Source organism: Pipistrellus kuhlii, unplaced genomic scaffold (assembly GCF_014108245.1).
Source record: "Pipistrellus kuhlii isolate mPipKuh1 unplaced genomic scaffold, mPipKuh1.p scaffold_m20_p_13, whole genome shotgun sequence".
Taxonomy (NCBI): domain Eukaryota; kingdom Metazoa; phylum Chordata; class Mammalia; order Chiroptera; family Vespertilionidae; genus Pipistrellus; species Pipistrellus kuhlii.
In genome coordinates this window covers 49026114-49149822 of record NW_023425438.1, presented here as the reverse complement: position 1 = coordinate 49149822, position 123709 = coordinate 49026114, and the positions used below count along the sequence as shown (strand labels likewise).

The following is a 123709-nucleotide window of genomic DNA, read 5'->3' as shown; positions in this document are numbered from 1 at the left end:
TGTTGAATTTGAATTCTGCTTTCAATGATTTTTCTTCATTGTGGAGCATTGTTGGATGAAATTGTCCATTTGTTAGATTCAATGTATAAGACCCAGGTTTGCAGGACCTTCCAAATCTTTGCCCTCACTTGCAAATCAGATTCTAGGGAGCTCCCTGTCTGCTCTGGCTCTGTTCTTGGGTTGGCAGTGAGTACCTGCTGGGGATTTGGGATTTTCCTGTCTCAGGTCCGTCTGGTATCCCATTGTTCCCCCTGCTTCCTCCTGTCCAGATGATGATAGCACCTACTAGTGTTTGGAGTTTTATGGGGATACTTTGTCCTGATTGTGTTGTGCATATTGACTGTACATTTTGGATTATACTACCTTAGGGGAAAATCCAGGTAGACTAATAACTACACCATCTCCACTTTCACAATCTTTCCAGAATGGTGACTAGGTACTATGTAAAGCTCCTCAGTGACTTTCCAGCACAGTCAGGGGTGAGTCCCAATTGCTCTGATGACCCTTTCATGACCCTTAATTCCTCAGGATTCTACCTCCACTGTTCCTTTCCTCCCACTGTTCTGGTCTCCCTGGCAGTCTCATCTACCTACATGAGGATGCTCACAGAATCCCAAATGCTTTTCCTAACATCAGACTCATATCTACTATATGGACATCGCCAGGGGAGCTTGAACCTAACGTGTTCACATTCTCTCCTCCTTTGGGTGTTCAACAGCTCACTTGTTCCAGCCAGAAACCTTGGTAGCAGGCTCAACTCCCCTCCTTGCTAAGCCCCAATATCTAATCAGTCACCAAGCTAATCCATCCCCATGGCTACTTCTGAGAATACTGTGACTTATTAACTGGCCATAAAAAATTTACAGGATTCTTAACTAGTCCTTCCATTGCACACCTTAATACAGTTTTCATATGACAACAAAAATGACCTTTCTGGACACATCTTTTTCCTTGCTTAACAACCATGACTGCCTGTCTGATGTTCTTAGACTAAAGCGCTAACTTCCCAAAATGGCTTAGGAGGACCTGCATATTTTGATTCTGTTAAAATATTGTCTTTCCCATGTCCATCTCACACTAAAATATAAGCACCTAGAAAGTCTTTCAATTTCCCCAAGGCCTTGGCACAAGCTGTTCTTAACTAAAACATCTTCAAACCCGCCCCTGGCTTCCCACAGCTAACTCACTTTTAACTTCTGTAGGTTCCTACTGTCATTGCATGTCCTCTCTTCCCACCTCACCTACCCTCTAAACCTCTGACACCGTTATTCCCACATTCCCACCCACACAGACACGATCACACTGATTGCATGTGCAATCTCAAGTATAGACTAGAACCTCAATAATTACTAAAAGTAGTTGGGGTGACTGATAAGGAAGCTGGGAGCTCTTGACTATCAATCAATCCTAGGTTACCTTAATGACTATGTTAATTCAGAGTTGTATTCTCCCTCTTGAGCTTATTTACATTCAATAATAATTTTGTAAAGACATACTTTTATTGATTTCAGAGAGGAAGGGATAGGGAGAGATAGAAACATCTATGATGAGAATCATGGATTGGTTGCCTCCTGCACACACCCCCAGGGGATCAAGCCCAAAACCAGATCATGTGCCCTTGACTGGAATCCAACCATGATCTACTGATTCATAGGTTGATGTTCTACCACTGAGACACACCAGCCTGACCAATAAGAATTATTTAAAAGTAGTTCTCTGTCGGCAAGACAGCCAAAATGCAGGCAAAGTACCCAAGCCCAGCAACTTTATATGTTCTGAAAATCAACTATTCTGTACACAGCACAATGCCTTGGGTTCAACTGACCCTGACCTCAAAGTACTTTTTATGGTTTAACAGACCATCTGTCTGCCCTAAGCTGAGAGGGTCATGTTAGGGGCACGTGCGAAACTGAGACATACAGAGCAGCCCTTGAACCTGGAACTCCACCCATACACCCCACTGAGAATCTTACCAAAGCAAGACCAGCCTAGGACGTGAGTTTGCCTCCTCTGGCCCCGCCCCCGTGGGGGCCCCACGCCGGCCTCGCCCCGCCCATCCCACTTCCCAAGCTCCCGCTCCTCCTCCAGCCCCGACCCCAGCTGATCTCGCCCCGCCCACCCTTACCAAGCTCCCACTCCTCCTCCAGGCCCGCCCATCCTGCCCCGCCCCCAATCTGATCTCGCCCCGCCCACCCTTACCAAGCTCCCGTCCCTCCTCCAGCCACGCCCATCCGGCCCCGCCCCCACGCTGCCTCTCCCCCGCCCGGTCCGCTTCCCGGTCGGAGCAACATCGCCTTCGGGCGGGGCGACCTGGAGCGGCCGCCCAGCGGGTGTCCCGGGCCCAGGTGGCTTCTGAGTCAAGATGGCTGCCGTGCGCCGCCCGTCGGCCGGGCCTCTGCTGCTGCGCGCAGCGCTCTGCCTGCTGTGCTGCGGCCCCGCGGCCGTGCGCGCCGTCCCTGAGCCCGGGCGCTGGGCAGCGACGATCAGCGACGTAAGTGGCGCCTCTTAGCTGGGCACCCCAGCAGCCCGGCCGCAGCCCCTCCTCAGCCGGTCAGGGAGTGGGGGCGACGGGCCCGCCCGCGCGAGGCCAGCTGCTCTGGGGCCCCGTCAGGCCGACTTCGCGGGCCGCGCCGGCCGGGGCGCTCGCCTGCGTCCCCACCGCCCCCCGCCGCGGCCACTCGGAGATCCCGGCTCCGTTCCGGCCGCAGGAGGACGCGCGCCACTTCCGCTTTCTCCGTCTATGGGAGGGGGACGCGCAGGGGCCGCCCACCTTCCTTCCTTCCTTCCTTCTGGGCCCCTGACTCCCGCCGTCCTGGGTCCTGGGTTCTGTGGGGAGATGGGGCTTTGGTGGAGCTGGTCTGCAGGCCGCAGTGTGGGAATGTCCTTCCAGGACAGGCCAGTTGAGCACTTGCGTCCAGTAGATAGAAGACGTGATGTGGCGGGATGGGCACGGGGAAGGGCAGGGGTGGTAACATTTTGGAAAAGCTTGCCAAAGAGGGCCAGGAAACGGAGGAGGGGCATTATCTCTAGATGAGATGACGCGTCCAATGCTGATTGACGAGTATTTTCTACACCCATGGAATGGGGTCCCAAGTTCTAAAGGCAAAACTTACATTTTGATGTTCTCAACCAGAAAAAGAAGGTAGTACCAGAGGCTGTGTTGCCTGTAACATAAAAGCTACACAGAGGTACAAAAGTGGCTATTTTTCTGAACCTTTACGACCCAGGGCAACCATTTCTTCCCGGTGCCCCCATAGGTGTGGCACATCCCTTGTATTGAATTTCTCTGGTCAATAAGAAGCAAAACTCAGAACCATACTCAGACCTTCTGTAGTGAATGGGCAGTATCATAAATTAAGACAGTACACAGTATTGGAAGTGAATCAGCTGCGTACTGGTTGTTAAATGACGACCATATCTCTAAAGATCTTTGTCAGGTGTACTTTGGATGTGGAGACTCCAAAGGCTTTTCCTTGGGTCCCGCATAATGTGCAGTCCTGGGGGGGGGGGGGGGGAGCAGGGGGAGGGGACGACCAGAAAGTCCTTCTTTGCAAAGAATGGGCTGACTCCCCCCCCTCCCGGCCCCTCCCCAATTTTAAGTTGTCAGGACTTGTCCTTCAGGATAGGAGAGTGGGCTTTCTTTCATTTGTGCTACAAATGCATCAAGAGACGGTTGTTTTGATTGTAGAGATCAGCAAATAGTTTAGAACACCTACTGTGTGCCACGCACGGCACTGGCCATTGCTATTGCAAAGGTGAGTTTCAGACAACAGCCCCTTCTCTCAAGAAGCTTACGCAGTAAGGACAGCAGTTGCCTACATGGCAGCATTCTTGGGATATTACTGGAGCTCTGAGGAGTCCTCCAACTCCGCTCTCTGGAGTCAGTGGCTGGCTGGTCTTAAAAGGTGTTACCTTGGTGAAGAAGGAGGGAGTAGAGCAGCAGCAGAGAAGGAAATCCGTGGTGTTTTTGCTGAGTGGAGTTCTGTCATGAGTGTTACAGGGAACTCGGGCCAGCATAAGCCTTCTGTGTCCGAACTTGGCCTTGAGCCTGATGCCAGGGTCTACCCTCGGGACCTGTGGGGTTTGGGACAAGTCGTATCAGTGAGTGAAGTGAGCTGGATTCTGGACTGGAGGGGGGTGGTGGAGGGTGCAGTGGATGCATGGGATCTAAACTTAGGACCTGTGGGGTCTGGAACAAGCATATCAGGGAGAGAAGTGGAACAGGTGGTGGAGGCTGCAGTGGACTATAGGTTACATGCCCTTTGTGAAGAGGGTAGTCGCCATTCGCTCTGCTGGGGGATAGTCTAGGCACAGAATTGCCAGGTCTGCTTTTTTAAAAGTCAGAATCCATATTTTTGTTATGTCATTTGATTTACAACTTTGTGGGCTAAACAAACTCCATTTATAAGTTGGATTATGCCCCCCAGGCCACTAGTAGTAACTTTTGGGTGTAAATAAGGGCGAGCCATTGAAGGATTTTAGACATAAATGCTAATCACTGTGGCTGGCATCTAAGGATGAATTCTAGGCTCAGATCTGGAGGCAGAGTACCAGTTAAGTTATTGCAGAAATGTGGGCAGAAAATGTCAAAGGCCTGAATTAGGGCAGTGGTAGGAGGAATGGAGAGTAAGAGCTAAGTGTGGGGAGTGTTTATGAGATAAAATAGTCATGTTTTGGGGGTAGGTGGTGGAGGAGAGGTGACTGGAAGGAGTCATGGCTTGGGTGACTGGATGGCATCACCTGCAACCAAGGTGGACAGGCAGGAAGAATTGACGAGGAGCAGAGAGGAGTGTGTCTGATTTAGGGAATGTTGGTGTGGAATGTGCGCTGGTCATCCCAGGAGACATGACCTTTAGGCAGTTGGGTATGTGGATCTGGCGCTCAGAGGAGAGATCTGGGCTGTGGGTTTTATTGTTGATCCGGCCTGGGGGTTCCATTATTTATAGTGATTGTTGTGGACACTATGTTGGAGAGGGTGGAGGGGTTTTCATGAAAGAGCTGCCTGCCCTGTCTGCTTTCCTTTCAATCCTAACTACTTGTTAACATAATCCCTTCACACAGCATTTTTATTCTTGGTTCAGGGCAAACATATAATAACTAATTAATACATTATTTTGTTTTAATTGTGGGAAAGGCTGTGAAGAAGAATGAGTCCGAGAGACCACATAAAGGAGGGTCTGGCCTGCTTTGGGATATGGTGATAAACTTCCCAAGAAAGGGACTTCTGAACTTGGCTTTAAAGGTTAGGAAGGAATCAAGAGGTGAAGACAAAGTGACAGGGATAAAGGCTTCTGAGTAAGTTTTCTGTGGCAGGAGTATCATGAGGGCAAGGAGCACCATGCTGTGGCGGAGCTGAAAGAAAGGGTCTAGAGGAAGTGGGCGGCCCTGATGATGGACAGTCCTGTGGGCTGCCGTGAGAACTGTCTGCTGTAAGCGCAGTCACCTCTCCTCCACCACCTACCCCCAAAACATGACTATTTTATCTCATTGTGAACCATCACAATGTAGAGAGAGGGCTGGTTGTTTTATCAGCAGCACGTTCACATAGTACCAGCCGCAGGTGTGCAGGCAGGTCCTGTGTCCGTGCAGCAGCCCTCACCTCCTAGGTATTGCTGGCCCCTGGCTGGGGATGCTGGTGCCAGGGACAGTCTGGAGCCTCATATCAACTGCAGGGAGGAGATACATAGGAAAGGATTTAAGCAAATGAATTAGAGTATGGTTTTAAAAAGTAATCACTCTGGTCAAAGGGAGGACGGCAAGGATTAGAGCTATATGTTTTACAGGGTAAAGCTATATTCTTAAATAGGGTGTAATTTAACATGGTTTTTCTGTATTGTTTTTCATTTTAGAAATCAGGACCTTTGATATTTAGAAAAATTATGTTTAATTCCACTGACATCAAGTTTTCTGGTAAGTCTTATAAACTAACGTAATACTACCGTAACAACATATCATAAACAAGTAACAATATATTATAAACTAATACATTAATTAAATGTAAGCTAATGTAACATGGTATCATCTATAATAATAAAAGGGCAATATGCTAATTAGACCGGATGTCTTCTGGACAAAGTGGCAGGGGTCGAGGCAGAGGCAATTAGGGGTGATCAGGCCAGCAGGAGAGCAGTTAGGGGTGAACTGCCAGCAGGGGAGCAATTAAGGGGCGATCAGGCTGACAGGGAAGCAGATAGGGGGTTATCAGGCTGGCAGGCAGAGGCTGTTAGGGGTTATCAGGCTGGCAGGCAGAGGCAGTTAGGGGTGATTAGGCAGGCAGGTGAGCAGTTAGGAGCCAGCAGTCCAGATTGCAAGAGGAATGCCTGACTGCTGGTTTAGGCCCAATCCCACAGGGATATCCCCTGAGGGATCCTGGATTGAAGAGGGTGCAGGCATGACTGAGGGAACCCACCCCATGCACAAATTTTGTGCACCAGGCCTCTAGTATTTTATAAAACAGGAAAATGTTTGTTTTTCAGTGGTCCTAACATATTAAGAATTTATTTTGTTTCTGTCAAGTCTTGCTTATTTTCAAGAATGGCTTTTTCTGTTTCAGAAAATGTAATATGATTATTCTTTAAAAACTATAATTAAAGTCTAGTAAAGTAGGCTTTAGCAAAAGGTATTTGACTTCTGTAAAATTTGACTCTAGATCTTAGTTTTTAAAACTAGATAAATTTCTTTTATGAATATATGAAATGTCATGATTGTGATAAAACTATTATGACCATCAACATTTTCTAAATATACATGTGATCATAGTATAAATAAAAATTTTAAGACACTAACATTTTAACTAATATTTTAAGACTTATGAAAGTGAAAATATTTGTTGGGACTGTGTTGTCTATGTAAATACTGCTGTGCAAGGATGACCAAGTCGTGGATCTTGAGATTTTCAATATCTTTAGTGGGTTTACATTGGATCATATTTACTGTGATCCAACTCCTCTTGGTGTTCCCAGTAACTTAACTGGGCAAGTTTTCTTTTTACCAGGGTTAAAGTTTTGAGATTGGGAGTATTTTTGTTGTTGTGGGTAACACAGATTGACTTCCTGAGGATTCTAAGCCATGACCCTTTTTTCTCTGTTATCTCATGCTCTGATCATTTGTTAGGTGAGTCTGCCATATGTGGGTCTTTGTTAAGGGAACTGGGCCAGCCTTCAGCTATAAAGCAGAGGTGGTTCAAAGCAACCTGGTGATATCAGATCATCAGTGGTGATAAGAGTTTGTAAGAGGAAATTGAAGTGCAAGGTGGGTGAGGAAAAAATTTTGGCATCTGATTGCTTTAATGAATTCATGTCTGAATGTCTAGACTAGGGGTGTCGAACTCAATCAGAGAAGGGGCCAAAATCTAAAATCCAGCCTAAATCGCGGGCCGAATGGTTTATTGAACAGTCATAAACTGTCATTGTGATGGAAACGCAGCAGAATGCAGTGATGACAGCGCGGTGCGGGCCACATTGCAAGGCCTGGCGGGACGGATTTGGCCCGCGGGCCTTGTGTTTGACACATGTGGTCTAGACAAAGAAGAAATTACATGGGGGAGAAAGTTATATGGACCAGTGAAACACAGAATTTTATTTATAAAAAAGTCAATATGTAATGTCAGAGATCAACAGTCAAGACATCTAAAGAAGGATTGAGGAGCATAAGGAGCTAGGAGCAAAAGCATAAGAAAATGAGGCAATAGTCAGGCAAAAAACCTGGCAGTGTCCAATATTATCAATGGAGAGAGGTCTTAGTGAACTCTGACTGTAGCAGTGGCATGTGGCTGGCAGGTGTGGATGTAGCCTCCTGTTCTGGTGCCATGCTTGTCAGGCAGCTTTCTCATCACCATTGGGCATCCAGGAAGGCATGCTGAAGGGAGATAATTAGTTTTCAGTTACTATTCGTTTTAAATGAGTTATTGAACATTCCTGTTTAGCGGTCGCCAACCTTTCGGACCTCACTGACCATCAGTGGTCCGCGGACCACGGTTGGCGAATGCTGTTCTAGTTCATACATTTACATTGGTGGTGTGGTGAAGGCGTGAGATGAGACTGAGTCTGTGTTCTCACAGAGCCAGATTTTAGTGCCTGAAAGCTAAGAATTGGTATCTTTAGTATGTGGCCATGCAGTTTGGTGGATAAGATGTCTGACTTCCCATAGGTGCTTCATTTAAGATGTAGTCATGAAGTCACTGTTGAAAATCTCTCAGTGTAAATCACCATATTAACAGAATGAAAGAAATACACTATATAATCAATCATCTCAGTATATTCAGAAGAGCATTAGAAAAATACCTATTCATGATAAAAACTCTCAGAAAACTAGAAAAACTTCCTCAATCTGATGAAGGGCATTTATGAAAAATCTATAGCTAACATACTGTCAGTTCTTTCCAGATTGATCTATAAATTTAATTCTATCAAAGTTAAAGTTGACTTTTATGTAGAAATTGACTAGCTGTTTCTAAAATTTATAGGTAAATACAAAGGGCCTAGAATAGCTAAAACAATTTTGAAAAAGAGCAAAGTTGAAAGGATTTTACTATTTTATTTCAAAACTTACATAAAGCTACAGTGATCATAACAATGTGGAACTGGCATAAGGATAGACATGTAGAACAAGGAATCAGACTAGAGTCCCAGAAGTAAACACACATGCATAAAGTCCATGGATTTTCAACAAAAGTATAAAAATAATTCATTAGAGAAAGGATAGTCTTTTCAACAAATGATGCTGGAACAACTGGATATGCACACTGTGAAACATGGACCTTGGATCATGGACTTAGAAGCTCTATCCCCACTTCTGTCCTCCCCGCCTGGTCCCATTTACAAAAATTAGGCTGCTGATACTATCTCACAAGCCACGGAGGCCTCTTAAAAGCTTTTTTTCTTTCTGTGCTTCATTTTGGATATTTCTGTTGCTTTGTCTTCAATTTCAGTGATATTCTTCTTCTGCAGTATCTAATTTGCTGTTAATCTCATACAATGAACTTTTTATTTTGGATATTCTATTTTTTCAATCTCTACAAGTTTGGTTCTTTTTAAAAATACCTTATTTCTCTTATCAGTATTTTCATGTTTTTCTTACATATTTGAGCATGAGGGACATTTTTACAGTAGCTGTTTTTACATTTTTATCTGCTAATTCTGTCATTTACATCATCTTTGTCATATTGATTGATTCATACCATGGGTATGAGTCGAATTGTCCTGTTTTTTATATCTAGTGGTTTTGTTTGGATGCTGAATATTGTGAATTTTGCATTCTTGAGTGCTGTGATGTATTTCTTTAAAAACTTTGTTCTGGCAGACAGTTAAATTTCTTTTGGGTCAGTTCTATCCTTTCCAGTTTTATTTTTAATTCTTTTAGGATTGATCTGGAGTAGCCTTTACTCCAGGGCCGACTTAGCACCACTTCTCAGGTGTGACCCTTCTGTGTCTCTCCCTGGTGCTTGGCGTATTGAATGAGGCCTGTGGACTCAAACAGTGCAAGCCCTATATGAACTCAGAATTGTGGGATTGTGCACGGGCAAGCTGCTATGCAGCCAGAGCCTCGAGGGGATATTTGTGCAGAGTTCTTTCACTCCTTCTCTGAGTCACTCCCAACTCTCGGGTGCTCTGCCCCAGAAATCCTACCAACCTCAGCCTCTGGCATCAGTTTCGATTTCCTTTGGTTACCTTCACGAAGTTCACAATGGTACCTGCCTCCTAGTACTCATGACCTGTATAATCCCTTCATTATATCATTGTTGATCTGACCAGTAGAATATGGCAGAAGTAATGGCATGTCACTTATGATGCTAGGTCATAAAAGACACTGTGGCTTCTTTGCCCTCTCTGGTGATATGCTGCCATGTTGTGACAAAAAGAGCTTTGTCTTATTCTAGACTTAATTCTTTTCAGTCTGTGTGATATTGTTACCCTCCTTCTGGAAACATCAATATACATAAAAAGTTAATATGCTAAGTGTCTGACTGTCTGACCGGTTGCTATGATGTACACTGACCACCAGGGGTGGCCATGACGCAGAAGTTGCCATGACATGCATAGAGAAATGACACCGCAGACCTGGCAACCACAAAGCAACACTCGGCGTCCCCCAAGTGGGACACAGGCCCCACCACCGCTCCAAAGGGACAGCCCACCAAATCACAGCCAACACTGCCGAGACCCAATGGTGCAAAATGCAGCCCACAGCCCAGCCCGGAAATGGGCACCTTCACGAAGCTCACAACGGTAATGACATCATGTGGCAGTGGCCAGCTTCCTCTCCCTAGTGACAGGCCACTATGTCCCTTCTTGACACACCAGGGGTGCTTGCTCAGTATTTTTTTAATGACTCAGTGAAGAGGACACTTAGAGTGAAGTAAATAGTGTCAACATATCTGGCCACTAGGTTGATTTTAACACTGGATTAACATATAGATGAATAGTAGGATAGCAACTTTGGACTAACAGTTATAATTTAATGAATTTACCGTTTCATTTTGCAGTGATTTTTGGAGAAATTAAGTAATGTTTTACTTGTTGTTTCATTTAAGTAGCCCATTTTAAATTATATTATTAAAACCTGAAGTTTACATTGGAGTATGTATATTATTATTATTGAAAAATGAGACTTTGTTTTCTTCAACAGTTAAATCATTCTATTGTCAAGAGCCTGTGAAGTTTACCATAGAGTGGTATTTGAAGCATTACACTTGTCAAAATGAATATGATAAGCTGGATGTAAGTAAAACACAATTTAAAAAATTATATTTATTAAAGTAATATTAATAACATTATATACCTTTTAGGTATGCAACATTATAATTAGATCTGTGTGCTCTATTGCGTGTTTACCACCAAAGTCTGGTCTCCTTCCATTACCATATATTTGACTCCCTTTGCTAAGGTGACCAGATTTTAACATTGGTAAAGCAGGACACCATTGACTGGAGGGGTGTGTGTGTGGGCGGGGGGGGCAGGGAGGAGGTCTTGATTAAAAATTTGGTCTATATGGAGCAACAAAAATTTTCATAGAACGCAAAAATAGTATTGTAACATATTTTTTAAATTTCAACATAAGTACAATTTACAAATATAATAAATAAAAAATTATGTATAGTATTATTTTATTCTTTGACATATTTCTCATTTGAGTGAATTATTTTAGTAGATTGCTGTCGTTGTTTAAAAGGTCATGAAATTTTTCACAAGAATTTGTTAAATTGCCGAAACCTGTTTGGCTCAGTGGTAGAGCATCAGTCTGTGGACTGAAAGGTCCCAGGTTCGATTCCGGTCAAGGGCATGTACCTGGGTTGTGGGCACATCCCCAGTAGGGAGTGTGCAAGAGGCAGCTGGTCGATGTTTCTCTCTCATCGGTTTCTAGCTCTCTCTCCCTCTCCCTTCCTCTCTGTAAAAAATCAATAAAATATATTTAAAAAAAAAAAAAAAAGAATTTGTTAAATTATATTTCACACATCAAGTGGTTTTCAAAGTCTTAACACTTAATTGTAACGTGACTCGTAAGTGTCGCTTTCAAGGCCGGCGCTAGACTTTTTGCTGCCACTATAAAATATAAATAATACGAGTACTGTCTGTTAAATTCAAGAAAATTTATGTATTTATGAAATAAATAAATAAATTACCTAAATTATCTGAATAGCTGATTTGTAATGACATCACTTGTTTAACTAACTTACTAGCATACAGTACGATGTGCATCATCAGAGACAGTTACAAAATGTTTTCGTTGTTGCGAACTTTGATAAGCAGTTCTCGATAATCAGTTCTCAGCAATTATTTGTTATTATTAAAGTTTAACATAAAATTAACAAAAATAATATAAAACTCATATCCTGGCTAAATAGCCACATGACCACCAAAATTTAGTCCCTTCCCGTTCTCCCAACATCCCCTAACTTGTCGTGCATTCTTTCCAAAAATTAGGACTTTTTTCAAACAAATTGTTCAAAATCAGGACTGTCCTGCCAAAAGCAGGATGTCTGGTCACCTTACCCTTTGCCCAATTTGCTCCTCTCATCCTTTCTCCCTTCTGGTAACCACCATACTGTGTTTGTCTGTGAGTTTCTTTTTTATTATTTTGTTAGTTTGTTACTTTTTGGGTTTTATCCCACATATGATTGAAAACATACATTTTTTGCCTATCTTATTTCACTTAGCATAATACTGTCAAGATCCATCCATGTTGTCACAAATGGCAATATTTCACTCTTTTTTTTTTAAATATATTTTATTGATTTTTTCAGAGAGGAAGGGAGAGGATTAGAGAGCTAGAAACATCGATGAGAGAGAAACATTGACCAGCTGCCTTCTCCAACCCCCTACTGGGGATGTGCCCACAACCAATGTACATGCCCTTGACCAGAATCGAACCTATGACCTTTCAGTCTGCAGACTGACGCTCTATCCACTGAGCCAAACCGGTTTCGGCTATTTCACTCTTTTTTTATGCTGAGTGGTATTTCATTGTACATATCACATCTTCTTTAATCAAATCATTCATTGAAGGACACTAGGTTGTTTCCATGTCTTGGCTATTGTGAATGATGGGGCGATGAACACAAGGGTGCATATATCTTTGTGAATTAGTGTTTCCATATTTTTGTCAAATTATCCAGAAGAGAAATTGCTGGGTCATATTGTAGCTCTATCCTTAATTTTTTGAGGAACCTCCATTCTGTTTTCCATAGTGGCTGCACCAGTTTCAAATCCCACCAACAGTGTATGAGAGTTTCCTGTTCTCCACATCCTTGCCAACACTTGTGTCTTGTCTTTATTTATAATAGACATTTTAATAGGTATTATGAGATAACTCATAAACACAAGTTTTTTTATGGATATAAAGCTGTGAAGGAAAATTATGAGCATAAATATTAGCTCATCAGGTGAAGAGGCTAGAAATATAGATTATATTCTTAGAAATGCCACAGATTAGTTTTGGGCCTTAGGTAATACATGCTTTAATTCTATCAAAGCATATGCTTTCTGAGAAGACATATCTTTTCATTTCCTTGTATCTTACGAAAAGGTTAGCAAACTTTAAATCAGACATGTAGGGTCAAATATAAACAATAATTTTACTTTAAAAAGTAATGTAAAAATTTTACTGCATTAAAAAATTAGTAAAAGGGCACCTAGAACTTATGTAAGTTACAGGTAGATTTAATTTGAGCAGATCTCAGAAGTGAGGAGGGAAAGGAACCGTCAGGAAAAGGTGGGGGGAGACTCGGGTGGTGGAGCTGAGAGAGAGGAAGAGAGGCCAGGCGGGATTTGTCCTGCCCTGGCCTGCAGCCTGAGCCCCTGTGCCCTCACCCAGGGATTTCTCTTAACGATGCCCCCCATGATTTCTTCACAGATGTATGTTCTGTTAGCTCCTAGTGTTTTTTGTTTTTGTGGGTTCTTCTGTTAATCTTCACCAAGCATATTTTTTCCATTGATTTTTAGAGTGAGTGTCCCAGTAACATCCTTTTTAGCAAGCTTTGTTTGTTTGTTTCTGGTACAGGAGCCAATCTAGGATCGCATTGCATTTCTGAGGCTGTGGGTTGTTGTTGTTTTTGTTTTTGTTTTTCAGTCTTTCATGACACATCAATATATTTGAAGTGTACAAGCCATTTATTTTCACCAAATGTCCCTCAATTTGAGAACTACTGATGTTTTCTCATGATTAGGTTTGCCTTATTTTGGGGGCAGGCATACCAGAAAATGCTGGTTTGTCCCATTTTTTTTTAATCAGGGAGTTTCTGCCAGGTTTCACCACTGTGAAGTTACTACTTTTCCTTTTGTTATTAACAGTAATTTGTGAAAAAATATTTTTATTTTTATAATATGTTTATTTATATAAATACTAGAGGTCTGGTGCACCAGATTTATGCACTGGGGGGCGGAAAGGGGGGAGTTCCTTCAGCCCAGCCTGCTCCCCTTTGCAGTCCAGGACCCCTTGGGGAGAATGTCCACCTGCCAGCTTAGACCAATTCCCCAGGGATTGGCCTAAGCCAGCAGTCAGACATCCCTCTCCAAGTATGGGGCTCTTGCAGTCCAGGACCCTTCACTCCTTACAACCTACCTACAGTGGAGGCTCCCACCACTGCCGCTGCACTCAACAGCCATAAGCCTGTCCTCTGGCTGAGCAGCACTACCTCTGTGGGAGCACACTGACCGCTAGGGGACAGCTCCTGCATTGAGCGTCTGCCCCCTGGTGGCCAGTGCACATCATAGCAACTGGGTCATTTGCCTTTTGGTTTATTTGCATATGAAGCTTTTATTATTGTATATAGGATGTATCCTCTTTCTTCATCAATCCTGGTTTTCACCTCCTTGATTCTTGCCCAATAAATCGATTATTACTCTGATGCTTGTTACATGGTGATTTTCTGATCCATGTGTTCTCCCACATTTATTAGCATTCTACCGTGAGAATGAACTATCTTTGCTCCTATCTTACCTATCTGCCAATGGGCTATCACCTGTTATTTTGCTCACATTGTCCCATACCCTTTTCTTGATGCCTGGTAGCTGCCATTAGGTTTTATTCCTGTATCTGGGAGGGAAGAACCCCAGGTCCTGATGAGTAAATGAGTGTCCCTGCACTCAGTCAGGTTTGCACCTTTGCTTTGCGTTGCTAAGTGTCTGGTTTGTCTTTCCTCCTGGTAAAATGCTGCTTTCTCTCTCTGAGATTTTTAATACTTGGGATAAAATGGAAGTAGCCCCAGGGACAAGTATTATGTATTTCAAAACTCCTTAATCACTTTCATACTATAAGATTATGGTTATATTCTGTATTACTGTCTCTGGGCAAGCACAATTGAATGGCTAAGATATTATGATCCGTCAGTTTTACTTAAAATTATATTCAAACTTTTTTCTGTATTTTGTTCTGCATATTTTCAAGTGCTCCAAACTGAATATATTTTAATATTATTTAAATATTAAATTATATTCTTGGTTAATAAGTATGCAAATAAATAACAAAATTTTACCTTGGGTAGGAGCAGTTATCAAAGCCTGAAAGTGTTGGCAGAGACTATTGTGTTAATTATTTGAAGAACAGTGAATGTTGGACAACAAAAAATGAAAACATAGATTGCAACAGTGACTTACAGGTGTTTCCCTCATTATATGTGAGTATCTTGTCTTGCTATGTTAACAGAGAATTTATTTTACTCCCGGTGCATACAAGTATCAGCCTAAACTCTGTTTTACCATAATTTTTATTAAGATGCTTAATTTGTTAAATTTTAGGCTTAGCTCTTTGTGAATGTGGTAGCACATATTAAGATGTTGGCCCCATTTTCTGTTTCTTTGTTCCCCTATACAACAGCGTCATTTCATGATGTGCTGTCAGTTCATCTCTCTTCTCTCCACTACATTGGTCCACCAGAATCCCAGCTGTCAAGGTTACCAGTGACCACGTTGTTCAATCCAGTGGTCTGCTCCTCTTACTACAGTCTGTCAGCATTTAACACACAACACTCTGTCCTTCTCTATGCACTTGTTCCCTCCCTGGGTGGAAGGTCAGATTCTAAAATGTCACCCTCAGTCATCTCTGGGTGACATTGAGGTTGTGGGTCATTTTAACTTATTTTTTGCTCTATGAATTATGAAATGTAAATATGTCTTAGCAAACATTTTAATGGGATTATTTTAAAATGTTATGAAGTGTAATAAACATATAATAACTTGTGCTTATCAGAGGTATATGGCTTGATGAATATTTTAGCACCAGGAGCTCCCTTTTAAGTTCCTAGTACTGTCCCCCTACCATAGCCACTGTCCTTATTAAGGGAGTTATTTTTCCGAAGCAGGACTTTGTCACTCCTTTATGGGCTACAGTGAAATTTGTTTTTTGATATTCAGCTTTTAAATTTTTACTTTTTTTTATAACACATTTTTTTCTTAATTGTTAAAATTGTCCCCATAAAAATGCAGCAATATAAAATGAAGTTATTTATTCTTCTTTCCAGAATAAAGAACTAATTTCAAATATTGGGAATGTTTCAAACCAGGAAGAACAAATGGTAGGTCATCTTATTTGTCTTTACATCAAATTATATACATGAACTATATAGTAAGACTGAAAGAATCGGCTGATGGGTAGAGCGCTTGGTGAGTGATATAAAATGGGGTTGTTAGAGTTGGGAAAGAAAAAAGAACCTTTATTTAAAACAACATACTTCCTTGCACTGTCTATATGAATTTTATACAGACTTGTTTTTGTGTTAAAAATCTCTTTAAAGTTATTATTTAAACTTAACTTCTATGTAGCCTTTCTTTTTCTTTAAAAAATAAAATTTGTTTTCAAATTTTCAAGACACATATTAACAGACTGGTATGTATCATCACTAAGGATGCAAAGAAATAGGTAGAAACCATGAGTGTAGCATGGAAGGGAGAGAAAATTCGGTATTTTGGGGAATTGCTAAAAGTCAGAAGACCAAGAGGCTGAGAGGGTTAGAAGGAGTTGTATATAGGAACTGAGCAGAGTTAGGAGAGCTTAATGCTCGCTTACTGGTTGTTCATGTTTCTGGTTTTCTTGCACCATCTTAAAAAGTAGCCGGATAGTGGAAAGGTTTTCACGCGGCAGCCGGAGGGACACACACTCTGCACTAACTGACACAGGTGGAGGAGGAAGAAGTGAATGGAAGGACAGGAAATATTCCGCAAGGAGGAATGTGAGAAGTTTGGCCCAGTTATGTGGGGCCTTGAAGGGGTCATAGACATTACAGCAGCAGGTATAGTCCCCAGTGGGACTGCTAGTAACTTAGTACCTTGAAGAATTTAAATAATTTAGCCTGTATGCGGAATCTGAGTCATTTCTCACAATGTTATCTGACTTCTTCCTCCCACAGTTCAATTAAAAAACACATTGAAAAACTGAATGCTTGATGACATTTGGATAAAGTAAGGGAAGAGAAACTATTTGGATGGTGATAGTAAATAACACATAGAGTGGTAACAATAAGGGAAATCTGTAGAAATATAAAAAGTAGAAAACCTTAAGGAGTGAAAAGGACTTCTTTTTTCCTCTTTCATCCTTTGGGTTTGGAAGGATGTGGTAGAAAACGGGGGATTGCTCTGGCCAGTGCGGCTCAGCTGGCTGGAGCACCTCCCGTACACCGAAAGGTGGCGGGTTTGATCCCTGGTTGGGGCCCATGCTCTCTCTCTCTCTCTTCCTTTCTCTAAAATAAATTGTTAAAACACGGGGTGGGGGGATCCTTTCACTGCCCACTATTTCTTTTCTGTGTGTTACTTGTTTGTGTTTTTTAAAAATGACCCAACTCGCTTATTAAAAGTTGTTTTAAAATGTGGCAAACAGTTATTTAGCTCAATTTTAAAAATAACAAAGGATTTTTTTTTTTCCTGTTTCAGGATGTTGTTGCAAGAACACATAAAGATGGGTTTCACATCCTTATTGTTTCTATTAACACGGAAAAAATCAATGCAAAATGGAATTTGAATGGTACAGTTAAACTGTATGCATGTTTATTAGCTAATTGCTGTCTGTTTTTTTATCATTGATCCAAATCTACATTCTCTGTTAAAACACATTGAAAAATGACTTTCTGTTAATCTCAAAAATGAATAATCTGTTTATTTGTGAGACTTAAAACTTTATATTATCTTATTGAATTAGAAATTTTAAATTAAGTTAAATAATTTTAAACTTAATGGTGTGATAGAAAACCATTATTACAGATGTAAAAAAAAAAAAAAAAAAAAAAAAAAAACGGGCAGGCAACATCTTAATTGTATTTGAAGTAGATTATATTCTGCTTGTTGAAAATGGCCATCATCAGGGTTTGAAAATTATTGTTCTTTGAAAAGTTTTTTTAAAACATTAGTTTATAGCTTAGAGTAGAAGTAGCATATCTGGCAACTGTGGCTTCTGAGGTCTGTGAGCCCCCTCCCCCACAAGCTAGCCCTTCTATGGCTCATTAAGCCGTAGTTCTCCCTGCCCAGAGAAAGAGCATCCTCACAATAAGCAGTTTTCAAGGGAATGAAGGCCTTCACACGCCCTGGAATTGCTTTTGCTGTCATTTTCCAGAGCGGCACCTGCTGGGCTGACAGTAGCCAACAGCCTGTCAGCATCCTGAGGATTTGCATTCTGCTCTGCCTCATCCACTGGGGACACAGAGCGGAAGCCAGGCTCTGTCTCTGAGAGGCGTCCAGTGCGGGGGAGGGGCAGAAAGCAGTGGGGTGAACAGGCATCACTGCAGAGAAGCACAAGGCTGGTGTCTCGTGGGGGAAGCTAATGACCCTTGGGGAAGCCGGTGCAGGGGCTGATCGGGAAGAATGTGAAGTGGGGCCTCCTTCCGGAGGTGATATGTGGGCCAGGCCAGGCCACATAGAGCAAGCAAGGATCTTGATGCCATTCTGCTATCTCGCTGGACCTGATCCTTCCAGGTGCTAGAGGCAGGGTTCAGGCCCTGCTAGTTAGAAACTGCAGCAATTGCCAAGTCCAGCGAGTTCTGTATGGTTCTGGACACTGTGTTTATTCTCACTGTCTTAGACGCCAACCCAGACTAGGTTCTTGAGGTCAGTCGTTCATCCCAGGTAATGAAGGGAGACAGAGTCCTCAGGAGGTTGGTTACTCAGCAGGGGCCAGACCATAGCCAGTGCAACTCTGCTCTCTGCATGAGGTGAGATTTGGCCCAGGCTTTACCACCGAGTGTGACTAGTGAAGGTTTCTTCATAAGGTCACCTTATATAACCAGCAACTGTCCAGTCTGTGTGTGCTAGGTAAAGATTCAGCATGTCAGCTTGCTTTGTATTTTTGAAGTTGCCTGGGGAATGAGCTTACATTTAAAACTTAAGAGAAAACTGTTAATTTAACTGTTTACTTTCTTTATCCCCACCCTTACTTTCACCAGTTTCTCTTTCTATGATGGGGCCGAAAGGATATCTCTCTGCATCAGATTGGCCTCTCATGATTGTGAGTATGTTTCACCATTTAAAAAAAAAATTGTATCCTAATTGGAAAATTAAAAATTCTAAGATTTCAGTGATGGTAATCCTTTAGTACAGTGTTTCCCAAAGTGTGGTACACGTACCCCCAGGGGTATGGGAAGAGTTTGGTGGGGGTATGCGTTGCACCGGAGTTTGGTGGGGATATGCACTGCACCGTGCTTAGCTGCGCCTAATTCTACATTCTCATGAGTACGAGGGGTACTCAGCGTTACGAAAATTATAGAAGGGGTACACACATGTCAAAAGTTTGGGAAACACTGCCTTAGTAGATAGTGTCCTGACATGCCCTCTCTGTCCAGAGTGACTGGAAAATAAAGGATAATATTTATTTTATAGTTGAATGAGAAATACTGATTTTCAAATGACAATAAGGCTTAGGTGCTTACAGTTGCTTCTTTCCCTACAGTTTTACATGGTGATGTGCATTGTCTACATTTTATATGGCTTGCTCTGGCTGATATGGTCTGCTTGTTATTGGAAAGACATATTAAGAATTCAGTTCTGGATTGCAGCTGTCATATTCCTGGGAATGCTTGAAAAAGCACTTTTTTATGCTGAATACCAAAACATCAACAGCACTGGGCTATCAAGTAAGTTGTGACTTTTCCCAAAAACACAGTACGATCTCCGGGGCCTCGGTGTATGAGCCCAGCTTTGAGAACAGCCACGTTATAGGTGAAGAGGAGGGAGGCTCAGGAGAGACCAGGAGTGTAACTCTGATCTGGGCCAGCATGTGTGTCGTCTTCATTTTTTATTTTTCTTCTTCTTTATTTATTTATTAGTTTTTGATTTAATAAATCTTTATTGTTCAGATTATTACAATAGTTTCTCCTTTTCCCCCATAGCTCCCATCCACCCGGTTCCCACCCCACTCTTTGCCCTTACCTCCACACCACTGTCCTCATCCGTAGTGTACAATTTTTGTCCAGTCTCTTCTTGCACCCTTCATACCCCTTTTCCCCTGAGAATCATCAGTCCATTCCCTTCCTATGCCCCTGATTCTATTATATTCACCGATTTATTTTGTTCCTCAGATTTTTAATTCACTTGATTTTTGGGTTTACTTGTTAATAGATATGTATTTGTTGTTCATCATTTTTATCTTTACTTTTTCCTTCCTTTTCTTAAAGAATACCTTTCAGCATTTCATATAATCCTTGTTTGGTGGTGATGAACTCCTTTCGTTTTTTCTTATCTGTGAAGCTCTTTATCTGACATTCAATTCTGAATGATAGCTTTGCTGGGTAGAGTAATCTTGGTTGGAGGTTCTCGCTATTCATCACTTTGAATATTTCCTGCCACTTCTGTCTGGCCTGCATAGTTTCTGTTGAGAAATCAGCTGACAATTGTATGGGTGCTCCCTTGTAGGTAATTAACTGTTTTTCTATTGCTGCTTTTAATATTTTCTCTTTGTCTTTTGCTCTTGGCATTTTAATTATGATGTGTCTTGGTGTGGTTCTCTTTTGATTTCCTTTTGTTTGGGAATCAAACTCTGTGCTTCCTGAACTTGTAAATCTATTTCTTTCACCAAGTGGGGGAAGTTTTCAGTCATTGTTTCTTCAAATAGGTTTTCAGTATCTTGCTCTCTCTTCTTCTGGCACCCACATAATCCTAATGTTGGTACGCTTGAAGTTGTCCCAGAGGCTTCTTACACTATCTTCAACTTTTTGGATTATTTTTTCTTTTTTCTTTTCCTGTTGAGTGTTTTTTTTAAATCTTTGACTTGGTTCTTCTGTTCCTCTGATCTGCTGTTGGGTCTCTGTATAATATTTTTTATTTCAGCCAGTGTATGTTTAATTTCTAGTTATTCCTTTTTCATATCCTCTAGGGTCTCACTAAATTTATTGTCCTTTTCTGGGAAATTCTTGAAAAACCTTATAATCATGGTTTTGAATTATATCAGTCGTTTTTTTTCTTCCATCACTTTCGTTTGTGATCTGTTACTTTGTCTCCACATTTTCACTGCTTCCCTGAGTTGGTAGGGTAACTTTGTGTGCTAGGTTTCCTATATGACCCAGTGGGTCAGCCTCCCCACTTATCTGAGGTAGACACTCTTGGTGCACCCCTTTGTGGTGTGTGTATACAGCCTTGTTGGAGTTAAGTCTTGATTGTTATTGGTATTACTGGGAGGAATTGATTGTGTGTATCAGCTGTGTTTGGCTATGTGTATCAGCTGTGTTTATGCCAGGAGACCTGTGCTGGAGACAGCCTTATAGGACCAGACTTGTAAAATTTCAAAAGCCTCTGTGCTCAGCTTGGATGGGGCGGAGTCTCAGGGCTGAGAAGACAGTCTTGGCTTCCCATCAGCCCTGCCCTTGCACTCATGCTTCCATACCTCTGCCTTCTTTGGCTCCCCTGAGTTTCTGCCTGACAGTCAGATTCCCTCAGGCTTGCTTAGAACTTGGGTTCAGTGCATTTGGAACTGGGGTTCAGTGCAGTCAGGAGCTTCTGACTCCCTTCTGCTGGGGAGAGCTAGCAACAACCTCAACAATCAGTCTTCTCTGTGTGCACTCGCTAGCACACCGCAAGCCTCCAGACCCCTGCCTGCTGCAGCTTCCCCGAGTCTCTGAGTCTCCATGTGCCTTTTCCTCAGAAGCATGTCCCTGAGCGCGGTCAACCCTTCTGAGCTCTCTTCCTTCCAAGGATCAGCGACTGAATGAACTGTTACTACCTGACAGTCCAGACTTCCCCTTATGAGCCTGGGTCATGGGGTTTCGCCCAGAACTAGGGTTTAGTGTATTTGGAACTACGGTTCAGTGAAGTCAGGGCTTCCTTCCCTCTCCCACCAGAGAACACCAGCCAGGCACTCAGCGCCCTTCCTCTCTGCGCATGTGTCTCCGTACCTCAGCCCTTTGCAGCTCCTCTGATTCTCCGTGAGCTTTCCTCTTCTGTTTGTAGAATTTCCATTCAGCCAGCTTTCCTATGGTTCTGGATGATGTCCATTCTGTCTTTTAGTTGTAGTTTTGAAATTGTTGTGCAAGGCAGCAATTTAGGTGTTTACCTATGCTGCCATCTTGGTTTCTCCCCCTATTTTTCTTCTTGTTGACTTTCCCTCCCTTTCCTCCATGGAAGAAGAAAATCTCTTTCCCTTATGGCCAGCCACCTTGACTGGATTAAAACCACACAGTGTCTGGCTGGGGAGCTTTGAGTACTGTCAGTTTTGTATCATATTTATCTGTTTCCCTCTTGCCCTGTACTTCTTTCTCCTCAAAAAAAAAAAAAAAGAAAAGAAAGAAAGAAAAGAAAAGAAAAGAATATTTGCCCCTTGGGAGTAAAATCAGTGGTGCCTACAGTCTTCTTGCATTATTCTGCCTCTTCTCAGGCAGAAATCTCAATGTGAAGTTTATGTGCAAAGCAGGGGGGGCATGTGCTTGGGCATCCACAGTGTTTGCCCAGACTTCTAGAAGGTAGATGTCAGAAAGTCAGAGAAGTCAAGGAACAGTTCATTCAGTTGCCGAGCCTTTGAAGGGAGAGAACTCAGAAGGGCTGACCACGCTTAGGAACATGCTTCTGAGGTGTGAGGATGAGCTTGGCTCAGATTGTCAAAGAGCGTGCTTGTGTCTCTACTAGTAGTTATTTAAAATCCTCTAAGAGAGAAAAAACAGTTGGAATACAGATAAAACAAATTAGGCATAATGCTGATAATTACTCAAGCTGATTTCATGTGATTTCATTTACTGTCTCTCTGTGCTAGGGAATGATTGTCATTTCCCCAAATAAAAAGTTTAAAAGAACTTGTACAAAAGAATAAAAAGAGGACAGCATCCAGAGAGGCACATGAGAGGTGCTATTACTCCACACGGAGTTTAGTGACATTTTTTGTGTCTCGAACTAAATAAGGAAGGAAGGATGGGGCTGCTGCTGATGGCTGGGATTGAAGTGTTCCTGAATGTTGGAGGAGGCAGGTGGTCATCTCTTACCTGTGAGGGTCAGCGTGGAGTGGACTTCGGTAGGGGCAGCCATTGCCTGTGCCCTATTTGCTGTCCTCAAGCCCTCTGTCTGGGATGGCACCAGCAGGGCTTGGGAGACAGACCCCATACTGCTGTCAGTGTTGAGTCGTGTGGAGAGGAGAGTGCCAGGAGGCTGAGCAGGGGCTGAGGTGTGGTTTCCCGGATGGGAATTCTGTTACTGATGCTGTCTTGCTCACATTGATCCTGGAAGAAGAGACTTTAAAGGGGTGTGAGCAGTGATTGTTAAGACCCAAGGTGGGTTTTAACATTAAGAATGGGTCATATCAGGTTGACTTCCTTCCTTTGTGCTTCTAGATTGGTCATGGAAAACAAATAGTAAACTGCGTATATCTGTACCTCTTCAAGGTATTTGACAGGTCTCTTGTGATTTCTTGTGGACAAGGTGGAGAAAGGAGCTGAAATGAGGTGGATTCTCTAATTCTCGTTTCTAATTCTCTGCATCTGCACTGCCAGCTTTCTTTCCTGGACTTCTGGAATAGCCCCAAGCGTTTCCTCTCTTGCAGTCCAGTTTTAAGCCATCAAGTACAGCAATCCTGTATTTACAAAGTAAAATAAAGCTGTCCATTTTATTTCAAGGGTCACCAAACTATTTCTGCCGTATAGTAACTATTTTAGGCTTTGCAGGCCATACAGTCTCTGTTGCAGCTGCTCAGCCACAAACAAGTGAGCGTTCCAATAAAACTTTATTTATAAAAACAGGCCTAAGGGCAGATCTGGCCTAGGGCTATAGTTTACTGGTTTCTTTTTTACTCCCTCGTTTACTATTGATTACACCCTGCCCTTAGCTTCAGGTTGAGATTCAGAACATGGCCTGCAGCCTGGTGACTGCTATTTCCTGTCCGGCCTATTTCCTTGGCACCTCCTTACTATGCTCTGTTGCAGACATGCTGAATTTCCCTTCTCAGAGCACTGTTAGCTTTTTTTCTTGTCTCCTCTCTACCTTTGGATGTGCCATTCTTTTGCTTCTTCTGACTCTCTCAGGTAGTTTACTTTGCTGGGCCTTCAGATCCTGATTTAGATGTGGCTTCCACTGAGAAACTTACCTGGATTCACATGCTCCTCCCCATGAGTGGGTTAGCTTGGCTTTCCTCACAATCCAGGAGACTGTGTTGCCTCTGTCACTTACCAGGCTGGGTTTCATCTGTTGACTTGTCCTAACCAGAGTACGGGCTCCTTGAGGCAGGGACCATGGTATCTGTTACTGTTGTAGCCACATGTGAATAAAGATGAAGGCATCCTGAGACAAGACTGTAAGGGACTAAGGGGGAGATTGGCCATGGAGGAAAGTTCAGGCACACGATTTCATGCTGGTACAAGAAAGCTGTGCCCAGCAAAGCTGATAAGGAGAATTCATCAGCTGGCGGTGAATCCCCTTCACTGATGTTTCCAACATCAGTTGAGTTAGTCCTTGGAGATCCAATATGGCTAATCCACCTGAAGTCAGATGTCACTGTATGTGCTACATGTTTAGAATTGGTGGCAGGCCTCCAGACGTACACAGAGTGAGCTGCTTTCTTCTCCTCAGCCCAAGGTTTGCTGATATTTGCGGAGTTGATATCTGCCATCAAGAGGACACTGGCCCGCCTCCTGGTGATCATCATGAGCTTGGGATACGGCATCGTGAAGTAAGTCCCGCTATGCTGGAAAGTCATGGCGTCTGTAGTCCTGCAACTAGCCACCCCCACTGTGATCCTGCGAGGCTGGACACCTCTCGGTATCATTGCACAAACCCCATAGGGAAGCCTCTGCAAGAACACGTTCCCCAGGAATGGCCGAGCACTTTGTTAGGGTTTCAAAATCAAGGTCCCGAGTTAGAATTGGTAGTTTTGTTTGTTTGTTTGTTTGTTTATAGTTCAGGGAATAATCAACTGAAGGATATGGAAAATTTTAAATAGTCCTTGAAGTGCAATCCATTTTCTAAACAGCATAGTTACGCTTTTATTACTATATTTGGTCATCTTAAGAGAAGGCTCACCACCAAATCAGCAAGATTTCTGACTGAAATCCTGACCCCTCAGCAGCCGCTTCTTCCCAACCCTCTCAAGTAGGTCTTTCCTCTCATCCCTGTGAGTCTAGGGGCCTGAATGTGAAAGAGCTTCTCCTCTTTCTCATCTTCAGACCATTCTTCTCTCTCCCCTAAAACCCGCTGACTCCTGGAGCTCAGGCCTTCAGGCTGGACCACCTGCCCCATCTTTTGCTGTGGCCCCTGTCACTGTCCAGGTTTCTTCTCTCATCCCTTAGCTGGCTGAGCCCTTGCTCCCTGTCTCCACCAGAATTCCCTGTGCGTTAGTAACCTGATCTCCCCTCATCACCTCTGCTGTCTTGCCCTTCACCTCACCTCTGCTGGGATTCAAGATTTTATGACTCTGTGTACCTGAATCCTTATCATCATCAGAGTTTTAAACAATCCACTCTTCAGCTCTCACTGCCTCTCTCCTGTTCACTTTTTCTGATGTGTCAGTTCCAGTCACTCTTTGATCCTGGTGCGGCCTCTGGCCTTTGGTCCTCACCTTCCGCTGGCCCTCCCCTGTCACATGTCACCTACCTTTTAGCTGTACATTCCTGATCCTGCAGGGCACTGACATCTTGCAAACCTCTTGGGCCCTTTTCCTGGTTTCCCTGCCTCTGACATGGTCTCCTGTCAGTCTGTTCAGACAGCTGTAGCTAAGGCAGTCCTTTCAAAATGTAATTCAGGTCTCATTGCTAGTATTTTCTGCTCATTTTCCTTATAAAACCTAAATTCCTCCTGTGGCTTTTCTGATGGCTGCCCCCTCTCCTGCCTTCTCCCTCTTGCACATTGCTCAGTCCTCTGGCTGTCTTGCTGTTGCTGTTCCTTAAAAAAAAAACCACTTCCTTTCACTGGAGGGCCTCTTCCCCAGACCCAGGCATGGTGTGCCCCCCCCCCCCCCCCCCCGTTTCCTCAGTCTCTATTCCTCTGTCATCTCCCCAGGAAGGCAGCCCTGCTAGGATTCCTAACGCCGCACCCACCCTCCGTGAGAGCCCCACCCTCTATACAAGACCACTCGATGCATGTGTTAGCATTGTTGCCTCCCCTGACAGGAGTGGAATAGGAGTTTTCCTGTTTTTTGTCCTGTGTACCCTGAGGCCCCAGTGCCACCCCTGGCACACGTCATTCAGTAAAGAGCACTGAATGTGCACGTGCATGTGTGTGAGCTCAGGATCGGTATACTTAGCGAGATTTTAGCCAGGAGAGCTTCTTTTCATTGGGCTTTTATTGAGGTTCCTTCTCAGATGCTTTGCTTTGAGGCTGGGGGCTTGATACAGCATACAGAGCACAGAATCCTCTGGTTGCATCTCAGGTATCTCCTTGCTCTCATTATGAACATCAGGTGCCTCGGTGTGGAGTGGGTTGCTTCCAGGGAACAGGAGGCTGAGCTGTGTGTACGGGCATAGCCCTTGGTGAGCGCATTCCTTCACGTCAGCCTGTGGTGTCAGCTCTCGCGGAGTGAGGCCTAACACTCCGGCTGTTGGAGGGTTTCTCTTAGCTGGCTGTTGTGAGTCAGAGCTCAGAGGACCTAAATTACATAGCTAGTCTTACAGATGAGCTGTGGGTGCTAGATTAATTTTTACTTAGATAATTGTTTTAGAAAGACAAATTTAAATATTTTTTCAAAATCATTTTTTCTGAGAAGAGGGTGAGTTGAGCTAATAAATTCTGACTTGCAAATGTCATGAAATTTCAGTTCTATTTTCACATTATTAATTGTAGAAATCACCATCTTTGCATTTTCCTAATTCACTTATATTTTGAAAGACTCAGATTGTTATTTTAGTTCTTTTGCATTGAAAGAATAAAAACTAACGTCTTAGCATTCTGGTTTCAGATATTGAGAGAATTTGATCTCTGAATACCTTGCTTTTTCTCTGCCCAAGCCAGAAATCAGCAGATTATCTCTACCAAAGCATATCCCTGAACAGTTTTTAATTAATGTCAGTAAAAGAGTTACGGTTTCTGCCAGTGACACTCAGGAGTTGCCCTTCAGCTTCCCAGGTTTCTTCCATCTGCTCTTGTGTGACATCACGCCTGGGCTGGGTGATAATGTGCATCAAATGCTGCCATCTCGGCAGCAAAACCCTGTGCTGCTTCCAGTGCCAGAGAAGGAGGCTTGTTTTCTGAGCCTGTTGCTGCCTTGTTCCCAGGGAATGTGGTGTTTCCTATAACAAAGTACCTCGGGGTGGAATAATGCTGACCTGGTTAGGCGGGCGCTTCTCTGGTATTGAAATGGGGGCAGTGACTGTTCTCAGATGCATCCAACTTACCAATGGTTTGTTTGTTTGTTTGCCTTTTTCCCCTTTTCTCCTCCTCGTTCCAGGCCTCGCTTAGGGACAGTCATGCACCGGGTGATTGGACTGGGGCTCCTCTACTTCATCTTTGCAGCAGTCGAAGGCGTGATGAGAGTTGTTGGGGTAAAAACTGCGTAATTCACTACCACCTTTTGTTTTTGCTATGACTTTCTATCTCCCCAGATGAATTTTTTTAAAAATATACCTTTTATTGATTTCAGAGAGGAAGGGAAAGGGAAGAGAGATAGAAACATTAATGATGAGAGAGAATCATTGATCAGCTGTCTCCTGCACGTCCTCCACTGGGGATCAAGCCTGCAACCCGAGCATGTGTCCTTAACCAGAATCAAACCAGAACCCTTAAGTCCGCAGGCTGACTGAGCCAAACCAGCTAGGGCTGAATGTTCAAAGATAGGAAATTTATGAAAAAGGCCCAATTTGAGCTTTATTTTCTATGGAATATTTTCCTTGAAAGTAAAAGGCAAGGCAGAGCACTTCCTAAAACGATGTGGGACTGGCTGCATCTCAAAGACATTCATAGTTAATCCTTTAAAGAACGTTTGTCTCTGTCGTTCAGTCCGTACACATTCGTTTCTTCCTTACACCTTGGCTTAAACGTGTATCAAGTCAGGAGAAAGTCTGTTGTAGCCCATATGCATTGAGACTATACTGTATATCTCACTGTTAAGTCCCATTTGGTGGTAAGTTTTCTCTGACGCTGTAGAAGCGCTATTTTGGGGATTCAGCAGACAGGACTTTTGAAGAGACAGGAGCAGGTAGTGTTCAAGGGAACGGCTGGTGCTGCGGCAGCAATGCTTTCCTCTCGAGAGTAGTCAGAATAGTTATGTCTATGATGAGCCTTAGATTTTTAGTTCTCAGTTTTTCTTAATATAACTGACGACTAAGTAATTAAAGTTATTTTGTGCCTGATTTAAAGAGCCTTGTAACTTTTGCCTCACTGTGTTGGCTTAGGTGTATAAATCAGGTTACTGCGCAGAGCGGTTTATTCATATATTGTCTAAGTTCAAGTTATATGTTTGCTCAGACACTTAAAACAGGACTCTTGTCCCATAATGTTAAGCCTCATTCTTCTTTCTGTTGTCTTGATAGTCTGCATTCTGTGTTAGGTGCCCCTGCCGTTTTCATCTTTGATTCTTGAAGGGGATATTTATTTTTACCTTTATGAAGAACAATGAAGAACTCTGCATTTATATATCACTTTCGGGAAACTAAATCTCTATAGGGGAAAAAAGATATTCCAATGTATAATAGATACAGTATATATGTAATATTTCCCTGAAATTTTACATAGTCAACATTGTAGATATGTGATTTACATACACTTCTCTGTCAGCTCTTGATTAGAGTAAGTGGCTAATCAGTGATTTGTTTTCCCCTTCCACTCAGTTCCTTTTCCTTATTTTACTTTCTCCACATCCTTTGCATTCAGTAGGAGAGAGAAGGGTCTGTTTCCCAGTAGCTGTGGCTGCAGGTTTGGTGTGGAGAGGGGAGGTTAACCTTGTGGGATTGGGGACATGTATCTCTGTTTGCCATTCCATAGTTTTGTTAGACCTTTTCCTCAAACAAGTTGGTGACAAAACAGATCATCTTCATGTGCTTAAAGGCAGTTCTGTTGGGAGGTAAAAATCTTTTATGTGGCTTTTATAAAGCGATGCTCTAAGCAGAATTGTTGTGCTTTGTTTTGTTTTTTTAAATCAGGTAGTTCCTGTAATTTAATGAAACTTTTACTTTCGGTTTTTTCCCCATTTTTATCTTTCAGGATTCTAACCATTTAGCTGTTCCTTTTGGTGTTATTTTAGCAGTTATCGACACCATTTTTGTATGGTTCATATCCTTTACTCTGTCCTTCTAAATAGTTTATTATAGCATTAAAATCATATTACTTTAATTTGTATTATTAATAATAGAAAGAAATATAGTTTTACATTATTGTTACCTCAACACAGGAATTTAGTTGAAGGTGGAAAAAGTAACAACTCTCCAAAAAGGAATATCTTTGTTTTTTTCTATTTAGTTCAGCAAACTTAAGTACTTACTGTGTACCCCATACTGAGGAGGCCTGGAAGAAAAAGGTAGTGTCTCTGTGCTTAATGAATCCATGGTCAGGTAGAAGAGACAAAAATAACTACGAGGAATACAGCAATAGTCTTGACCATTTTAGGAAGGTGTCATGCAAACAGAAGAACGAAAGAAGGTAATTCTAGCTTGAAAGCAGGAAAGACTTTGTAGAGATGATGACTTTTACATTGAGACTGGAAGGACAAATAGGTTTAGAAGGAAAAGAAACAGGGAAGAGGCATTTTGGGAAGAATTGAGGGGAACACGTAGTTGGAAGCATGAAATATATGGACAGTGGCAGAGTGCCCCAGAGTAGCTGCCTGTGGGTAGCAGTGTAGGAGCCATGGAAAGCGGGGCAGAGGGAAGGGTAGAATGACCTGCTCAAGCAATGGGAGTTCCTTCTGAAGGTAGAAAGAAGAGGGAATCGAAGCTCACAGGGGAAAAACATGAAATGTGTGTTAGAACTCAAGGATGACCTAAAAAGATGATTTGAAAAATGAGAGGCAAGAGACAGGAAGTCTAGTAAGAAGTCATTTATTATATTTCCTTAAAATGTTACGTAGTCAGTGGTGAGGGCAGAGGAAACAAAGAAAAACTCCACATGATAGAGTTGCTAGAAATGGTGGCAGAAAAGGAGAAGGCTCCAGAGAAGTCCCCCAAGTCTTGTTTGGTTGGGGAGCTGGGGCAGAGTTGCCATTCTCAAGGTGGTGCCTTGGAGAAGGGGCCGTGTGGATGAGGTTTGAGCTGCTGGAGAATAAGAATGAGAAAGAGTTGGAAATCCCAGCCTAGGTTTGCAAGAGGAGTCAGAACTGGTGGTGAAGGTGGAGATCGCCTTTGTTCAAGAGAAGGTCGCAGGGTGGAAGTGGCCCAAGGAGAACACAGAACAGCGAGAGGAGAGGAGCCAGAGGCCCGGTGGACGGACTGTGCGCAGGAGGAGCACCACGTAGAGGGAGGTGGGAGAACCAGGAGTTGGTAGGGAGTGGAGGTTGGGAGAGCTTCGGTTACAGGGCTAGTCTAGAGTTCAGAGGCGCAGAGAGGGATTCCCAAGGCGGCAGGAGGTTGCAGTAGGACAGCAGGAGAGCAGGTTTGGCTGAGGGGGCGGACAGAAGACGTAGTACAGCAGAAGTCTGAGGGCAGTGTGAGTTGATTCCTGATTCAGGACTCATTGGAGCCTGGGTACCCCCATGTGTTTCCTGTCCAGAGGGGCCTTGCACGTGTACTCACGGAAATGGAGAATTCTGGAGGAGCTACGGCCTGGCCAGAGCAGAAGGCAAGGATCTGCAGGACCAGAGCGCTGTTTTCCTACGCGTCTTGTTTAGGTGGCTGAGGCCATGTTGCCATTTCTTCCTTTGGCATTTATGTTCTTTCTGAAACTCTCCTATAGATGTTTCATTTTTACCAAGTTTTTTTTTTTTTTTTTTTTTTTTGTCTCCCATTGTCTTTGATACTTGTGTTTTAGCTTTTAACATGAAAGGCTACTTTGTCTTCCTTGTATTTCTTTTCATTTTCTCACCTTTGTGTTCAGGGGAAGGTGGCGGGGCAGCCCCGTCTTTCTCCAGGGAGCAGCTGGGCCTGCCATGTGCCCTGAGGCTTTCCAGGGAGCAGCTGGGCCTGCCATGTGCCCTGAGGCTTTCCCAGCCCCTCCGGGGGTCCTTCTAGGCCAGGTCTGCCCGTTCTTTGTGAATTCTCAGTTTGCTTCCAAGTTACAAGAAAACAAAACGTTAACTTTATTAGCCTTATTCTCTAAAGCAGGGGTCCTCAGTCTTGCTTGAGTCCTGGGATCAGATGCCTTTGAAAGTGGGAAGAGGCCTGGAGCCTCTGCACAGGGTTAGGTGTGCTCCCACCCACACAGCGGGCATTCACAGTCCTTCCAGGTTATAGTCATGGGTCCCCTAGTGTCTAAGGGTGTCCCGTTAAGAAATAGTACTTGAGATTTAAAGAGTTGTTTCTGACGGAACTTGATTGAAAATCGTATTCTACTTCTGTCTAGAGCTACTAGTCAGAGAGTGGAATAAACATCTTAGTAGGAATTTTCATATTAAAACACATTTGAAGACATTTGGTTGTTGAAAAGGTAAAAGGACATTCCTCTGTTCTGCATGTGATCCTAGGGCTGCAGGTCCTGTTCTGGCCGGTGCGTCACTGCAGGAAGCTCGCCTGCCCTAGGAGAGGGGCAGTCGGTGCGGACATTCCTGGAGGGGGGGAGGCGGGACCCCAGGGGCCTCTCACCTGGCCTAGGAAAGGCGGGCAGCGCGCACCCTGGGAGGGGGAGAGGCAGGACTGCAGCTCTGAGGCTCTAATTCCGTCTGGATTTGAATGAGGGTAATTTCTCGCCTTTATGGACAGCTTTGCTTTGGGTTGTTCCATCACAGAAGAAGCCAAATTGGGGTGAGGAAATAAGGAAAACATGGTGAAAGATTAGTGAGGCATAATGTTAATAAAAAGTGAGATAAAAGTCATGAAGAAATCCATGAGTTGTAAATGTTTCATGGTGCGAGAAGGAAATTTACCTAAAAGAAGGTGCTTGCTTTTAGGTTGCTGTTCGATGATTTTTTTTTTTTTTTAGTCCTCATCTGACGATATTATTCTATTGATTTTTAAAGAGGGTAGGAGAGAGAGAGGACAGAGAGAAATACTGGTGTGAGAGAAACACATCGATTGGTTGCCTCCTGCACGAGTCCTGACCTGGAAGGATCCTGCCTCCGAGATAGGTGCCCTTGCCCGGAATCGAACCCGGAACCCTTCAGTCCACAGGCCAACACTCTATCCACTGAGCCAGACTGGCTAGGTCTGTTTGGTAATTTTTATTACTGAAGGTCTGCTTTCTCTGTACAAAAAGAGAGTGGATTTCCCATATGATACAAATGACGAGCAAAGAAGCAGGGCTGCCTAGAGACTTGAGTGCTTGCATAAGGACCCTTGCTTCCTTTGCTTTTGGTGAATTCATTGCTGCTAATCTGGTACAAATCTAACTCTGAAGTGATAGCAGAAATAGCCTAAAAATTTTAAAGCCACAGGCTTTCTCATGACTCTCCTCCTGTGTTTTCTGCTCGTTTTGTTTTGTTTTTTGCTGTTTTGCTGCAGGCCAATGACTCTGATCTTGTGCTTCTGGCCAGCCTCCCTCTGTCTCTTCTTGACTCTGGCTTGTGCTGGTGGATATCCTTTCCTGCGGGTCCCGCGGCTGCTCCTCCGGATGGTGCACCGTCCACTGTCCTAACCCTTGGCTCTAATGTGAGGAACGTTACGCTTCCCTCCATTAGCAGTGTTTTGGTAAGTGCAGGCGTAGGCAGTTCTGAATTTGCCTTTGATCTCTTTATTCCTTGGCTTTTAGCAGCACTTTTTAGTTATTAAATGACACAGAAAATTGGTTTTAGTCGAGAATCTCTAAAAAGTATTTGTCTTGATAACGTTTAACCATCTGTACGCCGTAAGCGTCGATAGATGCAAGCGGTGGAACTTTTTAAATTAAATGCAAAATATCGTGGCAGTTAACTGGTTAAGGAATACAGCACATTTGCATTTTTATAAATTCTGAGAGTAGCTTAATTGTTTGGATTGTGTGATTTTAGACATTGATCTTTTGCAACTTTTTGCTCAGTTAGAAAATCAGTTTTGGTGGTTTTAGCTGCTTTTAAAAAGAAGTTTTTGATTAGTGAGTATTTGGAATTTGAAATAGGCATAAATGGAAAATTTTCCACTTGCATTCTTTTGCTCAGCTCTGTAATTTCTGTGTGTGGTTCATGAACAGCTGGTGTTGAGCTCCAGAGACGCAGCTCCCATGCACAGCCAGACTGGCTGCCTCTCAGCCTCGCTGCTGAGGAGCCTGTGCAGAGGCCTTTCTGTGCTTCACACCTGAGAGTGTGAACGTCACAGGAGCCTGAGCTCCTGGTGAACCACTGCTGTGAGGAAAGCCCCGCCCTCCCACTCTGGGAAGAGGCTACTACAAAGAACCCCCTTCTCCTTTGTAAGGCTTAGATGGGATTCCCACGCCCCCGGGCTTACCTGTGCCAAGGCCATACTCAGACCTATGTACCGGCTGACCGATGTGGACCACACAGCTGTCACCTCCCCCCAGGTCCTGAGCTTTCGTCCCCCAAGGCCTCTGGGAAACCCCCCCCCCCCCCCCCCCCCCCGGAAACCTGCAGACCCCAGGAAAGTCGTTCCCTGATGCACTGTCCCATCATGCCACCCCCTGCCCCACACCTGAGCTCTCTAGTCCCGTTTCCTCCTCCCTGGAAGAGCAGAGCCCTCTCCTGTGTGACCGTTGGGACTTCTAAAGATCTTACAATGAACATTCTTTCTTCTGCAATTGTCTTTGGAAAGAAGTCTGTCCTTACCTAAGTCCAGATTTGTTTTATTTGACATGTTTCAATTTTTAATTGATAAAATGGAACTGCTAAATGATACGATTTCTTAATTACAGTCAGAGAATTGACTAGAGAGAAAGAGAAAAGCACAAGCCAAGTGGGAAATCCCAGGACCTGCAGGGAGCCTGCCTGAGGGGCTGGCAGGCCCTGCGCCGCTCCGGCCTGTGGGTTGGGACCTGAGGAGGACGTCATGGGGCTTCTTGCTTGTGTGTTTTCCTCCAGGGTCTTTCAGAAGCGGATTTTAAAGCAAAATCTGCGATAAATCAGTAACATGATTATACAGCACCGGCTAAAATTAAGTTTTCTGTGTTTCTATTACCTTTAAGTTAATGGAACTGTATTCAGCAGTACCAGTTTTGGAAATGTAAAAGATTCTTATTTTGATTTTAGTTTGTTATATTTTAAAATGTTTTTCCTTAACTTGTTCACATTTTTATAAGTTCAGCACAAACTATGAAGACTCTGAGGCTAAGAAAGAACATGGTGAAATTTTCTTTATACAGGCACTTTACAAATACTCTGATCTTTGCTGTGCTGGGTAAGTAATGAACTTTTCTAATTATAACATTATTTCAGGATTACATTTCCTGCAAAGCTGACTTTTTTGTGTGTGTTTCAGCTTCTGTCGTGTTTATGGTGTGGACAACTATGACATTTAGATTTGCAAAATGTCGATCAGTAAGTACAATCTAAATAGATTTTGTTTTTAATTATACTATTTTTTTGTGTGTACTTTTGAAGAATTTAGTCTGTAAATCGAGGTAATTGCAGGGGAGATTTTCTGTTTACCTTGAAATATTTTATATAGAATTATAAAAATGTAGGCCTCCTCCAATAAATCCGAAAGTTTCTCCTAAATCTGCTTTTCTAGTTATGCCCTTTTCTCAACTTCCTTTCATAGATTCGGAAAGATAATTCTCTCATTTATAATTTAAGGTAGCAGGAAATTCTTTTTTTCCTGCACACCATGAACTTGGGCTGTTCCATATCTAATGGGATTGTAAACCTTCAGCCTGATGTGTTTTTAAGGCGATACACCCATTATGAACACTCAGGAGATGCTTGCCATGAGTTCTTGAGTTGGGAGATATTTTTTAGACTGAAACCCTAAAAGGCCCTCTTTTGGGGGCGTCTTGATTAGGACCTTTTCTCTAGTTCTGTGTGAACAGTTACAAGCAGCCCTCGGACAGTCCGGACTTCCGTTGCCTTAGGGATGAGTTAATGAGATCAGAGACTGACTTTCTGGAATTTCTTTTCTCTCCTTCCCTCACCTTTGTTTTCTAAATCTTTCTGTTAATCCTAAAATTTTATGGAAGGGAATGTTTATAATGTTAAACAACAGCCCTTTAGAAACATTTCAAACATCATGATAAAATCTCCTGTCTCATTAAAAGCAGAACAATCTATTGGCAGAAGTACTGCATTGAGATTTTTGCATCAGAAATTCTACTGTCAAAAATACAGCAGTGTTCTCCCCCCCCCCCCCACCTTACTTGAGGAGGATATATTCCAAGGAGTGGACTGAAACTGTGGATAGTACTAAACCCTATATATACAGTGTACTATGTTTTTTATTTTTTTTCCATATAGATATATATATATATATATATATATATATATATATATATATATATATATATATCTGTGATAAAGTTTATAAATTAGGCACAGTAAGGGATTAATAAAAATAAAATAGAACAATTATAATAGTATACGGTAATAAAAGTTATGTGAATATGTTTTCTCTCTCTAAATTTCTTTTGAATTATTCATTTCTGGGCTTTGCCATTTAATATTTTAGGACTGCAGTTGACCAAAGTAATGAAACCATAGAAAGTAAAACGGTGGATAAGAGGGGCTACTGCAGCCATTGTCAATTTGATTCTAATTCTGCAATTAATCTACCTCATATCTGTTCTCTTAAAGAAAATACATTAAAACGACCTCTGAAGTGCCTTTAAACTAATTCTTTTTATGAACGATGAGATATAATTTATATTAGAGTTTTATTCATCTGATTGGCTGTAAGCCAAAAGTAACCATTAATGTTAATTCTGTAAAATAGCATTTCTTAGTTTATGTTTTCTTTAAAAATGTGTACTTATTTACTTGAAAGACTTAACTGGTTGGAAAGATTTCATTAGGACTTGTCATTGCACACTATTCAAATAAAAAATCTATATGTTTAAGTTTATTAGAAAATTAACTTTTTATGTTTGTATTGTTCTTATTTTAGGATTGGATGGAAATCTGGGTTGATGAAGCATTTTGGAGCTTCCTCTTTTCAATTATCCTTATGGTAATAATGTTTTTGTGGAGACCATCAGCAAATAATCAAAGGTACCTAACAGAGAAATAGCCAGGTTTGGCAAGCATTTGTTGATACTGCTGTGATGTTAATGTGTCTGTAGAGACTGTGGGAGAGTAGTCCATGCTTGTCAAGAGTATATGGTCAGGTGGGGAGACACACATCACAGATGCAAGACAGTGAAATCAGAGGCATGTCAGGTGAGTCCAGGGGCAGGTGGAGGCAGGTGAGGAAGACTCCAAAAGGCAGCATTCCTGTTTCGTCATAAGGGAAGGAGCAGGGCAGGGAAGGAGAGAACATTTCTGGGGTAGTGGGAAAACCAGGTATGCTTTGGAGGTCATCAAGGCATGCAGTTTGGTTCATGCTGTGTACACTGGAGAAAGGCAAAGACTTGAATGCTAAGTTCAGAACGTTGCACTTTAGACAATATGTGACAGGGAGCCCCGCCTCTTCCACCTCATTCCTGTTCCCCAAGAAAAGCACTGAGGAAAGTGTGTAAGTAGGTACCAGTGTGTGGTGTGTGGGGGAGAGTGTCTCTTTTTAAAATTACACAATAACAGTAATATATATTTATATGTATACACTATTCTGCACCTTCTTATTAAAACATATCCACATTAAAACAGTATGAAGTTTCCTCAATGGGTGGAATTCCCATTCGACCCAGTAATCCCACTTCTAGAATATATCCCAAGAAATCAGAAACACCAATCAGAAAGGACATGCACCCCTATGCTCATAGCAGCACAATTTACAATAGCTAATATTTGGAAACAGCCTAGGTGCCCATCAGCAGATGAGTGGATTAAAAACTGGTACATCTATACAGTGGAGCACTATGCTGCTGTAAAAAAGAAAAAACAGCATGGATGGACCTGGAGAGCATTATGCTAAGCAAAATAAGCCAGTCAGAGAAAGATAAATATCACATGATCTCACTCATATATGGAATATGATGAACAGCATAGACTTATGAACAAAAATGGATCCAGAGGCAAAAGCAGGCAAAAGCACCCAATAGACTGTCAAACCTCAGAGGGAAGGCAGGGGAGGGGAGGAATGTAAAAGGTCAACCAAAGGACTTGTATTTGTGCATAACCAATGGACATGGACACTGTGGGGTGGGAGTGGTCAGGGAGGGGTCAATAGGAGAAAAGGGAGACATATGTAATACTTTAAAAAGACAAAACAAAAAAACGTATACACATTATCTGGTGTGGATCTACCATTCTGCCATGTTACCTTTAATGGCTATATGGCCTTCCATGTTATGAATGTAGCATAATTTATGGAAACAGTCCCTGAATATTAAACATTTTATTTTTAGGGTTTTTGCCATTATTATCAGCAATGTTTTCTGAATGCTGTTGGACCTAGTAAACGTGGCTCACTCGTGTGTTTTATTTTCACAGTCAGATTAGCAGTTTCTCTTTTGTGGGGCATGAATTAAACGGTGTGAGCAGGGAGGGAGACCTGACATGGACAAGAGTCCCCTCCCTGAACATGGCACGTTGCAGAACTGCTCTCCAGACAGATCTCTCTCACAATTACTTCACAATAAAAACCTTCCTAATTTGATAGTAAAAATAATTAATTTTTTAATTGATTTTTTACAGAGAGGAAGAGAGAGGGATAGAGAGTTAAAAGCATTGATGAGAGAGAATCATTGATCAGCTACCTCTTGCACTTCCCACACTGAGGATGTGCCCGCAACTAAGGTACATGCCCTTGACTGGAATCGAACCTGGGACCTTTCAATCTGCAGGCTGATGCTCTATCCACTAAGCCAAACCGGTTTTGGCAATAATTAATTTTTTGCTTTAACTTATGTGAAACTTTAAAAATTGTAGATGTTTTTATGTGTAATGACTCTTTAGCTAAAAGATGAAAATTGAACAGCCTTAAACACACTAGTAAAACTGTTGTTTTGACACAGGTATGCCTTCATGCCCTTAATTGATGATTCGGATGATGAAGTTGAAGAATACATGGTAACATCTGAAAATTTAAGTGAGTGAGATGTTTTCTTACTGAGTGATAATTGTATATATTTTAACAAAAAGTGATATCTTTACCTGTGATGTAAGGTCAGATACATTTTTTTTCTTATAAAATATTTTTTAAATTATATCTGTAGAAACTTCTATTATGCTAGATACTCATAAAAGAGGAATCAGTAATGAAATTTTCAAGATTATTAATGTAGTTTGAGCTTCGTTACTGATTTGCTCTAGTAAGGTAGGTATACTGCTTTTTACAAAAATGATTTGGTATATATTCATCTTACTGGTGATTTCTCAATTTTTTTGAGTCATCTATTCTTGCTCTTTAAAATTAGGCACATCTGTAATTTCCCAGTTGTGTCCAAAGCATTTCTGATTGTGGTTTTAGTGCTAATTTCATATTTCTATTTAGTTTCTACATAGCATTTTGTTAATTTTACCATAATACTCTAATCAGTCATTTGAATAGAATGCAATGCAACTCTTCCCCGAGGAAGATGAGAGAACCCAGAGTCTGTATGTTACATTGTCAGTGTCCAGTTTGCAATGATGAATTATTAGACTTGGGATAAAACTGAAAACTGTGACCCATAGTTAATGGAACCATCAGTCAATAGAGATCAGGAGATGGCCTAGATATTACACTTAGCAAGAAAGATTTGAAAAGTAATTATTACAAACATATTTAAAAATCTACATGAATACTTTGGTGAAGACAAGGAAATTTCAGAAGAGATGAAAACTTACAAAAAGGAGGAGAGAGAGGAGGAGAAAAAGGAAGCACAACCAAATAGAAAATACTGTTAATTCTTCTTTTAAAAATTATAGTATTATTTCTTGATGAGTTATTAAATATGATGTTATGAAGGAAAATATTTTATAATTTTATAAACTTGTCTCTATAACATTTTTTATTATAGCTGAAGGAATAAAATTAAGGACCTCAAAAACGGTTTCCAATGGAACAGCTAAACCACCAACTTCTGATAATTTTGTGAGTAACATACATCTTTAATAGTTCAGTCTTTAATACTTAAGAAATTGTCACTTTAATTGACCACCAGAAGAACATTTCTTTTTTTAATACTCACCTAAGGTTATTTTTCCATTGATTTTTTTTTTTTAGAGAGTAGGAAGGAAGAGTAGGAAGAGAGCAAGAGAGAGAAACATTGATGTGTGAGAGACACATCAACCAGCTGCCTCCCGACCAGGCCAGGAAGTGAACCCACAACCCATATACATATCCTTGACCAGGAATTAAAACTGTGGCCCTTTGGTCCACAGGCCAATGCTCTCACCATTGAGCCACCATCCAGGGCAAGAGAACATTTTTTACTAATGTTTTTTATATGAAAATAAATGTTAGCAAGTAGCAGCAATATTGGTTAAGCCTTTACCCATAACTGCTGTAGATCCTGCTGCTTCTGTGCTGTTCTCCAACCAACAGTAGCAGGAGAACCTGGGAACTTGTCAGCAATGCAGACTCAGATACTCCAGAGCTGCCGAATCAGTATCTGCTCTCTAGCTGGAGTCCATAGGTGACTCCCTGCCCATAAAGGTGGAAAAGCTTTGTTCGAATAAAAGCTTGTGTTAGTTTTTCAGCATTTAAAAGTGATTTTGAAGGCATCATTTGGTAACATAATCTGTTGGGAAGGGACTTCTACTATATTACGTATTCAGTTAAAAAAATTAGCATTTTTTTAAAAAAATGAAGCTTAAACAAGACAAAATATAAGCAGAGATTAGTTTTAAAGTATTTTACTTTTTTGCATATGATTTATGCAGAAAAGAGGTAATTATGAAAGTAATTAAGCAAAATTGAAATGCCTATTATACCTTTTTTTTTTTTTTTATTCTCACCTAAGGGTATGTTTTTATTGATTTTATTTATTTATTTTATTTTTGGGGGGTATATAAGAGTCTTTATCGTAGCCCAAGGAGCCATTGCCACTCATGAGCCATTAGACAAAGCAGTCCAGTAAAGTGGCCCTTGCTAATGCAGGAGCAAACACAGGAGCCATCCCAGCAAAAATACATCTTCCCCACCACGCAGCCCGCAACATAGGAGCTATGCAGGAGCCAGCAAGAGGCTGGTGAGTGGCAACTTATATACTAGTAAGTTCAAACCAGCTCAAACAAAAGAGGCTTTATGCCAAATAGTGTTTTTACTGGTTTTAGAGAGGAAGCGAGGAGAGAGAGAGAAACATTGACAGGAGAAACATTGGTCAGTTGCCTCCCATACATGCCCCTCCGGGGGGTGGAACCTGCAACCTAGGAGGTGCCCTGACTGGAAATCCAACCTACAGCCTTTTGGTGCATGGAACAATGATCCAACCAACCGAGCTGCCTGGTCAGGTCTCACACAGTTTTATACGGCTGTCTTACAATTAAAAATGTTAGATCAATACGGTATAGAAAATTCATGTATGCACATAGTTCTGACAGGATAGGTGACCTGTCAGAATAATTTTGCTGGATTTAGTAAATTCTCTTAAGTTTCATTTTTGGTAATTAATAATTATAATGTATTCTTTGAGTAGTTTTATGGTAATTTAAATCTCAAGAAATTAACAATAGTTTTAATTCTCTAGTGTTACAGTTTTTAAACTTTCACTACGTTAAGGTATTTTCCTCTTGTTTTAGGAATATATCTCAGTTTATTTTAAAGCTCAGTGTTTGCAAACACATCAGTGGGAAGCCTTTTCATTTTTCTAAATGAACTGTATTCAGTTCTTGATCAGAAACCGGGCCTGATCTCTCATTGACTTATTTCTATTTGACACTCAGAGAAATGGGTTCCTATTAATACTGGCTCAGTTGCTTTGTCTCTAGATAAGCAAGTTGTTATTAATTCTAGAACCAGAATATTTAATGTATCCAGGTAGATCACAAAGAAACATTTTGATTTATTTTACATTATAAACCTAAATATTCATTATACCTTTTTCCCCTCTCTCTCTCAGTGAGGTAACTATAAGCAAGTATCTGTTTAAAAAAAATTAGATAGTCTAAATGACCTGCTTTCATTTTCTTATCTATAGAGAGGAGAGCATAAATATAAGTGATTTAACTTTTGTAAAGTTAGAATATTTGTACCATCCTCTTTTTTTCTTTTGAAAAAATAAAAATTCATAAAAACTTGAACAAATTAGGAAGCATAATAAATGCTCAGAGTAAAGAAATCAGTACAAATCACTATTTTTCTTTCTATTTCCTATTGTATAAATCCATTCTTTGTGTGTGTGTGTGTTCGTTTTGTTTTGTTTTTAGGATGAAAAATAACTGCACAGCTAACAAAAACCAAGAATATAAAAATTAAAAATCCAGATTTTTGTTTGCCTGTTTAAGAAAATACTGGCATAATTTTTTTGTGGCATTAGTGCCAACATCTTAGAATATATACAAATTAAAAGAATGTCATGCATTTTATTTAAATGCTTAAATTTTATATACACTCTGTTTAAAAATTCTGTTTTCAAGTAATATTAAGCAAGAATGAATACGTAAGTGTTTATTTCTCCAGGATGAAGATTTGAAGTGGGTGGAAGAAAATATTCCCTCTTCATTCACAGACGTGTAAGTGTCCTGTTGGAGCTTGAATCTACATTTTGGCCCGAGTGTGAAGGGATGAATTCATACTTTGTCATGTGCTTTTCAGACCTCAGACCTCCGGGTTTTTATAGCCCTCTTCACTAGTGATTTACTGTTTTACTTCACATTGAATTGCAAAGAAAACACAGCCTTGCCTTGCTCTCTCTTTCTCCCTTTTTCACTGTACAACTATTTTAATACTTGTGCCTTATTACCTATTCCAGCCTTTTCAGATCTAAGTTTATAGGATCAGAATCATTTTGTTTTAACTTTTTCATTATGGAGAAGTTCAAACATGTAAATCACATATAACCACATGACGGTGTGTGGTGAGGAAGCTCCTGGAGGAAAAGCATGAGCATAGGAAAATAGGAACTCGGAGCTCTTCCTGGTCTTCTTTATCAGCATTGTTTGACACTAGAACTCCAGAGCCATTTCTGCAGTGGTGAGCCCGGGTCTTCGTCACTGTGGCTCTGTCCATCCAAGAGAAAACAGTGGAGCGTAGTGCGCTCATGTTCAGCTTTCGTAGAGACACTGGCCTTTTAATAACATTCCCTCCCCCTTTGTTTTTTTCCAGAGCTCTTCCGGTATTGGTAGATTCAGATGAGGTAAAGAATTTTCGCTGACTTCCTTGGGTCTGTTATTTTCACAAAGTAGAAGTGCATTTCAGTTGAAAGTTACTTTTTAAAACGATCCCAGAGTGAGCAAGCTGAAAGATAATGCTGATTAGTGGGTAAAGTTTAAAGGAACTGGATCCTGAAAGCAAGAGCAAGATAAATGCTTGTTGGTATAAAGAAAGGGAAGAATTATTTTAGGAGATTTTAAGTCTTTGATTTTCTACATCTTGTGTATAGGAAGAGTTTAAAAGATGGCAGTTTGTCTAACTTAATCTCATACTTGAAGATACTGTGTTGGGGTGTTAAATCAAGTTTCTGACTGATTTTCATTTACTAAGGAAATTTGAATAAAGGATGCAGATCTAGGAAGGTTTTTTGGTTGTTTTTTGTTTTTGTTTTTTGGGGGGGAGGGGTTAGTTATGGATCATCTGGACCTTGGAAGGTAGCCCAAGTTGGGCAGGAGTGTGAAGCATAAGAATGAGAAGAGGGGTTGCGGGGCGCGAGCTTATGTGAAGTCGAGGGCGGTCAGTGGTGCTGAGGAGTGACTTGCACGGTGGCTGAAGAACGGGGACCCTGCAGTCAGTTCTGTTCTTTCATGATCAAAGCAGGGCTGGTTCTTTGCCGTCAGCCAGTTGGTGACTCTTGTCGTGGGATGGGGAGCTTAGAAAGGCTGCAGTGTACCTGTACCCAGATGCAAAACTGTCAAACTTCCGGATTTATAACTCTACCATGGAATTATTCTTAAAAGAGCATTTATAGTATTCATTTGATAAATCATGATTTCTAATTCAAAAGTATGTTAATTGGTAAAGAGAGGTGAATACCTAGATGAGCTGTTCCTGCTCTCCCTGATGACTCTGACCTCAGGATGCGTTCTAGCCAGTGGGACGTTGACGTTCCCTGTACTTCTCAGCGGGTAACCGACTAGACGTACTAGGGAGTATGGGTTATGTGGTTTTATTTTTTATACCTAACATTTCTCTGTATACTGTGGAATATACTCAGTTCTCCACAAAAACCATGACTGTTGAAAGATTCAGGAGTTTTGTTAGATACCGGAAGAAAATCTTTTATTTATTTGTTTTTTCCTTTTTAGGAAATTATGACCAGATCTGAAATGGCAGAAAAAATGTTCTCTTCAGAAAAGATAATGTGAAACCTGTTTAACAGTGGAGGACTCCCAGGACTAAAGGAGGTCACACAACACGTTTTTATAGTGTTATCTTGGAAATTTATGTATTCAAATTAAAAATTCAGTGGGCTGATGGGTTCTGTACCCCTTTTAAGCTGGCTCTTGAATGTCAGTTTAATGCCCATTAAATTGCCCTACTTAGAAATCACCTAAGAAAAGTATTTTGATAAAACATATGTCCCAAAGCCCTAAGCTGGTGGATGGCAGACGTGTGGATTGGGTTGTCTCTTTTTTTCTGGAAAATATGGCAGTTCCAGATTGAAGCGTTATTTTTACATAAACACTCTTACTATTCTCCCACTGACCTTTGAGGCAAGTAAAGCATGGCCAAACACTGCCTCCATCTCCTGGGTTTATGGGCACTAGATGCCATAGTAATTTCCTTTGACTTTTATACTGAAGTGACTTGATAATAAGAACGTGGCTAACGCCGGAACATCGGATATTTATGTGACCAAGGTGCACACATTTGCACAAGCCCAGTCTGTCATCACCGTGCTCATCGAATCCTGGACGTCTTCGCTCTCTCAGCTCAGTGGACACAGTGCATGGAGAGAGTGGTCCTGAGGGTCACTTCCAAAGATTTGCTCGGCCACTGTCCCCCCACTCAGGCTGTATGTGCGTGTGCTGCTGCTGAACCTGCGGGCAGGAGGCGGACACCTGGCTAGTGGCTCCCTCAGAGCACGCCCTCCCGGCCAGCGGGGCGACCGTGGAGGGAACTAGAACCTTACCTTGTGTGTAATCTTGCAGAGTACTAAACGGTACTGTACCTCACTGTTAGTCTTGTAATTAATGTCTTAACCTTCAACCATGTTTTATACATTATTTTATTATGTGTAACTTGACTTTTTTCTAATGCAGAACATTCTAAATTTGAAAGGCAGTTGAAAGTTGTCTGATGGAAGTGTGAATATTTGCTGCTTTCATGATCAAAGCGCTAGTGACCTTTAGAGTAGGAATTAAAGCTGGAGTCACGTGTCTTTCTTGTGAGTGAAGAACGATCCCACAGATTTTGATTGAGAAGCATCACAGTACAAACACTTAAATATAATCTTCCTTTTTTATCTCATTGTGAGGCCACAAAACAAACTTTTTTTCTTTGGAATTTACTTCTCATTTATCCATTTCACAGGAGCTAGTAAAAAAAGATTTATTTCCATCCTGAGGTCAGTAGTAATGTCTCTTAAAAGATACTGTCAACTTTATTTTCAGTCGTGAATATCAAGCAGCGTTGTACATTTCCCAGCATTCATATCCTTTCCAAGGGTGTAGTTCACTCTTACCCCAAGTTGTTTCAGACACAGAGGTGACCACTGTCCTCTTCCTAAAATCTTTACCTAATGCCACTGCCCAGCTTTCGAGACAGGTTCACTCCCAAATCATACAGCTGTAGCTGGATTCTGAATGCAGAATCCTGGGCGTCCGGCCAGCAGGAGCTGCCAGCTAGTGGGGTGGGAATGGGAACAATGGCCAGTGTGGGACCGGAAACTGCCTCTGATGTAACCTCAATAAGTGTTTATAAAAACCCTGTGTTCTGCACCTGGAAAAATAAATGTTGGACCCTGGATGGCTTAGCCTGAGGCTGAAATGCAGGCTTTCCTCATCACCCAGAGAAAGTAGCTTCCCTCCTGATGGCTGTCGGAAATACTGTTTTTTCAAAGGTGTGCACTGTGCCTGTCGCTGCCAGTGATTATTGTGTCCTTGGTTGATACCTGGTGTCTTGAATCGAGGATTCCTGTGGAGGGCCTTCTGAACCCCCTCATGTGAACAGGAGGGGGCGCCCTAGGGGCCACCATGCAGCCATCATCCTGCTTCAGCATGAAGCTTCCAGGAACTGGCCATCCAGGTCACATTAATTTCTTAGGATGCCATCAAGATGGGCCTTCCTGTTAAGGAAGGGATCTGAGGGCCAGAGTCCTCTTTTGTTTTTCTAGGCAAAATGCTTAGAAAAGCATTTGCAATTCATGTTAGATTTATATGCTGTGTAAAATTAAAAGGGAATTTTCATGATTTTGAGTTAGTTGGTATCTGCTTTAAAAGATAGTTAATTTATTTCAAAAATGAGACAAAACAGATCAGCACATGAATTTTTAAGGCTGAGAGATAATGTGTCCATACGTTTCCTGTAAAGAAAATAATTTTTTAAATCTTTCATGTCCGGTAGAGAATATCGACTTGCCCAATATGGTACACTATGTTTGCACTACTAGAATATCGAGACTGAGGTGTAAAAAACGTACATACAAGGTGATTTTTATATCCTTTTCTAAAAAGGGGTTTGCGTCTGCCGTGCTAGGCTGCACATGAGTGGCCTAAAGTTGAGATGTGCTAGTTTATAAGTCACTGGCTTTGGTACTTGTGCCTTTGCCTGATCTAGCACTAATAGATATTATCAAAATGCCTGATCAACAGCATGCAGTAAGCAGTACCAAACACCAGGCTTTATACTGATAACTAAAGTCCTCAGCATATCAGATGTATATAAGTGACAAATGAGACTTTTAGGGAAATGTACATATAACACAGGAACTCACTATACACTAAGAAGCTTCCTTAGAACTAGGAAAACGTATTTGGGGAGAAAGGTTAGGGACTTAAGAAGTTATATTTTTCTATTTTAAATGGTTAAATTATTGTATAATTTGGAAAAAGTTGCTTTGAATGTAAGACAAAACTATTTGAAAGATTTTTGTTTAAAAAAATGGATATATTTTGTGCCTTAATATTTGTTCTGACTTTTAATAAATTGCTTTCTGAAGTTTTGGGTGATTGATTTTTGATAATATCTATTAGTGCTAGATTGTATATATCTACACTATTTGATGGCAGGACATAAAATTTTTAGAAGAGGAGGTACAGCTGTCAATGTAGAAAACATCCAAACCTGTAAGGATTTGTATGAGTTTATTTGAGCCAAACAGGTGACAGTTGTTGGGAAACAAAATTTCAGCAGATTGAGAAAATGCTCTGGAAAATGGCAGTTTTACTACTTTATACTTTATAATCAAAGGAGGAGGGCATAAGAGGGTTACATGAAATTCACTGGATATATTGGGGAGGCGGGAGAAAGCAAAGCAGGGAAACTCTGAGGTCGAATAAAAAGTAAAATGATAGACACATAGGTGGATATAGGATAACATGATGATAATAACAGTGAGGAGATTTGTGGTCTCTGCTCTGGTGTGCTTGTGCTTCCAGAAAAAAATAATTACTTTGAAATTCCAAAGCTATATTACCAGGTATGTTTACCATAGAGATACAAAAAAAGAAAACAGGCTCTAAGATAAACATTGACCTTTGTCATGACTCTGTGCCATGAGCAGCTTTTAGTTACAAAGTTTTAATGTCTGACAGTCCTCTTTGGTTACTTTTAAGTCTCTGCGTTTGTAAGGCTGCCATGCAGGCCTCCCCTGAGCTTGTCAGTTTTAGTGTGTGGCCTCTATTTCATCCACACAGCTAATTAGCAAACGGGAAGGTGTTCAGCTTCAGTAGTGATCAAAGAAATGCAAAATAAAAAGGAGGGGAATTTTTTTTTAATATATTTTATTGATTTTGTACAGAGAGGAAGGGAGAGAGATAGAGAGCTAGAAACATCGATGAGAGAGAGTCATCAATCAGCTGCCTCCTGCACACCCCCCACCGGGGATGTGCCCGCAACCAATGTACATGCCCTTGACCGGAATCGAACCCGGGACCCTTCAGTCCCCAAGCCAACGCTCTATCGATTGAGCCAAACCGGTTTTGGCAAAAAGGGGGGGAAATTTTAAAAAATCAAATTGACCTACATTTATACCATTATATATTTATAAAATCTTTTTGCTTTCAAAGTCTGATAAAATGAGTATATTAAGATAGTAATGAAATGGATTCAGTCTTTATGAAAAGGTGTTCAACAGTGTGTTTATAATCTGTGAATACTGCCAATTCTGATGAAAATATACATATATATATATATATTGTTGGTTTCAGAGAGTAAGGGAAAGGGAGAGAGAGAGAGAAACATCCGTGATGAGAGACAACCATTGATTGGTTGCCTCCTGCACATTCTCCACTGGGGATCGAGCCTGCAACCCAGGCATGTGCCTTTGACGAATCGAACCTGGAACCCTTCAGTCCACAGGCCAGCGCTCTATCCACTGAGCCAAACCAGCTAGGGTAATGATGCTTTTAAAATGATTCAAATATAGAATAAGGCTTCTGCACAAAAATGTTCATTTTAGCATTATTTAGAGAGTGGAAAGTGACTTACAATTTATGGAATAATGCTACTTTATGGACTAGCCTGCAACTATTAAATTATTATGAAGAATGTAAAATATACAGAAAAATATTATTGTAGAAATACGTTACAAAGTCACATATGTGACTGTTGTCTGTGTAAACAGGAAGGACAGTGGAAAGGCCTCACAGTGACACCTGGTTAGCATGTAGGTTCAGCTCGGCTGTGGTCACAAAGCTGATCACACCATTGCTGTAGTTAAGGCAGGAAAGTGTTTCTTGACTGAGTAGCAGTTCTAAGGTGGGGAGAGAGGTGTGCAGGGCAAGGCTCCCCTCCCCTCCCCAACCCCAGTCCCTCCGGGACCCAAGGTTTATTTCTGTCTGTGGACCACCATTGCAGGGCTGTCGCCTGCATCCATCCTGCGGAAGGACAGTTCATGCAGCCGGGGAAGTTCTGTGGGGCTCAGCCTGTGTGGGGTGCACATCACTTCTCAGCATATTCCATTGGCAAAAACTTAGTCAGGTGGCCACACTGCCAGGTAAACTGGGACTGTCAACAGCTCTGTGCCTGCCTGCTGTTCTCGCTCTGAAAGGAGAGGATGGACGATGGATTTGGGGGGACACCAGTGGCTTCTACCACAGATGGTTTTTGGTGAATGGACAAGGGGAGACATAAAAGCCTATGTCTTCCCAATTTTCTCAGGTAAACATTGAGAAATAATTATGTAAAAAGTGATAGCGCCATAACGAGGCTATTTGATATCAGAAACTAGATATAAGTGTGATCTCAGCTTAATCCATTAATAAATGAAATCCATCTTGTCCTAAGTAGATGGAGTGAAGAGTTTTCTTCCTGGGAATTCTGCCAGTCCTAGGAGTATTCCCACAGGAAAAGCAGGGTCTGTGGGAATAATAGTGATGGTAACTTAGGGAGTGCTTAGTGCCAGGCTTTGTTAACCATTGTAGTCTCATAGTACCCATGCAACAGATCAGCCAGCTAATGTATAGAGAAGAAGACAGTGGTTAAATTATTTGCCCCAGGTCACCCTCCTGGCAAGTGACAAGCTGTTGTGACGGTGCTGGGAAGCATTCTTGAAGAGTGGTCCAAGTCCTGGGAGGCAGGAAGTTTCACTTAACAAGTAAGTGTTTGTGTTCAGTAAGTAAATATGTCTCAGGTGCCTGGTGCACAGGCCTTCAAAAGACAGCCCAGGTTGCCACAAAAAGTACAGTGGTTGTCAGGTGCCGCTGAAAAAGCTGAAACAGGTGCCCACACAAAATCCAAACACATTCTAAAACTTATGTGCATGTGTTAGCATAAAGTTACCCAGGACAAGTTCTGTGCCCCTTTAGTGATGCTGAATTTACACAGAAATTCCCACTAATAAAAGCTGCTAGGATACTCAATCCAGGTATAAATGAGTGACAGTTTCCTTTAAGTCATTTTGGGAAGGTAATAAATTTATGTACAGGAAAGATTTTAAAAGCTCCCCAGCAGATGGTGCCAAAGTAACATTTCTGAAGAGATCTAATCGCAACACTTTTTGGTCTTGAATTCTTGCTTTTAAAAAACTTACAAATGTATGTTTACTTACTAAAATACCATTAAACAAATTTTGACATGAAGTAAAAATCTAAAATGTGCACACCGAGTCCCTTCATCCTGGCATCACACTTACCGATTTGGTATAGTTCTGGTCTCCCTCAGAATTAGAGTGTGAAAGCTGGAAGGTGCCTCGGATAGCACCTTACAGACAAGAAAATGGGGAACCATAAAGCTTTTTTGGCCTAGAGGCCCTCAGGACACAGTGGAAGCCTGTCTTCTAGGTTGTTCTTCTCACCTCTGGGCTCTTGGGGCCAGAGGAAGAGAGAGACAATGGAGGGCTGAACTGCACACCAGAACCTGAAATACACTTTATATGAATTTATGTGACTTTGTTATCTTTCAGTCTAGCCTCCAAATTCCTGTTTCTGTAAACAGTCCTAATTCTGATTCTCTGTTGCTTAATTGGATAAGTGGAGATTTCTTTGGGGCAGAGTAGAGTCCAGAGAGTTAGGGGCAGTGTCTATTTTTAGCACTATGCACATTCTGAAAATAAAACATTCTATTCCATATACTGTATTTTTCCTTAAAAAAAAAAGCTTTGGGTATTAATATATCTGCTTCCAAAGACTTTTTTAGACATGTTAAGATGAGAGTGAGCCTGGCTGGAGTGGCTCAGTAGATTGAGCATTGTCCTGTGCACGGAAAGATTTCCAGTTCAACTCCCAGTCAGGTTGTGGTCATACGAAAGGCAACCAATCAATGTTTCTTTCTCTCTCTCCCTCTCTGTTAGGAGACTCTACACACCCCTCTGAGGCTGAAAACAGAAAAGTTAGGTTTCTGCTAAAAGGAGAAAAAGTTTAGATTAAGTCCAACCATGTAAACTTCTTGTTAAAAGTAATTTTGGCCCTAGCTGGTTTGGCTCAGTGGATGGAGCATCAACCTGCGGACAGAGGGGTCCTGGGTTCGGTTCCAGTCAAGGGCACATGCCTGGGTTGTGGGCTTATTCCCCATTGGGAGAGGCACAGGAGGCAGCCAATCAATGATTCTCTCTCATCATTGATGTTTCTATCTTTCCCTCTCCCTCTCTGAAATCAATAAAGATATTTTTTGAAAGTAATTTAAGGGTAACATCATAGAAAATGGGGGACTAAGGACCTCTGAAAACTATTTCCTTCATAAAAATGATAAAAACAGTTGAAGATATGATGGCTGAAAACTCCCCAAATTTGTTTTAGAAACCCTCAATCTATAGATCCATGAAGGTTAGCAAACTCCACATTGAGTAAACTAGAGACCCATAAATTATAAACTATCAAAAGTCAAAGACAGGCCCACCCGGCGTGGCTCACTGGTTGAGTGTCAACCTATGGACCAGGAGGTCACAGTTCAATTCAATTCCTGGTCAGTCCATATGCCCAGGATGCAAACTCGACCCCTAATGTGGGGTGTGCAGGAGACAGCCAATCAATGATTTTTCTCTCATTGATGTCTGTCACACTCTCTCTCTCTCCCTCTCCCTTTCTCTCTGAAATCAATAAAATACATATATTTAAAAAGTCAAAGTCAAAGAATTTTTAAAGAATAAGGGAGAAGGGACTTATATTAAAGGGATACTCAACTCAGAAAGGTAAGCTGATGTCTTACTAGAAACTTTGGTGGAAAAAGACAATGGGATGACATATCCAAAGTTCTGAAAGGGGGGAAGGAGTACCTGTCAACCAAAAATTCTATATCTAGGTAAACTATCAATAAAAAAAAAAAAAAACATGAATAAAAAAATAAAGACACTCCCAAACAAAAACAACTCAGAAAATTTTGTTGCTAGCAATTCTGCCTTATAAGAAATTTTAAAGGGAGTATTCCAGGGTGAAACAAAGAGCACTAAATAGTAACTCAAATCTATGTAAAAAAATAAGTATGTAGGTAAATATAAAAGACTGTAAATGTTTATTTCTTTATATTATAACTACTTTTTTCTTCTTTCAAACTTAAACCTTTATTAAATAAATCATTATAAATCTAGATTGATGGGCACAAAATGTAAAAGATGTAATTATCCTATTTAATAAAAGAGTAATATGCAAATTGACTCACTCCAAGACACAAGATGGCTGCCCCCATGTGATCAAAGATGGCTGCCCCCCTGTACACACAAGATGGCTGCCACAAGATGGCCAATAGCAGAGGGCAGTTGAGGGGGACCATGCCTGCAGGCGAGGGCAGTTGGGGGAGACCAGGTCTACAGAGGGGGGCAGTTGTGGGTGATCAAACCAGCCGGGAGGGCAGTTAGGGGTGACCAGGCCAGCAGGGGAGGACAGTTGGGGGAAACCAGGCCTGCAGGGAAGGGCAATTAGGTGTGACCAGGCTGGCAAGGGAGAGCAGTTAGGAGCAATTGGGCCAGCCAGGGAATGGTTAGGGGGTGATCAGGCTGGCAGGCAGAAGCAGTTAGGAGTAATCAGGCAGAGGCAGGCAAGTGGTTGGGAGCCAGCCATCCTGGATCATGAGAGAGATATCCAGCTGCACATTTAGGCCTGATCCTGTTCCCCATGCATGAGTTTCATGCACCAGACCTCTAGTATTGTAATAACAGCATAAAAATAAGGGGAGAAAGGAGCAGTAGGGAATCAGTTTTGCATATTATTAAAATTAAGTTGGTATTAATCAGAACTAAATGGAATTAACATGTTAATGATGCCTGGCCAATGTGGCTCAGTATTTGAGAGTCAACCTATGTACCAAGAGATCCCCAGTTTGATTCCCAGTCAGGGCACATGTGAGGATTGCAGGGTCAGTTCCCAATGGGAGGTTATGCAGGAGGTGGCCAATTGTTATTTTTCATTGATGTTTGTGTCACTCTATCCCTCTCCCTTCCTCTCTCTCTAAAATCAATAAAAACATTTTTTTAAAATGTTAATGTAAACCCCCCAAGGCAATCACTAAGAAAATACCTTAAAAATATATAGTACAAAAATGACAAGGATATTAAAATCCAACCAGCACTTATCCCAGGAATACATGGATGGTTTAACATCTGAAAATCAATTAATATAATACATTATATCAATAGGACAAACTAACAAACATGTCATAATCATTTTAATAGGTGGAGAAAAAGTATTAGCCAAAATTGAACACCTGTATCATGTTACACTCAACAAACTAGGAACTTTCTCAACATGATAAAGGGCATCTACAGAAACCCACAACCGATATCATATTCAATAGCCAAAAAAAACTAGGTGCTTTCCCTCTTAAGATAAGTACAAGGCAAAGATGGCCACTGTTATCACTTCTATTCAACATAGTACTGGAACTTCTCATTAGGGCAACCAGACAAGAAAAAGAAATAAGTTAATGAAATTGGAAAGGAAGAACACAAGTATGCTCACACATTACATGATCTTGTGTTTAGAAAATTCTAAGGAATCTACTGAAAAAAACTATTAGAACTAGTAATGAGTTCAGAAAGGTTACAGGATGCAAGAACAATATATTTAAAAAATCATACTTCTGAAAACTTACAATGAACAACTTGAATGAAAATTTTCATTTACAGTAGCATCAAAGAGAATAAAATACTTTGGAATAAATCTGACAAAAGAAGTACAAAACTTTTATACTTAAGATTACAAAATACTGTTGAAAGAAATTCAATTAAGATATAAATTGGGGGACGAGAGGGAATACCATCTCCATTGACCAGAAGATTTAAGGTGGCAGAGTTTCCAAAATTGAGCTATAAATTTAATGCAATCCCATTCAGAATTCCAGAAAACTTACTTGTGTAAATTGATTATAATATTCATATGAAATTTCAGAGGACCCAGAATAGCCAAAATAATCTTGAAAAAGAATAGGGGGACTCATGTTTTTTTTATTTCAAAACAGTAGTATAAAGCAACTGTAATTAAGTCAGGGTGATACTGACAGAAGGACAGATGTAGATCAGTGGAATAAAATTAGCAGTCCAGAAATAAACCTCTAAATCTATGGTCAATTCATTTTTCAACAAGGCTACCAAGAGCATTCAATGGGGAAACAATTGTTTCATCCACAAATGTTGCTGGGAGAACTGGATAGTGATCTACAAAAGAATGAAGTGGGACTCTTACTTCACAACATGTGTAAAAATTAACTTAAAATGGATCAAAGCTATAATATTTTCAGAAAACATGGGTAAACCTGCAGGAACTTGGATTTGGCAAAACAATTTTAGATATGATATAAAAACTATAGCAATGAAAAAGAATAATTAGACTTCATCAAAACTAAAAACTTTTGTGCTTCAAATGATAGTGTCAAGAAAGTGAAAGTTGCCAGGTCCAAGATGGAAGCATAGGTAAACAGAGTATTCACATCCCCCACAACCACATCAAAATTACAACTAAACCACAATTATCATTCAGAACCACCTGAAATCTCCTACAAGCCCCCTACCAGGGATCAAGCCCCAAACACAGGACAACTCCCAAACAACTGAGCCACACCAGCCAGGACACGGAGAGCATTATTCTAAGTGAAATAAGCCAGTTAGAGAAAAGTACCATATGATTTCACTCAAATGTGGAATCAAGTGAAAAAAACTGACAAATAATATAGAAACAGATTCATAGACAGAGGACAGACTGACAGAAGAGAAGGGGTTAGGGGATGGGTGGAAAAGGTGAAGCCATTAAGCAAAGAAAAAAAAAAACAAAAACCTCAGACACAGACAACGATATGGTGATTACCAGAGTGAAAGGGAGGTGGGAGAGGTAAAAAAGTGTAAAAGGTGGATAAATTGTGATGGAAGGAGACTTGACTTGGGGTGGTAAACCCCAGTACAATACAATATACAGATGTCATATTATAGAATCATACACCTGAAACATACAGTTTTATTAATCAATGTCATCCCAATAAATTCAATTAAAAAAAAAAATCCCTCTGAGATTCATCAGTCTGTTCTATATTTCCATGTCTGTGCATCAAGTGTCTGCCCCTTGGTGGTCAGTGCGCATTATAGCTATTGGTTGAACTGTCAAATGGTTGCTTAGGCTTTTATATACTAGATAGTCACCTGATTTTGTAAAAAGTCACTTTGGAGCAAAAAGTGTAAATAATTACCAGTATAATGTCTATTGGCCATTTGTTTGTCCTCTTTGGAGACATGTCTATCAAGGTCTTTTGCCCATCTTCTAATTGGATTGGTATTTTGCATAAATCAATCAAAATTATATCTATATATTTTTTGGTCAAAATTATAGCCCACAGAATTTTATTAATTAATTTATGCATGCCATGAGATGAAAAAATGTTGAAAATCTCTGCTCTACATCATTAGTCATCAGTGAAATGCAAATCACAGCCACATTATAACTACACGCTCATTAAAATGGCTACAATAATATTGATTTTTATTTATTACTAAAGGCCTGGTGCACAAAATTCGTGCACGGCAGGGGGTGGGGGAGTCCCTCAGCCCAGCCTGCACCCTCTCCAATCTGGGGTCCCTCAAAGGATGTCTGACTGCCCGTTTAGACTCAATCCTGGTGAGCTTCATGGCAGCTACCATTTCTGTTGGGATTTATTTATCTTCTATAATTGAAACTTTGTAGCCTTGAGTGGAGGCCTGGGCATGTCAGGGTGTGCAGAAAGCTTGGCTTCTTCCATCACCGGGGAAACCCAAGTCTCCCTCCTGCTTGGTCCATGGCCACAGCTATCTTGGTTGGGGTTAATTTGCATACTCACTCCTGATTGGATGGTGGGTGTGGCTTGTGGGTATAGCAGAGTGGTGGTTAATTTGCATATTACTCTTTTATTAGATAGTATGAAAAAGGAAAAAAAAAAAACTAGTGTGATAAGGAAGTGGATAACTTGGGAGTCTTTATAATTGACTGACATAAAGTTAAAATGGCATAGCCACTTTGGAAAGTAGTCTGTCAGTTCATCAAATGATTAAAGAATTACCTTTAGTAATTCCACTCTTAGGTATATACTTGAGAGAAATGAAAACATGTATTTACATACATGATCCTTGCAGCAATATTCATAATAGCCACAAATTAGAAACAACCCAATTGTCCATCAACTGAAAAATAAACAATTAAAATATGGTATATCCATACAATGGAATATTATTCAACATAAAAATATATGAAACACTGATACATGCTACAATATGAAAGGAACCCTTAAAATGTTATACTAAGTGAAATAAGATAGTCATAAAAAGCCACATATTGTATGATTCTATTTTTACAAAAAGTCCAGAATAGACAAATCCATATAGATGAGAAAGAAAACCAGTTGTTGTCAGGTGTTAAGGTAATGAAGAGATGGGGGATGACTGCTGATGGGTATGGGGCTTTTTGTTTGTTTGTTTGTTTGTTTGTTGGAATTTTTTGTTTTGTTTTGTTTTGTTTTTGTGGCTATGAAATGTTTGGCAATAACTGGTGATGGCTGCACCATTTTGTGAATATACTAGAAAACACCCTGGTAGTATACCCTGTAAGGTGATTGATTTTATGGTCTGTGAATTATATCTCCATTTCAAAATGATATTCAGAGTAACATCACAGAAAAAGGAGTATCTATAAGATAGAATTCACAATCTCTAGATAACAACCCAAACAACTAGGCATACCAGTAAACCAGAAAAAATGATCCACACTCAGAAGGCAATCAATGGTTACTGACCAGAGAGTATAACAGATGGTGAATTATCAGTCAAGAATTTTTAAAAATATATTTTATTGAATTTTTACAGAGAGGAAGGGAAAGGATAGAGAGCCAGAAACATTGATGAGAGAGAAACACCAACCAGCTGCCTCCTGCACACGCCCCACTGGAGATGTGCCTGCAACCAGGGCACATGTCCCTGACTGGAATTGAACCTGGGACCCTTCAGTCCACAGGCCAACACTCTATCCACTGAGCCAAACCGGTCAGGACTATCAGTCAAGGATTTTAAAACAGCAATTATGTCTGTGCTCAAGGACCTAATAGGAAAAAAAGTCTGTAATAAATAGGAAATCTCAAAGAAGCCCCACCCAGTATATTTCACTTGCATCTCATTAGCCAGAGCAGGTCACACAGCCAAAAGGGTCTGAATTAAGGGAGTCTAAATTGCAAAAAAAGTCTGAAGAGTTTGGGGGACATTTAAAAACTAAATGTTTTTATTATTGATAGTATTACAGGTATCTCCTGTCTATTCTTCTTTATCCCCCTTCCCAGCCCCCATCCACCCCCTCTTCCCAGGTCTTCACTATTCTATTGCCTGTGTCCATGGGCTATGCATATAATTTCTTTCGTTTACCTCTTCTTGTCCCTCAAACGCCCATATTAAAGTATGTCAGTCTGTTCCATGCCTTCATGTTTTGGGTCTTATTTTGTTGGCTAATTCATTTTGCTCACTAGATTCCACAAATAAGTGAGATCATGTGATATTTGTCTTTCTCAGATTGGCTATTTCACTTAGCATATTGTTTTTCCAAGTCCTTCCATGCTATCCCAAAGGATAAGAGATCCCTCTTTTTCATAGTGGTATGTGTAAATATCCCACAGCTTTTTTATCCATTCATCTACTGATAGGCACTTGGACTGTTTCCAAATCTTAGCTATTGTAAATAACACTGCTATGAACATAGTGATGCATACATTCTTTCTGTTTGATGTTTTGGGGTTTTTAGGATATATTCCTAGAATTGGGATTTCTGGGTCAAATGAAAGTTCCATTTTTAATTTTTTGAGGAAACTTGCCAGTGGTCTTGACCCAGCATCTAGAAGGGTTCAGGAATCTGGAGAAGCTCTCTGTGTAAATTATTAAAGAGTCCAGAGACTAAACATAATTTTGGAAGGCATTTAAGGAGCCAGAGGAGCTTGGCTGAAGAAATCAAGTTCTCCCTTGTCTCAGGACCCCTTGCTTTTTATTAACACAAATTGTCTTAAGGCAAGATAGATATACACTTCAAAGGCCAGGGATTGGTCTACAGAGTCCATTGTCAGATTTGTGGAACTGTCTAAGACTGTTCAGGTGTTTGGCCAGTAAGAAGCAATGACATGTAGATTGAGATGCTCTTAGCTGTATGGCAGTAAACAATCCATTTATGCATCCTTTTTAGGTTTGGGGAAATGCCCTCAGCCATTTCCAGATGATTCAGCCCTGCTGACATGCTGGAATTGGCTTCTGGAAGAAATTCCATACAGTTTTCCATAGTGGCTGCACCAATCTACAGGGGTGAGAGAGGAGGGGCATTTTTACCTGGGTATATTACAGCCCTGAACAAAAATTGAATTGTGTTGGTAAGGGAGAAGACTGGATATTGGTTAGTCGGTATCATCTCAGTGCCTTACCCAGGGTGTGTGTGTGTGTGTGTGTGTGTGTGTGTGTGTGTGTGTGTACAGCTTGATCAAATGTGTGTTCTACCTCACTTCCTATTAGAGGTGCAATTCCAGAGACAAAAAATATTTTCTGATGCTCACTTTATCAGTCAAAAGCCAAAAGATGGCTTGCTGAAGTAAGGATAATGTTAAAAGGATCTTTTTGCAAAGATATGGACAGGACCCTATCTTGATAGAAGTATCGACCAGGAGGGCCTTATCCCAGGGCTCCTAATGCAGGTGCTGTTACTATGCAGGAGAGAGACTATGGAGAACAGGTCTCCTTGAAAAGGGTAGTGACCTTCCATTAAGAGACACAGCCAGCTTGACTCAACCTCATGACATCACCCTCGTCCAACTGTGCTCTCACTGGTCACACCCAACCAGTGAGGCACAGTCACCTGATTCTGTCCTCTGGGACAGACAGTGGGTGGGGAAAGGCGCAGAGTGCATCCAAGGGCCACACAAAGTCAACTGGCGAAGCTGTCTATTTGAACACTACCGAAGATGAAATGCTAGACGCAGGAATTAATTTCAGCAGTGCCTTGGAGGTTACTGTAATTGGGCCTAACCTAAATACTTGCAATCTCAGTTTACAGTAACAAGGTATCCTGGGAAGTTTTTCCTGAGGCTAATGTGGATACATCTGCCTTGGAAACTGTGGGCCAAGGGCCAGGGAGCACAGGGGCAGGCCCTTGTGTTTGGTGCAGCGGACAGCACACTCCCCAGCATCGCATATCCAAGCGTAAATCCTGTCTTTCCCAATTGCCACATGATGTTTGGAGTTCTGGCAAGTTACTGAAGCAGCTAAGCCTCAGTTCCCAATCTGCAAAGTGGAGGTCACAGTGGGACCCATTTTGCTGGGTTGTTGCAAAGTGCTTAACAAAGGGCCTCGCTTACAATGGGTGCTTGAGATTCTTTCTTATCTTGTCCCCAAATGAAGGGCAATCAGAGTTCGTTTAGACAATCCTTCCCCCGCCTCTTAAGTAAGCACCAATTATATGCCAGGCGCTATGTGAGACACTTTATGTTCATTACTTGAACCATCATAACAACTCTTCAGATAAATACAGTTCCCATTCTATGGATGAAGCAATAGGCCTGCGAAGGTTAGGAGCATTGCAGGCCCACGCCGGCAGCATGGAGGGTGAGGTTTGGCGTGCGTATGTCTGATTTCCCGGGCTGTGTGTCCTTCACTGCACCCTCCCCTCGGTCCCTTCCAGAGGCATCTGGAATGGCATTAATGGATTTGCGACGTTTCCCCTTTTTGGCAGGTGGTAGCAGGGTTTGTCTTTAATCACAGCACAAGTAAATCTGTTTTTCCACAGATTTTCATTTTATTAAATTGGAGACTGTTTTCTAGGGAGAAATGTCTCTCCTCGCTGTCATGACATCATACATGGGCAGACAGTCACTTCAAAGTTCAACACAGGACTCAGGGTTTTGTTGGCTCCGGCTCTAGATGTGACAGGATAATGTAGCACCTGGCCCAGGGCTGTGCCTGCCTTACATTTCATAAGCGTTTGTGTAACTGCTCACACACTGCCCTTTTTCCCTGGGTCACACGCGCACAGGGGGCTGTGTTCCTGTGAGCCTTGTAGTGGCCAGTGGGGGCTGGTGACTTTCAGAAGCACAGATGAATGTGGGGTGAGGGAGCTAAAGGCAGAGAAGCAGCCTCAAATGAGCGGGCAGGTAGGGTTCGGCCTCAGGTGAGTAGATAAGAAGCCCATGAAACCCAGAGAGTGAGCCGGGTGGTGTGGGCCCCCCCACGGGACCAGAGGGCCCTGCAGGACAGGCTGTCCCACCTAGTGCTGCTTCTGGTCAGGTCCTAGACTTCCCAGCAAACCCTCCTGTCTTGTTTCGCATTCCCACATGACACAAGGAACAGGTGTATCAAAGAGAGCACTGAACTCAGGAGACGGCAACTTTTAAACATAATTCCTTTAGGGGTGTAAACCCCCATCCACCAATGCACCAACACTCAAGAATATTCTCTTAAAAAACTAACTATAGAGGAAACAGAAATGTGGGCAAAAATGTGGCCATATATGGAAGTTAACAAGCTTAGGGCAGGCCTGTATGATGGTCCTTACACACTCAGAGACCAAAGAAATCACCTGGAATGGTCTGAACACAAACATCCATATATAGAAAGGAGTCACGTCCTAGGCCTGTAGCTTCCTTGACAAAGAAAAGTCCTTATGTTAAGCGAGCCGGTCTATTATCTCTTTACATCTAAAATATTGTAGCTATGAAATGTCAGAGTCATCTCCAGACCCCGCTGGGCACACCCCGTGCACCAGAGCACTAGGCCACGGAATCCCTCCTTGTTCCCTGAATACCTTTGTGCTGAGACTGCTAACTGTCCTGTGCCTACCAATGTCAAAGTGTCTCTCCATTTCATTTTTTATCTAATCTCAGAGGTCTCCCCACTTTGCTTTCTCTCACCCCCTTAACCAACCACTAATGGGTTTCATATAACCCTCCTTACATATCCTCTTTTGATTTTTATGTCTAAAACTAGCGGCCCAAATGCATGAAAATTCGTGCAAGAGTGGGCTTTGCTTTCCCCGGCTGCCGGCACTGGCTTTCCTCCAGCAGCTGAGACCCGGCTGGCTTCCCCCTGGCTCTGGCTTTGTCAGGAAGGATATCTGGGATGATGTCTGGTCTAATCAGCATATTACCCTTTTTTAAAATATATATATTTTATTGATTTTCCACAGAGAAGAAGGTAGAGGGATAGAGAGCTAGAAACATCGATGAGAGAGAGAGACATCGATCAGCTGCCTCCTGCACACTCCCCACTGAGGATGTGCTCGCAACCAAGGTACATGCCCTTGACCGGAATCGAACCTGGGACCTCTCAGTCCGAAGGCCGAAGCTCTATCCACTGAGCCAAACCGGTTTCGGCATTACCCTCTTATTATTATAGAAGATAGCTGTAAACTTGCCATTTACTGGAGCATCTTTTCAATCTGTTGTGATGTTGCTTTCTGGCAACTGTCGTTAGTTTGGCTCAAATAAACTCTTATAAGACATTTTCCTAGGCTGAACGTTCTTTTGTAGACAGAAGCAGCAAGAGAGCCAACGGGACCATTATAAAGGTTAATTTGGGGAGTCCTGCGTGCAGGGCACTTGGCTGACTGGCTGACTGCCTTGGTCTCTGCTTTCAGACAAACTTGACAGGGTCTGGCTGCCCCCATCACTGAAAAGCAAGAGAGGTGAGGACAGAGAACCAACCCCTGGGACCCAGACTCTGACCTTTTTTGTTCTCTTTCTCTCTATGGGTTCATCAAGCTGGAAGAGACCTCGATTCCCACCTTCGAGGATGAAGACAGTGAATGGAGTGTGGTTGAGTGACTTGTCCCAGAGGCAGACTCGTCTCAGGGCTCCTCCCAGAGCACATGTGCAGGGGACAGGCTGCCTTCGGCCTCGTCCCGCCTTTCACTTAAATGCACCAGCACAGGACTTCAGGAGTTTTGTGTGCAGGAGCCGAGGTTTTGGGGGCTTTGGAAGCGTGGTTGTTTGTTGGTATTTTTTCCTGCTGACTAATTTCCATTTGCTATCCTTGTCCTATGGCCGCCTTGGTTTAGGGCTCTGGCATCTGGTCTGGATCAGCCTCCTGGGGCCCCCCTGCTCCAGCACTGCCGCCCTCCTTGGGGGGGAGAGGGGGTGCAGCGTAAACACAGGTGGGATAGAATGCAAAATGAACAGGACCACACTGGCCAGAAGGAACCTTTCACTAGTGGGTGCGGGGTACAGAGAGAAAAGGAGCAAACACATGACAGGCTGAGCAGTAAGCCAGTCTCCACAGGCTGCCTGGCCCCTTCCACCTGGACAAGGGAGCCGCAGTGCTGCCCAGGTCTCTCTTCAAGACGTCTCACCAGGGATGCCACGTGCACTTACATGGGCCGCTCCACTTCCTCTGGCAGGAAGGTGGCCAGGGAGGCACCATGGGTTTTCTGGGTAGTAAACGCTCAGGTGTCCGCTGCCCTCTGCCCCACGCTTCCCAGGGGACTCCCAAACCCCTGCTGCCTTCCAAGGAAAACACTTGCTGAGCTCCGAGTGGGCTCTGCTACGTGAGGTGCAGGAGAGGACTCGGTGTGGGGCTTGGCACACATGGTGTGCACCGTGCCATCTGCAGCGCTGCCTCTGAAAACATTTTCCAGTGAGAACTTAGATAATGTTTTCCAGGAGTGCGGGGAGGCCATCTGCTTCCTCCTACAGGCCACGGTGCAGGGGACCTCAGACGGCTCACGCCTGCCCTGCCCAGCGCTGTTTCCCCACCGTTTGCAGCAAAGCAACGCGCCAGTGTCCCCACAACTCGCCTCCATTTGAGACTGTGTCCCCTTCCGTCTGGGTGGCGGGGGACAGTGGGTGCCTAGTCCCTGAGCAGGGAGTCCCTGAACCCCAACAGTAGAAGGACTCTAGCCTCCGCGGATGGAGAGCTCGGTGGGCCTCCTGTCGAGTTTCTGAAGCCCATCTCCTCGCCACACTGGGCAGAGGATGGTGCTCGCGTGGCTGTGGAGTGGACAGACTGGGTGGGCGTCGCACTGGGCGTGAAGTGTGGGGGGGGGGGGTGTCAGCTGCAGGCTCCCTGCCGGGCTGGGGCCGGGCAGGGGCCAGGCAGGAGGCCTCGCGCCGGTGCGCGTCCAGCCTGGCCTCGTGCTCCGTGCGGACCCGCTGCCCTCCCCGGGGCCCTGCACATTCCCCCCCCCCCCCCCCCCCCCTCGGCCAGGTCCTGGCGTGGCGCCGCCTGCGGCTCGAGCTGGGCGCGCTCCAGGCGCATTCCTGGCCGGCGGCCCCTCCTCCCTCCCCGCCCGGGGGCCGGCGCCTCCCTCCGCGCCCCCGCTGCACGGCCAGGGCGCTGGTGGCCGCAGGCGCCCGGGGCGGCGCGCACCGGCTTAACTGCGCTCCCTCTGCTCCCTCCCAGCGGCCGCCGCGCTCCCACCGCCCGGACCCTGCGGGCTGGACGCACTGGACATCTGCTGGACACCCTCGGCACCGGCGGGACACCCTTGGCAGCCTGCGGACAGCGGCGTTCCCTCCAGGCAGAGAGGTCCCCGCCGGCGAGATGCGGCTCCCCGGCCCCCGCGCGCTCCTCCTCCTCCTGCTGCTGCTCGTCGCCGGCCCGGCGCCGCTGGGCGCCCAGGTCAGTGTCCCCCGCCCCCTGGCCGGTGCCGGACCGGGATCACCTCCGCTGGGGGCGCGGGCGAAGGGCTCAGAGCGACCCGGGGCAGGGCTGCTGCTCAGGGGCAGGCGCCAGACCCTCCCGTCCTCCTGCTGGTCACCGCGCAGTCCATCGCTTCCGAGGCCAAGGGGTTCTGCCGGGGTCGGGTTGGGGGAAGGTCTCCCTGGCTATGAAATGTGTTCTCTGCCGGGTCCCCAGGAGCAGTGCAGGTACGGGCTGGGTCAGAGTCCCCGCCTCCCGCTTCCGTGCGCTTCCCTTGGTCCCATTGCCGCCGCGGACTTTCCCACGCGCCCGCGGGCTCCTGGTTCACTTTCCCTCCTTCCGTTTGTGTGCAATGGCGTCTCACTGTGTTTATTGATTGGACCAGACTCACTTATATATAAAGCAGTAATATTAAGATAAGAATGCACACAACGGTGAGGAAAATTAAGGTAAGAATGCACACGATGCAATAAGCAGCAGATGTATCATAGAAGTGTACATCTGAAACGCATATAATGTTAAATAACCAGGTCACCCCAATAAATTTAATTTTTTTTTTTTTAAAAAAAAGCCCCTTCTTGTCCGCACAGCTGCCCAGATAAAAATGCATCTTCCGGCCCTAGCTGGTATGGATCAGTGGATAGGGCATCGGCCTGCAGACTGAAGGGTCCTGGGTTCGATGGGCTGGATCCCCAGTGCAGGAGGCGGTCGATCGATGATTCCCATCATTGATGTTTCTATCTCTCTCTTTCTCTTTGAAATCAGTAAAAACATATGTATTTTTAAAATACATCTTCCAAAGGTGGACCTGGATGTGCTGAATTCGCAGCCAGCACCGCCAGGTGAGCTCCAGGGTCAGAGCGGCTCCCGCTCTGCGGAAGCGCAGCTTGTGCCCCACAACACCGCCCACGGCAGTAACAGTGCCGGGAGGGAAGGCCTGCACACGCCTGCTGCACCCACTGACGTTTATAATGACTCATTGTGATAGGTTTATGGTCCGTCTTTCCCACTTCAGGGCAGGGACCAGCTCCCGTGGGAGCTCAGTGGAATGAATGGAGCGTGGGCATGCTGGTGGTGGTCTGAGCAGGACCCGGCTGGGATCTTCTAGAAATCCTGGTGCCTGCCTCACCCAGAGATTCTGACTCAGCTGGTCTGGGTTGAGACTTAGGCATCAGTATTTTTAAAAAGTCCCTAGTGATTTTAATCAAGCAGGTGCCTGAAACCCAGGGAACCCCAGCTTTCAGCGTTAAAAGCTATGGACTAGGAAGGGGTTGAAGGCAGAAAAACTTGAGTGGACAAGGGTTGGACTCATGAGGACCTGAAGTGACTTGTGTGACTGGAGTTTTCCTGATCTGAACACAGGATGAGCCGCGGGCCAGACCTGTTGGCTGGTGGAGACTTAGCAAGTGTTTGGAGAATGACTTATATCCAGGGGAGCATCTCCTGCCACAGAAGAGACAGGCGGGGGACACACAACCCAAGGACCCTGAGGGACAGGCACGGGAGCTTCTGGCAGCAGCCCACAGGCATCAAGGGTGCCTGATCCCCGTGTGTGCTCACTTTGTTGTATTAGGTGACATGGTGTGTGTATATGTGTGTTGGTGTCTGTGACTGTGTGTGCACGCCTCTGTGTCTGTGAATGCTTGGTTATATGTGTGATAGTGTGTGTGCACGTATGCACATGTCTGTGTTGTGCCTTCGTGTATGTGTGCGTGCATGCATGGTATAGGATGGCAGGAAGCTGCTTCTGCAAGGGCCTGCAGGAGGACCTTGAGGGGACGGACAGTCTCATTTGCTCTTTTGAGGATTTCCATGGCTTTCCTCTTGTGTCCTCCTTGTTAGCACATCTGTCCTGAGCCCCTTTGCAGGTGACGTGCTGAGGAGAGCAGGTGGTCCTGGGGAAGAAGGAAGGTTGAGCAGTCTGGGGATCCCACGAGTGGGGGGCCCTTTCTTAACACTGCTGTCCATTCTGAATGGGAGAACACTGAACAGTGCCCCGCGCTGGGCACGCGGGGGTTCAGTCTCAGCGTGCTCCTTGCCTGGGGGTTGGTATTTGTGTTCAAAAGCCCCCCCTCCCCAGAACCTCTCTGGGTTCCGATGTCACCGGCTCCAAATTCCTCCATTTGAAATGCTCAAGGGAAATGTGTGTGGGGCACATGTCCGCAGTTTTGGCCGCAGAACCATACCCTGTGCATGGTAACCACCACACAGACAGCACACAGGGCAGTGCCCCCAAACCGACCTGCTCTTCGCCCTACAGTTGTCTTCCCCACAGAGTCACAAGCGCACAGCCATTTGCCTGGCTTCTCCCATTTAACACAACGCAGTTAAGATTCTTCCATGTTGTCCCGAGTACCCATGGTCCTTTTACCGCTGCTGGGTAGTCTTCCACTGTGTGGATGCACATGGTTTTTCATGCTTTTTAAAATGCATTTTTATTGATTTCAGAGAAGGAAAGAGAGAAGGAGAGGGAGAGAGTGTAGGGGGGGGGAGAGAAAGAGAGAGAGAAAGAGAGAGAGAGAGAGAGAGAGAGAGAGAGAGAGAGAAACAACGATGAGAGAATCATTGAAAGTCTGCCTCCTGCACTCCCCACACTAGGGATGAAGCCTGCAACCCTGGCATTTGGTGCCCTGACCAGGAATCAAACCCTGACCTCCCGGTTCATAGGTTGACACTCAATAGCTGAGCCATGCCATCCAGGGCCAGTTTGTTGATCAATGCCCCGGCTGAACTGAATGACACCCGTGGTGACAGTTCCCGTGTTTTGGGTGATTGTGAATAGGGCTGCTATGAACATTCCCACACGGCTCTTTGTGGGAATGAAAATGGCCATTTTTCTTGGGTAAACATCTAGGAGTGGGATTATTGAGTCATGTGGCAAGTGTGTGTTTAACTTCAGGAGAAACTGCCAAACAATCTTCCCCATTAGTTGTATCTCATGTTCCCACCAGCAGTGTATAAGGCTCCATTACTCCGCATCCTCGCCAGCACCGAGTGCTGTCTGGTTTGTTGGCTCCTGGGTCATCGGAATAGTGTTTCTCCTTGAGGTTTGGATTCCCATTTCCCGAAGGACTAATTACTTTGGGAAGCTTTTCGTGTGCTTATTTGTCAGATGAGTAGTCAGTCGTTGCATAAAGTGTCTGCTCAGGCCTTCTGCCCAATTAAAAATGGTTGTTTCCTTAGCAAGCTTTGAGTGTTCTCTGTATGTTCTAAATACAAGTCCTCCTTCAGATCTGTGAGTTACAAGTGTTTTCTCCCAGTAGTTTGTCTCAGTGTCTTCCCCAGAGCAAAGGGTTTACATTTAGATGAAGTCCAGTTGATCGTTTTTTTCATTTTTATGGATCGCGCTTTTGGTGTCAAGCTCTTGGGAACTCTTTGCAGAAGGCGCCAGAGCTCCTGAGACCCTGTCCTAGCATGGCCTGGGAGTTAGGTTCATCCAGTGTGGGGTGCCCCAGCGGTCTGTGCCTGACCCGGGCTGCTGGGGCGGGTAGACTGGGTGGGTGGGTGTGGGGCGCTGGTGTCTCAGGAATGTAAGAGTAGAAAAGGCAGGGGGATGGGCTGGTTTGCTGTAAAAGGTGTGCTGGGGGCAGGGAGGGTGTTCCCTGTCCCAGAGCTCCAGCCATCAGCTGGCCTGAGTCCACAGGCCCCAGAAGCCAGGACATCAGACACAGAAACCAGACAATGTGGTAACACAGACCCAGTCCTGGGACTTTGCGTCCCCTGCATCCTGTTGGCCAGAGCAGGTCACAAGGCCAGCCCAGATGGATAGGGGGGAGAACAGATTTTCCTCTGGGAAAAGCGGCCGTGCCTTTGCAGACGTGGGCAGTCTGTGGGGGTGGCAGGAGGCCTGTAGCGATTGCTGCAAACCTTCCGTCACGGGACCCAGAGATGCACCCCCAAGGCCCCCGTGCTTGGACGGAAGGGAGCAGCAGGGCAGGAGGCAAAGGGAGGCCTTGCGGGCGTGCTGGCTTTCCCCGCGCCTCCCGCTCCCCGCACCTTTAGGAAAGGCTCCAGCCCTGTCGGGGCGCCCTGACTGCAGGGAGAGCGGAGGCCTCTCTACCCCAGGGCAGCGCCTGGCCCCAGGGCCTCGGGCAGTGGGTGTGGGGGGTGTGGACCGAGAGCAGCAGCGGTTTCCTGGTCCGCCTGGGGTCTCTGAGTTAGGATCCAGTGCGCTCCCAGCCCCACTGGCCCCGGAGGATCCTGTGGACACCAGCCTGGATCCCGGGACCACCAAACCACCGTGATCTGGGAGGCTGCTCCCCCCTCCACACGCCTGCCCAGACCTGCGTCCCGGCCGCTGCCCCAGGAGGAGTCTTCCTCTCCTGATTACTGACAGGCCGGACTGTGCTGGTCACTCCCATGACCCACAGGGAAGCAGTGGGGCTGCTGGACTCCTGCAGACTCCCTGGGTGGCAGAACTTTCTAGATCCTTTCAGACCTTCTGCCAACATCTTCCACGCTTCTCAGAAACTGCCTGGGACCTAAATGCAGGCCGTTACACACACTTTCACTAAAGAGGGAACAGACATCTGACAGGACCCAGGCCGACCCATTTCAGCACATCCACCTGCCCCTGTGCCTGGGACAGTGTACGCCTCTGGCAGCCTGGCCTCCAGGACCTTCCCAGGGAGAGCAAGGCTCGGGGAACTTGTCCTGGGGCTGGTGTCCCAGCAGGAGTGAGATGTGACACTGTTCACAGCCAGAGCGGAGAGAGAGACGGGAGGCCGGTGGAGCTCCAGGGCCTCCACGTCCCCACGCTGCCCTTTGTCCACTGAGGCCATCGGGTTGGCCACTGGCTCAGACCTTTCACTATCTCTGGACCCTCATTAAAGGGGAGGGTGCACTGCGGCCCCAGCAGACCCTCCCTCTGCTCACCCACCTGTGCAGGGGGGCAGGGTCCGGGTTCGAGAGCATGACTGGTACCCGCTGTGCAGCCCAGGGAGCTGAGAGAAGCAGACGGCTTCAGGCAGAGAGGGAGGAGAGGGAAGCGCCCAGACCTCCAAGGCAGGGTGTCTGTAGACTCCGGGCAGCACGGAACCGCTTGAGGGAATGACAGATACCAGGCCGTCATTTACACGGGAGCAAGCCCATGTGTGCCTTCGCCTGACCCCTCGGGGCTCCTGCGATCTAGGCCTTTTCATTAGAGATTTCCCCCTCCCGGAAGGAGCCCGCAGTAAGATAACGCACTCCTTCCACCCCTGCATCCTGAGACGGCCCCACGCCGGCCGCTGCTGCTCTGGGCCTGGGCGGCAGAGCAGTCAGAGCGGAAGATGCCCAGGCCTGTCTGCGCCCCCTTCCTGCTGCGTGCCCTGGGGCACGTCCCTGCCCCTTGTGACTGGGGCTCCCGCTCTGCCCAGCGGGCACAATGGACACGCCCCTCTCACGGGTCCTGCGAAGGAGAAAGTGAAAGCCAGAGAACCGGGTCTGCAGTGAGCCTCTGTACGAGCCGGGGAGAGAAGACGGGGCAGACCCAGGCCCTGCTGTCACAGAGCACGAGCGGGGAGAGAACACATTACCCTGAGATGGATCAAAGCAGACACTGGCGTGGTGCTGTGCTGCCGGGAGGCTGGGTTCCTGTCCTCAGCAGGCAGGTCGGGGCTCTCTGAGAGCGGGGCTTCTGGTGGAAGTGGACACGGGAGCCTGGCTTTGAGGACGGGAGATTTTCTGGGCGCGGGAAGCGGCCAGTGCGAAGGCTGCGGTGGAAAGGAGTGTGCTGAGGCGTGTGGAGCACGGGGGTCCCAACGCTGAGCTCAGAGCAGAGGGAGGCAGAGCCATGCCCCTCAGAGACATCTGTCTTCCCAGCCCTGACACCTGGGAGCCCCGTGTCCGACTTCCGACCTACAGACTGTGAAGTGATCGTTTGTGTTGTGAGCTGCCAAGTTTATGTCGAGTTGTTACAGAAACGAGTGCATGGTCAGCTCCATGGGGGGGTGGGGGGGGCCGTGCCTGAATTCTCCCGGGGGCGGGGGCGGGGACCCCCTGCGGGGTTTTCACAAGGAAGGGATGCTGTCTGCCCCCCCCTTCCCCCCCCCCCCCCCCCCGGCCTCAGAGATCCCAGGAAGGAGAGGGAGGACATGGAGAGCAGGTGGGCCGCAGATGCCGGCGTCCAGGACAGCACAGGTGCATTGCGCCCAGAAACACTGGGGGTTTTCTCTCGTTTGGGGCAACGGATAAACACCACCTGCTTCATTTGCCACAGCTCCAGGCTGGTTACTCTAAGAATAAGGACTCCAGGCCCGGAACCCACGCCACAGCCAAGGGTACAGCACTCATTGTCCCTCCTTCGGGTTTGCCCATCCTTCCTGCCGGGACCAGGCCCTGGGCTCCCGCCCTCTCACCCCACCTCCGCGGAGCCAGGTAGAAGACCAGCCTTCGGCAAACGCAGGTGTCAGTTTCAGTAGTCACATGAGTCTTGGATCACGTGTGGATGAACACACACGTGTGTTGCACTGAAACAGCCAGCACTGTGCTAACATGCCTGGGAGGGCCTATCTGTGTTGGGGGAGGGCGGCAGTGGGGAACTCAGAGGGGCTGCACACAAGCTGGGGGCCTTCTCTGAGCCCCTCGTCCTGGCTGCCCCGGGTGAACACACTCTCCGAGTGGATGGGCCTTAGGGGGGGATACTGACTGAAGACAACACTGATGCTATTAAAGGCACAACCGGTCTGCAGGTGAACGTGCAACGGGACAGCAAGCAGGTGGAAGAACCAGGTGGGTTTGGGAAGTGAGTCCAATAGGACTGCCTGGGCTCACTCTCCCTCATTCCTGCTCTTCCTAGGTCTGTCTGGCGGTTCATTCGAGTGGGCGTCCTGTGTACCCGGATTTCAAAGTTATCTGTGGCTTGTTTGCTGCCCGCAGGCATGCAGAGGGGCCAGGGGCAGATGACCAGAGGTGGCCCTCAAGGGAGCAAGGGGTTCTGCGTCACGAGATCAGGAGGTGGGCTCCTGGGTTCCCGAGGACTCCTCTAGAGTGGGCCCAGCCTTCCTGTTGCTTTGGGGCCCGGGGAAGGGGCCCTGAGGTTGAGGTCTTAGGTGTGTCGCCGTGACTACTTGGCTCCCTAAGTGGGCACAATAATGGTGCCACCTCCTGTGGTTGACGTGAGCATACTGTGAGTGACTCCTGTGAAGTGTGGCCATAGGCCAGCTCTTGGCACCCACTGCGGCCCCACTCTCCTGGCCGCTTTATTTTACTTTATTTTTTTATTATTTTATTTTTTATTGATTTTTTACAGAGAAGAAGAGAGAGGGATAGAGAGTCAGAAACATCAATGAGAGAGAATCATCGATTAGTTGCCTCTTGCACACCCCCCGCTGGGGATGTGCCCACAACCAAGGTACATGCCTTTGACCAGAATTGAACCCGGGACCCTTCAGTCCGCAGTCCGATGCTCTATCCATTGAGCCAAACCAGTCTTGGCTCTCCTGGCCGCTTTAAAAAGCAGATGGGAAGGGGGCTTGGGTGTATGTATACAGTTATGGGCGGCCGGGATGGCAAAAACCCAAAATGCCCTGAGCACCCCGGGCACAGACCCTAGAGCACATGTGTCAAACACAAGGCCCGCGGGCCAAATCCGTCCCGCCAGGCCTTGCAATGTGGCCCGCACCGCGCTGTCATCACTGCACTCCACTGCGTTTCCATCACAATGACAGTTTATGACTGTTCAGTAAACCATTCGGCCCGCGATTTAGGCTGGATTTTAGATTTTGGCCCCTTCTCTGATTGAGTTCGACACCCCTACCCTAGAGGGAGGCTCTGTCTGAGGAGACGGTTCATTTTATGTGTCCACTCAGCTGGGCCACAGCATCCAGGCAGTTGGTTAGTCACCAGTCTAGGAGTTGCTGTGAAGGGAATTTTTGGAAGTAAATAGCATTAAAGTCTAAAGCAGGAGTGTGGGTCTCCATCCCAAAGACTGACATCCCGACGGAGACCGCAATGATGCTTCTCACCTTGGGCTCGAGCTGCAGCCTCGCTCCACCCAGGTCCCAGCCTCTGCTCCTCTCCAATTCCAGCCTCTACTCCTCCAGGGTTCCAGCCTCCTCCCCTCCCGGGTCCCAGCCTCCACTCCTCCCGGGTCCCAACCTCCACTCCTCCCCAGTCTCAGCCTCCACTCTTCCCAAGTCCTAGCCTCCACTCTTCCCGGGTTCCAGCCTGCCCGGCCCTGCGGGTGTAGACCTGCAGCCTTGCAATCACATGAGCCAGTTTTGCACAGCAAACCTCTCTGCCTTCACTGCCTCTCTCAGATGTAAACGTGCCATACACGTCCTCTTGGTTCTGTTCTCTGGGGGACCCTGACGGCCACAGGGCCTTCCCCAGGAGCACCCGCTTTCTTCCCTCCTCCGTGTGGGTGCTGGGCAAAGGCCACTGGAATAGGCGATGTCGAGGGGGGTAGAACCCACCTCTGACTCGGTCCAAAATGAAAATAACTTCTGGAGAGCAACCCGCGCGGATCCGACATGACTCAGATGCCCAGGGCTCAAGCTTGGCCAGCAGGCACCCACTTGGCAAGTGTGCTCGGGCCTCGCAGACCCAACGGTATCAAAACATGTGTTCCCGTTAGCAAAACGCTGACAAGACGCATAGCTGCGGCTCAAGCGAAACCAGCTCAGGGACGGCCTCTCAAGGTCTGCGGGGTCATCTGTGGCCGCTTTGGGGTCACTGAAATGGTTCTCAGAGTCACTGTCCCAAGACTGTCACGGTGGGGAGACCATCGAGCCAGGTCACGTGAGAACAAGAGCCTCAAAGAACACCCCTCCCCCCACGCACCCCACATGTCCTTGGAGCTTCACTCCCTTGTTGTCTTGAGAACAGACTCTGTGTCTTAAACAACATTTATTTATTTATTTATTTTGTTGATTTTTAAAAATTGATTTCAGAGAGGAAGGGAGAGGGAGAGAGAGATAGAAACATCAATTGATCAGAGAATCATTGATCAGCTGCCTCGTGCATGCCCCACACTGGGGATCGCAACCTGGGCAAGTGCCCTGACCAGGAATCAAACTGACCTTCTGATTCAAAGGTTGATGCTCAGTCACTGACTGAGCCACGCCAACCAGGCTAAACTTCATTTATGAACTGAGCCCAGAAGTCCAGGAGGCCTGGATGGAGTGGGAGGGGTCAGACCTACCAAGTCTGGCAAAGTGATGGGGTGAGCTGGAATGGGGTGCACACAGGTCATCTGCGCCATCCACGCCTGGGCCAGCAGGCAGGGCCCTGTCTCGGCTCAGAGGGAGGGAGCGCCCTGAGCTCTGGGCATCTCCTTTAGATCCTCCACAGCAGGAGCTGGAGAGAGAACATGGGGGGACATGGGCACGATTTCCCTGTGGGGGTGGCAGGAGGCGGGTGAGGTGTAGCTCTGTGGCCTCATGGCTCCCCACAGCCTTAGGGCCAGGCCCCACCCTCCCAGATCTCAGCACTGGCCTGTGCTCAGAGCCACCTCTGTCACCCCCACATTTCAAATAAGTTTTTAATTTAAAGAAATGGAAACTATTTTTCATTATTTATCATCCATGGTGTAAGCCGGTAGTGGAGCCAGGCTTGGAAGGGATGGAAACCTCCACCATCTGAGGGGATTTCTTTACAAATATTTAAGATGAGGGTCCCTCGAGGCCCTGAAAGAGGTTTGTGGAGTTGGGGCCCTGACGCCAGCCTTCCTCAGCCTCTGGGACACCTTCTTCCCAGGTGTGGACTTGACCTTTGCCTAATCACAGCCCAGGAGCCTTCGCCGGAGTGGGAAGTCAGCTCTGGAAGGGCAGTGAGCTGTGGTTGATTTGCAGTTAGGATCTGGGCCCCTGAGATGGAAAGGGACTGCCCAAAGCCAGCCCTTTGCTGTGGCAGGGCCAGGCTGAAGTGCAGGTGGTGACACCTGAGGGTCCGACTTGCTCGTGTCCCTGAGCCTCCGAGGCCCCCACATCCCCCCAGTGACCTCATCCAGGCTGCATTTGTGGAGGAAATGGTTTGTTTTCAGTCCCAGGCTCCTCGTGATCCAGAGCTGGGGATGCGGTGAGTGTGGGAGGGAAGCGGGCAGACAGGTGGAGGGAGCAAGGAGCCCCTCCCCAGACTGAAAGAGCACAGAGGAGCAGACGTAGTATCCAGGCTCGGGTCTGATAAGCTGCTCTTTTCCTTGGTGTGAAACGGAGCCACAGCCCAATGTCCACAAGAAAGCGGACGGAGCCTGTGCCCTGTGGTCCAGCGTCTGGTGATGACCCTCGTGTGTGCACGTGTGTCCCATCCAAAAGAGAAAACCAACAGCAGTTAGCAGTGGTGTCGCTGGTCACGGGGTTTGTTCTTTGTCTTAATGTTTTGTAGGGCGTATGCTTTATGACCAAGTGACATGATAAAGCCTTCTCGATCTGAAAAGGGGACACACTCAGGTCTCCTGTGCCCTCCACGGCCCCATTTGTGCCCATAATGCAGACCCCTTGAGCACCTGGCTCTGCAGGTGAATTCAGGTAACGACAGGTGTCAGATGCTGAGCATGGCTCCCAAGGGCTCCATTTAGCACTTTGGGATCAGGGAGCCACCCTTGGAATAGCAGCTGCAGCCAACTCATCAAGCAACACGTCTGCAGGCACTAAATCTGTTTCCCTGGTACCTGGCCCAGACCCCGTGCTGGCTGCCAAGACCTCAAGGACCTTCCTTTATTCCCCCCTCTTGGGGGCTTTTCTTTTTGTTTCTTCTATTAATAGTTGTACTGAGCTGTAATTGACATACAGCACTGTATTAGTTTCAGGTGTGCAGCTTAGTGATTTGATATGTGCATATATTATTATTGTGAAATGATCACCACCGTAAGTCTAGTTCACGTCTATCACCTCACATAATTACAAATTGTTTTTCTTGTGATAAGAACTTTCATGATCTACTCTCTTAGCAACTTTCAAATAGCAACTTTCAAATATGTTGACTACACCGCCTGCTGTACATTAGGTCCCCAGGACCCATAGCTGGAACTTTTTATCGTTTGACCACCTTCAGCTATTTTCACGACGACCCAACCCCAGCTTCTGGCAACCACCTATTTATTCTCTGCATCTATGAGAGAGAATTTTTGTTGTTGTTGTTGTTGTTTACATTCCACATACAAGTGAGATCATACAGTATTTATCTTTTTTTGTCTGACTTATTTCACTTAGCATAAGGCCCTCAAGGTCTTTCCATATTGTTGCAAATCGCAGGATTTTCTTCATCTTTTATGGCGGAATTGTATATGCAGGGAATTGTATATATATATATATATATATATATATATATATATATATATACATTTTAACAGCTGATAGCTCAATTGTGAAAATGAAATGTATTTTATTAAACATTGCCTTTATAATTATTCAAAGTGTGCATGCATATATATATATCATATCACATTCTTTTTCCATTCATCCATCAGTGGGCACTTAGACTCTATCCATGTCCTGGCTGTTGAGAATATGCTGTAGCCTGGTCGGTGTGGCTCAGTTGGTTTTGCATTGTCCCATGTCCAGGAAGGTTGCCAGTTCAATTGCTAGTCAGGACACATGCCTGGGTTTTGGGCTCAGTCCCTAATAGGGCTTGTAGGAGGTAATTGGTGGATGTTTCCCTTCATCAATGTTTCTCTCTCGCTCACTCCCTCTCCCTTCCTTTCTCTCTAAAAATCAATTAAAAAAAAGAGAGAGAGAGAGAGAGAGAGAGAGAGAAAAGAATGCTGTAGTGAACATAGGAGTGCATTTTTAATGACAGTTTTCATTTTCCTTAGATAAGTACCCAGAAGTAGAATTGCTGGGTCATAAGATAGCTGTATTTTTAATTTAAAAATTTAAATTGATTTTTAGAGAGAGTGGAAGAGAGAGGGAGAAACATTGATGTGAGAACAAAACATCAGTTGGCTGCCTCCTGCACATCCCCTACCAAGAATTGAACCCAAAACCTGGGCATGTGCCCTGACCATCAATTGAACTGGCAACCTTTTAGTGGACAGGACCATGCCCAATCAACTGAGCAATGTCAGCCAGGGCTATATTTTTAATTTTTGAAAAACTTCCATACTGCTTTCCACAGTGGCTGCACCAATCTGTATTCCCATCAACAGTGGGAGGTTCCCTTTTCTCTACATCCTCACCAACACGTGTTTGTTGATTTATTGATGATAGCCATTCTGACAGGTGTGAGGTGCTATTTCATTGTGATTTTGATTTGTATTTCCCTGATGATTGATTAATGATGTCACTCACCTTTTCATGTACCTGTTAGTCATGTCCTCTTTGGGAAAATGTCTATTTAGATCCTTGTCTATACTAAAGGCCCAGTGCACAAATATTTGTGCATTGGTGGGGATGGGGAGTTCCCTCAGCCCAGCCTGCACCTCTTTCTGTCTGGGAACCCTTGGGGGATGTCCACAGTCGGAGTGGGAGAGGCTCAGGCACCACCGCTTTGCTCGCCAGCCATGAGCCCGGTGCTCCCCCTGTAGGAGTGCACTAACCACCCGGGGGCAGCTCCTGCGTTGAGCGTCAGTTCGCTGTTTCGTGGATTTGCATATTACCCTTTTATCATATAGAATTATTGATTTCAGAGAGGGAGAGATAGAAACATCAGTGATGACACAGAATAGTTGATCAGCTGCCTTCTGTACACACCCTTCTGGGAATCGAACCCTCAACTCAGGCATGTGCCCTGACTGGGAATGGAATCATGATCTCCTGGTTCATAGCTCAATGCTCAACCACTGAGCAACACCAGCCAGGCCTCAGCCCATTTTTTAATAGGATTCTTTGGGTTTCTTTGCTGTTCTGTTGTGTGAGTTATTTATATATTTTGAATATTAATCCCTTAACTGATGTGTTACTTGCAAATATTTTCTCCCATTCAGTAGGTTGCCTTTTTATTTGATTGATGGTTTGTTTCCTTTGTTGTATAAAAGCTTTCTCATTTGATGTAGTCCTTCTTGCTTATTTTGCTTTTGGTGTCAAATCCCAAAAATATATAATTACCAAGACTGTGTCAAGGAGTTTTCCACTTGTTTTCTTCTACGAGTTTTATGGTTTTACATCTTACATTCAAGTCTATTCCAATTTGAGTTGACTTTTGTGTATGGTGGGTCCCATTTCATTCTTTTGTCTGTGGCTGTCCTGTCTTCCCAACACCATCGGTTGAAGGGACTGTTTTCCTTCCCCGTTGTGTATTCTTGATTCCTTTGCACTAATAATTGACCATCTTTGCATGGATTTATTTCTAGGCTCTCAAGGATCTCCCTCTGCTAGCATCACTCCTGCGATGCTGGAGGCAGGAATAAATGGGCCTCGGCTACCCAACCTTCCCTCAGCAGGTCCACCCACAACGCCCCTCTCCCTCCCGCCTGGGACATGGCCTTAGTGTGCTTGGTCTGAAGGGTTTTCCGTTATGACCGGATGAGCCCTTCTCACGCCTAATGTGCATTTAGGGGGAAAGCAGCTGGTACTCATTTTCCACAGTGCGGGGACTGGGGGCCCCAGGAAGAGGGCCCCCTAGACCAGAGGATGGTTGTGCCCCAACATGCACGGGCGTAGACACATGTAGCTGCTGCACCTAGTTCCCTCCACACACGCTCCCTTCTTTCTGGGGCTCCATGCCACCCCCAGGTTCGCGACAGTGGTCTTGGCACCGATCTCCTCCTCCTCTCCCCAATTTTAAAACAGCCCTTCTGTGTCCCTTCGGGCAGCCTAGCCCAGCGAGCCCTCTCCCAGCAGGGAGGCACTGCTGGCTTGGCTCAAGGTGGAGAGGGATGTTTCTTCCACTCCCTCTCCACTTCCCGCTCCACCATCCAGGCCACCCAGCCTGAAATTGGCAGAGTTAGAAATTCACTCCTGTGGGGTATTTTGCTTGGGCCATCGAGTTACCCATTTCTATTTCAGATGAATCAAGAAGACCACTCACCGTCCAAGGGCCTGTGGGGGACAAATGAGACGGCACAAGACAGGGCAGAGGGTCGCTGACCGCTTAGGGTGGCAGATAGGAGCGGCGGGGGGGGGGGGGGGGGGCAGCCAGACGCCACAGCGCCTAAGCCCCATGATCTCAAGGGAAAGCTGGACTTTCAGCCTCTGTATCTTCATTGGTGACAGACACAATCCCAAGCCTTGCTCCAGCTACTAGTACTCTCTGAAGTGAACTTCTCAGTGTCAACCACACATAAGCCACAAAAAGCCACCTAATCAAAGCAGCTCTTTCTTAAGGGAGGGGCGTGGGTGTGGGAAGTGAGGCCTGAGCGGGATGTCTGGGCAATGCTGGGCAGGCAGGGGCTGCCGGAGGCGCTGCACGGGCGCCCGGGCCTGCGTGGGAAGGACAGGGGGGTGGGGGGAAGGGGGAGGAAGAAGGAAACCAACAAAACTTCTCTTCCCAGCAGCTGCATTGGGGGCCAGGCCCCATCAGGCCCTGGTCGGGGCGGATGAAGCCAAGGATTCCCCGTGGGTTAACGCGTTCCAGGGAGTCAGCTTTGTCAAAAGCGCCCATTGAGTCAGGCCGCTGAGTCATCTGCTGGCGAAACCTCCGAGGTGCCGCGGCCTGGCAGGCTCCCTGGGAGAGCCGTGGCCACTCTGTTTCCACCGCGGTGGCCAGAAGCCCCGTGACTCCTGCCGCCCTGCTGCCCTTTTAGAAAAAACGTAGATTATAAAACTAATAATCGTGTAGAAAAAAAGGCAGTATAAAAAAAATAAGATGAAAACTGATCCATAAGCCTATCCTTACAGAAAACAGCCGTAGCCGTCTTAATGTTCTCCTTTGTTTCCGTGCAGGTAACGGGTCAGGTCAGGCGCGGCCACGCTGAGGTGACACGCAGCCCCCAGGTGAGCTCTGCATCCTGTCACCACCCACTGCACTTCCCCCTCCTCCAGCCTCACTCCTCAGCTGAGATTGGGAACCTTAAAACTTTTATCACTCAGTATGATGCAGCTGTGGCTTTAAGTTAGTCTTTATCATGCAGAGCACAAGCCTTGTTTTTAAATATATTTTTATTCATTTCAGAGAGGAAGGGAGAGGGAGAGAGATCAAAACATCAGTGATGAGAGAGAATCATTGATTGGCTGCCTCCTGCGTGCCCCACACTGGAGATTGAACCCGAGCATGTGCCCTTGCCTGGAATCCAATCCAGGACCCATCAGTCCACAGGCCAATGTTCAAACCAGCTAGGGCTTTTTCGTGTGTGTGTGTGTGTGTGTGTGTGTGTGTGTGTGTGTGTGTTAAGCTTCTAAAACATCATCAGAACTGGGCATTGACTTTTGTTGAATGCTTTTTTAACTCTATAGTTTTTTTTCTTATTTGCCCTGTTATATTGTTAAAAGTATGGGGCCTATGGAAGTTCCTGTTTTGCCTGTTTTATAGGTTTTATTGCCTACCTGCTTTTAAAAAGTCCAAAGGAGAAAAAACTTGACAAAGGCTCAGATTTGGAGCGTTGATTTAGCGTGCAGAGTAGGGGTCGTCTTGGAGTGAAGGCTTCTGAATATAAGGCACTTTGGGTACAAACCAGCGTCCCCCACCCAGTCACAGAGAATCATCAGTTTTGCCCTTTGCTCCGAAGATGGGAGTGTTGCTTTTGTAGAAGGATGTACAGGGCTACGCTGCCTGTGGTTGGGGTGTCATTTGGTCCAGCGGGAACCCTGGGCAGGGAAGGACGCCCAGGAGGCCACTCTCACGTCCTCCTGTTGGGCCAGGGGTCTGGGTGGCTTTGGAAGCCGAGAACGAGTGAACCAGCCACAGTGGGTGGTGGTCCTTCTGTCCCCAGAGCTGCCTCAGCAAGCAGCAGGTCCTCACGGCCATCCGCCAGTTGCAGCAGCTGCTGAAGGTCCAGGAGACACGCTTCGCCGAGGGCCTCCGCAACGTGAGGAGCCGGCTGGCGGCGCTCCAGAGCTCTGCCAACAGAGCGGGGCCCGACAGCCCCCCAGGTGGGTCCCCGAGTCGGCACAGCTTGGCACAGGGCATTCAGGCCCTTCACCTGTGACACTTGACCGTGTCTCACAGTGGTTCCCAGTCCTCTCCTGGCCTCCCCTGCTGGCTCCCCTGTCGGGATGTCACCTATTCCCGCTTAGCTCTTTCCATTCCAGGCTGCACAATGCTCACGTCTACATGTTAAGGTCTCAGTCCTCAAAAGGCACCACTTTTAGAACAAGACCTGTTTCTCCCCCATCCCCCACCTCCTCCTCCACCCAGGTAGATTCCAGCTGGCTGCAGTCTGGGGTTTAACATTTTAAAAAATATATTTTTATTGATTTTTTTACAAAGAGAAGGAAGAAAGATAGTTAGAAACATGGATGAGAGGAAAACATCGTTCAGCTGCCTCCTGCACACCCCCTACTGGGGATGTGCCCACAACCAACATACATGCCCTTGAGCGGAATCGAACCTGGGACCTTTCAGTTTTAACACTAATTTTTAGAGCACCATTAAGTACACAGCAAAACTGGGTGGCAAGCAGAGTTCCCGCATGCATCCTCCGGAACACACACGACGTCGCCACCGAGGGTGTTGGCACCAGGCGGCCCTCCTGGTCCATCCAGGAACCAACACTGGCTGCAGTTTTTCAGGCATGAATTCCAGTCCTCCAGCAGGAAGCCCATTGTGCCAGTGGGTAAGGAGTGGGGGGGGGGGGAGAGGGTGCTGAGGGTACATCCGTCCATCTGGTGAGCACAGCGGGTGGGCTCTGACAGACACCAGGGTCTTCTCCTGCTGGTCCCAGGAATGGTGTTCACCTTGCCAAGGCCCAGAAGTGGGGGCTGGATTTCCTCCGGCCTCTCCTCAGGGGGATGGGATCTGGGGGGAAGGAGGAGTCATAAGCCTGTGGTGTATCTGATGTCATTCACGCACTTAATACGGATTATCAAGGACCTTGGTTGTGTGAGATGAAGTTTCCCGGGGAAGGCGCTGGATTTTGTACCTTTTTTGTCAAATCCAGAGTCTCAACAGCACCGACTCCACTCCTGATTTCCTCGGCTGCCCTGCGCAGAGCCAGACCTGCCAGCCACACCCCCTCACCCTTTCCCAGGTGCCAGCGGCTGGGGGGGGGGGGGGGGGGAGCTCCTCACAGCCAGGCCCTGAGAAGAGCAAGGGCATCCATCCCTCCTGCTACATAGGGAAGTGAGTTAGCAGTAGCAGGTCCCCAAGCTCGTGACTTTTTTTTTTTAAATATATTTTATTGATTTTTTTACAGAGAGGAAGAGAGAGGGATAGAGAGTTAGAAACATCGATCAGCTGCCTCTTGCACACCCCCTACTGGGGATGTGCCCGCAACCAAGGTACATTCCCTTGACTGGAATCGAACCTGGGACCTTTCAGTCTGCAGACCACTGCTTTATCCACTGAGCCAAACCGGTTTCAGCAAGCTCATGACTTTTTTCCCTGTTAGAGGTCTGATGCGCAGGTCCTTCCTCTTCCCACGGGCTCAGAGCTGCCTGCAGCCCCGGGAGTTTCAGAGAAGAAACTGCACTGTCATTTCTAACACCACGGTGGGTCTTAAATCACTAATCCTCTTCTCTCCTTGGCAACGTGAAAGCCATTCCTGGGACAAGCAGGAGAAGACCCTGGTGTCCGTCAGAGCCCACCCACTGTTCTGGGTCTTTCTTCCTCCAGCCATGCAAAGATTTTTTTAAGTGGTCCACTCTCTTTTTAAAAAAAAAAACAAAAAACTGCCAGCCACCAAGCATTCTACCTCTCCCGTGTGTTGGACATGGAGTCCGGCAGCTGTCAGGGTGGGGTGACTGCACCTGGGCCACGGGAGCCAGATGCTCGCCCCAGGTCAACAAGCAGCTAGTGGGAAACTGGCTGTTTTTTAAGGGCATTTTGGGGGAGTCGGGAAGAATGATTTCTAGTCCTGAGGACTCCTACGTTTTCCTCTTTGGGCTTCTGTCCTAAGTATCCCCCCGCTGCATTCCCAGCCTCTCTTTTGTGTGAGCATCACAGCCTGTGGGCGGCAGGGCTTGCCCAGGCAGCCTCATTCCCTCCACATCCATGGCCTGTGGTGGGGTGGCTCCCCCTGACCTCACTCCTGCACACGCAGCTTATTGTGGAAGCTGCAGGGGGCGTCCCTGTGGCCTGCAGACTCACTGGGACGGGCGCGTGGAGAAGTGAGCCCGCCATGGGCACACCGTCCATGGGACAGAGACCGTTGGCTCACATGGGGGAAGTGACTGCTCATTGATTGCATAAATGCTGCCATCACCCTCTCAAATTTCTTCACAGATTAATTTCTCATCACTATTTTTATACCTACTTGATGCTTTTATGAAGATTTAAAAATATATAAAAATATTTTATCCAGTTTTTTTTACTACATCATTGCTGTAAATTGATTTTTTATTAAGTATGTTTAATGTTTTTAATTGATTTTTTTTTTTTGAGAGAGAGAGAGAGAGAGAGAGAGGAAGGGAGAGGGATAGATAGAAACATCAATGATAAGAGAGAATCACTGAGCCTGCAACCTGGGCATGTGCCCTGACTGGGACTCAAACTCTGACCTCCTGGCTCCTGGGTTGATGCTCACCACTGAGCCATGCCGCCTGGGCTGCAAATTGATTTGCATTGATCTGTATCCATTCTTTCATTCCACTAACACTTACTGAGCACCTACTATGTGCCAGATACTATTCCACCTATGCAGGTATGGTTAACCTGTGAGTTGCTCCAGCAGGTAGTTTCCTTTCTTTGAGGTTTTTAAAGATTTTTTCACCCCAAAAAGACCCACTCCTTTCCCTCCTGACAGCGGTCCCCTCCACATTCCTCAGGCCTGTCAGGCACCGCATGTCCCCTCTGTCCTGCATTCTGCGAGGTTATGCCTCCATCATCTTTAACTCTTAGCTCCAGAGAGCCTCCTCTGACCACCACATTCACAACTACAGCCCTCACTGTGCAACCCCGCAGGATTCCCAGCTCTGTTTCCTACACGACACCCCTTCTCACCTCACTCTGCCGCCTGCTCCTGGGTCTGGGTTAGCAATGGTCTCTCTCCTGATAGACAGGGCTTCAGAGAGCAGGGTTTTGTTCACTGGTTCTCCCAAGTGCCTAACTAGTGCCTGGCACATAGCAAGAACACAATAGATAACTTTTCATTTACTCCTGTGTTCAAGGATTGTGAACTGGGTGCTCACTGTGGGGCAGGCGCTGGGCTGGGCTGGGCTGGGCTGGGCATGCAGCAGGGACTCAGGCCAGGCATAATGCCCCCTTGAACTGCTTCCTGGGGAGAAAAGTGACAACAGGTGTGGAAACAAACACGGTGATAAGATGCCTGGGCACAAGTCTAGGAAGGAAGGGAAGGGAGATCACCGCATAGCAGGTGCCCTGGGGGTTTTTAGCAAAGCATGGTGGTCTGAGGACATTCTGGGACTGGGTTGCATTCAAGCGGAGACCCATGTGAGTGAGAAGGAGCCAGAGATGGGATGTTGTGAAGAGAACATCCCAGGCAGAGAGAAGAGCAGATGCCGAGGCCTGGACACAGGCCACGCCCGGCCTGAGGCTCCCAGAGTGTCAGGTGTCAGCACGGCTGTGGGGAATCCCAGCCTGAGCTTCCCACGCGGACAGGCCCACGCCCAGCACTGGGCGTCTGAGCCGCGGTCCTCATCTTTCACTGAGCGGGCAGTGCTTGCCCCGGCCACGCGCGCTCGGAGGAGTCAATGAGACATTTAGAAGCTGCAGCCTGGCGCGCAGCCTGGAGGAGGCGCTCGGAGGAGCCTGGTCGTGGACAGTGACATCTAACTCCCTGTGGTCCTTCCCTTTCTCCCGTAGTTTCCTGCCCTGCTCTGAACGCCCCTCCGGACGGCAGGAAGTTTGGAAGCAAGTACTTAGTGGACCACGAAGTCCATTTCACCTGCGACCCCGGGTTCCAGCTGGTGGGGCCCAGCAGTGTGGTGTGTCTTCCCAACGGCACCTGGACCGGGGAGCAGCCCCACTGCAGAGGTCAGTCCCTCCTCCCCGCCCGGGGCCGGGCCCTGCTGGGGAGGAGGGCGCATTCCTCAGGACTCTTCAGCCTGATTTTTCAGTCGCAGGAAAGCGGACGCCGTGTCTGATGACTCAGTTCCCCCCCTGTCCCAGCTGCCTAAATCCTCCCTACAATCTAGTCTTGTTTTGCCTGTGGGGACATTGAGGCATAGAATGGCTGAGACCACAGAGCTGGGGGGCAGGCCAAGCTGATCCACTCTGACGCCAGCACTCTGACCCCAGCATCTGTTCCTCGGCACCTCGCTCCGCTCCTCCCCCCCCCCCCCCTGGGGCCGAGACGCCCGCCTCCTGTGGGTTGTGGGGAAGGACAAGAGGGAGACGCTGCACAGAAACGCTCCTGTTGTCTCGTTCATTCTGGGCTGCCGTCTGCATGGGAGGGCGCCGGTGGCCTGTGGGGTGAAGAAGTCCCTCGGGTGTCCTCTGTGTCTGATTTGGACTTGGTGTGACCGGCTCCGGGGAGGCCGCTGGGTGAGCGTGAAAGCCTCCTCTGCTCACTGTTGGGTTTGGAAACAGTGCTCCTTTGATGCCGAGAGAAATCAGACTTGGCACGTGTCACGTGTTGGCTTTTCAGAAATGTATGGTCCAATCTTCGTGCATACCAGTCATTTCCAGGGCCAGGCTCATAGCACGTCTGCGGGGGCAGAATGTCCATGATTGTAGCCCAAGAAGTGAAGGGAAACGCAAATAGGACATGCCAAGTGGGTTCTGAGGAGCAGCATTTGAACGCGTGAGGAGCTTGCAAACATACAGGAGCATCAGCTATGCGCCGTCTGTCCCGGCGTGAGGGTTGGCCTGAGAAGCACAGGCGAGCGGCGCCACACCCACGGGTCTCGGCTTGGGTTCCCCTCCCTGGGGAGAACGAAGAACCCGGTTTGAAGGGTGGTTACAGGTACCAGCTCGCAGAGCAATCAACAGCTAGCCAGGAAGCACAAGTGGTGTCACAGGCGGACACACCAGGATTTCCCTTGACCCTGGATTTCCCTTGACCCTGAGAGATTCTGGATTTCTTGTATCTGGATTTCCCTTGACCCTGAGAGATTCCATCATCTCATATCAAGACAAAGAAAAAGGACAAGAGGTTTTCCCCTTGTGATGCGTCCTCTTGGGGTTCACTCTCTTCACCACTTTCCTGTGCGTCCTACAGCCTTGTCGCTGCAGCCGCCATGCTTGGCGCTTACGTGTAACTGGGCGTTGGCACCTTTGTCTCTGCATTCCTTCTAAACTGGGAGCTAACTCCACAGGCCCGGCCAGCTCTGGGCAGAGTTTTGTTCTGTTTGGGCCGGACAGCACTGGACACTTCTATTGGCAAGTTCCCTCCGTGGTCCTCTCCCTTCTGTGACACTGCCCCTGGGTGATGTCCCCGTCCTCATGCAGACATCTGCCAGTCGGTCCCTCCAGGGGGCAATCCCCTGAGTTCCCCATCATTCCTGAAAGGTGCAGCTTCTCCATCAGGTGTCATTTTGATGGGACGTAAAACACCGGTGAGATGCCTTTCCCTGAGCATCTTCAATGTGTTCCTCTTTGTCTTCTGTTTCAGCTGATGCTGTTGTTGCCGCCAGATCTCTTGTGCGAATAGTAACTGTTACTGGCCTTCCTAGGCCAGGCTCCTCAGGTGTGGGCTCGTGGGCTCAGTAGGGAGTCTCTGTCTCTGGAACAGTCTGGCCACTGGCAATGCACAGGGTGTTCCAGGACAAGCCTAATATGGTGGAGACTCTGTGGGAGGACAATCGAATTGAGCCCAACAAGGAAAATGGGTGCAAATGGAAGAGATGGTCCAGACAAGAGTGGGGGGAGGACTGGAAAGGGCAGAGCTGAGCAAGTGTGACGCACGTGAAAAAACAGCGGGGCTGTGGCCTGGGGTGCAGGAGCAAGAACAGCTCCACAGGAACACGCACTCCCCTGGAGATGAGTCATAGACTTGTCAAGCCCACGCAAACTATTGCAAGAAAACAGAGAGTCAAGTCTACAATGAAGAAATGCCAGAAAGACATGCCCATAAAACAGATGAGAGCTGTGACTAATATTTCCAAACAAGCAGCAAGAAACTTTAAAAAGATAAAAATGGTGAAAGGACGGCATAAGTAAAAAATTAGAAAACCTCAGAAATGAGGTGATTGGAGAAATGGGAAGTTTGAAACTAGATGACAGAACACAGGAAAGCATTAGAAATAAAGGGACAAGAGGTCAGATCGTGCATGTGAAACACAGCTCAGGTCCAGGGATACGGTGTAAGGGCTCACTTCACAGTCAGTAGGGCAACAGAATCATCACAGTGCTTTTTTGTTTTTTAATCCTCACTGAGGATGTTTTATTCATATTTGAGAGAAAGAGAGAAACATTGATGTGAAAGGGAAACATCGATCGGTTGCCTCCTGCACACACCATGACTGGGAATCGAATCTGCAACCTAGGTATGTGCCTTGACCTGAAATTGAACCCACCACGCTTTGGTGAATGGGATAATGCCCGACCAGCTGAGCCACGCGGCCAGTGCCAGGCTCGTCACAGTGCCTGTGCCTTCCCAGCCTCTGCACTACTTCTCCAGGGCCCCCCTTTGCAGCTCTGAAGTCGCCGTGCACTTAACTAAGTGCCTCTGCGGGGGACAGACATCATGTGATGACAGCAGGACTCAGTCAGGACACAGATGGCACGCCATGGCACGCCTCCAAGAGTGGATCAAGATAAGCGTCTGTGTGGATCCTGTCTGGAAATGAAAACCTGGGCCACCAGGTCCAGAGGGGGAGACAGCGCACAGGGGCCTGGGGCACCTGGGTGCCACCCCCACCCCACCTGCACCCCATTGTCCAGGTGCGACCGGGCTCGGTGCCTCCCGCCAGAGGCCTGGCTGGGGGCCCACATGGCGCCGGTCCCGCCGGGGCCAGACTGAAAGACTCCCGTGTTCAAACCCTGGCCCTGGGCCCACGACCTCAGGGCCTCGAGGTCTGCTGCTTTCAGACTCTGCTGGTGAGATCCAACGGGCTGGACAACAGGTAGAAACGGGAGCTCCAGGCCCGGAGCTTTGTGTGCAGGGTGTCTGCCGGCACATTCCTGGAAGCCGGCCATCTGAAAACAGAACCTGTGCGGGGAGCACAGCCAGGTTGGGGTCACTGAGAAGTTGAAATGGCTCCTCCCAGCAGCTGGATGGGCCGGGTCCTTCCACGATGAAGACAAGCCATGTCACAGTCTTCACGACACCCCAGCCACGGGGCAGCCAACCTGCCCCACACGGCTGCTGTTCTCATCGGGAGAAAAGACCTTCCCTTCCTCTCGAAGGACGCGGCAAAAAAGGCTGCTGGGGCCCCACTCGGGGTGTTTCGGACCGTCCCCAGGACGCTGTGGTCAGCCGGGGAGGCCCAGACCTGCCCCAGTGCCTGAAGGCCACCGCTAAAACTGGGCTTACGGGATTCACAACACGCAGGTGGGACCTGAGAGTCCCAAAATATCATTTCCCCCCCCTGACTTGGAAATGTATGAATGTTCATTGTGGAAACAAAGTGTAAATAAGAAAAACTACCAACAGAGGGGAAAAAAACTATTACACTGTTAAACGTGTATCTCTCTATGTAGCTTTTCCATGGGACTATGCATGAGCAAGCAAGTTTCCTTTTCCGACATTAAGGAGAGGCCCAGGGTCAGGATTGGGAAGTGCATTTCCCCATCTCTGTAATCCCATGGGCCATCCCTCTTTCCCCCCTATAACTCCCCCAAACTGAGTTCCTGTCCAAAGGTGTTCTACCTGGGAGCTGGCTGGCAGGGGCAGGTGATGGCTGCACTCACCGGCGGAGCTCCAGGCCGGCAGGTGCGTGGCCTGCTGAGCGAGGTGGGCTGCAGGGGGAGACGGAGTGCCCAAATCAAACTGCAACGTAAAGACTGTTCACCCATCTTGTGTTTTGTGTGTTTTTTTTAGGATCAGAACTCAGGCTTGTGTTTGAAAATTGCGTGTCTTTCTAGATATCAGCGAGTGCTCCAGCCAGCCTTGCCAGCATGGTGGGACGTGTTTAGAAGGAGTCAACCAGTACACATGCATCTGCCCTCCGGGAAGGACCGGGAGCCGCTGTCAGCACCAGGCCCAGACTGGTACGTGGCCGTGAGGGGCTGGGTGAGGACATCCGCTGCAGGGACCCTGGTCAGGGGCCACCAGATGCACGCACGCCAATGTGGGCCCTTCCTCTCTGCGCCGCATCCATCCATCTCTCCCATCCCCAATGTGGCTACGGGGGATGGAGTTTAGCGCTTTTGTGTAACCAGAGTTTTGAGCCTTTTATGGGAGAAAATTCAAGTGGGAGGACTGACTCACAGCCTGAATACTGCCGGGTCGGGGCTGGGCTGAGGTGTCTCCTTGCGGCCACCTTCGCTTGTCAGTGTTTCCCCTGAGAGTGACTTCCTTTCCCACCACACCTCAAGCCCATAGCTGCTGTGAGAGGCAGGGTGTCCTTAGAGCTGGGCGACCACTCCTCTGCGTAGTGTGGTGGGGTTGTCCGCACGGAGTCCCCGCGGATCTCCAGCCGGAAGGCCTGGAAGACACGGTGGCTGCCATGTGGATGGCAAGAAAATGCAAGGAACCTGTAGGGGGGACAGGGCTCCCACATTGTGGTGCAACCCAAACGACATAAATAGACCAGATCCTAAATATATCTTGTTCCTTTGCCCCCAAAGCCTGGCACGTCCTGTGTGATTTCAGTGTGGCATCTCAGTCGGGAATGGGGGGGAGGGGCTCGGAGTTGGGAGGGTCGGGCGGTTAGCACAGTGTCCGCAGACTAGGAGCTTTGTCAAGACTCAGTGTCCTTGCACTGGACCAGCCCAAGGTCCCCTTTAAGTGTTGGCCCAGAGATGTGCGGCTTTATGTGTCCCGATCCCCTTCGGAGTTTTCTCAGGATGAGGCTGCTCTGCCAGGAGCTCAGGGCCCCTCCAGCTGGTCACCGGGGGCTGCTCTCTGTCCCACGGAGGTGGAGGCAGGCTCCTCTGGGCAGCCCCACGGCCTCTCCTCCTTACAAACAGGACAGAAAAGGAAATGGGCCTAGCTGTGCTGGTCCTGGAGGCTGACGGCCTCCTCCGAGGAGGGAAGGAGGGAGTGACGGGTGCACCAGAGCCAGCTCCTGCCTGGCAGCCTCCATGGACCTTCTGGCAGATGCCTGAGCTTACTCACCTGTGTCTTTCCAGCTCGGAGGGGGGGTGGGGGGGTGTCTCGAGCAGTACTTCCTCTTAAACCCATTCACCTTTTTTATCTGTCGTGGTGAAACACAAACCACATAAAAGCTGCCATTTTAAGTGTCGGTTCAGTGGCAGGTTCAGGCACTGAGAATGTTCACGTGGTCCTGCAGCCATCCGTCCCTGAGCTTTTTCGCGTTGCAGAGCTGGGACCCTGCGCCCAGTCCCTCCTCCAGCCCCCCTGCTGCTTCCGTCTCCCAGTCCGACTCCTCTCAGGACCATTAAGTGGGACCGCACAGCCGTGCTCTGCTGTGCATCCCCCCTCCTTTCACCCCCGTTCATCCGCCACCTCCCCAACCACAGGAGAGTGCGCAAATCCTTCGACAACTTCCAAAAACAAACACCTTTTTCTGATGAGAAAATTTATTTCTGTTCTCGGTTCAGAAACAAACCAAAAGCGTAGACCCTTGTAGAAAAGAAAAAGAGCACAAGACAAAAGAACCCTCCCGCCGCGGTGCCGGCTGCCAGCACTGCCCGTGTGCGAAGCCTTTCCGAACAGAGAGGCGGCTTCGCCCACCTTCGCCCTCAGCCTGGCGGTGGTGGGTGCAGCGTGCGCCGTGCACCCTGGGTGGGCTGTCCTTGGGGTTTTGATGAAACACACACACACACACACACACACACACACACACACACACACACACACCGCTTCCTCCGCCTGCAGAGTGAGCCCTCCTTCTGGCTCCCCGGCCTTTCCCAAGGGTAGGGGACAAGGGGTGGCCCTGACTCGCCTTCTCCCCGCAGCCGCCCCCGAGCGCCAGGCGGACGACCCGGCCTTCAGCCGCGCGCCCCGCTGCGCGCAGGTGGAGCGGACCCGGCACTGCAGCTGCGAGGCCGGCTTCCAGCTGAGCGGCTCCGCGGGCGGCGACAGCCTCTGCCAGGGTAGGTAGGCGGCAGGGGGAGGAGATGCGAAGTGGGGAGGACACAACGGGGCGCCTGCCTGCCAAGGACGAGTACACAGGGGGGAAGGGGCACCACCGTCGCCCGCCCACTTATGGGCGCACCCAGCCTGCACCCGGAGCGCGAAGGAGCAGCGCCTGAGGGGTCCCATCCACTGTGGTTTCCGGTTCCTGCTGGCCTGGTGGCTGCTAAGACGGAGTGAACACCTAGACATGGCAGGAGGCGGCCGTCATGAGCAAGTAGCCAGGGGTCTCAGGCTCACCCCCATCAGAACCTGGCCTGGAGCCCTTGTCTCTGCACCCTGGCTGGAAGCACAGAGGTGGGCTTGGCTGTATGGACAAGGCCACTTCCAGTGACCATCTTACCCTCCAACGTTCCTTCTGTGAACAACTGAGACCAGTCGTTTGGGCCTGAGAATTGGTCAGTTAGTGCCAACAGCCTCATTTTCCTGCAGCAGATACAAAACCCAAAGAGGGGGCCACCAACTAGGCCGGGAGTCTGGGGGTGCAGCAGGGACAGGCTCTCTGGGCTGCCCTGGGGCCCTGCTTGGCCAGCCTCTGTAGGGTCTCCCTTTCCAGGGGCTTCAGCCTTAGCTGGAGGAGCCTTGGAAGCTGCCTGGTCAGCTCTCTCACTCCTCCCGAAGTCCTCTGGCCCTTGGCTCAGCAGAATGGGAGTAAACACCCCCCCCCCCCCCCCCCCATTCCCATGCTCTGCTGGGGACGGGGCTGACCGCATGGCCCCGGAGTTACCCCAGGCACTTCTGTCCCCAGATGTGAATGAGTGTGAGCTCTACGAGCAGGAGGGGCACCCCCGGCTCTGCATGCACGCCTGTGTGAACACGCCTGGCTCCTACCGCTGTGCCTGCCCCAGCGGGTACCGGACCCTGCCCGACAGGAAGAGCTGTGAGGGTGAGTGAACCTGCACCAGAGGCAGGTGCTGTGGGACTGAGAGGGGCTTTTCACACCTGGTCACTGCTACTCCTGTGACCAGCCAGGACTTCAGAATGGGGTGCAGTGGAGGTTCTGGGGGTCAAAGTCTCAGATATATAAAAATCCACCAGCAGCTTGGCCAGGGTGGTTTAGTGGATAGAGCGCTGGCCTGTGGACTAAGGGTCCTGGGTGTGATTCTGATCAAGGATACATGCATGGGTTGCATGCTCAATCACCAGTGGGGGGTGTGCAGGAGACGGTGATCAATGATTCTCTCTCATCATTGATGTTTCTATCTCTCTTTCTCTCCCTCTCCCGTCCTCTTTGAAATAAATAAAAATATACTTTTGGGGGGAAAAACAATAAAAAAAATAAAAATAAAAAACACCACACCAACAGCCTGGCAGGTGTGGCTCAGTAATTGAGCATGGACCCATGAACAGTTCGATTCTCAATGAGGGCTCATGCCCCGGTTGCAGTTCGGTCCCCAGTAGGGGGCATTCAGGAGACAGCTGATCAATGATTCTCTCTCATTAATGTTTCTATTTCTCTCTCCCTCTCCCTCCCTCTCTCTGAAATCAATAAATAAGAACAAAAAGACCGCCAACAAAAGGACCTCTCATCAGGCTGCACTGCATTGACATAAATAGGAAAGCGAGTTGCTTAACCATCCTGGCAAATAGTCTCCTGTGACCTTCTGCAAGTGCCTGCTTGCAAGGTCAGGCTATGTCCTCCCATTCAGTGGTGCCGTTAGCCAGGGTTGGACCCGAAGGAAGAGCAGCCAGTGGGCCCCCTGCCCTGCAGTCTGGAGGAGACATGTGGCTCTGGGCGTAGGGCGCCTTCTCCATGGCTGGTGCAGGCTGCATCTCCACCTGAGAGTGGGAAGGGGAAGCACCGGTGCCCTGGTGCGATCACCCCACCCTCAGCCCTGGAACCCTGATGCTATAGCAGGTCTCCTGGTTGCAGAAAACTGGGCCTGCTTACCCAGGCCGCCTCACGTTAGAGGAGGGACAAATCCGTGTTCTTCGCTGTCACCTATGGAGACAGGACACAGAAGAGAACCCAGCTGGTCCTGGACTGTGGCTCTGAGCTGCTGGGGGAGAAGGAGGAGGAAGAGAGGGAAGAAGGCTCCATAGTCTGTGGGAACCGAGAGGAGGTGGCTCCCCAGTGACATCCTATTGAGGTTCCACTGTGGGACTCAGAGAAATGGCAGCCTGGGATTGGTGTGGGAGAAGGTATCCAGATAGCCATCACCTGTCCATCCACCCTCATTCCATCTCTCTCATTCATCTCCATCCGTCTGCTCCATCTATCCATCTCTTCTATCCATCCATTCATCTTTCTCATCTATTCATTTATCCATCCATCCATCTACCCATCCACCCATTCACCCATTAACCCTTCCATCTCTCATTCATTTACTTGTCCATCTGTCCGTCCTACAGTGTTTGTGTGGGGTTGGGAAGAAATGCACACTTCAGCGGGGAAACTCACCTGTGAAGGGAGCAGAGAACTCACACAGAGGAGAGTGAGGCCATCTGCTTTGGGCAGGGGGTGAGGCTGAGTAGGAAGCTTTCAATGATTTGCTCATAAAGGGCATGATAACAGCCATGAGGGGGGACTGCAGGGCACCTTGGCTGGCGAGGCAGGTCTGAGAGAAGTGCTGTGGCAGGAGCACTCCCCTGTGCTGTCCAGCCCCCCCTGCGAGCTGTCACACCCCGGAGGGAGGACAGGATCCCGGGAGGAGAGTTCCCCACTCTGGAAAGCTTGGAACGTGTGGGACGCCACACTCCAGTGGCCCTGTCAGTGCTGGAGGGGACGTCGCGGTCTTCACCCTAACTGGGTGCCTGTATTTCAGATATTGATGAGTGTGTGAGCTCACAGCACCTGTGTCCCCGGGGGACCACATGCATCAACACTGGTGGGGGCTTCCAGTGTGTCAGCCCCGAGTGCCCAGAGGGCAGCGGCAACGTGAGCTACGTGAAGACGTCTCCCTTGTGAGTATCCCATGGCTGGGCTGGGTTTTCCAAATGGTCTTGGGAGAAGGTGCAGTTACATCGGAGGAAAGATGAGCGGGGCCAGGCTGGGAGTCTGGATTCTCTGAGCTCCCGTGTCCCTGTAGCAGTTGCAGAACATGCATCGCTGCTCTGTGCAGTCAGAGCCCAGTTTGCCAGACAGGAGTCATTTCTCAGTGCTGCCTGCGGACGCGGAGGGAGGGGGCACTTCAGGGAGGGAAGGCCGCCGGGTGATGCGGCCAGGAGGCAGGTGTCCATCACACTGATTTGGGAGAGGGCCACCTTCTGGTGCTCACACAGAACATCCTGCATGCTTTGCTAACCTGTGTCTGGCTTTCCGAGGTGCTAGAAGGGCTTCTGGGAGCCGTGCACTTCAATAGAGCTTTTTTTTTTTTTTTTTTGGAAAGATGGGAGGCAGGCCTTTGAGGAGAATAACTACAACCGTGATAAAGTTTGTGCATTTTCTTCTAGAAAGATCCCAAGAACTCTAGCATCCTCTTTAGAGCGAACCCACTTTGCCTGCTTAGATACCAGAAGTGCTTTGGGCTGCAGGAGAGCGAGGGCAGCGAGAAAGGCAGGCCCTGAGCATGGCAGCTGTTAGTGAGAGTGAAGGACAGAGGGGCCTGCACATCTTAGCCCTGGGGACATCCCTGTTAACAGCCGGGCTAGTATTCAACCTGCACCAACTCCCATGATGAAGAGACTCACCAAATTAGCTTGCCTGTACCCGTGTTCATATGGGAACTGCCAGCCCTTCCTCCGGACCCTGGCCCCCATGGTTAAGGCAGACAGGGTGTGCAGCTGTAGGAATGAATGACCCTTAGAGATTTAGGAAGTTCAGCATGGGGAGCGCCATATCCCAGGAGGTCGCTGGCTACCTGCCTGAGCCCCCACCTTAGATAGAGGTCTCAGCATGTGCAGACAGGCAGACATGGCCTGGTCTGAATACAGCGTCAGCATTGCTATTTAATCTCCCCTGGCTTTATTTTTCTGTAACAGCTATAGTAATAAGATGCATGCATACCCACACACACATGTACTTTCACACACACACACACACACACACACACACACACACACACAGGAACACATACATGCATAAACAAGTGGATTAGGAGAGTGCCCCTCCCTTGGCCAGCCACACTCACTTGCCTGTAGCTCCAGGCACCTGTGGTGAGGGGACCAGTGGCTGGGAGAGGTCACTCCAATGGCCTCTGCAAGAGGGCAGGCAGGGGACAAGCCGGAGCCCCTCTGCATCTCCCGGAGGCTGACTGCCTACATCTTGCCTCTCTGATCCAGTCAGTGTGAGCGAAACCCCTGCCCCATGGACAGCAGAACCTGCCACCACCTGCCCAAGACGATCTCCTTCCACTACCTGTCTCTGCCCTCCAACCTGACGACGCCCATCACGCTCTTCCGCATGGCCATGGCCTCGGTGCCCGGCCGCCCCGGCCCCAACAGCCTGCGGTTTGGCATCGTCGGTGGGAACAGCCGCGGCCACTTTGTGATGCAGCGCGCAGACCGCCAGACAGGGGAGCTGATCCTCGTCCAGCCCCTGGAGGGGCCGCAGACACTGGAGGTGGACGTTGACATGTCGGAATACCTAGACCGCTCCTTCCAGGCCAACCACCTGTCAAAGGTCACCATCTTCGTGTCCCCGTACGACTTCTGAGGGTGCTTGAGCACAGGGTGTGGCGATCTGGACTCACGTTTCTTCAAAGCCTCGGCTGTGGGCACTGACTGCGAGACACTGGCCCTCCCTGCCCACCTGCCCACCTGCCCACCTGCCTAGGCACCAGGTGTCCAGGGCAGCGCTGCACCCTGGCCCAGGCGCACGGAAGGGCAGCCAAAAACCCGAACCGCTGCCGTCGCTTCTGTTTTCTGCTTTAAGGTTGTTCCCTTTGATGATGCACTAATTTTCTGAAATCTCTTTTCCAGAGGATGGGCAGCTTTTGAAAATGCTGTGCGAATGGCACTATGGGTTTGAGCTAGCTGGGAAGGGGAGGCTCATAGATGTCTGAGGTGGTGCGAGTCCTATATTATGACAGTCATGCTGAGGGTCAAATGGTGCCCTGTAGGTGTGGCCCGGGGTGGGTCCTGGGCCACAACCTAGTGTTCTGCTGTTGTTTGTGCCTCCTCTGTGACGTGCCTGCCAGCCTTCTCACCAGAGAGGGATGCAGGGCCTGGGACTCCCACACTGATTCTTCTAGACCCAGAGATCACCATTAAAGAGTAGATTCTGCCTGAATTAATTCCTTTTGAGAAATCGTATCTCAAAACACAGTCTGGTGTTCTAACAGAGTACGTAAAGCCTTTTGCTTCTCGCTGCCACCTGGCCCGCCCCTGAACATGAGCTGGCCCTGTTCCTTTTCCCGCCCAGGCACAGCGACTAAGATGAGTGACTTAGGGAGAACACACGGGTGAATGTGGGATTGCTCCCTCCGGGGAAATCCGGGCTGGCCACATGGGAGATGGGTAAGGCAATACCCGCCTGTGGGGAGTTTAAGAAGGTGCTTGAATCCCATTGATCCCAGGGGGGGATGTCCTACAGTGACCGGCTAGGGCGGGGCGGGGGTGGGAGACACCATTCAGGTTAAAACTTAGAAGTTGGCTGAGCCATGAGGAGGTTTCAGTATCCAAATACATGTTCATCCAGGAGAGATTCACCTCAGGTGCATTATTTTAAAAAACTTTGTATTTGCCTTGGTGTAAGATGGAGCCAGAGGATGTGTGTTGCCAGGTGAGTGGTGCAGCCCACATCAGGATGTTTCTGGGACACTATCCTTATCTTAATTTGTCAGCCGAAAAGTGAGTTTTTCTCCTCGAATGGATTTAGCTGTCATCTCTGCCACAGCAGAACCGGGGCCTGCAAATCTGCTTTCCAGGTTGTTAAGATTCTATTGAAACTTATCCAAGCCTTGTATTTCCAAGCGGTGCTGTGACAGATCAGAAGCCTGCCTGTCACCCAGCCCCTGGGCAGAAGGCCAGGAGGGAGAGTCCCAGGGCCTGGCCACATTCCTGAAATTGAGGTGTCCCAGAGGTGTGCTCCCTCTTCTTGCCGGGGCAGGGCGGCTCCGGGTGAGGCGCGTGGAGGCTGTCCAGGACGGGTGCCCCACCTGCACTGTGAGGTGATGACTTGGATGCCACACAGGCCAGTCTAAAGCACCCGAGACCTGCCCTTGCAGAACCACATAGCGTGCCAGCTGCTCGGGCCCTCCTGTGGATCATGCCTGGGCCTTCTCCGGGGGTAATACCTGATAGAGTTCTCTCTCCTCTCTCACCTCATGTTCCCTGTGGAAGCCAACTCTCCTTTGTCCCTTCACAATCTGGGCAGGCCAGAGCAGCTAACAGTTACAGCATTAACTTGTACCCTTGCCAAGAGACATCGGCTCCTGGTATTTGGCAGTGGGGTTTTCAAACTTTGTATCGTGCACAGTTGCAAACACATACAGAAGCAGAGAGACTAGTGTAATAAGCCCATGTCAGAATCACCAGCCTCAGTGATTAGCACACGGTCAGTCTCTCCCATCTCTACTCTCACCTCACCAATGATGATTCTAAAGCAGATCCTGGACATCACTCGTAGCATTTCATCTGTAAATGTTCCAGCATGTATTTCTAAACCCTATGTACTTTTTAAAAAGCACAACTTCAATTCCAATCATACCTAAAAATATTATTATACCTAATAATTCCTTAATACCTTCAAATATTTCTGAATGGTCCATGACTTTATGTTTATTTGAATTGGGTCCATGATCTATAATTTGTTGATATGCCTCTTTAGTCTCCGTTCATCTGTACATCTTAGCATATGTTTGGAGAAACTGCAGGCTTATTAGAAGACAGTGGACGGGGTTATTTGTCCTGTAGAATTTCTCACAGTCTGTGTTTTCTTGGATGCCTCTCTGTTAGGTCTTTTACTGTGTTCCTCTGTCCTCTCTGTTTTTTTTTTTCTATATCAACTAGAGGCCTGGTACATGAATTCATGCATGCGTGGGGTCCCTGGCCAGTGATCAGGGCTGATCAGGCAGTGTCACCCAGTCCCAATTGGAACCTCGGGGCTGGCCAGCAAGGTATGGGTGTCTGCAAGAGGTTGATTGGCAATGGGCAGTTAGTTGTGGGAGCGCAATGACCACCAGGGGGCAGCTCCTGCATTGAGCGTCTGTGGTCAACCAGTCATAACGGTCCATTAGGCTTTTTTATATATAGGTGTTTATAAAGAGAGTTAATCAGGATCCCGTTAGGTTTAGTTTTGAAGATTACTTCCAGTGGGTGCTATAAAATCTCTTATTGACTCTTCTTTTCTGATGTTAGCAGCCATTGATACTTATTAACAGGTCCGTGGCTCCATTAGGCATTGCAAATGATATTCTGGTGCTGTTGTTTCCTCTTTGTTTATTAGCTGGCACATTTGTAAAGAGAAACCTCTTTTCATCATTTATTCCGTTATCCTGAGTTTTAGTCAGTATAGGGAAGGCAGGGGAATTCCTTGACTGTTTCTTCTTCATCAGTGTCCTAGGTGGACAGAGTGAGAAGTGTTTTGTGTGCTGAGTAGGTGATAAACTCGTGGCTTAAACAGAGCTGATGTAGTTTCAGTGCACTGCAGTTTCAGTCTTCCCGTTGCTCAGATGGTGCTGCTCTGGCTTGGGAACTGCTTCAAGTTGGCTGATTCCTGTGACACGACCCTGGTGGTCTTTGATAGTTTGAAGTGATCTTGACAAGATGTTTCAAGCTCATCTAGTATATTCTGTGCCACAGCCCTGAAGCCATCCATCTCCCCTGGGACTCTGGTTCCTTTCAGTGGGGAATGATAATTAGAGCTCAAACTCTGGTGCTAGGAGTGCTCAGTAGTAGTGGTTTGGTCATTGTTTCTTGGTTTTGTGGACAGAACTAGGAAATATGTGCTCTTAGGTTTTTGTCTTTTTAAGAGAAAAACACTACATGAGTTTATATTGGTATTCCCAATTCAACTCAAGACTGTAGTGTTTTTAATGTAACTTCATTGACCTGCTTTTCCCCCCCCTCTCATTTAAAAAAAAAAAAAACCTTCTCAAAATTACCAAGATAATTATACATTGTCTTAAATCCTTAGAATGACAATACCAAGTTTTCTTTTGCAAGTCTTACTGTCCTGGGGTCTATGCCGTTAGAATGTACAGTCAAGTTACTGTTTTAAAATAACTCAGAACAGTTCCTCTCTCTGTGGTTATAACCCAAATTTGAATTAGGGTTATGGTTATTCACTTGGGCTTGCTTAAATTTTAAGACTGCATTTTAATTTTAATATTTTTATAATTAGGTAAACTATTTACATGGTTCCAAAGTCAAATCCACAACATGCGCTGTATGCAGAGAAGTCTGTATTTTATATTGCCTCCATCCTATTATCCTTTTCTGCCATAGATAATCAATATCTTTTCCCATTTTACCCCTCCTTTTAAAACACTGTAAGCAGATGGTGCAGGATAGCATGCTGTTTTACTTTCTTTGGTCCTGCTTTTCCCCTTAACAGTATATATGGAGTATATTAACACTCCATAGAACCAGCCAGAACATTCTATAAAGTGCTCTGTTATAAGGACAGTGTTTATCCAAGCAGCCTCCCTTGATTGACATTGGGTTTGTTTCCAGTCCTTTCATATTAAAAATACTGCAGCAATGTGCATTTGTCTTTTTGTATTTTTGCATTTGTATCTCTGGGGCCAGTTTTCCCTCCGTAAAGATTCTATTCTACTTTCTTTCCCTAACAACAATGCATGAGGTTTACGTACCTGAATCAAATAAGGCCCAGGGTGTCCCTGGTTCTCACATCTGCACAAAGCTCCCCCAAGAAGGACAGAGAGCCTGAGTGGAGGGCTGCTCCACAGCCAGCCAGCCTGCCCGTCCGCTCACACTGGACTCCTGAGTGGCGGTCAACGGCCACCAGGAAGCAAGGAGACCAGCCACGAATCACTGGCTCCCCAAAATGAAAAGTTAGCTAGGTTTCGGATAACTTTTATTTTATTTTATTTTTTTATAGTTTTTCTTTTTCTTTTTCTTTTTTTATTAAATTATTATCTGTGTACATATTTTAACATTGCCCCCCCCCACATACCCTCCCTCCCCAGAGTTTTGTGTCCATTAGTTGAACTTATATGCATGTATGCAAGTCCTTCGGTTGATCTCTTATCTCCCCCCAGATCTCCCTACTCTCCCCGGTGTAATTTTACAGTCTGCTTGTTGCTTTACTGTCTTTATATCTATCTTTTGGTTTGTCAGTTTATAATGTTTTTTAATGTCCATAAATGAGTGAGGCCATGTGGTATTTCTCTTTCATTGACTGGCTTATTTCACTCAGCATGATTTTCTCTAATTCTATCCAGGTTGCTGCAAATGATGAGAATTCCTTCTTTTTTATGGCAGCATAGTATTCCATTGTGTAGATGTACCATAGTTTTTGGATCCAATCATCTGCTGACGGGCACCTAGGCTGTTTCCAGATTCTAGCTATTGTAGATTGTGCTGCTATGAACATAGGGGTGCATATAGGTTTTCGGATAACTTTTAAAAATCACCTTAATTTCTTGTTCTTTAAATTAAATTTTAAAAATGTGTTTTTATTGATTTTAAAGAAAGAGGGCAGGGGAGAGAGAAACATCAACCGACTGCCTCCTACACACCTCCTATTGGGGAGTGAGCCTGTGACCCAGGCATGTATCCTGACCAGGAATCGAACTGCAACCTTTTGGTACACGGGATGGCACTCAACCAACTGAGCCACATCCCAGCCAGGGCAAAACAAACTCACCTTCTTTTCAAAGTGTACCACCTCCAACACAAGCAAACAAAAAGGAAAATACATTTAAAACAAAATACCACTGCAGAGTCACAGTAAACTTGATGGGTTTGTGGAGATCTGAGCATGTGCCCGGGAGAGACGTGACATTACATTCAATGGTCACATTCTACCAGCCACCGCCTCACCCCTTACCCAGCTCGCACTGCAGAGGTGAAATGTAGGCTTTTGTTTCATAAACGGCATGAAAATCTGTATGCTTTTATAAACGGCATGAAAATTCCTGAATGTCTCCTGTGTTCCAGGTTTAGGATATAATGGGTGGATATAGTTGTTTAGGATATCATGGGTGGACTGACAGGGACCCTGATCTCACAGAGCTTACATTTCTGCAAATGAGAAGATAATGAGCATGTAAATAAGAAAGACTTGTGCTTTCAGGGAGGGGTGAGTGCTATGAAAATGAAAGCAGCAAATGATGGCGGGACACTCACACGCGGGGAATGTGTGAGCTCTACCATCCATGTTGCCCAGATGTTGCAAACACTGTCATCGTGTGTAGTGACAGTTAGACCCCGGCTCCTGGTGTTTGGCTTGACTTGTAACTTGGAGTGTGGGAATGCAGTGGGCTATACGGAGGCCCAGGGCGACCACAGTGGGTCCATGTGCACAAAGCAAAGGCAGCTTCATGGAGACACAACGTTGCTGACGTGGAAAAGGAGGGAAAGGAGGCCCTGGGGGACAAAGCCTCGTTTTTAATTTGGTTATTGCTGCTGCTATAAAATATCCCCAGACTTAGCAGCTTAACACAGTCGTTTTATGCTCATGGACTCTATGCACCAGGAACTCGATGGAGCACAGGGAGATGCTTCACACTTGCTCCACAACATCTGCTGGGAACCCTCAGCGGCGAACACTCCTGGCCGGGGGAAAGCTGACCTGAGGGTCGTGCACACACTTGCCTGTTGGCCTGGGTGGGGAACTTGCGGACAGGACTGGCAAACGGACCCCTTCCTTGGGCTCTCCACGTGGGTTAGCTTTCTCAGAGCCTGGTGGCCGCAGAGGGTGGCACTTCTGCCGTGGCAGCTCAGGATTCCCAGGGTGCGTGTCCCGAAAACAAGGTAGAATCTGCATAGCTTCTGACCACCCGAGAAGTCACAGAGGGTCACCTGTGCCACACTCTGTTGGTCGAAGAAGTCATAAGCCTGAGTCAAAGGAAGTGGGCATGGGCCTGTGAGTCCTTGTTGAGTTGGGTTGAGTTGAACTGAGATGTTTCAAAGGGCCTTCGGGCCATTTTTACACTGTGTGAGGGGTCCTGTATCCCATAAAATCTCACTTCCTGTGCTTTCCCAGATACTCTGGGTCCTTTTCTCTGTGCTCAAGCTCTGCGGGTGCTCTGTCCAGACAGACAGTCCTGCCACGGACAGGGTTTGTACTCAAGTTGGGGTACCTTTGACAACAGTGAAAACAATCAAAGCTCAATGGGCTGTAAGCTCACCAGGGTCAGAGGTCAGGGGAAAGAGATCACTGGCAGGGTTGGCACCAGTGCCTGGAGAAGTTGGCTCTTCCAGGGTTCTGGTTAGAGGAAGTCTCATGGCAAATGCCCACATCTGGGTATCCTCACTCTCACAGGAGGATTTCCAACCAAACCTGGCATCGGCAAAGCCACGGAAATGTCTGCTGACCTGCAGACCAGAGAGTAAGACTTGGTGGAAAGTGGGTTTGTGCTGACAGAGTTTTCTGAATCTGACCACCTTTAAAGGAAGAATTAGATTGTTGCAATCCCATTCTTTAGCTCCAGGAAGCTCTTTAGACAGACTTTTGAGGGGAAAACAGGCTCTACAGCACGCACACCTGGCTTACCTACCTTGGCAGGAGTACAGCGGCTGAGCAGTGGCCCTTGTATGAAAGCCAGCTGGCCTGCCTTTCACAGTTGCTGAGTCATGTTTCTGTAAAGATTTCTGCATCGTAAACCCATAAACCCCTGTGTCCTCCCTGTCCATCCACGAGGCTTCATCTCAGGAAGAGAGTGTTCCTCACCTAACCACAATGAGGACACTGCCATGCGGCACACCAGCCTCCTTTCTGCCCCTGGATTCCGCCAAGCTCATCCCACCTTGCTCAGCTCTTCCCTTGGGGTGGCTCAAAGGTCCTCTTCTCGGGCCATCCAGCCACCCTTGCCGATGCCGCTGCCCCCTTGCAGGACCCCCGATCACCTTACCCTGTTTCATTTTCTTTAAAAAACACGTCTCACTATCTGGACTGAATGTGTTTCTTTACCTGGTGCTTTGTGTCTCTCCCCAAATCACGGATGCTGTTGGTTCCCCATCCGGGATCCATGCCCCCTTTCTGCCTTCCAGAAAAGAAGCATTTCCTCCTTGGTATGGCTGAATGGTGTCTCACCCCAAGTTCCTATGTTGAAGTCCTGACCCCAGGGCCTCAGGATGTGGCTGCACTTGGAGATGGGCCCTTAAAGACCTGAGGTTACAGTGAGCTCATCAGGGGGTCCCAGCTCCAATATGAGTGATGTCCTCATAGAGATTGGGACACAGACACACACAGAGGGAGGTCCATGGGGAGGAGGGGCGGGAGGCCAGCCCCTGCAAGCCCAGGAGAGAGGCCACAGAAGAAAAACACCTACTGACTGCTGTCTGGATCTCAGACTTCTGGTGATCACAGTTCTGGAACTGTGAGAAAAGCAAGGTTTGTTGGTTATGCCACCCCGTCTGTGCTACTTGGTTATGGCAGCCCCAGCAAACTCACACACTCCTCATTCCAGCCCGTGTCTTAGGAGAAGGGGATCCCCCACCCTCACCCCCAGGCTCCAAGGCAACCAACGTGCATCACCCTGAGCCAGTGAGTGTCAGAGACCAGCCCGAGCAGCAGTGCATGGCGTTCCCCGGGGGCTGCATGTCCAGGGACGGCACAGGCGGAGGGAACGGGAAGAAATATGCTGGAAGCCAGTTTTTTTTGTTTTTTTTAAAATATATTTTACAGAGATGAAGGGAGAGAGACAGAGAGCCAGAACGCCTATGAGAGAGAAACATCAACCAGCCCCCTCCTGCACATCCCCCATCGGGGATGTGCCTGCAGCCAACGTACATGCCCTTGACCGGAATCGAACCTGGGACCCTTCAGTTCGCAGAAGGAAGCTCTACCACTGAGCCAAACCAGTTTCGGCTGGAAGCCAGTTTTCTGACAATGAGGGAAGCTGGTGCCTGTAAAGAGAATGCCTCCTGGCAGAAGGCGGAGCCAAGAAAACGGGACTGGAATCTGCTGGAAACCTTGCTCTTCTGGACTTCCTGTTACAGTGGTGACGTGGTTGTGGTGTGAGTGGGTCTGAGATGGAGCCTTGCTATTTGTAGCCAAAGCATCCTGGTCTCACTGGCTGGAGCCCGGCCTCACAAGTGCAGGCATCTCGGTTGCACGGTGGCTAATGCCACCCCAGCACCAGCCTCCTCCATGAACTGGTGGCTGAAGACACTAACTTCCTGAGAACCAACGTGAATGCTGCCACCAATTTGGCTTTAATTCCATTTTAAAGAGCACGGCCCTGAGGCAGTTGGGGAAGGGGATATTAGAAAGGCGAGCGTGAAGAGAATGAGGCCAAGGGCCTCATTAAATAAGCAGATTCTTCATGAGAACCAATGGCAACGTGACGGATAAGCCACAGACAAAACCTGGTGTTCACCGCAGATGTTGGCGAATTTGGCTAAATCTTCCCTGATGTTCCCACTCTGGGTCCGAGGTAGGCCGGCTCTTCTGCCCAGTGGCTTGCCTGGTGGGCTGAGTCCTGGCTAAGAAGGGGCGCTGGTCTCCCAGGGCCAGTACAGTGAGTCCTCACAAACATTGTCGTGCGTTCTGCAACTGTAAGTGAAAGGACATGTAAGTAAGGTGACCAGACATCCTGCTTTTGGCGGGACAGTCCCGATTTTTAACAATTTGTCCCACGTCCCACGGCATTTTAAAAGATTCAAAAAATCTTTTGGAAAGCGGGACGTCTGGTCACCTTAGTATAAGGAAACCAGTTTCAACACAGACTGATGGATATAAATGGGAGTCAAGTCCCCACAGCATCTCACCAATCTCAGGACCTGCTGTGCTGTGAGCTGTGAGATTGGGGTCCTAGTGGACCTTGCCCCTCAGGTGAAGCCACCCTGTCAGCTCGGGTGCCTGAGGGACGCCAGGAGCTGCTGACCACGATGTGGCCAGAATGAGCGAAAACCATCCTTTGCTGCTTTAAGCAATGGAGGCTTGAGGATTGTTTGTTACTCCAGCATTACTATCCCGAGTGATTCAGGGCAGTAAGAGGAAAAAATGAGAGAGACCCCCTGATGAGGGGGTGGTGAAGTCATGCTGTGGCCTGAGGAGTAGAAGGAACTCAGCTCCCTGTGCCAGCTGTAAAAAACACACATGGAAGCCAGGCGGGGGAGACGGGTTGAGGCAGCCTTCTTCACACAGACGGAGGGTAGGTCCTAAAGGCAAAGCCAGCTCTGTCCCAGCCTCCTGTCTTGGGAGCAGAATAGGCCTTGTGTTGCTGGCTGAACGGTGTCCTCCAAAAAGATATGGCCAAGTCCTAACACCAGGTGCTTGAAAATAGGTGTTTACAGATGCAATTAGTTAGATAAAAATGAGGTCCTACTAGATTAGAGTGGGGCTTAATCCAATGACTGGCATCTTTAGAAGAAGAGAAAGGTGAAGACGAAGGCAGTGACTGCATTATGCTGCACAGCCGAGAAACGCCAAGGTTTGCCAGGAATCACCAGAAGCCGGAAGGGGCCGGAAGGACCTCCCACACCTTAAGCTGACTTCTGGCCTCCAGACAGGGAAAGACATTTGTGGATTTTAGGCTCCTAATTTGTGGTACTGTTACAGCAGCCCCAGGAAACTAAGATGCCCTGTACCCCAGTCTCCCTTCCAGAACATCTGTTGAGAGTCAGTCCTCTCCATCCGGGAACATGGACACCGCCAGCTGCCAAGCACACATATCTGGCCCAAAGCCCCGGCCACAGCCCTGGGGCCCATTGTCAGCACCCTGCACTCTGTACCAGTGTGCTGGCGGCTGCCTTGGCCAGGGCACCTCCCAGAGAGTGCAGCGTCACTGGGACCCTCCGGAGGCTGATTTTTAAACATGGTGGCTGTTTTTCTTTTTTGAAAGAGAAGCTGGCTAACTTTATAACAAGTGATGAGATCCTTCTACTTGTCCCGGCAGTCACTGCTGAGACCAACGGCCGATCAGCATGTTTCATAAAGATTCACTGACTGTGGGATAAGGAAGGATTAGCCCAGAGGACAGGATTAGCCCAGAGGACTGGGATTAGCCCAGGGGACTGGGGACAGAATGGGAGCCACTCCCTGCTCAGGCTCTGCAGATTCCCATGGTCCTCCCCTCACCCTCTCTATACAGCTTTTCAGAGGCTTCCCCAGGGCTCACCCACCTGTAAACTGTACCCTTCAGAGCACTGGTGTCATAATTGGTTAAACATGAACATCTGACCCCTGCTCCCTCAGAAACACAAGACTGCTCACTCTGCTAGTTACCCTCTGTGACTTCCTCTAGCCTCAAAAGCTCCATGATTCTTACCCCAAGGCCTTTCTGCTGAGATGTCCCAGGACCTGAGATGCCACCTCTCTTTTGCTGCAGGAAGCGATGAACCTGGCTCTGTTGACCACAGGTGGGGTCCAACTCCCAGCTCGAGCAACCAGCAGTCTCCGCTATGGTCCCTGGGCCCGTGGTTGTGTGGTGGGCAACTGTAAGGTGTGTACTAGGTAATTGGTGAGGGGACCACTTAAGAGTCCCAGGTTTGGAAATGAGAAAGGAGGAGGGCTTGCTAGAGAGAACTGTGCAAAGCCTTGCAGGACACCTCACACACCTGAATGTCAGAGGGAGGCGTGTATGCACTGGCTGTGCACAGGGATCCACAGCTGCTTATTCACATTCTTATTTTCTCTCACTTCTCAGTTCTCTCCTTTTGTTTGTTAATCCTCACTTGAGGATATTTTTCCATGGATCTTTTTAGAGAGAGTGGTAGGAAGTGGGGAGAGACTGAGAGAGAGAAACATCAATGTGAGAGAGACCCGTCAATTGGTTGCCTCCTGCAGGTGCCTTAACCTAGGGCCAGGATTGAGCCTGTAACCGAGGGACATGCTCTTGGTCGGAATCAAACCTGAGAGTTTTCAGTCTGTGGGCCGACGCTCTAACCACTGCCCATCCGGCTACGGCTCTCAGTTCTCTTACCTCCTCTCCTTTGCTTCCACTCATGGCTGGGGAATTCTTGAATTACTTGAGCAGAATGACACACATTTCCACATGTGCTGTTTCCTTGTTTGGCCTCTACCACTGCAAGACTTCAGCATTAAAAAATCCTTTTCATTCCTTCACCTGAGGCCCACCATTTTTCAAATGGTTGGAGGGAAAGAGCAGCTCCCCTGTAATACTGAGCACCTGAATGATTTCATGACTACCGAGTGAGGGCCTGTCATGTACTCGATCCTCACAGGGATGCAGCCTTGAACAAGACAGAATGTCCTTGTGCTGCTTCCAGACCATGAGGGAGGGCAATGTGAGACAGGGGTGTAGGGCTGCTGAGCCAGGAGAGGAAGGGAGGGGGTCCTTGCCTGATGTTCACGACAGTTGCCTGACAGCAGAGGACATGGGTGAGGTCTAAAGACCCACAGGCGACTAGGCTGTGGGTGCCGGCTGTCCTGAACCCCCATTTCCTAATCCTGGGCCTTGGCCCTGCTAATCTGTGGGTGGGCCAGGAGGCCCCATCACTGTCCAGAATGTAGCCCCACTCAGCCTCCTTACAGGGACGGTGTTCTTGCAGCAATGTCACCGGGCACAAGCAGTGACTTCCTGGCTATTTCCCGGGTCTCCCCATTCCTCACAGGTTCCCCCTCCCCTGTCTTGCCTTTTGGCCCAGCTGGAGGGTCCCGCACATCCCTCTTTGCAATTCAAGGTCCCTTTCCCCCTCTTTCCTTTTCCTGGTACAAATCTAGCTGTAGGATGCATCCCAAAGAACACAGGGCCTGCAGAACTGCTGGCAGCCAGAGCTGTGGGCCGGGAGGTGGGCCTCGGCCTCATCACCTCCCAGCTCCCGAGAACACAGAACCCTTCACGGCAGCACAAGGACAGGCATTCAGCCCCGGAGACAATCAGGAATTCACTGGGACCAGGTTCGCCTCCGTCGTGGACTGAAATGGCTGTTTTATGTGCGTTTGGCTGAAATAAGGGGCACTTCTGTTGACTCGGGTTTACCTAACTGAGTTCAGCTGTGGGGGGAAGTTTAGGTTGGCGCCCAGTCTGCAGGCGCATGGAAAGCTGAAAGGAGCTGGTGTGTCAGCAGCCCTGGGGCTGAATCCCAAATTTGTTCAGGAAGTCCAAGATTAAAGTCCAGTTTATATTATTATATAACAGAGATGCTCGCCAAGCAACATATCCAGGCAAATAAATTTGAAACATTTTTTAATACAGCTGGCATACAAAACTCATTTAAGACTTATGTGAATGATAAATAAGGCCACTTCTGTGGAACCTCTTAAGGAAGGTAGTTTACAAGTTTGGAGCCGAGTGAATGTCCCAAAACCCCTGAGCGAGGAGCATCCTGCCAGGAGGATGAGCCCCGCCAGCAGGCAGGAAGGGGCCGTGAGAGAAAGGAGCCCAGAGGGCACCCATCCATCTCCCTGCCAGCCACAAGCAAAGGTTTCTGAAGTGCAGATATAAATTTAAAAAGAAGGTATTGTGATGTCAAACAATACTTAGAGTGAGCCAGGTTTCCACTTCTGGGCCAGTGACTGAGGATCTCTGAAAATGCACTTCACAAATCACGAGAAAACGCTGGCAAAACCCGCTAAAGCCATTTTTTCAGAACTCTGGAAATTAAGTTCAAACAGATGAACTCAAAGAGAATTTACTCAAGAAAAACAGCTGAGTTGTAGTAAATGCCTGGTGGCCGTGACTTGCCCCAATCTCACCCTCCTCCCCAGCTCACAACTATAAGAACTGTCAAACCAGCACCCTGGGGTCCCCCGTGAGTGAAACAGGTTTGGAGCTCCTCAAAACCCCGGAACATTTGCTCTTTAAAAATTCCTCACCTGAAGATATTTTTCCTTTGATTTTTTTTTTTTTTTTTGAGAGGGTGGAAAGGGAGAGACAGAAACATCCAAGTGAGAGAGACACATCCATTGGTTGCCTCCCGCAAGATATGTGCCCTTGACCAGGAATCGAACCTCGACCCTCGACCTTCAGTGCCTGGGCTGACACTTAACACTGAGCCACTCGGCCCGGTCCCAGTCACTTTTGATCTATATGACAGTTCACAAGAAGCTATGTTCTCAAGACATCTTCATCTGGCCAGACTGTCGCAATTAAAAAATTTCTGGGCTCCTTTGGGAAATGGCTGATTCGAAGGCTGAGGTGGGAGCGTACAAATGAGCCTGGAGCACTCCTGGCCAGTCCATTCGGTAGCTGGCAGAATTCGGTAAATCCTGGTGGCTGAAGACTGAAGTTCCCTGGCTCTCACAGCAGGGCAGCTCCCAGGCCAGCAGGGCCTCCCTCTGCTTTTCGGCTTTGATTTCAGGAGGTGCCAGTGTCTTTTAAGGGTTCATCTGATCAGTTGAGACCCACCCAGGAACACCTCCTTTTTCTTAAACTCAAACCAACTGACCCAAGACCTTAATTATATCCAAAGTAAAACTGCTTCCTCTTTATCTGTATCGTAACTGAGTCCTGGGAGTGAAATCCCTCACACTCACAGCAACGCCCACTCGGAGGAGGTTCCAGTGACCAGGCAAGGAGTCTTGGGAGCCAACTTAGAATTCTCCTACCTCAGCCTGGCCAGGTGGCTCAGTTGGTTGGGGCATCATCCTGCTACCCCAAGGTTGCAGGTTTGGTCCCCAGTCAGGGCACATACAAGAACCAACCAATGAATGTGTAAATAACTGGGACAACAAATCGTTGGTTCTCTCTCTCCCTCCCCCTACCTCTCTAAAAAAAGTATCAGTCAATCAATCAAGAATTCTGCCTACACAAAGGGGAAGAGACAGAAACCACTTTTTCATTAAAAACCTCTTTGTTTTCATAATTTATTAATTCAAAATAAATTTTATAACAAATTTTATTTCACAGTAAATTTTTGACTATATACATGTACAACTTCAGTTTAAAATTATATTCAAATCTAAATATGTCATGAACCTAACAAGAGCCACAATTATTCATGTATCAATAAAAATAAACTGACAATACAGTGTGACATTATATCAACTGAAAAAGACACTTCAACCTTAGAGATGTTAACTACAAAAACGTACCTCAGAATAACATATAATAACAAACATGTTTATTTCCCCCACATTTTTAAATAATGTAAAGGAGGGCTGCACATCTCACAGGAACCAACCCCACCTTGAGGTGAGCTGAGCAGCTTGTCCCTCCCTATTCAACATGCACCTTCTCTCCTCTCAGCCCTCTTAAATGGGCCCTTTCCTTGCCGGTGTCATGTTTCCGCCTTTCTCACACCGGCTTCCTGCTGTGTGCGGTCAAAAGGAGCCGAGGAGACTTCGGTGAAGAGAGCTGAGCAGAAAGGTGGACTCAGACGAGGAATGTCGATTTGATTCTTGGCTCACATTTATCATCTTGCCTTTGGCTGCAGATAAAAGAGAACTCAAGTCAAAATGGCTCAAACAGTAAAAAATAAAGATAAAAAATTGTGTATATATAATTTCACATGGTATGTATAACATGCAGGCTGAAGGTCGGCTTTCCTCGCTCAGGCTGGTGAATTCCATGGCTCAGCTATAGAGGACCCAGCTTCTTCCCAGGTTTCTCCTGTCAACCTCAGCTGGTTTGCTAGTTCCCCTTGAAGTCCTGAGACAGGTGCTTCCGCTCTGGGTGTCACATTCAAGGCAAGGTCTAGCCTCTTCCTGAGTATCTCAAGAGATGATCACTTTCCCAGAAGTGTACCAGAGGAGCTGCATCCCTATTTCAAGCCTAAACCAACTGCTGGCAAAAACAGTGGCACTTTTAATATTATTTGTTGAGGCCATTGTTTTTCAACCTTGGCCGTGCCTCAGAATCACCTGGAAACTACTGAAAATCTCATGTCCGCACCCCAGCCCCAACCCCAGATCAGAATTTCTGGGAGTGGGCTCCAGGCACCATATGTTTTACAGAGCTTCCTAGGTGATCCCACTGTGATACCAAGGTGGAAATCACAACTCTAGACCCTTGTGGCTACACCCTAAGGGTTCGGGCCAGCAGGGTCCATCCTGCACAATGCACGACCAGCCATGGATGAGGGAGGGACATCTGAGCGAAACTGGAATTCTGTTAGGAAGGAGAGCACACATGCATGATGGTGCACAACTAAGAACAGGAGCCAGGTGACCTTCTTACAGACATGGATTCCTCATCTGTAAATAGCAAAATTGGATTTCACTACCACAATCCCTGTGACAGGTATTAAGGAGGACTTCATGTGTATGGTCCTAGCATTCCTTCAGCAGGTGCTTATCCTGAGATACTCTGATCCCACTGAACCCCAGTGTGGGGTTGGTGCTTCTAACCAGCAGTCTGAGCTCCTACTACTCAGACCAGATCACCCAATCACAGCATTCTGACCTCTACAAGCAATTTTGTAAGAAATCCATAACCATAACCCCCCAATGGTTATGCTTATCGGAAACTAGTCAGTGAACCGAGACAACTGTGCAGGAAGTCAGGAAACCTAGGAAGTCAGGGATAAGTCACTTAACATCTCTGGTTGCAATCCTCTAGTTCTGCAACTGGATCAAGTCAAAACATCAAAAAGCTACACACTTATCTTACAAACTGACAAAAGTTGAGTTTTACTGTTGTGGCATTTAGTGAGTGACCACAAAAAATGTGTATGAAACCTGTCACACAGGATCTTAGAAATAAAAATGCTGTCCATTCCATAATGAAGACTTACATTAAGAACTGTTTATGAAATTATAATTACAGGAAGTTTTTCACCCTACCTTTCTGATAATAAAAGATAAATAGATAAACTATTCATCCTCTTTGTTTTGGCTCTAAAGAAGAGTAGATATAATTTTAATTCAGCCATGATAACCATGCTGGCCACATATGTGTAAATCCATATACAGCTTTTTTCTCACAGCTTTCTTCCTTATATTTCCTCTAGTCCTCATTCTTTAACCAACTATGGTTTCATTATACGGGTGCTTGTTTGGAGCTGCAGGGGTCAGTGAGATTTAGTTCCCAGGAGGAAACCCAGGGGAGCAGAGTGGAGCAAAGGGCAGCAGGAACTAAAGCTCAGTAGGCTGAGATGGCAAGACTACAAAGAACAAGCAGATCCCGACTTAGGGCATTACACAGTGGAGGTGCAGCAGAAGTAGTGCACTGGAAAATTTGCCTTCTAAGGAAAAGGAAGTGGAAATGGAGGCAGATAGGATGGAAAGGGCTGCAATAAAACAACTATGAAAAGCTAAAAACTATGTGATGGTCAAATGAATATTCAAAATATATGCAAGGGTAAAAAATATGGTGATAGATGGAGATTTGACTTTGGGTGTTAAACACACAATGCAATATAGAGATGATGTATTATAGGGATGTACACAAGAAACCTATATCATTTTATTAACCAATGTCACCTCAATAAATTTGGTTTAAAAATAATAAAAGTATTAGAAAAAAGTTTTAAATAAAGTAAGTTTTCTGTAAAACAAACAAACAAATAAATAAATAAATGCAAACAAATTTCCAGTTGCAATGCAGAATCTGAAACCACATCAAGGAATGATCTACACTGTTACATGAAAATACATTAGTCTGTATTGCAGGTTGGATGGGTGTTCTGCCCATGCATAATTTTGTAATGTCATGTATTGTTTATTTGGAAAATGTTAGTTTACTAATTTATGCAGATCTTTCAAATGTTCTACTATATAGTATTTTAATAATCACATTCTTTAATATCACCAACCAACTTCACCAAAAGAATGTTTAAATACAGAAAAGTTTTCAAAAGCTTAGAGGCAGATAAAATGTTCTGAAATTGTCCTTTGTACTCAAAAGACAGAATTTCACCATTGAAAACAAATATTTTCAGTTGTTTTCCTTAAAGTGACAGGGTCACTCCATTCATTTGTGGAAAAGTGCCTGCCAAACCACCACATCTGAGGAAACCAGTTGGCTCCCACAGTTGTTCTTTGAAGTAAAGAGTATTCATAAAGACATGAAGTTGATTCAGCTTGAACTCAGATAATAGCACAAGTGCTCTTCCTCAAAATACCACTTAGTGTGTAAATGTAAATACGTGATAATATCTTTCCATTTTGCTAGACATGATAATGAAAGACGAGCACTCAAGAACTGAAGTTTAATAGCATGAATACTTTTTACTGCCTCATCAAGGGCATTCATAAATGAAACTGGCGCCTGATGCAGATGTTTCCAGAGAACCTTCTTTAATTGAAACTAGACATTTCTAGTGGAAATGCCTCTACTGTTTGCCCATTAAGTACAATGCTGACTTTCTTACTAAGTGTAACATTATATCATGTTAAGAAAACATCCATCCAATAATCTCATATGTAGAAAATTTACTTAAAGATTCCACAGAAAAGTTAGAATAAACAAATTCAACAAAATAGTAGAATACACAGTTAACAAACAAATATCTGTAACATTTCTATACAATGACGGTAAACAATTTAAAAAGGAAATTAAGCAGATAATTCCATTTACTATCTCAAGAGAATTAAAATACTTATTAACTTGACGAAAAGGGAAAAAGCTATACAGTGAAAACTCTGAAACATTGCTGAAGGAATTTAAAGAAGAAATAAATAAATGGAAAGACTCCCGTGTCCATTAATTAAAACACTTAGTATTATTAAGTTGTCAATACTATATAGTGACCTACAGATTCAATGCAATCCCTACCAAAATCACAATGACTTTTTTTTTTTTTTTTTTTTTTTTTTACAGAGAGAGAGAGAGAGAGAGAGAGAGAGAGAGAGAGAGAGAGAGAGAGAGAGAGAGAAATCCACCCTAAAATTTGTATGAAATCTTAAGGGGTCCCAATTAACCAAAACAAAGTTGAAAAAGAACAAAGACCAATGGAACAGAATATAGAGCTTAAAAATAAACTTTAATATATTCCAACAAGAAGCCAAGATCATTCAATGAGGAAAGAACAGCACTTTCAACAAATGGTGCTGGGAAAACTGGATATCCATTTGCAAAACAATGAGGTTTGGCCATTTCCTAATATCATATACAAAATTAACAAAAAAATGGATCAAAGAGCTAGAGTTACAAAACTCTTACAAGAAAGCATAGGATAAAAGCTTAATGACACTGGATTGATAGTGATAGTGATTTCTTAAATATGACACCAAAGGCACAAAAAGAAAAAACAAACAAATTGGTCTTCATAAAAATTTTAAAATCTTATGCATCCAAGAGCACTATCAACAGAGTGAAGAGGCAACTCACAGAATGGGAGAAAATATTTGCAAATGATATACTGTCTATCATGTGATTAATATCCAGAACATAGAGAATTCCTAAAACTTAACTATAAAAATAAAAACCCAATTCAAAAATGGGCAAAAAACTTTAAGACATTTCTCTGAAGAAGATAAACACATGGCCCATAAGCACATGAAAAGATGCTCAACATCACTGATCATTAAGGAAATGCAATTCAAAACTACAAGATATTACCTCACCAAAAAAACAAACAATAACAACAAAGGTGTGGATGTGGAGAAAATAGAATCCTGTGTACTCTTGCTGGGAATGTAAATTGGTAGAGCTGATGACAAAACAATATGGTTGTTCCTCAAAAAATTAAAAATAGAATTAGCATATGATCTAGCAATTCTACTTCTGGGTATATATTCAGAATTGAAAATATGGTTTCAAAAAGATATTTGTATATCCATGTCCATAACAGCATTATTCACAATAGTTAAAACATGAAAGCAACTCAAGTGACCATCAACAGATGAATGAATAAAATGTGGTATATACATACAATGGTATATTATTCAGCCTTACCATTAAATAAAATAAATGATTAGCTGCACTTCTTCCTTTCTCCCTATAGCCATAGCCACACTCTTTTTCATATAATATAGCAGTTCCTCCCACACAGAAAGTATAAAAAAAAGAATGTACTTCCTATTCCTTGACTTTGGGCTTGGACATGTGACTGACTTTGGCCAATGGTTGTTTGTAAATGTGATGCAAACAAGACCTCTTGAGCTGCTAGGAAAAGAACGTGCCCAGCCAGCCTACAGGTCCCAGAAAGACAAATGTGGGGCAGAGCCATCTCAATGGACCTGCTACATAAGTACAGCCAACCCAACCATCTGCAACTATAGGAAAAAGAAATTTTTATTTTTACCCGGGATGGAGAGTTTGTGGTAGTTTGTTAAACATCATTATTGTGGCAAATGTTGACTGATATAATTTCAGTTCAAGGAATCTACACTAATAAAGGAGAAAGATGCAAATTGGCCATACCTCTGTGACGCCCACCAGCCAATCAAGAGTATGTAAATTAACCCAACAAAGATGAAGGGTTAATTTGCATACACAGGTGCCCAGCGGCCTGGGTCCCAGGAACATCCTCAGGACTCAGACCGGGGACACAAAATGGCGAAAGAATAGATGGACGGGTTCTGAGCCTTGTCCCAAAGCAGAAAGAGAGAGTAGCTAAGGGTCACGCTTGGAGAGTTTGTTAGCAAGCTAAGGGATAGGCGAACTCCAGGAGAAGGTGAAGGACTGCTGATCAGGGTGCCCCTGACAGGGAAGCGCCCATGGCGGGGCTGGGTCCTCTCCCAAAGCTACCTACGGGCTTGGACTGGGAAATCTCGCCATCTTTAAAGGAAAAGTGGATCTTGTTAGAGGCCTGAATATCCACAGCCGCAGCAACCACCAAGCAGCTGTGAGCCCCAGAAAGCCGGTCCTAGGTGGTGTGAACACTTGGACTCAAAGGAGCCTCCACCGCAGGACTCAGCCCGCTCTATGACTGAATGCCATATGTAGGTCCTGAGCAGCCGAGGTCCCAGAACGCTCCCGGCCAGGAGTGGCCTATGGGCGCCGGCACCAAGTGGTCCCCGGGACAAGCAGCCTGGCGCCAAGCACAAAAAGGCTCAGGGTGGGGCAGGGCGCTTGCAATATGTGCCACTCAAAGTGGCCTAGGTCCACACCCCCCAGCCTGGCAGACATAGCGAAAGCAGGGCTACCCCAGTGTGTGCCCCTAGCCCAGTGAACACAACACAAGAGATCCTCTGCGCATGGGCTGCAGAAGAAACACCTTTTTTCTTTAATTTGTTTTATTGATTTTTTTACACAGAAGATGGGAGAAGGATAGACTATCAGAAACATTGATGAGAGAGAAACATCGATCAGTTGCCTCCTGCACATTCCCCACTGGGGATGTGCCCCATCCAAGGTACATGCCCTTAACAGGAATCAAACCTGGGACCCTTCAGTCTGCAGGCTGATACTCTATCCACTGAACCAAACCAGTTCGAGCATAAACACCTTTTCTGATCGTTCATTAGCTAAGCTCCCTGCATGCCCCCACTTGAAGTGTTCTTGGTAACTTGGGTTATAAGAATCCAAGAAAGTGATCTAGGGTTTTCCCACCACATACCTGGAGGAAAAAACAAAGGTCCACTGCTGGAGGGGCTAAGAAATGTCATATCCTGCCCTAGCCTGCTTGGCTCAGTGGATAGAGCCTCGGTCTGCTGACCACAGGATCCGGGTTCGATTCTGATCAAGGGCATGTTTCCAGGTTACAAGCTCCTCCCTGGCCGGGCCCAGGTCAGGGCTCATGCAGGAGGCAACCAATTGAAGTGTCCCTCTCACACTGATGTTTCTCTCTGTGTCTCCCTCTCTCTCTTTTCCATACTCTCTAAAAATCATGGAAACATATCCTCAAGTGAGGAAAAGAAAGGAAAGAGAGAGAGAGAGAGAGAGAGAGGAGAGAGAGAGAGAGAGAGAGAGAGAGAGAGAGAAGGAAGGGAAGGGAGGGAAGGGAGGGAAGGGAGAAAAGAAAGGGGAGGGAGGGAGGGGAGGAAGGGGAGGAAGGGAGGGAGGGAGGGAGGGAGGGAGGGAGGGAGGGAGGGAGGGAGGGAAGGAAGGAAGGAAGGAAGGAAGGAAGGAAGGAAGGAAGGAAGGAAGGAAGGAAGGGTCATATCCTATGAAAGACACATCTTGAAAATGCCTAAAGAAAGTTGTCATTTTTTCATGGTGAAGGGACTGGAGTCCCGTGTTGATAAAAACACTTTGGTGGCTGCGGTGGCTGGCAGTGGCTGTAGCCGTGGGGTGATAGGGCTGGCCTTTCCCTGATCGGCCTAGTTGCCTCCCGCAGAGGGAGCCAGACTGCGGCAGAGGCCTTACTGACCTAAGCTGTCAGTAGGACATCTCCTGAGGGCTCCTAGTCTGTGAGAGGGGACAGGCTGGGCTAAAGGACCTACCCAAGTACACGAATTTCATGCACTGGGCCTCTAGTTAAAATATAAAGGTAAAAAGTAAAACTTTAAAAAATATTAAATTATTTTAAATCTTCATGATTGAGAAGTATTTCTTAAATAAGATACAAAACACAAAACATACTATAAGAAAAAAATTGCCAAAATAAGTTATTCTGCTCATTGAGATACCTCAAAAAAAGTGAAAAGACAGCCCACAAAATGGAAAAAGACCTGCCATACATACCTCACAAAGGATTATACCAGGAATATATAAAACCAATTTATAAAGGGCATAATCAGGCCAATAAGCAAAAGACATTAACAGCCATTCCACCAAAGGAGACACTCAAACACCAGTAAAAATCAGAAATAATGTAAACTTCATGAAAATAGAGCTATGGGCCCTAGCCAGTTTGGCCCAGTGAAGGGAGCATCAGCCTGGGGACTGAAGGGGCCTGGTTTAAATATGGTCAAGGACATATGCCTGGGTGGCAGGTTCGATCCCCAGTAGGGAGCATGCAGAAAAGCAGCTGATCAGTGATTCTCTCTCATCATTGATGTTCTATCTTTCTCTCCCTCTCTGAAATCAATAAAAAATACAATATATTAAAAATAAGTACATAAAATAAAGATATGAACACCATTTTCCCACCTACTAAATTGGTTAAAAAAAAAAAAAAAGTAAAGTCTTAATAAAACAAAGTATTGTTGGCAAGTGGATCAACAGTTCTTTAACAATTGGTGAGAGTACAAACTGTTACAAGCACTTTACAGAAGATTGGTATCATCTTAAATATTAAGATGATGCAACAATTCTATTCCTTAGTATACACCCAGGATTACTCACACACTTTTATATCAGGAGACATGAACATGATTATTTGTAATAACAGTTTGCATTTAAAAAACTGAAAATAACTTTAGTGCCCTTCAATAGAAAAAACTAAATAAACTATAACATATTCAATGATTAAAATACTATGTAGGAGTAAAGTGAATGAATAACAGTTGCATGCGTCTACATAAATCTTGGAAGGATAATATTGAGTGAAATAGCAAGTTACCATTTAATACAGAGGATGATAATATTTAAATAAAACCCAAACACAAGCACAACTAAATATACTATTTAGTGAACCATGTACCTTTGGTAGATTTATAAAGAAACAGAGGAGGAAAATGAAATTATAAAACATAGTGACAAACCCAGAGAAGGAAGCAGGTCCATGGAGACCCATAATATACAGTGTAATACTCTTTTAACAGCCAATTTCTATTACATTTTAAAAATAAAATATATTTCAATAAACACTGCCTTTATAATTTTTCAAAGTGTGCATACATTTTTTTGGGACATATGTACCAAATATTTTACAATTTTTTTAGTGGAGGAGGAAAGAGAAAATTACTTCTATTTGAGAAAAAGTCCTGTTTGCATGCCAATTTCTAGAGATGCTTTAGAAAAAAAAAAAGAAAAGAAATGTATTAAATCCTAATTTTACCTTATTTTTATGTTTTTCATCTTCATGATGACTTCCTTTCAGTATCTAAAACCTAATATGAAAAAAACAATCATTTTATGCATATCACATATATCATACTTGTAATTTTTCTCATGATCCAATAATATTCACCCTAGTATTCATCTAATATTGACTAAGGGAAACTGAAAAACAAATTTTACATATCATTTTTCCATACATATTTCATACTAATAAGCAAACAAATATTTGGTATGACTTCTAACTCTAACACTTCAGATTTTACAACCTAAAAATATCTAGAAACTGGAGGCCTGGTGCACAAAATTTGTGCACGGGGTGGGGGTTGTCCTTCAGCTCAGCCTGCATCCTCTCCAATCAGGGATCCCTCTCACAATCCAGAATTACTGGCTCCTAACCGCTCACCTGCCTGCCTGCCTACCTGATGCCCCTAACTGCTCCTCTGCCAACCTGATGGCCCTAATTGCTCTCCCCTGCCAGCCTAATCCCCCAACTGCTCTCTCCTCCTGGCCTGATCCCCCTAACTGTCTAACTGCTCTCCCTTGCCAGCCTGATCGTCCTAACTGCCTATTTGCTCTCCCTTCCTCTCCGTGCCCTTCAGATACCTGATGCAGGCAAGCTGAGAGCTCCCTGCCACGGCCCCGCCCCCATCCTGATTGGTTATTAATGATGGTGTCCCAGCCGATTTGCATATTCCTCTATTATTAGTATAGATAAGCTCCTGTGAATTTCTAACATGTGCATGTGCTCAAAACAACTCCTGTCACAATATGGTATGGCTTGGTTTTAAAATAATGTTTTATTTTCACGTATATGTCAATTTAATTTTACAGACTTGCTCCAAATATCACATGGGAAATTATAGAATATAAATGATAGAATATTATTGTTCAATTATCTTTCTCACATACTGAAAGAATATTTAAAGAAAAGGCTTGAAATAGCTAGAATATTCTGTGATATGACTCTAAAATGTTTATCAACCAATCAATGATCCTTAACTTTCCTTCCAAGAGTGTAATAGGAATACCTTTCTCCTATTTGCTGCTTCCTTTTTTAGCTTAGCTATTAACATTTCTAATTTGCATTCAAGGTTCTAAGAATACTCAAATTTATAATAGCAATGAGTGTAAATTTTCCTGTAAGCTATAAGGACAAATATAAAACTGAATAATACTCTAAGCTGAAGTAAATTCTTATATCATTAGTCCTTAATATAAGCCATTTGCTAAGCTATGAGGCATGTTACTTCAAGAACAATAGCTTTTCAAATTTTCACCCTTAGTTGAAACATATTCTTTAAAAAACAACAACAAAAGATGACTAAAACTGTACTTACTTTAGCCAACAGTTCCTGTGTTTCAGCAGTGAGAGGAGCATGGGAAAACTTGCAGCTCTCGCCCTGATAGCATTTTGCTCCTGTGTGGTAAAACTTGCAAGGATATTCATGTATCCCAAATGTTAAGGAAGAGAACAATCTTAATTCAACAAAATCATTTTGTTATTCACTTAATGACTTTATTTTTCCTACTTAAAGAACCTTCTGACTAGCAGAAATATCAAATTCCCCATTTAAGACAATGAATTATTAGTTGGGCTACATGGAAAAAAAATCTAACTTTAGGATGATTATATAAATCAAGTTTATTAGCTATCACAGGACATTTTCTGCTTCATATCCACTCTTCTAATAGACAATGGATACTTTTCATTGATATAAGTAACCATTAGCTCAATTGGTTACAGCATTATCCTGATACCCGAGGTTACGGGTTTGATCCCACTAGAGTACATACAAGAATCAACCCGTGAATGCATAAATAAATGGAACAACAAATCGATGTTTCTCTATCTTCTCTCACTCTCTCCTCCCCTCTCTTTAAAATCAATAAAATTTAAAAAGAAAAGAGATGTGTATTTTAAATACCTCGAGAAATGTGATTATTTTTAAAACATTCTTTTGGGGTAGAGAAATTAAAGTCAAAGAAAATGGTATGTCTTAACAAATCTGAATCATTCATGTATGAGAATCAATTTATACAATGTCAACATTGTTTCCCAGGAAAAGAATCTCAAAGTCAGAATTTGTGACTTCCTGTACTGAATGACTAAAAGTAACCAAAGATGCTATTACCTTAAAATGTTCATGTTTTTACAACATGTCTTTACTCTGTGCTCTGAAGTGAGGGTTAGCTTTAAATTAAGGAACAGTTAACCCCACAGAATACAAAATACACAGAAACAAGCATTCCCAAATAATGCAGTCCTGCCTCCTGTAGATTTAGTGAGTGTCACAACAGAAATTCTGACTAAGTCTTTCTGGACTTAAACAGGTCTCAGAAACCTACCATACTCCATCTGAGAGACTTTCTAAGGAAACCCTCTTTTCTTAAGTGAAATAAAAAAATCTGTATACAACTGAATCACTTCAATACTGAGTTGGGCTTAGATAATAAAGCTTTGCCATAGCTAAGACATTGGTTCCATTCAAAACTGTACATATTTTAAATGTTCACAAAGTATTTCTGAAGAGTAAAGTTATAAAATCTTGTGATAAAGGATATTATGCAAATACAGACAGTTTTCACCTTTGGTGCAATATCCTTGTACATAAAATTTACACATTTCCTTTTTCTTCTCTATCTCTGCATCGTGATCAAATTTACACTCGTCTCCCTGGGCCAAAGAAGGAACAAGGAAAAGAAATTATTTCTCACAGTTAATTCATTACAATTCCTACTAAATTTCAGACAACAAATAATTCCAGAAAAAAACAGAAGCTGTATGGTTCAAGTCTTACTGAGTTTTCATATTTAGCTACTTAAAATTTTAAGGCCTAAACATTTATAATACAAAACATTTTTTAAATTACCTTTCTTAAACTTAAAAGAGTATTTCAGTAAAATTTTCTAAGTGAACCTTTTTCAGGAGGAAACAAGAATGTTTTTAATAGAAATAGAAGTCAATCTTAGTACATTTTTATCACACCTCCCATTTTAGTATATTTTTGCTTACACGTTTTTTTACCTTAATACATTTCCTTTCGATGAAATATTTACAAACTTGCTTTCCCTTTTGATTCACTGTGTGTTGGTTGATGAACCCCTGATTCATTTGAATGCGCTGCTGCTTCTCTTTAGGGTTACCATCCTTTGAAAACAAAAACAAAAAAATGTGAAAAACAGAAAATGAAATGTGCCATTGCATAAATTATTTTAAAACACATACAAAACATTAAAAAGGATTTTTCTAAATTGACCTTCATATATAAGATCTGGACTTTTGTACACCAGTTGAAAAATAAATGTTTTGCCAGTTTAAACAGCATTCTATCATTGAACATTAGTATTTATACAATTTGAATATTTTATTGTATTTTGTCCCTTTTTAAATGAATAAAAAAATAAATAAAAGTGCTACTACTTGTGATAGAAAGTGAAGTCTAAGAACAAGCCTCTTTATTTTTATTTTTTTATAATTTTTTTATTGATTTCAGAGAAGGGAGAAGGAGAAACAGAAACATCAATGATGAGAAAGAAACATTGATAGGCCGCCTCCTGCATGCCCCCTACTGGGGATCGGACCCACAATGTTGGCAATGAGCCCTGACCAGGAATCAAACCTTGACCTCCTGGTTCATAGGTTGACGCTCAACCACTGAGCCACACCAGTCAGGCAAGAACAAGGCTGTTCTTTCAAGAACAATGGAGACGAAACTGGAAATCATAAAAACTGAAAGCAGTGTAATGTTTCATTTCAATGAGATGCTCTCTGGGTGTGAGCTAAGTATACTAACCAGCTTAAATGAACAAATGTAGCCCAACCTGAGTGGCTCATTTGGTTAAGTGTTGTCCTGTGCACCAAAAGGTTTGAAGTCAAGGCACATACCTTGGTTGAGAGTTTGATCCCCAGTCAGGGAGCATAAGGAAGGCAAGCAATCAGTTCATGTTTCTCTCTCTCCTTTCCTCACTCTAAGCACATCCTCAGGTTAGGATGAAAAAAAAAAAAAAAAAAAAAAAGAACAAATGTAACTAGAACTAGAACTATCCCCTTAAAGATGGTGATAAAGGTATAAAAACAAAAGGGGATCTCATAATACATTTTAGCTCTTTAGAAGCATAAACCACTGTTAGTGTGTTAACTTGTAATACAGCTACTAGGTTCTGCACATCAATTTTCTGAATAGTTTGAGAAATACAAAGAAGGTAGTTGGCTATACATAAAATTTACTATTTATATGTCTGCTTTATAATAATGTCAAATTTCCACTGAGCACTATAAAATAAGTATTCTTATAAATATGTCAGTTTAAATTTTTGGTTCTCTTTGGTTATGTTGTTAAAATTGTAACATATATACTTAGATTTGTTTCTCATATAGAATAGCTATCAGGTTTGGCTGAATAACCTTTCAAGTCAATGTAAACCAAATAAAAGCAAATACTTATGGGAGGGTCAAAACACAAAGTGCCAGCGCTGGTATGGCCCTGGGTGGTCACCTGAATCCTAGGCCTGATTACTCATTTGCAAAATATGGGGGCAGAGCAATATTGTATATAAATATACAATTTAGTATTTCTAGTAATTTAGCACAAGTTTCTGTGGCCAAACCTGATAAAAATGGTTTCCACCAGTTTAGAAACCCTCACAAAGGCCAAGTCCAGAGTAATCTCTTATTGTCCCACCCTGATTACATGTACAGAACTTCTACAGTCAAAATCAAACTAAGAGGAGGGTAGGGGTGAGTGGGAAGGCCAATGCTTTGATATATTCATTTTTAATTTCCAGAGGGAGTCAATACCCAATAGACCAGGGACTACAACAGCAGAAACTTGGTAAGACACTGTGGCCTTTGAAATATGATTATTGTATTTTCTCCCTGTTTCCCATCAGTCTGTCCATATACACTGACAGCACAACAATCAAAAATCAAGTCAATGTAAACAAATGAAGGAAATACTGATATGCATGTATGCATGGAAACAGTGCAGCACAAGGGCTTAAAGGGGTGCTGGCAGCTCCTGTGTGAGCAAGAACGTGTAGCCCACTGTGGTCGGAGATTTCACCTCTGATAACCCTCATTTTGTGACCTGACACCAAGGGTAAGGCAGAAATGCCTTGTACCTGACCCTACCTGTTCCTTGTACCTGTTCCTCAGTGATGGATTTGATCCCTTGTCTGCAGTGCCAGGCCATTTCCGCTTCATTTTCTTCTGTTTACCATTCTTATGGGCAGCTTTAAAGTTATTATTTCTTTGTTCAATATCTGAAAGCAGAAAATTAATTTTAATGATGATATAAAAGTACAATAGCAGCTCTGGCTAGTGTGGCTCAGTTGGTTGAAACGTTGTCCAGTACACCAAAGAGTCTCAGGTTTGTTTGGTCTCTGGTCTAGCCACAAGCAAGATCCTTCTGAAGTGTTCAGGGTAGGAGGAATCTAGTTAGGAACTGCCATATAACAGTAACAATAAAACGTTCAAATGTTTAAACCGACTGTGTAGATTCCTATCAGATTTTTCACTGAAAACATTTCATATAGATTAAACTCATCTATGACCCATATTAAACAGAAAAGCATTTTAAGGGGGGAGGCAGTAAATGAGGATCAAGTATTGTATTTATACAATGATACTGTAATAACTATGTATGGGGCCAGATGGGTACTGGATTTATTTATATAACTCACCTTATAGTCATATAACTGACTAATCACTAAGTTGTAACCTGAAACTAAGATATGTAAAAGAATATATACGTGAAATTAGTCCTACACACCACCATCCCCGACATTGAGTCAATTCATCTTCAGATGACAGCAATACAAACAGGTATATCTTGTCCCTTTTACATGCAGAGCCTGGGATTTAGCATTCTCCCCTTCAAAGTAGTCATGGCCTCTGATAACCCTCCTGAACTCCCAGCTCCTCCTGCAAACTCAGTGAGCATTGTACACTGAGTGGCCAGGTGTTGAAGGGTGTCTCACATCTGGAGTTAAGATCCATATAAACCATGATCTTATCATAAAATACAGGAGAACCGCCAACTCCCAAGTCATGGACAAAGTGATTGCTCCTCTAGATAGACTTTAAATGATAAAATGTTTTATCTTTACCTTTCTGTGTACACATTGCCTCCTCTTTCTTCAAGGATTCTTTATGAGACAATAAGGTCTGAGCAGCATTTGCCATTTCTTTGGCTCGTATATACTGTTGAAGCTCTTTAGCAAAAGTATCTTCTGGTTCCTGATTGCAGATATTATCAGTGTATACATCATAGTCCCTACTTCTTGATTTTCGATATAGAAAATTCTTTGGTGAGGTTGTAGAGTTTCCAAAGTGCCTAAACTAAGTAAAAATTAAAATTTCAATTTAAAAAACTTAGCATGATACAAAACCACGAAGAAACTGGCCATAAATGGATCATTGCTGAGGATAGGTGATGGATACATGGGGGATCATATACTATTCTTTCCACTCTCAGGTATTTGAAATTTTCCAGAGTTAAAAAACAAACAAAAAAACAAAACAAATACCCAGCATGACACAGCCATTCTTAAAGATAATTTGAGGGAAGATTCTGAATTTTGTATATACCATGTACTCTGCTGAATTAACAGAATAAATCCCCAAATCTTAACTTTTTAATAAAAAAAATAAAAAAATTGCCTGGCTGCTGTGGCTCAGTTGTTGAGCATTAAACCAAGAGATCGGGGTTCGATTCTTGGTCAGGGCACATGCCTGGGTTGCAGGCTCAATGTCCAGTAGGGGAAGTGATTAATGATTCTCTCTCATCATTTCTATCTCTATCTCTATCTCTCTCTCTTCCTCTCCCTTCCTCTCTGAAATCAATAAAAATATATTCAACTAACACCATACAAAAAACTTACAAACACAACTTCTGGTCATGAATTGGCAAACATTGGCCTGGCTTCGTTTTTGTAAATAAAGTTTTGCTGGAATATAGGCACACCCATTCATTCATCATCTATAATCTATGGCTGCTTAGTTGAGGCAGACAATATGGCTCAAAAGTAAAAAAGAAGCACTATCTGGTCCGTTATAAAAAAGTTGGCTGATTCTTATAATGATTGTTTTTACCTTGATTCTGTTCTTTAATTTTTATTTAGAGAACCAAAAAATAATTCAATATGCCAAGGCTCCTAAGTTCAGCTTAATCAAACACACAGAGATAAAATTCCACTCAGTGTATGTGAATCAATTACAATAATCCAAACGAGTGACTAAATGTCCCCTTTGCACAAAACATGCAGGCCTACAGTAC

The 123709-nt window shown here is 45.6% G+C and overlaps 3 protein-coding genes across 11 annotated transcripts in view; 2 read left to right on the top strand and 1 right to left on the bottom strand.

Annotated features, from left to right (window-relative positions):
• The first annotated feature begins 2246 nt into the window (after positions 1-2246).
• Positions 2247-45454, top strand: TMEM87B (transmembrane protein 87B). 3 transcript variants are annotated; one of them, XM_036436019.2, is made up of 19 exons: positions 2247-2491; positions 5850-5910; positions 10627-10718; positions 14981-15112; positions 15956-16009; positions 17361-17451; positions 18863-18924; positions 19366-19549; positions 24456-24555; positions 27265-27358; positions 32399-32470; positions 34111-34219; positions 34301-34359; positions 35918-36021; positions 37926-37999; positions 38913-38986; positions 41516-41568; positions 42161-42191; positions 43297-45454. In XM_036436019.2, the coding sequence occupies exons 1-19, from the start codon at positions 2363-2365 to the stop codon at positions 43354-43356; spliced, it is 1635 nt and encodes a 544-aa protein (XP_036291912.1). In that variant the 5' UTR covers positions 2247-2362; the 3' UTR covers positions 43357-45454. The 3 variants fall into 3 exon arrangements, with proteins under 3 accessions (XP_036291912.1, XP_036291914.1, XP_036291913.1); XM_036436020.2 differs by lacking the exon at positions 32399-32470 and adding an exon at positions 29016-29084 and having other exon boundaries at positions 2248-2491; XM_036436021.2 differs by lacking the exon at positions 14981-15112.
• A 16898-nt stretch (positions 45455-62352) lies between these two features.
• On the top strand, positions 62353-97331 carry FBLN7 (fibulin 7). Its single transcript, XM_036436022.2, has 9 exons — positions 62353-62666; positions 77429-77479; positions 78415-78574; positions 82404-82574; positions 86568-86693; positions 88566-88703; positions 89492-89629; positions 91509-91647; positions 92965-97331. Exons 1-9 carry the CDS (start codon positions 62589-62591, stop codon positions 93335-93337), a joined length of 1374 nt encoding a protein of 457 aa, XP_036291915.1. The 5' UTR covers positions 62353-62588; the 3' UTR covers positions 93338-97331.
• A 19117-nt stretch (positions 97332-116448) lies between these two features.
• Positions 116449-123709, bottom strand: part of ZC3H8 (zinc finger CCCH-type containing 8) — a 23990-nt gene continuing 16729 nt past the window's right edge. For 4 of the 7 annotated variants that reach the window (XM_036436014.2, XM_036436010.2, XM_036436012.2 and 1 more), the window contains 6 exons: positions 122535-122772; positions 121564-121694; positions 119458-119580; positions 118995-119106; positions 117770-117879; positions 116449-116482 (listed from right to left, as the gene is read on the bottom strand). In XM_036436014.2, coding sequence (XP_036291907.1) covers positions 116453-116482; positions 117770-117879; positions 118995-119106; positions 119458-119580; positions 121564-121694; positions 122535-122772 — 744 coding nt within the window. In that variant the 3' untranslated portion in view covers positions 116449-116452. The remainder of the gene's footprint in view (positions 116483-117769; positions 117880-118994; positions 119107-119457; positions 119581-121563; positions 121695-122534; positions 122773-123709) is intronic. The other 3 variants (XM_036436015.2, XM_036436013.2, XM_036436011.2) reach the window with 2 other exon arrangements.

Excerpts from the sequence above, each read along its gene's own strand:
- TMEM87B (XM_036436019.2), top strand. The coding sequence starts at position 2,363 with ATGGCTGCCGTGCGCCGCCCGTCGGCCGGGCCTCTGCTGCTGCGCGCA. Across the intron at positions 34,220-34,300 it reads TCTGATCTTTGCTGTGCTGG|CTTCTGTCGTGTTTATGGTG; the intron begins GTAAGTAATGAA and ends TGTGTGTTTCAG. Across the intron at positions 41,569-42,160 it reads CCCTCTTCATTCACAGACGT|AGCTCTTCCGGTATTGGTAG; the intron begins GTAAGTGTCCTG and ends GTTTTTTTCCAG.
- FBLN7 (XM_036436022.2), top strand. The coding sequence starts at position 62,589 with ATGCGGCTCCCCGGCCCCCGCGCGCTCCTCCTCCTCCTGCTGCTGCTC. Across the intron at positions 62,667-77,428 it reads CGGCGCCGCTGGGCGCCCAG|GTAACGGGTCAGGTCAGGCG; the intron begins GTCAGTGTCCCC and ends GTTTCCGTGCAG. Across the intron at positions 82,575-86,567 it reads GGAGCAGCCCCACTGCAGAG|ATATCAGCGAGTGCTCCAGC; the intron begins GTCAGTCCCTCC and ends GTGTCTTTCTAG.